The sequence below is a fragment of the Lonchura striata genome, chromosome 2 (genome assembly GCF_046129695.1).
Source record: "Lonchura striata isolate bLonStr1 chromosome 2, bLonStr1.mat, whole genome shotgun sequence".
Taxonomy (NCBI): domain Eukaryota; kingdom Metazoa; phylum Chordata; class Aves; order Passeriformes; family Estrildidae; genus Lonchura; species Lonchura striata.
In genome coordinates, this window is record NC_134604.1 from 99974970 (window position 1) to 100112860 (window position 137891).

The 137891-nt window shown below is 40.9% G+C and overlaps 4 protein-coding genes across 6 annotated transcripts; all 4 read right to left on the reverse strand.

Moving 5' to 3' along the window:
* Window positions 1-22680: 22680 nt before the first annotated feature.
* On the reverse strand, window positions 22681-38261 carry ASB9 (ankyrin repeat and SOCS box containing 9). 2 transcript variants are annotated; one of them, XM_077781616.1, is made up of 8 exons: window positions 37933-38261; window positions 33225-33304; window positions 32141-32248; window positions 31073-31223; window positions 30371-30505; window positions 28828-29019; window positions 25586-25752; window positions 22681-24412 (listed from the first exon to the last, which is right to left on the reverse strand). In XM_077781616.1, the coding sequence occupies exons 1-7, from the start codon at window positions 38024-38026 to the stop codon at window positions 25628-25630; spliced, it is 885 nt and encodes a 294-aa protein (XP_077637742.1). In that variant the 5' UTR covers window positions 38027-38261; the 3' UTR covers window positions 22681-24412; window positions 25586-25627. The 2 variants fall into 2 exon arrangements, 1 of the variants encoding a protein (XP_077637742.1); XR_013339525.1 differs by lacking the exons at window positions 22681-24412; window positions 25586-25752; window positions 31073-31223 and having other exon boundaries at window positions 28911-29019.
* Window positions 38262-51466: 13205 nt separating this feature from the next.
* ASB11 (ankyrin repeat and SOCS box containing 11) lies at window positions 51467-64450 on the reverse strand. Of its 2 annotated transcripts, none has more exons than XM_021532346.3 (7): window positions 64226-64450; window positions 61171-61250; window positions 58083-58190; window positions 56434-56584; window positions 56090-56224; window positions 54992-55183; window positions 51467-52045 (listed from the first exon to the last, which is right to left on the reverse strand). In XM_021532346.3, exons 1-7 carry the CDS (start codon window positions 64401-64403, stop codon window positions 51921-51923), a joined length of 969 nt encoding a protein of 322 aa, XP_021388021.1. In that variant the 5' UTR covers window positions 64404-64450; the 3' UTR covers window positions 51467-51920. The 2 variants fall into 2 exon arrangements, with proteins under 2 accessions (XP_021388021.1, XP_021388022.1); XM_021532347.3 differs by lacking the exon at window positions 64226-64450 and adding an exon at window positions 62870-63023.
* A 3465-nt stretch (window positions 64451-67915) lies between these two features.
* PIGA (phosphatidylinositol glycan anchor biosynthesis class A) lies at window positions 67916-77079 on the reverse strand. Its single transcript, XM_021532345.2, has 6 exons — window positions 77009-77079; window positions 76114-76772; window positions 75444-75576; window positions 74255-74387; window positions 72878-73084; window positions 67916-71323 (listed from the first exon to the last, which is right to left on the reverse strand). Exons 1-6 carry the CDS (start codon window positions 77047-77049, stop codon window positions 71060-71062), a joined length of 1437 nt encoding a protein of 478 aa, XP_021388020.1. The 5' UTR covers window positions 77050-77079; the 3' UTR covers window positions 67916-71059.
* An 11484-nt stretch (window positions 77080-88563) lies between these two features.
* Window positions 88564-119004, reverse strand: VEGFD (vascular endothelial growth factor D). The gene is made up of 7 exons (XM_021532353.3): window positions 118421-119004; window positions 101260-101470; window positions 97127-97317; window positions 94587-94735; window positions 93268-93365; window positions 90713-90908; window positions 88564-89235 (listed from the first exon to the last, which is right to left on the reverse strand). Exons 1-7 carry the CDS (start codon window positions 118508-118510, stop codon window positions 89109-89111), a joined length of 1062 nt encoding a protein of 353 aa, XP_021388028.1. The 5' UTR covers window positions 118511-119004; the 3' UTR covers window positions 88564-89108.
* Between the last annotated feature and the right edge of the window lie 18887 nt (window positions 119005-137891).

Here is a 137891-nt window from a genome sequence, read left to right on the forward strand (position 1 = left end):
TGAAATTGCTTGATCACATCCAATTACCTTATGAAAATGCTGATTGAGGTAATGAAAGAGAAGACCAGAACCCATTTTCATTCCTCTGTACTTGAACCTGTTTTCATTCAGAAGTTTTCATCTGCAGATATCACCACCCATATTAATTGCTGAAGTTAAATAAGAGGCATAAGATTTCTGCCTACATATATTTTTCCTTCTTTTAATTTCTTAAACAGGCATCCCTGATTTATATATCTACTTTTCTCCTTTTAGTATTGTTTTCATTTTCATTCATAATGCACATCATTATTTTCAAACATTTTCTGCATGTTGTTGCAGAACTAGAATTTGCCAAATCATACATGCAAAATTGGTTTTGGACAGAAAAATCCTTGCAGGGTGAAGAAACCTCTGTGGGATGAACCTATTCCTCACAGGTATTTGGCAGTCAGCACTGAACAATATGCTCAAAAAAACCTTGAAGTGTATTGGCTGACATAATAATTTCCATTCTAGCAATTATCATTTAATCTCCAATTTCTTCATCCACATAAAAGTCTTTGAAGCTCAAGAAGATGCAATGTATCTGAAAAACAAATTTGTAGTTCTGCAATGTGCATTCTTCAAGTGGGGCTGACAGAGTTTATCTGTCATTGAATATATTTATTGAACTCTCGCAATATCTTCCAATGATCCTTAACCTGTATTTGTAACAATTACTATGTGTTATTACTCAAATTTTTATTTTATTTTGTATCTTACATGGGAATACAACCAAGTAGTTTAAAAAATTCCTATCTAAGGTTATGCTTTCTACTTTAACACTTAAACACTCTAGAAATGTTCAGAGCTGATTTAAAACAAGTACAACCAGAGACGTGAAGAAAAATTAGAACAGAAGCCTCTAAACTGATTTTTAAAACTCCATTAGGAAAGCAGCCCAGGAAAAGCCAGAGGGGCCTCATGTTAGTTGACAGTGATAAGAGAAATTGAGGATGTTGAGAGCAACACATTATACATAGAAGTCAGAGAGGCAGCTTGAGGGGTAGGAAACTCATTTATTCTCCAACAAGAGTGTGCAGCAATTATAAAATACAAACATGTTTATTTTTTCAATAAGTTCCCTTATTAAGAATATAAGGTTTCACATGAATCCTAGATCAATAAATTATCATACCTCTTCACTGTAAAATAGCTCAAATCTTTCTTATTCTCTTCTGATGTGGTTTTAAATCAACACCCATGACAGAGACAAAATAAGCTTTAGGTAAAATGAGAAGCAAATATGACTGATGCAGACATGCACAGGTACTTATGCGCACAGGTACACACTAATCACTTTGGCAGGTATTAATAGCAGCCATGGCTTTTAATTTATAAGTGGAGAACTCTGGAGATAGAAGGTCCTGTCTTTACAGTCTTATCTGCCCATCACATTAATTTATTTGCCTGATTTTCAGCACACCATACAGTGGACACAAGTACCAAGAAGGTAGAACTTGGTTCCTCCTATTGTCTGTACTGAATTGTTGATGAGATACAATATAACCACAATATAAGAATAATTTTAATCTGTCCAAAGAGTGAAATTACATGACAGAAAATCCATCAAGACCTGGGTCACTGTGGTGGTTTGACCCTGGCTGGATGACAGATGCCCACAAAAGCCATTCTTGTCACTCCACTCCCCAGCAGGACAGGGGAGAGGAAACACACTGAAAGTCTCATGGCTCAAGGGAACAGGGAAAGACCACTCACCACTTCCTGCCATGGGCAAAACAGGTCTGACTTGGGGAAATTAATTGTATTTATTACTAATCCAATCAGAGCAGGGCAATGAGAAATAAACCCAAATCTTAAAAAACCTTCCTCCCACCTCTCCCTTCTCCCCAGGCTCAACCTCACTCTCAAGTTCCCTCGCTCCTTCCCCTCAGCAGTGCAGGGGGACAGGGATGGGGGCTGTGGCCACTTCATCGCGTGTTGTCCCTGCTGCTGCTACTTCTTCAGAGGGAGGACTCTTCATGCTCTTCCCTGCTCCACCATGGGGTTCCTCTCCCAGGAAACATTCCTCCATGACCTTCCTCAAGGTGACTCCTTCTCACAGATGCCCTTCACGGATTGCTCCAGCGTGGGCTCCTTGCACTGCTGTTCCTTCAGGCTCTGTCTGCTCCAGCAGCGCTCCCCCACAGGACCACAAGTCCTGCCTGCAAACCTGCTCTGGTGTAGGCTCCTTTCTCCACAAGCCCAGAGGTTCTGCCAGGAGCCTGCCCCAGTGCGAGCGTCCCGTGGGTTCACAGCCTCCTTTGGGCAGGTTCTGCTCTGGCTTGGTGTCCTCCATGGGCTGCAGGTGAATCTCTGCTCCACCATGGCTCTCCGTGGGCTGAGGGGCACGCTGCCTCAACATGGCCTGCGCCACGGGCTTCAGGGGAATCTGCTCCAGCACCTGGACCACCTCCTGCCCCTCCTTTTTCATTGGCTTTGGGGTCTGCAGAGGTTTTTCTCTGTCACATATTGTCATTTCTGTAACTCTTTCCCCCTTCTTATATACATAATCCCAGAGGAGCTACCACCTTTGCTGAGGAGCCCAGCCTTGGCCAGCAGCAGGTCCATCTTGGAGCCTGCTGGCTTTGGCTCCATCAGAAATGGGGGAAGTTCCTGCCACCTTCTTACAGAAGACACTTCTGTAGTCCCCCTGCTACCAATTCCTTGTCATGCAAACCCCAGTCACAAAGACCCACCATTGGCTCAGTGACCTTTGAAATTTATCAGGATGGACTGCAACCCCTGGTAGTATCATTGTCTGAACACATTCATTCTTCAAAGGTATTAAAGTCAAAGGGGTCTGATGAAACTGATTTTTAGCAAGGGCATATACCTTCCTCAAGACCACTGAATCTGATAAATGAGAGAATCTCAAGTAAATCAAAGTTGCATAAATCCTTCTGTTTTATTTCACAATTGTAATGGAGCAATCAGCATGTGATTGTAAACAAGTGCTTACCTACTTATTTTCTGCAGTAGGCTTAGTAATAAAAGTCCTATTGAGATAAAGAATAGAGTTTAAACATTATTTAGAGGGAGTTTTCCTTATGTCCTTTCCCCCAACAAACTGCAGTGATCAGTTCCAGTACAAGGGACATCAGGTGTCAGATCAGGGAAGACAAATTTCCCTCTGCTCTTCACTGTAAGTGGATTTTGAGGAGACAGTTTATAATTCTGGTTGCACATCTGTACTGACACATGCATTGAAGCACAATCTATGGGGAAGGCTAAGGATTCAAGAAAAACTTGCTTAAATATTCCACTGTGACTTTTGGAAACTAAAGTTTCTTAGGAAAGTATTACTTTCTGCCAAAGTTTCGTTTCATTGCAAAACAATGAAAAGGAGAATTAAAGCTACCAAAATAAGTATCTTAAATGGTTTTAAACATTTTTTTTTTCAGAGTTGCTACAGATAAATTGTAGCAAAACATTTTGACTTTAAACTTCAACTAATTTGACACTAGCAGTAAGTATTTGTTTATCTAATGTTAATACAATTTCGTTGATTGGGCTAATTTTTTTTAAGTTATTATTCCAGTTTTGGATGGAACAGAGCCTTCTCTGGCAGCATCAAGGAATGACAGCCGCAGAGTTCTGCCACATTAAATTTTCCAAAAGGAAAATGGCAGACAGTTTGGTTTATTTTAATGAGAACTGAATTTAAGGCTTCAGTGGATCTCACAGGTAGATCTTGTGAATGAAGAAACACTTCAGGTTCCATTGCATGGTGCTCATCAATGCTGTGAACATCATCAGTGACAGACAGGACAATTGTGCTCTACTCCAGCACTGATGTTGGTCATAGAGGTAAAATTAGACTCATTTAAAGCCTTTCTTCCAGCTGTGAATTCAGCTGTTGCCAAGAGAGCTCTTAGTAATTCTTGACATGTTTCAACTTTATCAAGACTTTGTAAGCAGTCCTTATAACAAAAGTAGCATCTCACAATTAATGGCAGTTTGATGCAGTCATCTAAAACTGATCATGTTAAAACATCTGCAAGTTATTATCACATCTGAATGAATATCACACTAGAAATTAGGATGAGACTAGTATTATATTAAAATCAGTTAAATAATGGGTTAAATAACTAGCAGTTTCTTCCATCTTAATCTAGAAGCCTGTAGAAACTCTATGTTCTTTAGTAGATAATGAATCTTTACTGCATCAAAACACTTTCTAATCAACTCAGGCTGGATGATTTCTCTGCTTTTTGTGCTTTTCAGTGCTTTCATACAGAGAAGTCCTCTAAAATAATCCGAAATATTGCATACTTCCTACTTATGTTTTATTAGGAAAATTTATTTCTAATTTTGCTCTCCTCATTCCTCACAAAAATTTCCACTGTAGAAGAGTTTACTTACTTAAGACCTGAGGAAGTTGAAAAGGCACTTCATTAGATTTACTTGAGTCTCTTCTGAAATAATGGTCATACTTGCACAAGTGTATTTATATTAATGGTCAGTCCAGAATACTTCAATGAAAATAATTTTGAAAGCACAATTTAGCTTACCCATTGGTTAAAACTCACTTGAAGTACCTTGTTTGAGTCATTTCTGCAACATTACAGCATCTTTGGATTAAATTTAAGACCTCAGGATATGCTGGATGAGAAAGGCCAAGAGATATAAGCATAGAAATAAACAATTTAAAATTCTCATAAGGATTCTGGGCTGGTTTTTTTTTTTTTTTTTTTTCAGACTAAATATTATATTATAATATTTCCAATAGAAAATAGCAACAGATTAATTTGAATAAATGTTTGGCTTCACCTCTCCTTGTTTTCCTTTTGCATAAGTGCAAATTGAGCAACACAGCTGAAGCCAATCCAGCTGCACCAAAGACATTCTGTTCTGAGCACAGGCCCTTTTAGAGGGAACTGTACTTTTTCTGTGGCTGCAAGCATTTTTTTCTAGTGCTGGTGTTCCTCTCCGGGTGGTATATGGGTGAAGCTCCACAGGACTATATTAGATGATGTCCCACATGTCTCTTGTGGACAATCAGTGTGCTGGAAGCACATGGCAAGAAGAGAGCCATACTTAATGCAGAAGAATTCCTCTGAGATGTGTTCCCAGCAAAATCTGGGAAGTGCAGTAGAGACCAAGTCAGTCTGCAGATGAAATTAGCATTCAGAGAAATTAAGACAGGATGATGCTTAGCTTTTCTTACATCTACCATCCTTACTGAGAGTAATTAAAGGGAAACTGCTGACCTTCTATACTCATCCTCTTATGCTTTTTTTTTTTCCTGGAAAACAGGCATCTAATTACTCCAAATGACTTGGGAATAGAGCCACAAAAGGCTTTTAGTACTCAAATCTTGTCTAAATCTGAACTTGCCATCTTTTAAAACCTGTGTTGTCCAGTGCTGAAAGCCTGGAAGTGCATATGGATATCTAGTGCAGCATTCATATGAACTCTAGTTACATGTAAATATTCCAAGTATAAATTATGTTTCCAAGCCTTGAAATCCTCTGTGCCCCTCTCTTGGCCCATGCTTGCATCCTCCTGGCACCCACAAGTTAGATGCCTCTCTTTGAGTCGGGGGAGGAGCCCAATCTGTCAGGTGTCTTTACTCCACATCAGCCCAAAAATGTCCCAGCATAGTGACAGTCAAGCTGTGTTCTCTTGAGTCTCCTACAGCCTCCTCTCCAAAGCTAGCACTCCAGCTACTCAGCCCCACATCTGCTAAGGCTTCCCCAACAGGGACGAGTTTCAACAGGCATATGTCCCCTCATGCCCTCGTGTCCAAAGCACTTTTCAGATTTAATTTAGCTTTAGCTTTATTATTAGAATGCTCTGGTTGGAGGGACCAACAGATGAAAAAAAAAAAAAACAAAAAAAAAATAAAAAACAAACAAACAAAAAAAAACAATCCAGCCCCAATACCCTGAATAACTTTGAATACCCTTCAACTAAAAACCTGAATAGCCTCAGTTTTATTGCCTTGGAGCAAGAGATTAAACCTTAATGATTCAGCTGAGTTCTTATGGCAAATCTTAGCTAAGCATTTACCGGGGGAGAAGGGAATAGTGGAGGGGTGGGTTCAGTGCAGAATTGCAAGGTGGGGATTTGTGGCCAAGACATAGGTACCCATATCCAAGGTTATTAAATGTCTCATTGTCCTACATAACTAATTCCTGACTATTTGGCTCTGAGACCCCTCATTTTTAGTCTCTTCTGCTTTATGGAGTAATACACCCCATTCTGGTGGACAGGCATGCAAAAAATCAGGTTAGAAGAGCAGACAGACACTTTCTCATTGTTTGACAGCTGGTGTTTTCACAATATGGAAATTGAGGAGTAGAGATGAACTGCATTCACCCATGACCTTGGATGCAACTTGATTGAAGGTTATCTAATAAAACATAATCTTTGATGAACACAGGCTCACAAAGAATTAGTCTGCTGTGATTGTTTAAATAGATGAGGAAAAGACAGAAGAGGGATTTTCTGAATTGAAAAAAAGTTACCCTTTTAAACAAAAAATCCCACAAGTAGTTTCTCATACTGAACAAAAGGCAGCTCTTACTCTGGAGAAAACCCTTGGCAATATCTTTCTGAGCTTAATTTCCATCAAAGCTGGACACCAGGACCTGCTGAAACAGGACATAAAAAAAAAAAAAAAAAAAAACAAACAAAAAAAAAAAAAAACCAAAAAAACCTCAACCTGGCAGAAGCAGACAATTCAGGTTAAGCAAGCAAAGAGACATGCAAGAGATGGTTACAAGGTTCTTTGTAAGATATTGTCAAGTTTTCCTCTGTTTTTCACTATATAACTAGAATATTCTTGGCTTGTTAGACTCATTGTGATAACAAATAATCTACACTGTCCTTTTTTGCAATATAATGCCCTTAAACAAATCTCTTCCCTGTGCATTCACAGAAGTCTACAAGAAAACTTATCTTTGAGATCTTCACCAGATACTACGCCTGCAGGAAACTATAGACTGAATAAATAACATAACACCCAGGAAAAAAAGGATTAAAGACAGAAGTAGGGAAGAGAAGGACATCACAAAACAGGTCAAAAAACCTCCCAAAGACATATGCAGCTGGATTAGTTCACACATATATTTATCCTCTTAATAAGAAAAGCAGATAAAGGAAAAATGCACTTTCACTGGGGATTATAGCAAGTCAGGTTGTTGATAATGACACCAGTGTAGCAAGGTAAGTGAGATGCTCGGTGAGTCAAAGTGAAAAACTCACTGAGTTTTTCAGATCTATATGTAAAGGTAACTTTTCTAGTTGGACTGCAGGTCAGTCCTTGGTGTAACTCAAAAGACAAAGCTTCCTGCTGGGAGCTGCTTAGACCTGTCCTCCAAAACACACTTTTGTGTTTTAATGCTGGCATGAAAATCTTTCTGCTGAGACCAACCTGAAGCTTTCCCTGTGCACGGTGTTTCCACACCACTATCAGCCACGGGACTGAGCACCCATCCCATTATCAGTGGGCAAGGTGCCCATGGGCAGAGCGTCCCCAGTTACTGCGCAAGCAGGGAGAGGCAGGAGTGCATGTCCCTGCATCCACAGAAATGTGTGTGCTGCCATAGCCCTGCTACTCTGCATGCAAGGATCCTTTTGTGCTTTGAATAGAAATATGAAGACATCTTTGGTTTTCCTCAGAAAATAAATTCTCATTTTTACCTGACGGCCAGTTCCACAGGGTAATGTAATCCTGTTAAAACAGTCCTATGAATGGACACTAACCTTTCAATTAGCAGTGAATTGAAAAATGTGTGATTGAGATAAAAAGCACTGGTGCCATTTTGTCAATATCACATTGCACATATACATTCCATCTTCCTTGGGATAATCTCTTCCTGGAGGCTTCTCTACTTTCCTGCTGTTTAGCCTGAAGGAAGAATGAGCCAGATGTCCTTTTGGACTGTATCCTCCCTTTCCTCTTGCTGTTTCCCTGGTGAGGGGGAGAAGTCTGAGTATCTCTGTAGCCCTAAGGTCATGCAGGCAGTGGTTTTTGCCAGCAGAGACTGTTTTATATGTAACTCAGGAGCTTCATCTGCATTTCTAGCAGTGCTCCAGAGGGGACCCAGCTGCAGGACTCCCACACAGCCTGGAGAGACCAGAAGTGCCTCAGGCTGGCCCTGCAATGCTGGGTCACACTGGTGGGCACAGGAAGCCCCACTAGGGTGCTCTGGGCTGTGTGGCCCCTCTCCATGTCCCTGCAGGGACTAGTTCAATATATCTCCTGAATGTAGCACCAGAAAGAGTAACAGAGGAAAATCATACCTGGCAGGAAAATCAGATGGCAATGACCAGAGGCTTGATAGCAAATGTTCCATGCTTTAGGCAAACATCAGAAGGGGGAGGAAGGAGGTGTCTTCCTTGTTCTCCTGTATCTAAATACCTGTCAAAGAAGGTTCTCTCAATCTGACCGAATTGCAGGATTTGAACACGGTCCTTAATGATCATTGATAAGGGCAAGGCTGTGCAGAGCTGTAAACAGGAAAAAGAAGTCAAAGCTGCAATTTGTAACTTTGTTATTGTATGGTTTTCCTGGGAAGGTTTCACAGCAGAGGCTGCAATTCACTGCACCAGTCCTGTAGATCGTATTCCTCGCAAAGCACACAGTATTGATCGCTTCTCATCCCCTCCAAATCCCATCATTTTGAAGAAGTCTTTTGCATTGCTTCCTAAAATAAGCAATAGATGATGTCTGGAAATTATGGGAGAAAAAAGGCCTTGGAAAAACACATTCTTCTGAAAGCAGAAGCTAGGCAAATTAACTTGAAATAGAAGTGTAGTGTAATTAATCATCAGCAAGGCATTGCAACAGTTCAGACAGAGATGTCTGTAATTTGAATTTTTTCTCTCTGTGTTTCAGATCTCTCTGGAAGAGACAACTTAGTGAATTCAAGTCAGGATTTTTCATGCAGGAGTTGTTGAGTAAACACTCAATATGGTTTGTCCTGTTAAATGATCATAGATTTTGAATATTTGGAAATTATTATTTTTCTAAAAGCAATGTATGAAATCCCACAAAGATTTACTCTGCAAATCACAGGAGCGTCAGGGCTGAGAACAATGCATGTGTATGGTCAGGCAGTTCAGAATCACAGCCACGAATGTGTAAAAAACCCCAGACACTCATGAACTCATGCTTTGATTGTTAACCAGGACTAAACACATGGTTTGGCATCTTTTTTCACCTGAAGAACCCTACATACTTTCCTGTAAGCCTCTCTGCAGTGTGCTGCAGCTTGCTTAGGAATGGTTTGCTCTTCTAATTACCATATCTGTATGCTGTAGAAATAGCCATGTAAAAGGATTTATGGATCTGAATGTCCTCAAAGCCACTGCACTGAATTACTTTTTTCTGATCCCATGACTGTTCATATCCTGTTTCTGTTCTGCTACTCTCTTTAGTCTTTAGCAGGCATCTATATTTGCCCACATACTACAAATTTAATCCAAATCCTGTTGAATTCTCTGAAGTCCTAAATTTTTTTCCATATAACATAGAACATCTTGTGAAGAGAGCAAAGATATCCCAATAAGGCTACAGAAAGCAAAATTAGGTATTTTTATTCAAATTGGAGGAAAAATTAATTCTGTTTAACTCTCCTTGTCACATTATATGTCTCATATCCTAGCTCTATAAAAGCTCCAGTATGTACTGAAGGTACTTTATTGTTACATTGCCTGCCAGACTGATATAAACAAAAATACATTCAGTAATTACTTCTTTTTTTGGCTTAGTGTAATGCCTGCCAAGACAGTGATGCACCCTTGCTGTCCTTTCCCTTTTGCCCAACCAGTTACATCTCTGGAGGAAGGTGGCCAAGATGTGGTAAAAGTACAGAGCAATTAAAACAAATGTATCCTGTCTCTTTCATAGGGTTTTTGCCAGGAAGCCAGTATTTAATGAAGCTTAGCATTATCTGACAGCCCTTCAACTTTCCTCTAATTAACTTGCAGCTCTTCGAATAAAACCTTTCAGCACAGTGGGACTGCCTGTGAATGCAGTATTTTGCTGCCACTTCAGGGGACACTGACCTCTTTGGTGTGGCAGGGAGGCCAGCTCCTTAGCTTCTCCATTAATTGTTCTTTCCCTTGACAGCTGTATTGTTGCACATCTCTAAGTAGGAATTTATTGTCTTTTCATAAAAATGCTTAGCAGGATTTTGCATATGCTCCATATTTCAAAATATTAATGTGTATCTTACAAAGCCAGATCCCTTGTATTTGCCTGCCACAATTAATGTTCTCTGTTCCAAACAGTGAGCAAAATAATGGTGACCATCTTCAAAACCTAGCTGGAGTCTCTGGGATCCTATGCTTTTTTTTCAAATGTGTGTTGCTGTCTTGTCCAGATAGAGCTGAATGACAACCCTTGGATGATATTTTGAGAAATAAAGATCCTTTATCCCTGCTTTGCCATGTCCTATATGTAAAAACCTTCCTCATAGCAAAAGCATAATTTAGAGGAAGTATGCCCAGCAGTTGTCCCCTGCAGAGCAATTACTTTTATACTCCCTCTTAGTGGCACTTCTCTTTGAATTCTGCATGTAGAGGTTTGAAAAACTCTGAACCTCAGCAGATGCAGAGTGCTACCTGTTCAGCAGCAAAGACCACTCACCCTAGCCAATTACTTGTATTTCAAGGTAGGAACAGCTGAGTACATTCCTAAAACAGTGTAGCTGCCTAATACCATCTACTCTCACAGCACATGCCACTTGCTGGAATAGACAGGTGAGGCTGACTGTAAAACTGTTTGCTTAATGGCTTGTCAACTATCTTTAATCAGTAATGTTTCTCTTCAGTATAGCTTAAAACCCATCCCAAAGGCTAGCTTTAATGGGACAGAAAAGAAGCCAAGTTGATAGTTCTTGCATAGCTGCCTGATACCATATTTGCCAGCACATTTGCCACAAAATGCTTTAGTGTTTTGTCAGTCTATAACCGCTAATGTACAGCTCAGCTGTGCAGTGTGTTGTGTTTATACTGAATTAAAAAAAAAAAAAACCAAAAACAAAAACAAAAAAAAAAAAAACCCCAAACCTTCATGAGAGTTGAAAATTCTTTTTGTGGTAGTTCCAATATCTTATAAGGATATTGGTTAATAAGTCATGCTTATACAGCTCTGTTTTTCCTTGTAAAATTCATCCTAACTTTACAGATTTATTGCCACTGAGACACACAAATTCTTGAGCATGAAGTTGTTTTTTAAGAATTACAGCCTTCTGTACCATCAATATTCAGTGTTGATTTTTGACTCCTCTTTTGGCCTCTCAGAGTATTCCCTTCCAGGAGAATATTGCTTTGTCATCCAACAGCTGAATTCACTATTAGACTTCCCATTCAAAATATTGGCATGCTTCAGGTATTTTTTGTTTTCTAGAAATTGATTTTGCCACATAGTAAACCCCTCTTTCTTTTCCCCTCTTTTCCTTTTGGGAATGGACATCGTCTCAGCTCTGCTGTATGTCCCTTTGATGCAGGTGATATTTTCCCCCACTTTCATAGGTGAATATTCATGTGCAGTGTGAGAAGGCAGAAGAATAGATCCTGTGCTAATGAGATGAAATGCAGGAAAAGAAAACAGTCCTGATACAAGGAAGTTTTCTGAATACTGAGGTCTATTGACTCACAGAATAGTCTTCAAACATAAGGATAAAAACCATGACAAATGACACCTTTAAACTATTTAGGAATAGAGTTTACTGAGAGTTTTTCTTAGGAAAGGCAAAATGTGAGCCTTCTGAAGGCAGGATTCCTCACAAAAGTGAGTGGAAGGGACAGAAAAGTAATTTAGTTCTCCTTGTTCTCAGAATTTCAAGGACAATTATCTTCACAGCAGTGGGATACAGGTGCTCCTTTGAAGAATTCAACCTGGGCATGCATGTGAAGAGCCTGGGGATGAAAAGACAAACCAAGGGATAAAAAGAGGAAGGATTGCTTGAATGGGCACCTCTGCAACATATTCCAGGGTAACTCTGTTTTCCCATAATTCTTCAGCCTCAGATACACTGGATTTTGGGTCCTTTGTCTTATTCTCAGATGGCAAACTGGATTGTGGAGGCTCAATATTAAAGCAAATATATTGGCAAGACATAGGATCCTATGAAATAGTTGTCAAAAGCAGAGGATGCTTGACCTAATATAGAGGGGCTCAGTCAGAGTAACTATTAATCTGTCATTAATGCCTGGATGCATTCTGTGTATAAATCTAATAACAGATTAGGTTGTAAGATTATTTGAAGGCATTTATAACCAGCAGCCTGTATGACATTTGGTGTGAGCTCATCAGCATCACATCCCACCTTATTTTCACAGTCCACATAAACAGTGCTCTTTTGGGGATGAACCTAAAGTCTTTGAATGAAGAACCCAAAATCCAAGCCACCAAATATATTTGCATTCATGTTCCAAACCTGAATAATAAAATGGAGACAAAATGCTGAGGCGCTGTCCTGGAGGAAACCCTATAATAAGAACTGAGGGCATCATTCAGAATAGAAGCTCTTGCATTGGTACTAAACCTCTTTTGGCCAGGGAGAATCCTGAGAGTATGAGAGAAAATGAGCACCAAGAGAAATACTGTTAAGAAACAATTCTGATTGTAGGTATTTATTTAACCAATAACCTTTTTTTTTTTCTTAGCTTGCAATGAGAAACTTGACCTTGAAGCTTCAATGTACAGTTCTTGGGTTTTCTTTAGTATTATGCCTCCTTCTCCTATTGTTTCAGGGGGATGGTCCAGCACATAATTGTCTGTTTTCCCAAAAGCAGAGAATTCAAAAACGGTAGTGGGTGCAAGCTCTACAAGGTGTTCTATACCACAAGTACTTCCTGTTTCCTGATAAATTACGAAGGGAACCTTTGAGGGCTGCTATTAACAAGCGTAAATTTTGGAAATTCCCCTTCTGCCTTTGCCTTAGTTGGCATTATCTAATGAATGTCTCATAGGAAGAGAAAGAAAAAAGTATCCCACCTTTTTGAACAACCCCATGCCTCACACTTACCTAAAAAACACATCAGTTTCCAAAGGAATATGGTTATGATCCTGATATCAGCAGAGGAACCAGTGTGACTCACAATTTGCCTTTGGGGATGCCACCTTCAAGAGTCTCTTTCATGACTGGACATCTTTAATGACTGGACATCTTAGACAATCACAGTCCTTTTCCTACAAAGGATGCCTTTCAGATAAGATGTTACTCAGCAAGCTCTTCATCCCACAGGATGACTCAGATCTCAAACTGCTCAGGGAGCCCAGTCTTCCCAACAGTAATTATGTCACTTTGTTCCCAGGTACAAGAAGCAATGGTAGAAGAAAAACATGGACACAGGGCTACTGAGACAATCAATATGTTTTTCAGTTCTACCTCCTCAACCACTAAAGCAACTCCCTATGCAATTTCAGGTAATATCAAGGAAATTGTTTGGAGGGAGGAGGACATGTAAATTCTTTTGTTGACCAGATTGCACTTTTCTGCATTTTGAAGACAGGTGCAGTGTCAGCAACTCTCCAGTTAAATGACTTCTATCTATCCTTGATAGAATTCTTAGAATTTCTGATGGTGAGTATTCCAGTCTGTTAAGGTACAGGTGATCTGTCCCCCAACACGAGGACATTAATGTCTCTGACTATTGAAATCACCTTAGCCCAAGTTATTTTCTCATGTCATCCACAGAGAACAATAAAAGGAAAGCTATGAAAAGGTTTGCAGGCTTTTACACTAAACTTTTTCAAAGCTTACCTGCATGGGAAACTGTAATGTACAACAGACTTACTGAGTTTACAGACCATCTGCTGCTCCTTCTGACAGCTCAGCAAAGAGACAGAATGCAAAAGCCCAATAATGCTTTTAAAGATTTAGAAAATCACTTAGTCTTTGTAACAATCATCACAACATTACTGTGAGTTACTCAATTGTTAAATTAAATAGCATCTGAAATACACCATATGTTTCCATCTATTTCAGAAGTCATGGGCTGCATGGAGTGTGCACATCCTTGAGATATCTCAGGTGCCAAAACAACAGAGAAGATGAGAGATGAGCCAAGGATAAAGAAGGGGAGGGACTGTGGGCCATTAAACAGATGTGTTGAGGTCCTCCGTCTCCTGTCTGTGAGGAGCTATGGCAAGCACTCAGATCAACCCACCCAGGCAGGCAGGCACTGGGACTCAGCCACCCTCAGGGCTGGTCTCCCTCAGGAAAGGACCAAGTTCTAGGAGACATGACTATGATGAGAACTTTGGATGTTAGTGGTGGGAAGTTTACTGGACTTCACCTGAATACTATTGTGAAAGCCAGCACCAATACTTCATGACCCCTATTCTTTCCTTTAAATTTATTTTTTAAAACACATGTGAGGTAAGACAAATAATTTGAAATAATTTATTCTTTTTTCCTCCATTTTAATGCATTTTAATGCAACTAATTACAATCACAACAACTAAAACTTCATGATGAATCCCTATAAATCTGGGCAGTGCTAGGAATAATGCTGTTCCTTTAGGTTTTGCTCAGTCTCCTTAGACCTATGAATCCAGCTGTGGTCTCTAACTGTAGGATAGCTGTTCTTGCCCTAGATCCTGCATTGTCACTGCAGACATGTGCAGCAATGGGGTTCCCTCTCAGTGCTCAGTGTCTTGGCAGTTGCCTCATCCATCGTGGGCTATTCAAGCCATGCCCTGGTGTTAAGGTTATTAATTTCATCCAGGGCTTTTCTTTAGGGCTGATCACTGCTGTGACAAAAACATTAGTCAATGCATTGTTGTAGCTCCTCAGCAAGGAGTCTCTGCTGTACAATCAAGGAGCAGAGCCACAGCAAGACTCCTAATTTTGGATGCCTATTTGAGGTTTATAGTATAATTTTCTTCCATAACTGATTAAAGTTACAGAATACTGTAGATACTTAATATGCACCTGGTTTTCATTTCAGTTGTAACTGTGAGAAAGCTATTGATGATCAAACCGGATGTAAAGAAAACACATCCAGTATGGCTGCTTCTTTATAAATGCCACATTTATGTATCTTGCCTGGCAGAATGTAAAGAGCAGCTGGTAAAGGCAATGCAAGACAGCCTTCTCCAGGACAGCCTACATATTTTCCTTCTTTTCTCTGGGAGAAGCATAATATCCAATACTTGATGAAACAAAACTGCCAAATCATTCTGATCCTTTTCACAGCACTCTGACACCCCTTTCTTGCTTACCCACTTGTTGGATAAATAAGTTTACAAAAACTTTTGAACTCTTTAGATAGATAGGGACTGTGAAAAATATCCTATGATTCTCATGATGTTGTTGGAATAACATCTACAGTCCGACCATCTAACCAACCTGCTGTTCTAGGTGTACACAAATAATCATTCTGCCTCTTCGGTGAGATACTATCTACACTTTGTAATCCCCTTTTTTCTTATGGAAGATACATCCAGTCTCAGTGGTCTGAAGGAAGAAAAAGTGCTCTCTAGTCTGGTTCCTGATGTGGGCAATGTGTGGAGCAGAAACCAGGTTGTGCTGTGGCACCTAGATGTTGCTCAGCTTTAGTGATGTGAAATCAACCATGGGCTTCTTTTTAGCAATTATGAAACACCTGGAGGGAATCCTTATTTCCAGTTTCATTGTGCACTGCCTTTGCATATGGATGAGATGCTGCCAGGCAAGTGCAGGTGTGTGACTCCAGACCCTCAGGTTGCCCACACACTGGAGGAAAGAAGTGCCTTGTGGCCATGGAAGCTGGCTGTGGGGCACCCAGGGACTACCAGGGTACACTTCTACACCTTTCAGCATGGAGTAAGAGGAATGTGGGGATTTCTTGGAAACTAATTAAAGAAGGTGTTTGAAAATGCAGCAGGATTTCATATGGCAGCATACATGCCACTACACTAAGGGATGGCCATCCATGAGACCACAGAGCCTCTCCCTCACACTCTGGCGCAAACAAAATTTCTGTACTATGGCATCTGAATAGCTGTGAGGATCTGGTTGTCAAGGGAAGTTTTGTGACAGTGTCATTTGGAACATGAAGAATAGCTATCAAAAATTACAGGTGTCTGTTTTGGTTATTTTTTCTTGTCCTGGGTGTGGCTGTAAAAGTACCTTTGAGATGATGCATAATTCTCAGCTTTGTGAAGGTTTTTTCCTTTTTTTAGTTTTTTTTTTTTTAATCTGCCTTTTGCTTTCAAAAGTATTTTCAAATTCCCTCAACAATGTTCACATTCATGCCTCATAATTGTGTGCTGCTTTAAAAATACTAATGCTAGCAGTCACCCTTCATGAGATGAAGGTTACATAAATGCCTCTTAACTAACTACAAAATGCTGCTAACAAAGTGCTCCAAGTTTTTCCCCAGTGAACGTTTCTTTGGAGATTCAGAAGCCGATATTTTACTGAACTTTTTCTGCCTGTGGACAATCATAATAGCTCTCAAAAAAGTAATCCACACCAAAGCTTTATAGCTCAAAGCAGAAAGCTGCAGGAAATTAGCTTTATTTTGCTGTTAATGGAAAGAGACAAAATCCTGCAGTAACTTAATGGTTTTGGTGTTTTTGTTTGTTTTTTTTTTTCATTTTTAAATGATTGAAAGAGATTAATAAAATTTAGGGGACAGAATGAACTTGCACTTCCTATGAACATGAAAGGGCACTGTATCCTAACAGCAGATTTCTGTGATAACCATAAAGCAAAATTTAATGAAATTGCTTTAGAGAAATGCAGCAATAAATACAAGTAATGAGCCAGCAAAAGAAGCCAGGAGGCAAGGTGCTTCCATAGATATGAGTCAATATGAGCGTTAGTGAAAGGAACAATGGGCTCTTGGAGAGAAAATTGCTTAAAATTATCAGAAATGAGAAGAGTAGCAATTTGTACAAAACTTCTCCAAGAAAGCTTCTTTTTTGCCTCTGGTTATATTTGAATATCTCCACTTTAACAGAAGTCTGGAAAGGCCAAAATGGTAGTTAAACCACTATATTTTTACTGTCAGCCGAAATATCTTCAGAGTCTGATGTGTGATATGAAGCGAAGCCTCCATACCTCATGCCCTGTTTTACCAACCAGCACACAAAATACAGCCCTGCTGGAAAAGCAGCAGTCTCAGGATGATCATAGCTGGGGTTTTGCATCAAAATATGCACCAGTTTGAGATGGGACCTATATTAAATGAACCAGTAGCTCTCCAGTGCTTGCAACATTCCCCTCTCACAGAGGCATTCCAGAGGCACACGAGTGGTAAAGGGCAAAGCAGAGCACAGGTCTCCTTTCTTCATGGCTTTTGTGGAGCCAGAAAAGGTGAGTGAAGAAGGTATGCACCCTATATATTTACACCTCCTGGCTGCAATTTGCTGAACAGAAGTAGCACAAACACATCAAGTTTGTGATGCCATTCCTACCCCCTAATGTTTTACTCACTAATAGTTGCAATTTTCTAGGCAGTTCTTGTAGAAGATTCAAAGAAATGAGAGCACTGTCAAAGTAGCTGCCTCCATTTGTGCAAAGGCAAGTGCACATCTGCAGGCAGTCACTTGGATGTCTCACTAAATTACCTTATCTTCAAGGACGTGTGAAAGTCTGCCACAATAACTCACAGCATGCATTACTCTTAAGAGGCCTTGCCTATGTGCAGGCAGTATGTGAAGGCATTTATTTCTAGGACATGGAGCTGAATTACATTGTCATGTGCAATGCATACGTCTCCTGGGCTGTAGACAGTGGCAAATGGGATAAACAAAACATTTTAGAGAGGACGTGGAAATAAGACATTTCCCTGAAATCCAAGTCACTGCACAGCATGAAGCACAAACATGGCAAGTCCTGGCTGTGACACCAAATGGCTTTGTAAAGTTCTGTGCTACTACATGATTTTTAGGAGAAGACTCCAAGGATCACTCACCCAAAATAAATTATGGGAAGGACTCTTGCTTAGAGCTGCTGTCTAGAAAGTGAGAACAGCCAGCCTGTAAAATTAGGAAGCCAGTAGCAGTAATTATTTCCCTGGAAGAGAGAAGGAGTTTTGAAATGTATTATATACCACAAAGCACTCATTCTGAAAACTGAGACAGATTTCTGTTTCTAATTGGTTAATTATATGTAATTTCAGTAGGTACGGATGTTCCATTTTCTGGAACCGATCTTTTTTCTGTCAAGTGCTAATGGAGGTTAGAAGAGAAATATATTAAGCAAGCTGCTATGTAAAAAACTAAGAAGACTGTTCAATGACTGGGAGTGCTGCAGCATACCTCTAATTACAGGTCACTGACAACCAGTGACTGAGAGTGCTTACATTCATGTTTTTCAGATTTTCTAGTGCTTTCTTAGGAGGATATATAAATGGTAAAAAACATTAGATTTTGGGGGAGAAAAAAAGGATGACAAGCATTAAGTGCAGTTAACCTATCTGTTAAGACAAACTTTGAGCCTTGTATGCATCCTGTCACTTTCAGAAAATAGATGTAGAAAAATTGGGCAGTAAGTAGGACAGTAAAAAAGACAAGTTGCACAACTGGCAGATGGAAATGGCAATGATGGGAGATTCCGTGGTCCCTGTGAGCCTGATGTTGCATTCACTCCCAGCACCACGTCATTTCTAGCTCGATTTTTTCAGTGATTATTCTCTGGCTCAACTTTTCTGCAGATGTGTGCCAGCGATACCATCTGCTGGCTAAGCCTGGCAAAGGCAGCGGGGCTGGCAGTGCCCAGGGCAGCAGCCACATCCCTGCCCCTCGCCTTCCTCCCCCAGGAGGGCTCCTGAGCCTGGGCTAGCATTTAGGGAAGGAGCTGCTGTGGCAGGGAGAGCAGCAGAGCCCAATCTCAGTCTTCCGAGCCAGAAATGTGTCCAGTTACTCCTATCCCATATGTCTCTCAATGTTCGTCTTTCAGTCCTGGTTTGTTGGGTTTGGGGGCTTTTTCTTTGTCATGCTTAAAAGAAATGGTTTGTCTGTTCATTTCTCAGCTGTCCAGGCACACGCAATAACAGACAAAAAGTTCACATTATGCACAGGGATTGGGCACAGCCCTTTTTTCATATCTCAGAAAAAGAAGAGCTCTCTGTGCTATGTCCTTTGTTGGAGTTTTGCACGTAGCAGTCCCCCTTTAATACAGGATAGGCATTCAAAACAACTACAATAAATTTTATGGAATGAGATAACTAAAAGTAGAGAGCATATGCAAAATGCCCTCAGGAATTGAGCTCAGGGTGTTTTCACTAGGTATTTCTTTTGGACTAAGATATCTGACTACAAGAGTCAAGAACTGACAAGTATCTTAAAAATAGTAAAGAACATTCAGGGAAAGAAGCCAGAAACATTAGGTAGCTCTGGGCTTCTTGTTTTTGGGGTTTTTCTAGGGGTTTTTGGGTTGGTTTATTTTTGGTTTTGTCTGGCTGGTTTTTTTTTTTTTTTTTTTTTTTGTTGTTCTTTTTGTTTGTTTTTTTTTTTTTTAAGGCGATGTGTCTTTTACAGACAAATTCACAGTGTTTTGGTCACCCAGGTCTCTGTCCATGGAATGGTTAAAGAGTCTCGGAGTCTGGTCTGGGAGAAAGAGAAGCAAAGAGGGAGGGATGAGAGAGGCAACTATCAAGGGATTACTATGAGGAGAGATTAGGAAACAATTCTTCATTTTCTTGGTAAAATTAACTGGAGACTCTGGTAGAACAAAAAGGGAGGGAATTAGGCATACAAACGATATGTGGTGGGTGAACAGATCTCTTGCCATGCTCATGGATGTTATGGGTGCTGAGAATTTGCATGGCTACCCAGATGTCCAGGCCCTGAGGGCACCACCAGCACTCACTGCCCCATGGCAGTCCCCTGGGGCTCCCCCTGCCCCTGTCCCATGACCCCATTTCAGTCACCCATGGCTCCAGCCCCTGCTCAGGGATCTCTAATCCTAGCTTGGTTTTAGGCTCTTACATACCGAGGCACAGTGAGAAAATCTTAGTGAACTAAAGTCATACAGTCTTGCTGGATAAATTGGGAGAGGAAGGCTTAAATCGCTTAAAAAAAGGAGGATATATCTGCAAAGCACCAGGAAGAGCAAATATAGAGAAATAATTTATTTCATTCTAGGAGGGAATCTGAACTTGCTTCGATCATCTCTAATGAATATGTCCCAGTACCCTACCGGTAGATAATATTTTTCATGTGTTTTCTTCTGTTCCTGCAAGAAAAATGAGCAATTTCCCTGAATTGGATTGAATTGTTTGGGGTTGGATTTGTTTGTTTTCTAGTCTGAGAAATAATAAATGCAATTATAGTTTGAAAAAGAGAAAAAGCTACCTCTTAACTTTTGCTCTGTGAGGGAAACGTTTTGTTTAGGGTTGTTTGGCTGACTGAAAAAATGACTGGGAGCTGTAGACAAAACCACCCCTTTCTAGTGGTCAGTGAACAAAGAGACTGAGTTGGTACTTCCAGAACCTAAGCAGTGCCCCATCTTTTCTACGGGACAAGTGAATGGAAATAATTGCAGTGAAGCTGGGACATGCTCATACCTTGTGCTCACCATTACGATTATCTGAGGAGCAGAAATGCACTGGTCACCTATTCTGAACTGACAGGTATCAGTGGAGTTATTTCAGAAAGGGATGTCCATAGTCCTCATTGAAGAGACTTTGAGAAGCAGAGGTTCTGCCAACCAACTTGTAGGAAAAATTATATATAAAGAGTTGGAAGGAACAAAGACTTTGTTGGTCTCAGTTACCATGCTCAGCCAGAGGGTGAAAAAGCTGAATAAAGTGCAGGGGTGATGCTCCTTCAGAGAGTCCTGGGGAGAGCAAGGCAGCTGCCAGGAGCTTTGTCCCATTCAGAAATTACCAGAAACACCAACTCTTCCTGTTTTGGTATTATTTAATCAGAGAGGGAAAAAATGCAACTTCCTTTCCTCAAAATAAGGTAATAAAAAGTGCAGTCTCGATGACAATGAGACAACCCTATACTTGTACTATTCATGATATCTTTCCATGGTCTGTATGAACCTCTGTGATTCAGACTCAGTGCTTTCATGAGACAAAGAGCTGCTACTGCTGCATTTTACAAACCACAGAAAGAAAAGCTCCAGGGATTTCAAAAGCCATAGACTCGGCAGACTCCACAGTTTAATTTGTGAAGTGAGACAGCTGACAGATTACAAACTCAATTTTACTTCACAGTCACTAAAGCCATGAATCTAGTGCTGTGTCACTAGAATCAGTGAAGATTAATGAGTTTCAAGACCTTTAAAAGTGCAAAGAGAAGTAGTTCAGAAAGGAAAGGCTTCACCTGGCACAGAAGAGACAAGACCTTGTTGCACGGTGACATGAGCCAGGTATTCTCCAGCACTGAGGTAGGAATAGAGTAAGGGTTACTGTGTTGAATGATATAAGAATTTGAAACATTTCTCTTCCCTGCAATAGTTCACTGCTGTCATTTTAAAGAAAAGTGGACTCCCCAAGGTATCTTAGAGAGCAGTTCTGCATCAAATATTGCCTGGTGCATGAAAGTGAGTATCCCTTGGAGCAGTGAGCTGAGCAATGTGTCAAGGAAGGACAAATAATTGCTCAATATACATGGAAATAACTCCTGAGAATTTTTATCCAAAGCCAGCGGGATTCAGGCTGGAAGTGCAGAGCAAGGCAGAGTCCATTTTAACAAATACAGTGCATTTTTTAAGCAAGAAAAAGTGGATTCAGGAGCATCAAGTCTCAGACCCATGATTCTCAAGAACAGCAGTATGATGGAAATTAGCATATCCCATATTAGGCATAAAAGTACTCTCTTTTTCACCACTAACCTACTATTTTTCAGCCAGTCTGTCCCGTTTGGTTAAGCTAGTAAAGTAAAACTTATTTCTTTCTTAGTCATCTTGAAAAGAATTCATGTCAATGGACAGGCAAGAGGACATTCTCTGAATATGCTGCATGTTACGTTTACTAGATTTGCATGTCTCTTATTTCCAGTTAAGAGAAAACAACAAGAAATCTACAGAACAGCTGTGGACCTTTGCACAAAACTGCAGAAAGAAGAGCTGTGTCCTGGGACATGGCTGATCCCACCTAGCAACTGCAAAAATATATTGCACCAGACATATTTTAATAAAACAAAAGATTGTTGTCTTGCTTAAATTCATTGTTTTCTTTTGTTGAGGTGTTTTGAGTTCCACAGTTTCCAAAGGCAGCTCTCTATTCATCAGAAAAAACATCTTGTAAAGCAATTTGCTGGCACTGCCCGCACTCTTTGAGTGGGTCTTTGTGGGCAGGGATTCCCAGAGATGTATCCAATGGAGAGGGAATGACTTTCCTTCCACACCTCCCCAGCCCAACCACGTACCCAAGGGCACTGACAGACACCTGCTGGACTTCTGACCACACAGGGACCTGCACCCTCTCACTTCCAGTAAAGGGTTCCTGCTGTGTACAAACACACAAGAGCACCACAACATTGCACGTGTCTTTTGCTTAGCTGGCAGGAGAAAAAAACTTATGCAAATCAGTTAAAAAACCAAAACAATTAAAAATAAACATAAAGAAAACAAAAACAAATACAAAAACCCAAACCCAAGCTGAAGACAGTGACCATCTAAAATTACATCTTTTCCTGCTTTGTGGATTCTCTATCTCCTTTTCATTAACCCTCAAGTGAGCAAAGAAGGAATTTCAGGAATAGAGCTCTACATTAAAGCATCAACAAAAGGCAAGATTTGCACAGTATTTGCATTTTAGTCTCATCTTTACTATATTCTGTTCACTACCTGCCTTCAGGTGGGATTGCAAGAAATTAGAATTCAAAACTCCATAGTATCAGTCAATCCACAAAATTAGGGCTCTGATTTAAAAACTGAATGAAAGCAAATTATTAAGCAAAAGAGTATGAACTATTTATTTCTGAGAAAATATCCTACAAAATTGTGTGGCTTAACTACCATTAAACCATTAACACAAAAATAGGAAAGAATGTGATTAAATATATTCATGATAATCATTTAAGTCCTGCACTACATTTTGAATGGCTTCAATATAGAAAAAATCTAAACCTCACCTATAATGATCTTGTTCAGTTTGCATCTTGTACTTTTACAGTTTATAACTGTATATGTGTTGATGCATAAAGCTGTAAATCACCAGTGTTTACCACACATTTTATGAAAATAAATAAGTAAACACACTGAGATTATACAAGCTGAGCATACAGAATTCATCCTAATTCCACTTGGGCAGAGAAATTCAAGTAAACAGAGTCATACCATTAAATTTTCATAAGAAAAGCAAATTAGAAGCAACACCCTCACCTAGTTCTCAGAGCAATTTTCGCCTGGTATTATAATTACTTCTATAAATCCATTGGCTGAAGTTACAAAATAAGATGCCTAAAGATGAAAGTAAAACTAGTACCTACAAAAATGTTTCTTCATCATCTAGAATATAATGAGATGGATCTCCAGTGTTCCACTGTGTCACCAAAGCACACTTTAGTGTCCAAAAATTAAGCACTAGGTTCCTTGTTCATGCCCTGCCTGTTCAATGCAGATTGAGCTTAACTAAGACAGTGATTTTAGAAGAATATACCTTTCCCATCCCAGATACCTGCTTTTATTTAACCTCTGTGAAGACAGACATCTATTTTTCTTCCTGGGCATGAGGAAGATCATATATAGAAGGCCATCTTAAATCAGCCAGTTGATTTTTACATGGCTCAAATATGTGTGATGAATTGGGTCAGATAAGTGACACATTTTCAAGTGTCTCTATCACCAGAGGAGTTAGAGACCTAACTGTGTTTGTCATTTTGTACCCATTTGTGGTACAATCGAGTGTTCCACAAACTCAACAGAACTGTTCTGTGTTTGGTCAGCACAAAGAATCAAACCATCACACTGGATATCTATAGCCAGCAGTCATGTTGTGCAGACAAGGATCTGTATTGTGATTTACAGCAAATATCAGCAACCAGGTAGTATTTGACCTCTCCTCTCTAACCTTCCACCTGCAGAAGGCAGCTGTCACTGCTCACACTGGCACACTGGTGAGCACCAAAATCAGCTTTCATGTATTAGAAGGCTGCCAGTCTCTCCACTCCTGAGGACTCTGCATCTCTCATTGCTGGTCTTAGTGATGTCAGCAGTTTTTGCACTCCCAGCCCACTCTTACAGAGTCTCCACAGTGCAGTGAAAAAGGATCTCCAGAAGCACCAAAGTTTGTGGCTGCCCCTTCAGCTCAGGGGTGCCATGGAAGCCCCTCAGGGTGCTGGGCATGCTGCTGCTCCCAGGTGAGGCAGATGCACTTTGGTTTAGAACTCAAAAGGAAACAGGGCAAGGGAAGAAGAGCTGGAGTCTCAGCATTCTTGCTCCCACATCTATCAGGCAGCTGATATCCCCAGGGGAGCACCCAAGTGAGCAGAGAGTGGTCACAACTGCATTTCGGTTTGTGGCAGCAGGACCCATTTCTGAAAGGGAAAGAAAAATGCCCAGTGTTAATGTTTAGCTGGAAATAATTGTTGTTATGACTTCAGTGGAATAAGAACTACATACGTCATACGTTGAGTCCACTGCTCACAACTGAGCAGGGGGCAGTAATTGCCCACTGTTTTTAAATTTGGAATGGACTTCATTGTGGTTTTTTTATGACCACACATTAGAGGCATTATTATTACCATTCTCATGGAAAATGCTATGAATGAGGTAGCCACTCTCTCAGAAAAAAATATTATCTCACTCTTAATATTTTCTTGGATGGAGAAGGGCTGTAGAAGCTGTTGTTTTTCTGATGCATGCTGAAAAATGCTTAGGAAATATCACCTCATTTTCAGAAAAAGAGAAGCACTCAATGCCTGCTACTGATAGCCTGTTAGCCTGTGTCCTTGAAAATTATCATGCTACAAGGAGAAAATGCACAATTCTGAAGTGTAGCTCTTCTATGTCTCAAAGTATCAGGAGTAATTGCCTATAATGGATGATTAAAAACTTTTGCCCCACTATTATTGCACTGTATGGAGCTGCCACCAACAGTGACCTATGTGCTGTCATGGCAGAAACACTTGTTTCAGATGCTGGCCTAAGTGCAAATGATTGTTGGTTGGTGCTTATCTGTCTGCAGTGTGATACCCTTAGAAAATAAATAACTTCTACCAGAGGGCCTTCCTTACTTGGCAAGTGGGTTCACTTGGGTTCCCTCCCCTTCCTCGTGGTGGCGTGGGCACTGCCCTCCCAGATGACAGCATGTGAGCACTGCTTAGAGAAAGCTCTGCAGCTCTCCTGGTGTGCCTAATGTTTGCATGGGATGCTGTTACTGCTGGGCTGGGATGCGTGTTTTCTTTGTAAGGGGTTGTCAACCACAAGACCTCTGAAATTGTGCCAGAGAATCAGGAGATCTATTTAAAAATGTTACGCTGATTTTCTGTGCTTTCAAGGGAGCTCTCACATCACATTTCCAAGCTTCACAATGCAACCATGCAGGATTGCTTCTTTCCCAAAGGATTTGGTGGGGCTGATGGCATTGAGGACTGAGTGAGTTGGTCAGTCCTGTGCTTCTTTGACCCGGGCTTTATTGGAGACCAAAAATTGCCACAAATTATCATTGCAAACACTGGCAACACTACTGATGAGAAAAGTCAACAAACCTTGCTGTGTTATTAAAGGCACCATTTTGAACATGAAAAGGCTCAAATGTGGAGAAGGAAATGTTTCAGCTCATCTGGGAGGAGCAGTCCAGTTATTTTTTGATGCTGCTTGTATCCAAAGCACCTCCTGATGCACAGGCGGCACAGCTGCATCAAGGACAGTGGCCCTGAGAAAGATCCAGGGAACAGGTTACACACATGGCTTTATAATACCAAGACTATAAACTTGAAACAGCAGCTGTGCCACCCACCTCCTGCAACCCACCTCTCACCAGGTTTTCCCATTCAGCAGTGAGAAGCCAAACCTGCATCCCCCAAAGGACACCTGCCCACCCGCAATCCCAGTCCATGTCTAGTCACTCTGTCACTACTCAACTGGCATCAGCAGCATCAGCCTTTCCCTTTTAAGCTGTACAAATGTTTGTACTGTCTGAGAAAAGATGATTGATGATACTTTAAAAGCCTCTGCCTCCTCTTACTCCCTCAGTGAGATCCAAGTTTTCAGTCCACTGCTTTCTTGAGGCAGATTTTGTAACAGTGATGACCACAAAGCAAAAAAAAGCACTTTATAGTTCTTTATTTAAACCTTCCAGGTGAACCGGTCCCATATTGATAGATGGGAGGCCTGCTGAAGAATCTTTGTCACTTTACAAAAAAATCCAAGTATAATAGCATTATACACTTGTTTAGGTCACTTATCCTTTTCAGGAAGAGGAAGATCCTATGTGAAGTTTTACCTGCAGCACCCACCAGAGTTCAACACTCCAGAGCACTGTTTGCACAAGGATGATGAGTGTGTAGGCTGGCAGGTCAGGTAAGAAGATGGGCACCAATGAGAGGGTTGGATGCAGGGTTGGATGAGAAGGGACACTGCAGAATGCCAGAGGAAGGTGAGAGAGCTGGGAAGGGTCAGTTTAGGTGCCCTCCTCCTGCAGAGCAGAGGGAAGGAAGGGAGCCCACAACAAAAATGCAGTGAGGTGGCAGCTTTGGTCAGCTTTTGAGACTTCCTTTGTGCAGAACACCACATTCCCAGCAGTTCTGCAAGGCTGAAAGCTGCTGTGCTATCACAAGGGCCGTGCAAAGGGCTGCACTCTTCTGCTAGGAGCAAGCTTACAAGTTGTTATCCCGTTCTTGGGTACAAAACAAGGCAAGCTAGTTAAACTACTGCAGTATCACACTGCACTTTGTGCTTGACTCTGATCCCACAGATAAATGCTCTGCTTGCAAACATCTCATTAAAAAAACAAAAGCTTCCATTACAAGAAAAAACAACCAAACCCAAAACATGAAGACTTATCAAAACACAAGCAGTGACACTACACTGGAAAATATTTTGCAAACACAAGCACACAGTACGTTTTTGGAGCACTCACTAATTCTCCCACCCACACACAGGACTGTCCCTGAGATGTAAGCAGGTATGATGGTCGAGCAGCACAGTGAACCGCCAGGAAGGGAACCACCACAGGTGGCAGCTACACCTGCCCTGGGCTAGTCCTGCAGGGTGCCTGGGTCAGCGTGCTCACCAGCTCATCTCTGCTGGCCAAACATGCTCCCTGCAGCCTGCCTGGCCATGGGCTGCAAGGCTCCAGCAGCTGGGTGCGGGGGAGAGGAGCCTTGCAGAGCAGGAGAGCAGCTCTTGCACCACTCCTAGACCACGACTGCTCAGCCACCCAAGGAAGGCAGACATCAGCTGTCCACAGGCATGGGCCCACTCAGAGAACGTTGGAGAACATCAGAAAAAACGCTATTCCACAGGAAAATTCCCTTCAGGCATTTATTGTTTCTGATTTTGATTGCTGGATTTCGCTTAGAAAAGTTCCTCGCTGCCCGTGCTGTCAGCTGAGCCTGAGCAGTGTTTCCAGGCCAGCACCACAGGGTGTGTCTGAAATGTTTTTCTATCTCAAATAAACAGGACACATGCAGTGCCACAGGAGTCAGGAACCGAGTGCAGCAGGGACTAGGACTCAAAAAGATCATTGCTCTGTGTGCAGTAGATTAGGTTGGGAAACTAAATATCCGTTGTTCATGCATAACATGCACAGCACAGTTGTTTCCATGCTACTTTCATGTTACTTTTTCAAGCAGGGCCTGATTCATCACTTTGGTATTCCAAGTTTAATTTTCTACAGCAACAATCTCATCAATGTGTAACTGGCATGGACCACACCATCACCAATTTGTTTAAAACAATGAAAATACAGATTATTTAGTAATATATAAAGCTTGCTGACTGAATTAGAAAATCTAAGGAAGAACACAAGCATAAAAATAAGTTGACACTACAGATCTTATTCTATTTTCTCTCAATAATAAGTAATATTTCTCTCATTAATTCATTAAAGATTTCATAATCAATAAAATAAAATAAAATAAAATTACCTGAAAATATTTAATTTAAACGTGTGAAATAGACTCTTCCTAAAGTTTAAGCTTATGATTTGATACTGCTGTTATTATTTGGCACATAAGGTTTGTCTTTAGAGAAAGTCTAGTGTATAAATTACTATAAATATATAATTCCTTATATCATTCCTGTGCAATTTTCCTTAATATCAAAAAAAAAAAAAAAAAATCATGTAGTCTTTCATTTTAAAGATACTTTTGCATCTATGTAAAAGATTGGCCCAAGAATAAAAGTAAAGGACAAGGAATTAAAATCCAAGTTCTTCAATATACCTTTTTTTAGTATTATATGCACTAATTTTTTTGAGGTTGCAAATCTGCATTTATGCATTTGTGTTGAGACAAACCTGACCATCTACTGTATAACTAGAGATTCCAAACCTCATCCTCACTACCTAGACTCAATTCCCATCAGAGGCGACTTGTTGCCTGCATTTGTCAGCACGCTCCATGGAACACGCCTGAGTCTACTGTCTGACACAAGGGAACTGGCAGATTCTCACTGAATGCAAAGCTTTAGGTAATGAAAAAAGCTAGCATTAATTTCTATGGCATTTTTTGCTTGGTTATTTACCCTAAACTCTATTTTGCTCAAGCTCAAGATGATTGCTTCCTGATGCAGTAGATTAAAAATCTGGGGGTTTAGGATGGGTTATTTTTCTTATCATTATCACTGTTAGTTTACCACTATATTCTGGCACTTGAACAGTGTCCCTGTGTCAGCAAATGGAGGCAAGCTCAGTTATTCCCAATTTTCTAGTGCTAGCAGCCTGGAATAGCATAGCCTTCTGCAATAGCCTGTGTCGGTTTTCCCAAAAACAAGTTCTAAGGGGCACCTTCTCTCTGCAGGAACAGCTGGCCCACAGGGCAGCCAGGTGGGACCAGCTCCACTGGCCTCTTGTTTTCAGCATTCTTCACCCAAACGTCTGCTCCGAAGTCCATCAGCAGCTTCACCAGCTCCACGCTGCAGTTCCTGGCAGCTGTGTGCAGAGGGGACTCCAGGCCCTTGCCGCTGTTCACACTCGCTCCTGAACAACAGGAGGGGCAAAGAACAATGAGAGGAGCCAGGACTACACAGCAGCCCACCGCCATTCACTGCACGAGCTGCTGGCTCTCTGAATGACACACAGGTGCTGTAGCTGCACCCAGAGCTGGACTCCTTGTGCTGGGCTTGGTGCTACAATTTGGACAAGCACAGCTCTCACTGGCTGAGGACTGGGGCTGTGACTAACAAAATGATCCTGGAATGGTGCACAAGGAAATCCTTCACCCACAGCCCAGCCCAAAGGTATCCTGAAGCAAGACAAAGGTGTAGCTCCACTTGTGACCCACCTCTGCTCCCCATTCCTTAAAATAAACTCAGGATTTCAATATGCTCTTTACTGGAGACTTAAGATGGTGGGATTTCCAAATATCTGTTAGGGGAAAAATGCAAGAATAGAAAATTCTAGAGGTCCTTGGTAGATGAGGGCATAAACACCCCTGGTGAGAGTTCCCCCATTCATTACTCTGGATTAATGGCTTCTAAAATATGCTAAGAAAGGTGAGCTGCAGAATTAATTCAAGACTATAATGTTTTTATAGTACACATTCCCATATATAGGAGGCAGCAGAAAAAAAAAATTAGGAGAAAAAAGAAAATAGTTGCCAACATTTAATTCAGATTAATTTGGATTTGACTTCTTCCCAGTAAGTTGACTTCTACTAAACAGTGACGTACTTAACAAGTGATATATATTATTTTTGCTTGTTTTTTTCTAAAGTAGTTTTGTTGGTCCATCATTTTTGTACCAGCTATGTGGCCACTTTAGGCCACATATGGCCCCCCTTTGGCTAGAAGACCTGTACTACTCTAGATAACAAGAAATGGTTTTATGTAATTACCCAAGCATTTAGACTTACAGCTTTGTGTGATGCAAAGGACATAGTACTGAACCTCCTGCATTGGAAATGTCTCCAACTTTTTATGAACTCATTGGAAATCAAAACATGTTTGCAGAAATACTATGTAAAGGTGGCTGAGTCAATTGTTTTGGGTAAAGAGGAAGTAAAAAAAAAATTAAAATTAAATTTCTTCCTGTTGACTTCAAATAACTGCAGCATTACATGCACAGACACTGGAAAGTATAGCTTGTTCCAGACACAATCAGCCATGTGAAATCCAAGATCACCCATCATTTTGTTGAGAGCTATCCAGCTGAATTCCTGGGTCAAGAAAACCATGATCACCCTGCTACCACATTTAACCAGGGCTGCTATTAGGAGTGAAACATCTCCTGGTCCCAAAGCAAGAGTTCCTCTAAATTTTTGATGCAAAGATAATCCAAAGACAGATGTTGCAGGAAACAAAAGTACACCATTCTTTATTTTTGTTTTTACCTGACTCCAGCAGCTTCCTGGCACAGTTCACTTGCTGGTTCTCACATGCTACATAAAGTGGAGTACCCAGGTGCTTGATGTTGTGATCTATATTTACCCCACGGGATGCAAGGAGTTCGACACATTGCACATGACCTTAAAAGGGATAAAGGAAGAGTCAACTCACAGAGATCAGGCCCTTTTTTTTCAGCAAATTCTCTGTTACAGCAGTGTAGTTTGGCAAAGATTCAATGTTTTGTCAAGAGGTGGTAATGTAATGACTTTAATCCACTCCAATGGATCCAGCCAGCAAACCAGGAGCTGAAAAGCCACATTCAGCAAAACAGGCTCACAGGCTAAAACCCTCACATTTCATCTGACTCATTTCAGATGTCTACTGAAGATGAGATTAATCACTCCATGTTTCTCTCCACTCCTTTTGAAGACAGCCAGATGTCTCCCTCAAATGTCCACATTGTATGCAGCTGACTTGGACAATGCATTCCCTTCCAGGTGGCACGACGTGAACTCAGAGGATCTGACAGCTGAGCTGACCTGCCCCTGAGGAGCAACAGGCTGGGAAGAACGGCACCCCTCATGATGAGACCAATTAGCAAGGCATTTTACATGACCCAAACCAAGAAAATTATCTTCTTTATCTCTATCCACCACTTCAACACGCTGCTAGCAGCATGGACAGGAGAGCTGATGCCTGTGGGTTACCTCTCTTAGCAGCTTCGTGGATGGGGGATGCCAGGTCACAGGGTGAGTGTAGGCTGGCTCCATGCTCCAGCAATAAATTCAAGCAAGCCACACTGCCACTGACACAAGTGTTGAACAGTGGTGTGTGCCAGTCCACAGTCACTCCATCCACCTGGGAGAAAATAACACAATCTGGCAAAACCTTTGTCTTCTTGATATGTCAGAATTGATGGCAACTACCAGTTTCTCAGCAGGAAATAGGGGTTTCAATATTTTTTATTTAATTCTATGCCAAAACTCCCCAGTGCTTCCAAAGACTACAAGTTTTCATTAAAATGATAATTTAAAAAGTATTTTTTAAAATTTCCCCCAAGTCTCTCCTACTGCAAAAAAAGAAAAAAACCAAAAAACCATCAGGGCCACTCTAGGGTCTCTCAGGAGTTACCAAGCTAAATGTATGACCATTTCTCAGTTATTTTAGCTGAAACACACCTACCCATAGCCTTCTCCTGAAACAGTCCATTTTTGGTTGAAAGTGTGCAACCCTTCATTATTATTTTTTTTTAATTTTAAACTGAAAGGTAATATCTGTAAGGTAATGGATGTATGAATGAATGTCCTTATTCACTACAATTTTGATATTAGCTTGAAAAGTAGTGGCCATGAGACACGATTTCACCATTTTACTTGCATCTTGTTTCCATTTTCTTCCCATTTTTTGTCAGTTGGTTGTCACAATCCTATGATTCTACTTTAGATTGCATATTGATACCAATAAGATTAATGCATGCATAAAATAAAACACACCCTTAACTGCTGCAGGATTATAAACACTTTGCAAGATTAACTTCCCCTTGTTCTTGTTACAGATGAGAACATTTCATCCTCATCTAAAGAACAATAATAACTGTTGCTTATATCTGTACTTTTTTTTTTTTTATTAGGAAGTGCATTTCATAACTACCTTAAGCAGAGCTATGTACAGAGTGCAAACCACAGAGATACTCTGCCATGACACCAGGTAGCATTACAGTGTGGTAGTACAGCATACTAACACTAGAGACAGAGGTCTGTCCATCACCTACTCACCTGAGCACCATGTTTTAACAGGACACTGGCACAGGCAGCATGACCCCCTAGGCAGGCTTCATGGAGAGGAGACACCTGGTCTGCTGTAACAAGATTGACATCATTCCCCTGATAAGATAATGGAAAATATCATTACAAACAACTACTAAAACCCCCATACCAAAATCCACAATAAAAAAAAAAACCTGCTTTAAAAGCTTTATGTAACTAGACCTTCCTCAACTGCCTGGAGCTATTCATCTCAGAAGTAAGCAGATGAAGGGGATGAAGAGGTGGTAATGATTTGGGTGGAGTGGATACTGGCACAGGATACCCGAGGCCATGCCTTGTACACACTGAAAACCAGCACAGAAAGCTTAGTGGACTGTCCAGTGGGACAATATATTGTGGCTGTTTGACTAGCTGGAACCCTGAAATGCTCTTGAAGTATTTTCTGCTCTTTGCCTCAAGGCAACCACTGAAGGAAAGAAAGGCATCAGAAACATTGGTTGGATTCTCCAGGTTCTTTTGTTTCTATCAATCTTGGTGCTCAAGAAGACTAAGCTGGAAGAGTCTCCAATGCCCCTTCCCTTTCCATTATCTCCTTCACAGGTTAAACCCAGGGATTTTGAAGAAACAAAGTGGTGAAGTTCAGAAGTCATTTCTACCTATCCCTGACCTTCTGGAGGAACTAGGATATGCTCAGGCACTTCAGAAACAAGTGTCTGGGTGACTGCATTGAAGCTCAACCAGACCCATGACTGGGTCCAGAGCTGGCCTTCAGCTGGGGCACCAAAAACTCCTCACTGGCATGCACAGGAGCTGCAGAGGAGCTGCCCTTGGCCATCCATAGATCCCACTGATCCCATTTCCTCTGCCACAGTTAACATATCACCCTGGATAGTTTAGTACATCTTCAGATTAGTGCACAAAGCTTGTACTGGGCAAGGAACTGATTGTAGCGAAGAAAAGCCCGTTGCATGCAGATTTTGCTGTGGCCTGGTTAACAGGATTTTCTCACCCTGAAGTTTCACAGTGAAGCACAGACTGCATTCATCCACTGAACAAACCCTGCAGACACCACATGAACCCAGCTGAGAGGTACCTGTTCAATGAGCTTCTTCAGGGAAAGCAGACGCCCATGGATAGAGGCCTCATGTAGAGGAGACCAGTCTGAAACAAAATCTGTATAAAAACAAAGACAGGAAAAAGGCTAAAACTTCTATTTCACTAGCATATTTTACTTCAACTGTGTGACCTCCCTTCTACTTTATTTGAGCTGCCAAGATTTCTTTGGAGCAGATGGTGTGAGGGAGACAGACAAGAAGATGGTTTCCCTCTGGGTGCATTTTTAACTCATCCCATGTTTGCACTGCACAGCTGTGCTCCCCTTCAGAAGACAGGAGGGATTTGCAGAACATCACCTGGCTCTGGCTGAGCTTATCCCTCTCTCCGAATTATTTCCAGGGCCCTTTATTTTTTTACATGAACTTATTACATTTTACCAATTATCTCAAAAGGAATATGTTTGAAGAGAGTTTGGCTGATCAGTCATTTACCCCGGCTCAGAGCTGGACTAGAGTCAACAACACTTGGCAAGAGAAGGGACCAAAGTACAAGGAGGCAAAATATACTACCTGTTGATTCTGTCTTTCTGTTTTCAGTGTTTGTTATGAGTGGTGCATTTTAAGTAATAGCTGTGCTGTCTGCATTGTTGAAACTACAAAGTGAGGTACAGCACATACATAATGTGCAAATATTAATAGAGAGAGATCTTCAGTATTACAGATTTTATGGCTCAGAGTCAACTGACAGCAATAATCCCTCTGGGAGATATTTATGTCCCAGCACTCAAAACCCAGTGTCTGCTCTATGTCAATGTGCTAGGTTCCCCCTGGGAAGGAAGGGAAGCCTTTACAGAGGGCATTTCACACAGCTTCCTGTTAAAAGACATTTTGATGTTCTCTGGAGATGTCCCACTCTCCTCCACTAACTACAGAGAATACTCCAGTGACCAAGTTGCTGGCTGAGTTGCTGAGGTTCTCAGGAACTATAAGAAAGCACATGCATGGAATGGAATCCTTAACAGCAGGAAGTCTGCCTTCAGCAAAAAACCCTAATAAGCCTATAATTCTTTGAAAGAATGTTTACACATAAGCTGATGATCATAACGGTTTTAAATAAAAAGAAGGTATATTTAGGCCAGACATTAAAATGTGGTGGTGGAATAATGGAACAGGTTGCCTAGAGAGGTAGTAGATGTCCCTTTTGTGGGAAGATTCAGGTCAAGGTGGGTGGGACTCTGAGAAACCTGGTCTAGTGGAAGGTGTTCCTGCTCATTGCAGGGGTGTTGGACTAGACAACCTTTAAAGGTCTCTTCCAATCTACACCTGGCTATGAGTCTATGAATTAGCTTTTAAAGAAATCTGTATTCTTTGTTATTAGCATTATTTGAGCTCTGCCTGCCTCCTATGCTCCATGGGCTGCTTCCCACAATAGTTACACAGTTTCATTAGGTTCCCAAATATCTTCAGCTTTAGCAAACAGACAGGCAATTCTGGAAGCTGTGGTTCTAGTTCATGAGGATGGCAAACCTGGACAACAATTATTAAACCACAGACTGATTAACTGACTAAAACATCTTTGCTCTAAGTGATGTGTGTTAAATTGATGCTTATCTGACTGTGCTGTTGCTCTTGTTGGTCCTGCCTGTGTTACAGTCACTTGTGTTTCCAGGGTTTTTACATTTAGAAACTAATGCCATTGCCTAAATTGCATGAGTTGTAAGGGAAGTATGTTTATAGATATTCTAAAAATCTAGATTTAAGTACCAAGTTTTTTGAGCTGCAACTTGAACTTTTTTTGGCTACACAAATATTGGCAGGCACTTGTGCCTGTACCAACCTGTGCATTATACCAAAGTATTATATCATCATGTCATGATGATATAAGAGGGACATATCCATGTGTGGATTTTATCCATTCAGTCCTTGCTTAAGAAAAGACAGGTTTCCACTGAAACTCTAAAAAGAGCCAGACCAGCCATCTGTAGACTGGACATTGGCTTGCAAGTTTCCAAGTTTTAACAATGAATTAAAAGATTGACCATATAGGCATTAAAAATAAATGTCAGTAAAAAATAAAAGAGATATGTGCTGACACGTAATCTATCTGGGAGTTCCGTAACTGAGAGAAACCTAGAGTTTTATCCTAGGTGGAAGTGGAGCCCTATGGAGCCCTAGGGAGTCTGTCACACCAGCCTTGGACACCTTGGGAGGAGCAGGATTAAAGGCCTGACTGATGACTAATTGGGATGACATAATTCCAGATCTGCTGCCATGAACTGCACAGCCTCAGGCTGATGTTTCTCCTGCCCTACCTCCATCTGCAGCAAGCACTTCTAACCTGAAGCAGTGCCAGGAAGGCATTGGAATGGAGGCCCTTGGAAAAGATGGCAAATTTCTTCAGTTTCTTAACCCCAGGCATCACCTTCTCACAAATAACCATATTTCTTTTTTCTGCCTGCTCCAGGCTGGAACTCAAGGTCCTTGCCTGGAAGAGGAGAAAGGCTGCAGTAATTTCCATGTCTCACTGCCCTCTTTTACACTTCACAGGAGGCACACTATCAGAATATAAAAGATGTGTATTGTATTTGATTAAGGCCTAAGCAAATGTCAATTCTAGTTGATTATGGGCTTTCAAAATCCCGAACTAGTGATTTTCATGAATGTGCCCAGAGCACTCTGCATATGGACTAGCAAGGCCAGTGTGTGTGGGGGATGCAGTGGTTCATTGTATGTACCACCACCAAAACAAGGATTCCTGATTGTCAAAAATAGTACAGCTGCTCTTTCACAAAGAAACAAGATAATTTGTCCAAATTTGAAATTTACCCACACCTTAGTCCACAGGGAGTCTGAGTCAGACCCCAGTAGTTTAGCTAGACATCTAAATCCCACTGGCTTTCAGTGGCTTTGGGTCACCTCCCCTTCCACTGCAGAAAACTCCAGCCAGCCCAGAGGTTACATTAAACCCCTGGTCATATTTGAGCACTGCCATCACTCAGGCATGTGACACTGGCAGGGTGGTGTATACAGAGGGAGTCTTATAGCAATAACCATGTACACATGCAAAATCTGACTGCTCCCTGTGCACAACAGAGCTCTCACAGGACCTTTCTAGAGCACTGGTTTTTGTTGTGATGGCTGAAGCAACTTTTTGCAGCCTCTGACCATGTGAGGGCATTGCACATGGTGCCTGTGCCTGTCCCCAGGCTGGTTTCTTCCCATGCCTCTCACATACAGCACAACTTGAAAGGGGCTCTTAAGTCCTCCTAGTGAAGGTGTGCTCTTGCATTCATATTTTCAGATACAAAATCCTATGGCATTATATAGAACAGTATTACAAATTGTATTTTCCATACTCAAAGGCTGTCCCTTAAAGTTTGTGATCTACATAGCTTGAGCTAAACACATTCCTGCTGGAAATTGCGAGCAGAGCTTATTGACTCTGCTAAGGAACAGGCAGACACAAAAGGAATGGACTAAACTTTGATTTTCAAAGGACCAAATGATCTGTGTGCAGCATTGTGCCATGTGGGATTCCGTCCTTCCACCCTCCATTTTGCTGGAGCTCATCTCCAGTGTGGACTGGTTCTATTTCACACAGTTAATGGTATCACTGTGCCTTCCTGCTCAGCCCAGCCTCAGGCTGTACATACATGGCACACACGGGGGCAGGCAGACTACACTGCAGATAGACTGGTCAGCCCTGCATTTTGGCTTTATGGTCTTAATTTTCAACTTAGTGTTAATGGAAGCATCCTGAACAGCCCAGAAAAAGAGCAAGGATAGCATAGTCACATTTTCTGAATTTACCTCATTCCATCTGCACTCGCCATTAGAGGAAGGAGTAACTTAACAGAAACAGAGCTACAGCGAACACATCCAGCTCAGGATACAAAGTTTAATTACTTGTCTTTTTTTTACCATGTCATATTTTCAATGGCTCTGGGCCAGACACAGAGCAATGACCAGAGTGAGGCCATTTGTCTGAGTAACTGCTCACTATTATGTGCCCACAACAGCACTGGTCACAGCAATGCCACTGAAGAAGAGCCCAGTAGGCTCAGCCTAAACAACACTTAGGTCTGTTCATCTGAAAGACAAGGGGAAAGGATAAAAGATAAAGAAAAAAAGGATAAAGAAGAAGAAAGATAAAAATGAAAAAAAAAAATTAAAATAATTAAAAGGAAGGAGAAAAAGAAGGAAAGTAAGGAGGAAGGGAATGAAAAAAGAAAGAAAAAAAGAAAGAAAAAAGAAAGAAAAATAAAAAGAAAAAATAAAAGAAAGAAAAAGAAAAAAAAAAGAAAAAAGAAAAAGAAAAAGAAAAAGAAAAAGAAAAAGAAAAAGAAAAAGAAAAAGAAAAAGAAAAAGAAAAAGAAAAAGAAAAAGAAAAAGAAAGAAAAAGAAGGAATTGAGCTACTGCTGAGCTTCCTGCTGGCACTAATTTAAGTCAAACACGCCACATTTCAACTTATTTCTCAGTGTGCTGCAGTCCAAGTGCTGCTACATTTATTTCTGCTTGCACAAACTGCAGTACAAAACCAACCACTCTCTTCTATGACACGAAAAAGAAACAACCAAAATTTCAGTATCAAACAGAAATAGCTTTTTTTTCCACGAAGTCGTGGGGGTGTTTTGTGGGACCGGGTGAGGAGCTGTCCTGAAGCAGGACCCGGGGAGCAGCAGCACCGCAGCCCCCGCTGCCCTCCGGCAGGGCTGAGGCTTGTGCCGGGCAGGAGCGTCACTCACCCCTCATCAGCGGGCTCCACGGAGTCGCTGCAGATGCCCGGCCTCCAGCTCCTTGCAGTTTGCTGGCATTTTGATTCGTTCTCTCATCATCCATCTCAGCCCTGCCTGCCCAGCCGCTGTCTTTTCACTCTGTGGCTGGTTTCCAGAGTTCAAATTCCATGTTCCCCGGCGAGCCCGCAGCGGCCGGAGCGCTCTCCGGAGCGGACCCCGCACGCATGAGCCGAGCAGCGCCGGCGGCAGCTCGGAGCGCGCAGAGCCGAGCGCCGGGGCTGCGATTTGACAAAGCTGCTCCCGGGCTGCCCTGCTCGGCAGCCAGAGACCCAGCCAAGCCAGAGATGTGCCTGATGTCACATCCTCTCCAACGAGACGCCCAATCGGGGCGCCCGCCGCTCTTTTTTATCAGGAAGGAAATTCTTAGTTTGCCAAAAAAAAACAAGACAGAAAGAGCCAGTTCGACTAGTTGAACAAACTCTGCCTTCAGGGGATGCGCAGAGAGAGCCGGCAGAGCTAGGGCAGGCAGAGAATAGGGCAGGGAGAGAACAGGGCAGGGAGAGCCGGCAGAGCCAGGGCAGGCAGAGAATAGGGCAGGGAGAGAACAGGGCAGGGAGAGCCGGGACAGGGAGAGCCGGGACAGGCAGAGAACAGGACAGGGAGAGAACAGGACAGGCAGAGCCGGGGCAGGCAGAGCCGGGACAGGCAGAGAACAGGACAGGCAGAGAACAGGACAGGGAGAGAACAGGACAGGCAGAGCCGGGACAGGGAGAGAACAGGACAGGCAGAGCCGGGACAGGCAGAGCCAGGACAGGCAGAGAACAGGACAGGCAGAGCCAGGACAGGCAGAGAACAGGACAGGCAGAGCCGGGACAGGCAGAGCCGGGACAGGCAGAGAACAGGACAGGCAGAGCCAGGACAGGCAGAGAACAGGACAGGCAGAGCCGGGACAGGCAGAGCCGGGACAGGCAGAGAACAGGACAGGCAGAGAACAGGACAGGGAGAGAACAGGACAGGGAGAGCTGGGACAGGCAGAGAACAGGACAGGCAGAGCCGGGACAGGCAGAGAACAGGACAGGCAGAGAACTGGACAGGCAGAGAACAGGGCAGGGAGAGCTGGGACAGGCAGAGAACAGGACAGGCAGAGAACTGGACAGGCAGAGAACAGGGCAGGGAGAGCTGGGACAGGCAGAGAACAGGACAGGCAGAGCCGGGACAGGCAGAGCCAGGACAGGCAGAGAACAGGACAGGCAGAGAACAGGACAGGCAGAGAACAGGGCAGGCAGAGTGTCTGTTTTGCAAAAGTTCTGTTCTCACAGGTCATCTCTATTTAAAATATTTTCCTTCCCAGTACAGTATAATTTACAAGCACAAAATCCTTTTTCTGTCACTGAATATTTGCGCATTTGTGTTCAAGTGGAAGTAGGCTTCTACTTATGTTCAAGTAGAATTTCCATGCAAATTCTAAACCATGTAATGTTTTTCTTTTTTTTCTTTTTTTTTTTTTTTTGTCCTGTATGGCTACTAGAGCAAAATTTGTGTTTGTGTATTTGAGGATTTGAAGTTGCTTATAGTATTTTGATTCTGATCCTAACTTAGCTGAGCCTAAGAAACTTGGTTTTAATTTTATTTCTTTCTGTAATGTATGCAAGAAATCTGGAATAATATTTAGGGTTTCTTTGTCCATATCTTTAAAAATAATAATTTATATTAAAAGATGCAAACAGCAGCTGAACATCATCCACACACTTTGCCAACAGGGAATCTGTGACAGCAGCCTGGGCACAGATGAGGACAGGGCCAGCCCTTTCCATGGCACTTCTTGCTGAATGCAGCATGGCCTCCCATGCTGGATACAAGCTTTGATCTCCCTGAAAATTACATTTGTGTCTTAGCCAAACTGGTGTGGGAAAAATGTGTAAACAGAGAACGTGGTGTATGTAGGTATTGTTTCTGAGGATTAACATGTAAAAAGAATGAAAAAAACCCATTTTTTTCTCTTTAGTGTTACTTGATTTTAGAGGTTAGGTTGCCCCTTTTCATGATTGATCATATTGCTGGCAGATCTAGTATTAACAACCATTTCAACAATTCCACCACCAAAAGGAATCCGTGTATGAAACCAAATGTGCAAGCTCAGAGCTGTGTTATCTTCTCTGATGACCAAGAAGGTAAATGCAGTAATGACCAGTGAGACCTGGTGCCTCAGGAAGTTTGCAGATTTGAATGAATTTGAATGGTGCAGTTGATATTCCTTAAGGACAGGATGCAACCGCTGGGGACCTGGACAAGCTTGAGGAGTGGGCCCATGAGCACCTCCTGAGGTTCAACAAATCCAAGTGCAAGGTGCTGCACCTGAGTCAGGGTGATCCCAGACATGAGCACAGAAGACAAGGGAGGAGAAGTCACTGAGGGCAGCCCTGCAGAGAAGGACCTGGGGGTTCCTGTGGATGAAAAGCTGGACATGAGCCCACAGTGTGCGCTTGCAGCCCAGGAGGCCCAAGGCACCCTGGGCTGCATCCAAAGCAGCCCAGCCAGCAGGTCCAGGGAAGGGGATTCTCCCCCTCTACTTTGCCCTCATGAGACCCTACCAGGAGTCCTGCATCCTACTGTGGGGTCCAGCACCATAAAAACATGGATTTGTTAGAGCAGGTGCAAAGGAGGAGCACAAAGATGCTCAGAGAGCTGAAGCACCTCTCCCATGAAGACAGGCTGAGAGAGCTGGACTTGATCAGCCTGGAGAAGAGGAGGCTTTAGAGAGGCCTTGCTGTAGTCTTCCAGTACCTTAGGGTGCTTATAAAAAGGAGGGAGAGAGACTTCTTACATGAGCAGATCATTCCAGACCAAATGTCAATGGATTTAGATTGAAAATTTAGATTTATATTAGATGCTAGGAAGAAATTCTTTGCTCACAGACTTGTGAGGTGCTGGAAATGTTGCCCTGGGAGGCTGTGAATGCCTCATCCCTGGAAGCATTCAAGGCCAGATTAGATGGTACTCTGAGCAACCTGATCTAGAGTGGCAGCCCTGCTCATGGCAGGGGCCTGGGACTAGATGAACTTTAAGGTCCCTTCCAGCCCAATCCAGTCTGTTGTGACAGCTGTGCTCCTCTGAGCTACATTTCAGATGCCCTTATGCTGACATGCAGCCAGATTACAGCAGAGAGTAACTAGAAAACACACAGATCCTGAGTTTGACAGACATAAATTATCTCCTGAGCTCTTGCTTCAGCTAGCAATTCAGGCATACCTACAGAGGCAGTGTGTGGCTTTGGCCTGGTGATCACCTTAATATTATTTAACCATCTATAGCCACTCTACTTCTTAAGCATCATTTTGATGTGAATGGAATCATCAAACTAAATTAAACTCCCCAAATAACACATCCCAAAACCAGGGGATTCCTATAGGTTGTTCTCAGCCTTGCTGAGAGCTGGAATATGCAAGAAGGCTTTGATTAATTTAATCTCTTTTGTTGCTGATCTTTTATGTAAGCAAGCAAAAAATTCTCCAGTAAAAAGGGAACATTTTAACATCAACCTGGATCTCAAGATAAACAACACAGAACTTCAAATACAGATTAGAAACAGCTTACACAACACAGAGACACACCAGAGCTTTTAAGCATTACAATATTATTTTCCATTTAAGTAGCAAATACATCCCTAAGTTCTACATAAACAGGCCTAGTACAGAAATTACTTTATCCTTATTCAAGTGCAGCCATCCTTGGTGCATAGAAGTGCACAATAAAGTGGAATCAACAACAGTTAATATTACTTTTTTCTATTTACATCATGTCTTATAAAAGGAATATTTTCTTTTTCCTCCTTCAAAAAAAAATCTACATTTTTTGTAATTCAATGGACTGTTCTACTGTCTTGGTTCTTTTTTATTTCCAGTTGTTAATCAATTTTTTAACTTGTCCAGATAACTTTTATACCAATTTTATTACTATTAGCACAAATATTGCTTCAAAAACGAAAATACACTACTGGTAAATCTGTCTTGGTATGAAAATTGACCCTTGGTTTCTGAGGATGCAAATCACAGAATTACAGGAAATGTTTGGAAAATTGGACACAAAACATAATTTAACTTCAATTAACTTAAATTTAGTCCAACTGAAGTTCAATTTAACTTCAGAATCAGGGTGAGAAATCCTAGCTTTTCCTTAGCATTAATGAAGAAACATAGGCACTTTCAAACCATGCTTTGTCTCACCTACTTTAGATGCTTGCTCTGGGGGAGCACATATTGAATATTAGAGTCAGTCTTCACCAACTGTAAAAGGGATCCCTAAACCATGAGCAGAGAATTAGGTGGAATTAGATGTGTATGTGTAAACAGCTGAAACCCGCTTTGAAATATGGGTGAACTGACAGCCAGGGGTCCCAGCTCTGACACCCCTGAGTGCTGCCATGTGCCTTGTCCTGCACAGCCTCTGGGTGCTGCAGCTCAGGGTGAAGCATCTTCAGCCCAGACAAAAGCCAGCATTGCCCAGTGCCTGAACCACAGAGCCTCAACTTTGGAGTGCCTGTATCTCAGAGCAGGGTTTTGACAGACAATTCTGACAGATTTATCTGCATTGATCCAAGCTATTGCTCCCAACTCTCAGCAGAGATTACCCAGTACCAGGGATGGCAGCACTGGCCACAAAGTGATGCCACAGCTGTCTCAGTACTGGGCCATCGTGTCAGCTCAAAAACCTGTAAAAGCTGTTTTCTTCTACAGACTGTAAACTTGAGCTCTGAGACACTAGCACATGCCAGATCCTCCTCTAAGGCAGCAATTTCCAGTCAGCAAGCAAGGCACACATCTGGGACAGCCATGTTTTAAATCACAGCAGTTAAATCTGCCAGAGCTTGCCCACAGGAGTACTAAAGCACTGGTGTCATTTCCAGAGGTACCTGGGTTTTCTTTGGAAAGCTGCTGCGAAATTCTTGAGCTGACACAAAGTGGAGAAGTTCGCCCTTGGAGAAATTAATCATACAGTCTGATTCTTGTATCCCTAATTTCCTTGCCTCAAATCAAGTCTCTCCTCCAGAGGCTTTCCTTCTTTTACAGTTTTTCTAACATGAAATGTTTCATTTTCCTTCCTCTCACCCTCACAGAAACTTCCCTTTGCAAACATCCCGTCAGCCTGGCTGGGGACCAGACAGACTTCTGCAAGTAAATGTTCCCTTCTGCAGGATGGCCAATTGACTTAGCAAGAGAGACTCTAAATTGAAACAAAAAAACCTTGAAGAAAGCTTCAGACACATCTCAGTTGCATTCTGGCTACATCAGTAGCACCTGGATCTGTGCTCTTATTCATTGCAGATGTGGAGAAGCACCAAGATTTCCCAAGGAGCAGGACAAACATTGCATGAGAGCTTGCAAACAAGTATTGTGTCAAGAAAGGGATTAGGGGCATTTCCCCACAGAGAGAAAAGCAACAACAATCAATTTTTCACCACCTGGTGCCAGTTGTCTCTCAGTGAACATCTGTGTAAGCATCTTCATTTGTTACAAAATATATATTGACATTTCTTTCTGAACTGGATTTAAAACATATGTTTGTACTCCTGCTCAGGCAAAAATAATCCAAACCCTGAAAGATGGTGAATTAAAATTTGGTTTGGTTTTTGTTTTGAGGGGTTGTTTTTTGGGTTTTTCTTTTTTGTTGTTGTTTTTGTTTGTTTTGCTTTGTTTTGTTTTCCAAATTATTGTGATTTCTATCATTCCTGGGATATTTTTTGTCCTTGTTTGTGGGCTGCAATCATGGTTTGCCCACACTGCCAGGTGAATAGTGTGGTAAAACATCTCATGTGACAAGTACACACCAGCAAGCAGACAGAAGGTGTAACAACAGCAGAAGTGCCAACCCAGTCCTTGAGAACTGGTAGTATTTCAGCACAGTCTGCCAGCATCTGGCAAACTGTAAGGTAGTCTTGTCCAATGCCAGCTTTTAAGTGAAACCCAAATACAGGCATGGAGCAGATTTGTATTTCTTTCTTCCCCTTTTTTGACTGTTCGTTATTAGTTTTGAAAAACAGTGGGAATTCTTTGGTTTGCTGACAAATCATTTTAGTTCCCAAACTTTCCAGTGTAAAATAGCTATTTCTGAAGACACCAAAATTACTTCCTAAAAGATATTAATTTTGTCAGAAACTTCACATTAAAAAAAAAAAAAAAAATAGTTACATTTTCCCATTAATACCACTGGTTAGACCAGTATGGAGAAAACCCAAATGTAGCACAAACAAGCTCAGAGCCACAGAGGCCAGCTGGGTTGGCCCTGATAAGCAGCACTCACATGGCAGGTCCCACACAGAGCATCTTCCCTGCATGGTGGATGTTCCCAAACAAAGCAACTTTCCATGCTTTTCCCTGGTTTCTGTCCCTTCCCACTGCTTATTGGTGCCAGGAGGCACCAGGACTCACAGCTAAGGAGTATTGGAAAAGCAGATGGAATGGTGAAAAAAGGGTTGTGGGATGGAGGTATTTAATGAAGTGTCTCCTCTGCCCTGGTGCTTCTCTTCCCCAGTTTCACTGGGGTTTGATGTTCACTGCTTATCCAGCACATTACGTTTCAATAAGCTCTTCCACCCACACCCACAGGCTGCTTTCCAGATCTTGGAGCTCACCTCTAGAAATTTCCCTCATGTGACACAGCTTTTCACACCTCTGCATGTGATGGGAACAGCCAGCACATTCCAGCTCTTCTCACAACAGGAGCTCCTCTGGGGGAAAGCTGCCACCACTTACCACTTCTACAAGTGCAATTTGTGGACTTACACAAAAGTTACCCCAGGATCTCCTAAACTCTTGTGCAGAACTGGGACTTCTGTTGGCTTCTGCAAATGGGCTTCAGAAAGCAACACTGCCAGCTTGACTGCTTGAGCAGTAATGGCAGCCAAAGAAAATCCCCAGACTCTGCATCTGGGTCTGTTCCTCCAGCATCCCAGGCATGGCAGGTGCTCCCATTTTCTTTTGGTAAGGATTGTTAGCATATTACTACGGTGGATGAAATTACTCAGGTGCCCTGAAAAACGTACTTGTCATCTTCCCTGCTCCTGGAAGATGGCATTTGGTGCAGTGGAGAGGAGGGTGTGTAGAATAGTCAAGCCCAGATCAATAGGATCTGAACTGTTCCCAACATGATCTTCAGGTCTAAGAAATCCACTCGCCTGGTGTTGGACAGATTAGCTGCTTAGACCAGGAGATATCAAAATTTTCTGTGTTGAACATGCAAAGTTGGAACTGCAGTAAGCAGCCAACTGCAGTATTAGTGTCCCTGGTAGAAGTTTCCTTTGCTGTCCATAAGCACAGCTTGGCTTTTGTTTTGCATGAGGCTGGAAATCCTCAGAAACAGCCAACAGATGCTGATTCACAGTGCTGATGTTGTGAAATTAAGAATTTCCCTTCCTAAAGGATTGTGAGCTGAGCACAGTGACAAGTACACAAATTGTGTCTTAGTACTGTATCCAACTTGGCCACTCATCTAAATATCTGATGTTGCTGCAGAAGGAAAATCTTCTCTGGAAAATGATGCACAGAGTGCAGGGCTTACCTGAGGCATAAAGATGGAAATGTGTGGCAGGGCTGCCAGCTGTGGGACATCCCTGGTACACAGCAGGCTGCAGATAACCTCCCCCAAGGCTGCACCTGAACTGGTGTGGGTCACTCTACACCAGCTCCCAGCATCATCTCCATGTCCCACTCCAGGAGCGACAGAGCCTCCCTGGGAGCCCACAGCCCTTTGGTGGGTGGTGGCAGGGAAGAGTCTGCAGGCAGCTCCTGCCCTCAGAGCTGCAGGGAGGCACTGAGGGCCAGACCCAGATGTTCCTGCACCCTCAGAGCCCACACATCCCCTCAGACTGCTTGGAGGAGCCAGTTCTCACTTACCTGCCCTCTTCAGAGCAGACCTGGGAGCTGTCTGCACATGTAGACCACAAAACAAGAGCTCTCTAATTCATTCTTCAGCTTGGAAAGGTGGTTATTATTTTCTTATCACCCGTTCTTGTGACAGCATTGGGACAGGCATCTGAAAATCTGGAACAAGCCCCACACTCAACTTACCATTTCATCTGATGACAAAGTTTGCTAGAGATTTGTACCAGCAAAGAGAATTATCTGTTAAAATATACCAAGGATAAGCCTTTTTAATCACATTCTTGAGACATACTAATAAAAAAATAGAAAGAAAGGAAAAAAAAACCCTAATGAGTGATTTAATGGTCAGTGACAAAACCATATTTTTTCCCAAGCTGCTGCAAGCATGAAAAGCCCAGGTATTTCTCAGCCATTTACAATGGATAAATAGCAGACAGGGACATTTTCTGCACAGTAAATCATTTCAGTTCAAAGACTTCCATAAATACCAAATGAGGTTCCATCCTGCCAGACACCCAGCAGAGCAGCTGTGGTGCCCTGCAACAGTGGCTGCCCACAGTGAGTGGGAGGGAGCATTCTGGGGGTAAAACTGGAAAGCACTTTGAGTAAAAAACAGTGTCAGCTCAGGGGGAAATGTCTTGCCCTCTCTACACCAACAGCCTGTAGGAACCTGTCTGTGGAAACAAGCTGGAGTTACTTTTACTTGTTGGCATTAATTTAGAGGAAAGTTTTCATTGAAGTCTTGGAAATTCCCAACCCAAAAAAATGTCTTCCTCAGTCACTGTAATTATTCAGGATGCCATGTTTAATATATATATTGCTGTAAATATCTTGTTACCCTGAATGTACAAGTAGCAAAGAAAAATTACCACATTCATTAAGTAGGAGCTACTCTGGGATATTTGAGGATAAGTGGTCTTCAACAGGTACTCAGTAATGAAAGGCACAAAGCTGCTGGAAGAAAGTCAAAGTATTTTTACACACATCAGGCTCCAGGCTGCAGGAACGCACCCTCTGAAACAGCTAAGAGCAAACATCTCCCTGTAGGATAATGAGATACAAATAAGATGCAAAGGATGACCCTCTTGGCCAATACCCTTAAAAATATTTCAGTTTATTTACATTATGATAGAGACAGAATGGAAAGGCATCACTAGTTTCTAGATAGTTTGATGAGTACACTTTTTCAGTTTTAATGCAAAAAACTAAAAAGAATCACCCTCATGGGAATTTCTAGACCAACATTCAAAGAAATTCAGGGTTACTGTCACTGTCCATAACAATTTGTTCATTGTGACCTGAGTAAAATAGGTATTTAGTCAGCATCTAGAGCAAGAAAAGTGCAGAGAGCACTACCCCTTCCACCACCACCCTAAAAAAAAAAAAAAAAATTTGGAATCATGTTTGTGAAGCTGGAGAATTATATGGGCAACATGAAATGAGTAAGTCTAAGACAAAAACTCCCACATTTCACTCACATTCCTAGGACAAAAAAGTTAGAACAAGTTTTCTCTGGAAATCTCTACATCTCCTTCCCTTCCCATTCTGTTTAATTTCTTTTTTGTTAGGGCATGTTAACCTCTATAGCCAGCAGGTAAACCTGGCAAAAAATGAACCATTCACCACAAAAGTATACTGCCAGCAAGTTCCTTGTAACAAACAGCTAAAAATATAGCAGGATGCTTGCTGCAAAATTTGCAGAATCACAGAATGGTTTGGGTCGCAAGAGACCTTAAAGATCATCTAGTTCCAATCTTCCATTAGACCAGGTTGCTCAAAGCTCCAGCCAGCCTGGAACATTTCCAGGCGCCCTAAGGAACTCCACCATTCCATGGTTCCTTCAACCAAGGCTTCCCCTGAACTTCACATTCCCCACTGGCTTTTCCTTGTTGGGCAGAACAAAGTTCAGCACAGCAGTTCTCCTCACTGGCACCTCTGTCACTTGGAGAAGGAAGTCATTATTAATGTTTGCCTATGCCCCACTGTCTCGTCCATCCAGCAAATACTGGAATAGTAGAAATTCCCCATACTACAAATAGTATAAAATTTTAAAATAAAGGAATTTTCAAGAAATAAAAATCAAATTAGGTAGAAGCTCTGTGTGGAATAATCTGTATTTGACAATAATATACATCTCATACAGAACATAAAAAAAAAAAAAAAAGCCACAGTGAGGAGGAAATGGCATGTTGGAAATGGTAATTTCTGAAAAAAATTACACAAAGGCATCAGGAACCATCACTCCAGGATACAGGTCAGGCATTTTTGGGCTAAGAGTCAGCGAATGTATTTAATTTTGATTCTTATCAGACTTGTCCTAATGCCATGCTGGGACACACCACCAGTATTTTCAATCCAGTAAGGACTGGAGGGGTGTTGAATGCCAGCAACAGGGTTGTGCTGCAGGACAGGTCAGGCTGGGGACAGAAGGGTGCTGGGCAGCCCCCCTGTCTCCTGTGCTGCAGAGCTGGCAGCAAGGGCAGGGCAGGGAGTGGCACTGAGGGGACACTGCCCCTGTTTGCAGGGCTTTGCACAGGGGCAGCACAACATTTAATTCTGACGTGTGGAGGGAAGAAATCTAAATACCTTGAGGAGGTGTTGGCCAGGCTCAATTCCCTGGGGGGAGACAAAGTCAGGAGTTGATCCTCCCATCCCACTGCCCAATGTGGCACAGGCAAGTCCCATCAGGGGAGCAGAGCACACAGGTGGACAGACAGACAGACAGCCTCCCTCACAGCCTGCATCTGCCTGGGAAGGTGGGGTGCTGGCACCTCAAGGCAGATGAGGAACTTCAGTTCCTACAGTATAACAACAAGTTTCAACAGTCTAGCATTTCCCTAGACTTTTTAATTTCACTCTCTGAATGACAAATGCAGCTGGACAGACAGAAGTTCAGGGACTGATAGATCTGCTGTGAAAAATTGAGTCCTAGAGGGAATGAAGATGGTTAAATGCCAATAGCAGAGTTCCTCTGTAGGAACAGAGGTCACCTTGAACCCAACAGGTTGGTCAGGAGATCAAAACAGAGATCCTTCCAGAGCCAAATCAATATGAAGCTTCTTTTCCTAGCTACCTTAAGAAATATTGTTCATTAAGCCCTCCCAACATGTGTCAGCCTATGTGTACTCACACAGGCTGTGTATATCCTTGAGGATGTGGCCCACTGGCCAGAATGTTTGCAGAGAAATCTCTGGGAAAAATTAATCTCAAGCTACAGGAAAACCTGTGGAGCCAGGTTTTGGGCAAGAGACTGAGAGAGCACTGTATAGCAGTGGAATTCCAGCACATAAAAATGTCTGTATCCCCAGGAAAACCATACCTTACCCAAGCAACTGATTTCAGACAACACAGAATGAAAGAGAAGACACCACTTTTTTTAAAAAAAAGAGATCTTGTGAGATTAGTTTCCTATCTACTACCTTCAGTAAAGCACCTGACAGATGCTTTCCAAACTCATTTTGAAAAATCACCAAGACCTCAATAGCCTCATAGAAAATTGTCATTCCTTACCCTCACATGAGATGGCATTTTGAAAAAAAATTAAATACTTCCTCCAGCTATTTCCTCGGTATTTTCTTGCATTGTTATGACCCAATGCACAGCCAATGAGCATTTAATGGATAACTTCATAATTTAAGAGCAAGAAAGTCTAGGTAAAGTTACTAATGAAATTTCTTAATCTCAGGACTTCTGAACTTCTCTTCTAATTTATTAAAGCAGTCAGACTCTCTGATATACAGAATTTCAGAGAGAAGTAAACCTCCAGGAAGAGGGAAAGGTAAAATGATTTTTTGATGGGAAGCTCATATCAGGAATAAATATAGGACACCTTCTCCTGCTTCTTGAGCTAAAACTTTCCGAGAGGCTGAGTTGACTTTGCATTTTCTTAATGTAGATACATTTTTTTTTTTCAGTTTAAAGTCCTGTGCAAGTGAAATACTGCTTTCATTGATGATGGCAGAAAGAAATCAATTCAGCATTACACATTTTGAAATAGATCCCATAAATTGCCTAAGTCCCTGATTGCAGTGCAAGTCTGACAACTCATACAGCTGAGGCTCTCTCTCTGTTTAGAGAGCAGATAGTATTCTCACTGCCACTTTATTAGCAGAGCAGGTGAGTTTGCAGTAAAGATAGAACTGAGAGAGATCTGCTGACATCAGATTAATATAGACATTTATTACTTGATAGTATTTGATTTTCAAAGGCTCTTGAGAAATTAGTGTTCAAATCTCTGAGATTCATGATGTATTATACCATAGAAGGTCATTTATGTCACTGAAAACTTCATGGGCAATAGCTCTTGCCATCAGATAACATTCAATATGTGCAAACACAGGCTGAAAACTGCATCCATTTTTGGCTGTAATGCTGAAGGTCCAGTCTCATGACCTGCTGAGAGCTCAATTTATCTTACTCGTGCTGAATTAATCATAAAGAAGTATGGGAAACACTGGACCTTAATCTCAAAGAAACTGTCAGGGTGATATTAAGGGATTGTTAGCATTGAACCAGAGACTGCTGCTGCTGGAGCAGGGACAGGAGCTTGAATGCTGTTGGAAGCCAGTCCCATATCCAGACTCCAGGAGGCCAATTCCCTCTGACTTAAGATGTATGGGCAGTGAAAATTGGTTCCAGTACGCCTAACTCATAAAGAAACCAGTACATTTCACAGCCTGAAAATGTGTCAGCAGCCTCTTGGACCTGTGAAGCTGAGCAAAATGGAGACAGAGTCCTTTTAATTCTGCTTTCCATTTTACTACAACTAGTGAAACACCACTGCCTGTCTCATGGCAGAAGTTTACCAAAACTTGGCTCTGAAGAAATTTTTTTGTTCCCCAGAAGAACAGAAAAATAAACAAATCTTTACAAAGTCAAACAGGCATTGCAAGTGTCACTGTACACCACATTTCTCAACTCAGAGGTATATGCTTTCTGCCCTGCTGTTTCCAAGCTACAAATCCTCACATTACTTAAACTAATATCACAATGGACAATTATAATACTCAAAAAATCCATTCTTCTGGGGAGGTAATTAAAGCCTCTAGAATAGGGGGTGAGGGGGCACAGAAGCCTGCAAACCATTCCTGGTGAGGAAAATTCAACAAGGACAACATTTGGGTGATGCACAAACATCATTAGTGGCTCTGCTTCTCTCCAGCTCCACAGTCCAAGGACTTACCTTGAGAAATGTCAAAGCATGAAAAGCCAAAAAAAAAAAAAAAAAAAAAAAGCAGCACTCTTTGCTTTTCTTTAAACCTTGCAAAGGATGGACATTGAAATATCACCTATTATGCATGTAAAAACATTTGCAGTTCTGTCATGGAATTAAGCTATGAAAAAATGTTCATGTAATGAATACAGCCAGATCGCAGGTAACATAACTTTGGAAGGATTTTTTCTGGAAGAAGTGAAAGAGTTTCTTAAGACTTTCAGACAGTTTTATGGGTTTACTCAAAACCCCTGCACTTGTTTTCATAACATTTCTTGTACCTCCAAGGACAAGATGTGTTAGCATTGGGAATAGCTGTGTTCAGGGATGTACAGTGGCTGGACAGCCAGAGATTGCTGGAAATTGATCGGGCTCCAGTAGACAATAGGAAGGAGATGAAAAGATGCAAAATCAAAGCTAATAAAAGATGTGCAGGTATTGTATACATCTGATGTTAGTCACTCAAAGTTTTCATTTTCACGTACTAATGGAAGAAAAATATTCACTGCCTTTATTTTGACATTGAGATTGGATAGACAAAGGGAAGAAGCTGCAAAGATACTGCACAAATAAATATAGCCCTAAATGCAGGGGAAATCTCTAAGTGGGTGAGTGGACGTGTGCATATGCACACACAAGCACATGTCAAGTGAGCTGTTTACATACTGGAACTTCTCAGGCTGGTCTAAATCCATGTGGCAATAGATTGTGAGGGAGCTGTGTCCATAATACCATTCACTGCCTGTGAAAAGGTGTTTTCAACTTTCACTGGCACATAGCAGCCAAAATTTGGTAGCCAAAGAGGACAGTAAATGATGCCTTTGAATTTTTTTTTCTTAGATATAATAATCTTGGAGTAAACAACCATTTGTTCCTCTTTCTTTTCCAGTCTCAAGGCAGTCACAGACTCATCGATAGAGGAGGAAGTTCTCCAGTAGCTCTGGCAGGTGCAGCCTGGGGACTGTGTGCAGGCACGGCCGACCCAGATGCCTCCTGATGCACAACCTGCACAGCTGGGCGAGGCTGGCAGGACCTGGGGGAGAGATAAAAGGCAAGAATAAGCACAAACACCAGCAAGATTTGCAGCTCAGGCCAAGCACTACATAATGATTTGCTGAGGTCAGGGAGAGTTAGATACGTTATTGTTTGTGTTAAAGTTATGTTGTCAGAGTTGGTTCAGCAATTTGAAAGCTGTGAGCACTGAACACCTTTCTCTATGCATAGCTAGGCTGTTTGCCATCTTTTCTTGAGCAAACATTTAAAACACCATAAAGTGTCTGCACTGGAGAGAGAGCTGTGGAATGCATAGCCTTGCTCAGGGTGTAAGATAACCCCAGCAGCTTGGTGAGGATAAAGGATAAGTACAGTTAATTGTTCATATATACAGAACATGCTTTTCCAATTACTGGTGTCTCAGCAGGTACCTGCACCAGTAGTAACTGCAATAGAGCCTTTTTACATGACCATAGTCTCAGAATATTTATGTTCATCAGTCAGTCCACCAGTGCTCCTCAAAGCATTGCTTACAGCGACATCTAAGTTTAGCTAAGTCTGACTGAAGGGAAAACTTTTGAAGAAAGGTCTCAAAGATAGTCTTCAATTTTTTTTTTTTTTTCCAAAAAGACATTGAGAGGGAAGGGAAGGGAAGGGAAGGGAAGGGAAGGGAAGGGAAGGGAAGGGAAGGGAAGGGAAGGGAAGGGAAGGGAAGGGAAGGGAAGGGAAGGGAAGGGAAGGGAAGGGAAGGGAAGGGAAGGGAAGGGAAGGGAAGGGAAGGGAAGGGAAGGGAAGGGAAGGGAAGGGAAGGGAAGGGAGATTTTTGCCCTTCCCTTGCTGCATGTGAGAACTCTTGTTTAATATCAGAGGGGTTGGAGAGCTGTCAGAGGACTCATTCTGGGCAGTGGCTGGCACAGTACTGCCCACAGTGCTGCTGGCCCAGAGTTTTCCCTGCAGGATGATTGGGAGCTGTCCCCACCACACCGAACCATGGATCAGGTGAGGGGCATGCCAGGCACAAACCCACTGGAAATGAGGTTCCATTCTGCAGCTAAAAGCGTGCATGTGCAAATGCACCCTGCTAGTGAATGTGTCCCTGCCTCCCCTTCACTTTCCTCTTGCCAGAGCTGCTCCAGGTGCAACCTTTACACCTGCCCAGAGGTGCTCAGCTTTTGGACCCTCTCGTGCCCTTCCACTCCAGTTTCTGTACACACAGTAGCAATCACAGCAGAGTTTGACAAGTAATAGGTAGAGATGTGGACTAAAGGCCTGTCCTTTTATCTTCCAGGTAAGATTCATAATCTGTGCTTTTACCATGGGAAAATTTAGGATCTTGAACAGGCTGATACTATCCCCTCTGAGAAGGAATTAATAGAAAAGTATGGGATATATAAAAAAGAACATTTGTACTACTGTCACTGCAAGTGAAGAAAGAAATTACCATCTTCTAAAGCACTTAGGAAAAGGGACACATTTTATATTTCACATCACTTAATAGCTAGTGAGAGGAGAAATTAAAGGGACTCATGTAAGTAACTCAGTGGAGAAGTTAGGGGTAGAGAAACTCTTTAGCCTGGGGTACTTATTTCAAACAGAAGGACCTCAGAAAACACAGAAGTAGGGGAAAGAGTAGTTGCATGTTAAGCACAGCAAAATATCTGAAAGTGAGACCAAAGGTGAGGAAACTGAGGAAACTTCATGCCTGAAAAACAAAGAGTCAGCAGGAACTAAAATGCCCTTAGAACCTTTCTGACTGTAAGGGAGAAGAGGGTGACAAGCTGAGAGTGGAAATCAAAAGGAAAGTTCAGGAAGAGAAAATTATTAATATTACAATATTTCTTTATCTACACTAACTCTGATTCACTCAGGGCAATGGTAGCAGGACACTTGCAGCACTGCCTTTGCTCTCACAGTGTGCCACTGAGCTCTGGGCAACTCAGATATGGGGACAGAAGTCACACAAGGTGAGAAGTATTCAAACAAAATTTCTCCCGGAAGGTTTTAGACATGACAAATTAAAGGTCTGCATGAAAAGTCATGGAGAAAGGGAACAGAACAGAAGGATTTTAAGCCAATGTTTCATTTCCTCTATAAAGCCCACCTGTGTTCAGAGGGTTGGAACAAAGCCTATATGCAACACTGACATTTATTAATTTACCATGCAAGAGTTGTTTGGAAGTGGCTTTTTGTGCACATCATGCTTTGGTCCTCTGTGGGTTGTGAGCAGGCTCAGGAAGGTGGGAAGCACCATTCACCCTCTGAGTCAGAAAAGCCTCAGGGGGAACAGACCAACTAACAGGGCACCAGGGAGCTGGGAAACACAGAGATCAGAGGAGGAGAAACTAATTCAGCAAATCCGTAGCACAGGGATAGTGCTCTTGGATGCAGCAAGTTCTGGACAGAAGTTGTGCAGGTGAAAACAGCACAAGAGGATTCTGATTCATTTCTGCTTAGAGGCTTCTTCCAGTAAACAGGAAAGATAATTAATTGCAGGAAGCCTGGAGGTAAACAGCAAAGTGCTGGTCTGTGCTGGGATTGCAGCCCCATAAACCACATGGAAGAACTGTGAAGCTGAAGAGTCAGCTGGCAAAGAGCTCTGCATTCTCCTGGCAACTGAGGACACACTCACTCCTTGAGCCATGGTGCAAGGCTGAACACTGGATGATGGTACTCAAATATTATCTATTAATAAACTTTCATGGTAGTTTTTAACACTAGGAGTCCCATTAGGTAACTATGCATGATTTTCCTTCAGTAGATAGGAAAAGAAAGCACCGAATAACTGGCTGATTTACCAGCTAAAACCATAGCACCAGGTGGCAGATCTAGCAACAAAACATTTCTGTGTCATCTGTTGGAGGTTTGAAGGCAGCAGAAAAAGAGAATTTATGTAGAGAACTACTTATAAAAGCAGTTAAGAAATACACTTAGGTAAAGGATACAAATACTGCTTTACTTAAAAAAGGAGAAGCAAGGAAACCATTACCTTCCCGAAGCAGAAGCGCCTGCTCCACTTTGCTGTGGGGCGTGGCAAGATCCAGGGCACATTTGAGGTCAGCATTTCTGCATTTTGGGTTAGCACCATAGTCTGTCAGCAAGACAACGATCTCCACACTGGATTTCCTGGCTGCCGCGTGCAGGGGAGTGTCCAGCCCCTTCCCCACGTTCACATTGGCTCCTGGGGCGAGCAAGGGCTCGTGGTTAGAGCGGGTGGGCAGCAGGGACTGTCTGAACCTGCATCACACAGGCTGGTTTCCACCAGCAGCCTCAATAGATGAAGGGGATGGATGGCACACAGGACCTGCCCCGTCTCTCAAGAGCAGCTGTGCAAACCTCATCAGGTCAAACACCTGCTCTGGCAGAGTGCTCTGCTGAGAACTGAGCAGCCTGACCTTCAACCCAAAACATGTTCAAAGCCTACCATATGTTCTTTAAAGTTGTTAATGGCATAAAATCTAACATGGATTATGTTAATTTAATTACCAGGGGAAAAATAAAATAGAAACCTTTAGGTATTTCATTGTAATGACTCTGGAAGCACAGCAAGAAAAATGCTTGCCCCAGGCAGGCTGGGCACAGCAGGGCCACACTTTGAGCAGGTATAAGTCAGCTAATGCACACTGACAGCAAAAATTTATGATAGTTCATAGCCTGTATCTGCACCTACAGTGATTATTCTTCCAAGCAGCTTTACTGCTGTCCTCATCATCCACTGAGGAGGAGATGAAGTTAATGGTTCTGATAAATTGCTATGTTAAGCAAGAGTTGATTTTGGTCAGTAATATTAGCCAGAATTTTCTGTGCTTTCTGTTATCATGCTAGAAAACTAAAATTCTGTTTTCACATTCAGATAGTGTCAGGGAGGTGTCTGTAATTAAGAAGGCTTTTCACTTAGGAAATCATAATTTCTTTATCAACACAAGGGAAATATTTAATGGCCTCAAATAAGTCTGACAGAGTCAGGCTCCTAAACAGCTCCTGTGGAAATAACCCATGATATTTTAAGCATAGAGGCAGCTCAGAGAGACCAGTGGCATTGTCTTACACCACCATGGCTCTCCCCTGGCCCCTTTTCCAGGTGTACCTAGCTCCAAAAGCTTCTTGACACATTCTGCTCTCTGGTACGTGCAGGCCATGTAGAGAGGAGTCCCGTGCTGTGGGTCTTCTTGGTCAATGTCAACCTCATGGGCCAGAAGGGTCTCCATGCACTCCCTGTGACCTGTGGAGGGAAGAGCTGTCACTGAACTGCTGCAGAGCAGAACACACCCAGATACAACTGTGAGGCACAAGAGCTGTGAAAAAGCCAAGCCTGTTTATCTGCACCGATACGGAAATAATTTTTCACGAAATGCTTCGTGAATGACAAGAGACGCATTTGTCACGCACTTATTGCTGGCTTCGCTCACGCCCCTCGCACCCGAACGTCACCTCTCTTGACTGCCTCGTGGATGGGCGAGGGCAGGCGGCTCCCCAGCTGCGCCTTGGCCCCGAACTGCAGCAGCACGGAGACACAGGCGGCACTGCCGCTGCAGCAGGCGTTGAGCAGAGGAGTGACCCCATCCACGGTGGCTGCGTTGACCTGCAGTGGGAGACGCACCAGGACAACCCGGTTTGACGGGAGCGCCCTCGCGACGCACCCCCTGGGCACGCCAGGAGCGCGCCGGAGTCAGACTCTTGCCTTGTTTAGTTTCAGGAATTAATTTATTTACAGCTTTCTGAGTTATATGTTGTGACATAACATACTCCTTCGATGTCTGCTCTCTTTCCCCAGATAGCTCCACAAGGCAGAAACCCTGCCTGCTCTGAATGCTCCTGCTGGAGCTGCTAAGAAATGCAATTTTTTATTCTGTTTTTTTTTTGTTTGTTTTTTTTTTTATGTGAAGCAGCTGAGTATCTTCAACACTGTTTAGTTTGCGCCAGCCTCAAGGTGGAACACCCTCAAATGAAAATGGATTTGCTTTTTAATTGAAAACATTTGCTTTCTGTTTAATACTTTCATCTGAAAATGCATTCCCAGCAAAATAAATTTTCATAGAAACATAATCCCAAACAGAAAAGGAGCCTGAAGAAATTAGTATGCATGTGTGTCTATGCAAGACAGAAATTTGCTTCCCCAACTTCTGATGTAAAGAGCTGGCAAGAGCCACTGTTGCCATTCTCCACTGGGACAGCAGAGCTGTAGATCACAGAATCACAGAGCAGGCTGGGTTGGAAGGGACCATCAGGATCAGGGAGTCCAGCTCCTGGCCTTGGGCAGGACACCCCCAGAATCACACCATATCCCTGTTTATGCTATGTTTAACTATGTAGCAAGCCCTCAAGGCCAATTTATGAAGCAATATGCATGTCTTTAGCTCTGTGGCACACTGGAGAAGAGCAATGGATTATGCAAACACATACCAATTTGTAAAATTTCCACTGCCTCCACCTCCTCCCAGTGTCATCAGGCAGGTGTGGCTGAACTGCTGGAGGCACTGGAGGTCTCTTGACTGTTTTGGTGCTGCTTGATTTCTTGCCATATAAATTTTACGTTAAAACTCAGCTGACATAAAAATATTCTTACATATTTCATCCATTCCTTAATCTTTATTGTGAACATGTATTCTGCCTTAGGCCCAGCTGTGGGAATTATTTTATTATGTGGGCTATTTTATTAGCAGATAAAATGTTTCATTGCTTCAAGCGCACCCATTTTTACTTACATGAGACTCCCAACCTTCCCACAGAAAACCAGATGTAATTCCAGTGATCACTGCTGAGGGGGGAGGGGGAGGGTAAATGTGTGAGTTATTTTCTTCAAGGTTATTTCACTTAGCATCTTTCATTCGCTTTCCATCAATCATGACTATGTTTTCACAGACAAAGGGAAAACAAAAGAGAATAAAGGGGTGACACAAGGGGGAGACAAATCTATCACCCAGGGAAACAGAACATTGTTACGTTTTTCCACATTTCTGTCTGAGATGTCCACCTGCATCTTGGCCCTGACACACAGACAGCACATCCAACATCCCCACGGATGCGGAGAGCATCCGTTCCCAGGCGCCCATGTCCCCAGTGGCATCCCCAGGACTTACCTGGGCACCGTTCTCCAGCAGCACCTTGGCACAGGCCACGTGGCCACCCAGGCAGGCCTCGTGCAGAGCTGACACACGGTCTGTGGTCACCAGGTTCACGTTGAAACCCTGCAGCCAGGAGCAGGGCGTGAGGGGAAAGCCCTGCCCCGAGCTCAGCTCCTGCAGGGCTGCTGGGTGCCCGTGGCAGGGGGAGCCATGGCAGAGCTGCGTGTCCAGGGAAAGGGCTCAGCTCGGATTGGTGCTGTTCAGAGACTCCTTGTCCCCACAAGCCACAACTGGTGATAAAACTAGAGTTAAAGAGGGAGCAATTGCAAGCTATGCCTTGGATTTCTAGCTCTTTACAATGCATTGTTAATTGCAGGAAGGGCATCACACTTCTTTAACTTATAAGGTTTACATTCCCTTCCCTATTAAGTCCTGCACCAGGAGCTACAGCTGGAGGGATTCACCTCACCTCCCTGAATGAGGATGCTTCTGGCATCTGCAGGTATATGCAGCTCAGCTGGAGCTGGCATCTCCTTCAGCGGGGAAAAACAGGATTCCCTAGGATATGCTTCATCCCATGCTAAAGCCACTATTTCCAGTAGGGCAGACAAATTCTATCCTAAAAGTTCTTTCATTCACTGCATGGGGTGCCCAGGTGTGTTTCACTCAGAGGTAATAAGTACCTGGTAAACCTATAAGAGAGATGAATCAAATACCACCCACAAATCCCAGAGTTCCTCTTAACTGACCATCCAGGAAATGTTTTATGCTGGAAGAAAGAACAGTGATTTACAAATGCCTTATTTCAGCTTTTTCCCTAATATACAGTTGCCATATCTATTCCTGTACAAAGACAAACCAGGCCTGTTCACAAAGGGGAAAGCAGTTGTCATATGTGTTTTCCTCTGAATGCAGCTAAATCTCCTGGTAAGTAGAATTTTACAGCCATGTGTGAGAACAGGCCTGGAAGCAGATTCATTTTCTGCTTGATGCCATATTTTGAAGCACAGTTGGTGTCTGCCTGACGTGCTATAGACAGGGCAGCTCACGAGATGGCAGCAATGCACTTTTTGGTATACAGTACCCAATGCAATGGGCAGAAAGGAGTACCTGGGAGCAACCTCACACGGCGAAAAAGGCAGGAGTCCTGACACCATGAGTATTAAATGTACTATAAAAACTTCACGCCAAATATTACATGACAGAAAAACAATCTTTTTCAGTCATGTGAAAGTATTATTAATGTAGAAGTTGTTGGTAAAATTTCTCATGCATTACAATGGTGCTAGGAGAATAGACAAAAGCTTGAAAAAATAGAATTATCCCATTTTCTAATTGTATGGTTGTTTCATACTTTGTGATCAGCATATTCCTTGAAGATTAATTCCTTCTAGATGTTCCTAATAAGTAGACCTATTCTCAATCATTATTCATATATACATGTATAGATATACATTTAACAAATAAAACTCAGTCATGTGAAGTAAAAAAATAAGCACTGTTATCTTGGGAAAAAACAGCAATTCCTTCCATTACAAAATGAAGAATAAGTTGTAGATCTTACAATGGCTGTTTGCCAAACATCACTCATGATAAACCTTGTTTTCAATGTACGTGAAAAATCAAACTCTTTTTTCAGGCATTGAAACAGGCATTGGTGAATTCTTGAGCCATTTGAAAACTCCAGCACTACATCACCTCCCTATGTCCAGGCATTCCCTGTGCAGCCAGAGCCTCAGTGGCTTTCTTGAAAGCTGTGGTGCTGCAGTAGAGACTTCTGAGTGTCCCACAGATACTCAAGTACAGTCCCATAATTCATTTCAGAATAGTAGTATAATTATATTGGAAGCAATGAACAATGATTATGCTGCTCCATGAACAATTTCATCCCTGCATTTATCAATCTGTGGGGACTCAGCTCCAATTCAGGCTCTACAGGCATTGCTGCCCTGATCTCTTTTCATCAGCAAGGACCTTCATCTTTTACTCCCAAGATTAAATGTCTTCAGGAAAAGGAGAAATGGTAGATTAACTAAATGATATAACCACACTGCTGAGTGCTTCCTCAGTGTACAGCCCTGAGCAGTGCATAACCAGGGCATCTGGTGAACCACCACAAGACTGGGTGCTCCACAAAGTGGTGTAAGGTCAGCATAAATGGAGATAGAGGGGTCAGAAAACCATCAAATCCCTAAATGAATAAAGTCTCTTTTTTTTTTTTATCTCTAACCTCCATCTCTTCCTTTTCCATAAAAATCACTTTATGTCAGCAGGTGAAGGAAAGAGGGATCAGAAAATGGAAGGGCAAATACTGTCTGTAAACAATATTCTCTTTTAGCTGCAGCTATGCTTCAAAAGATGTCTGGAGAGGAGACTTTCACACTGGCTGCTCCACTTCTTGAGGATGTTGTCCATTAGAGCTGTGGCCTCTGGTAATATTTATTTACCTTGACTATAAAAAGTCTGATAGCCAAATCAAAAGCTTTACAGTGAAGGAATTAATTTCTTTGCAGTTGCTTTGGGGACAAGAGGGAGAGGGGGACAGTTACCTATTCATGCTAGATGAGGACACTGAGTTTAAGCAAAGGTGGTAAGGAAGATGATTGGCAGAGCACAAAGAACCATAACCTCTTTTCATATCCAGCTTCTTTTCCTTCTCATGTATTCTCTCCTCCTCTCTTCCTTTTGCCTGAACTCTCAGTTCCTTTTGGAGCAGAGGATTTCAGGCTGACTTCATAAAAGGCAAGATGCACTTTTACAGCTTTTTACTGTTTTGTTGGGTTTTTTTTAATAGCCTACATATACATATTTATTGTCTCTATTCTGAAGCCTAGTTGCATGGTTCATCATTGAGAAAGAGCACAAGGATCATTGTTTATTATATAGCAAGCTGCAAGGTGTGATATTCTTTGTCCCAGGCTTGTCCCTAGCTTCTTAACTGAGCAAACTAATACATGCCCAGAGGTGTTTGTGCTGATATATTATTCATACAGCCATATTTCTTATGCCCTGTTGCAGTCTATTACCAGCTCACCAGCCCATAAATGCAATTCATGTGAAATCCCCTTGCTTCCCAACCTTTTCTTTCCCTGTGGGCTTTTACCTGTGCAATCAAGGTTTTCAGAGAGAGAAGGCGTCCCTGGAAGGCAGCATCATGGAGAGGGGATCGATCTGCCCAGCTGCCTGAAACAGCAAATGCATGGAAGCTAATTCAGGGGTGCAGCAAGAGCAGATCTTGGGAGGACAGGAGAAGCACAGCCACGTGTAAATGCAGATCAGGACTGAAATCAATGTGGCTTAGCAGTGAAACTGATTAATTAATTTCAGCAGAGCAGCTGAGGAATAAGAAATCCTGGCTCACTTAGGGACCTAAACAAAAGCTTCTTGGCAGAACTTTTAAAAGAACAGTTAAAAACATGTTTCAGCAAAGATCACTAGTTTAGTGCTGCTGAATCTCACATGGAGACTTCAGAACCCTGCAATTCTCCTACTCAAAACCATATCAACCTCCACCTTTCCTCAGGAGCTTTTGTCACAAATTGCATCCCAGCTTCTCTGACACTTTGTTAAGAGCCTCATAGCAGGGTTGACTTGCCCATCAAATGGATTCTGGCATGTCCTTGGCAGTTTTATTTCCTGCACTGACAATTTCATAAATAACATCCTCCCTCCCAGACTACCATGTAACAGATTTAATCATTCTCTTCACTGAAATATTTTAGAAAATACAAGGAAAAACAAATTCTGCCTGAAGGCTTTACTTTTCTTCTTTAATAATTTTGATATGCTGAACTGTTAAGACTCCTTCACAAAGGCTCACTTGCCCTTTTTCTTATCCTAATCTATTTATACGCCAAGAAAAAAAATTCTTTAGCCTAGCTACTACCTACAGGCATAGACATTCAGCTCAGGTTAAATCCCTGCCATTCAAATAGAGAGCAAATTTACTCATCCTACATTAAAATTTATAACCATCCTGTGACAGTGTGTAGTAAGTATTTCTCCAAAGGCCAGCTGTATTTCCAGTGCCACAGGACAGAAGCAATACCAGTGTTTGCATTCATGCTCTGCTGTACAGCAAACCCATGGGCACTGTATTTGAAACCCTTGTCCTGTTTAATTTTTTCAGCTATGCTGCACACCAGAGAGAATGGAAAGGGTGATTTATCTCCATTTCACATGCTACCCAAGGCAGGGAGAAGTCAATGAGAGGCATGGACACATCCATGGGGCCTTGGGGCCAAGGACACAGTAAAGGTTTTACCCTTGGCCAAAAGAATCTCCTTTTGTTACCCAAGGACCAGCACTTCAGCTGTTGGTGTTACAGTTTTAAACATAGTGTTTACTTTTGTTTCCATTGATTTACAAAGCGTTTCCTGGGCTCCTAAGGCAGGAAACTGGCATGGAAAGACCAGCTGGCACAATATATGGCAAGGCTTTGAATGACACATCAGTCAAAATGATGGAAATGGGAACCGTGTAGGGACCAAGAAACATCTTCCTGAAAACCTCCCAAATACCCCACACCTCTCATCATGCTGGTGACTGAAACAGGCAAGCTTGGCTCAGAAAGTCAGAAGATGCTGCAAGTGACAAAGCCCAGAGCCCTTACACAGCAGGAAGATTCAGGAGTTAGATGACAGAGCTACAGGGCATTATTCAACCTTTTATGCAGAGTACAACTCGTGCAAGTGCGTGTTCTCACATGCATTTCCAGGGCATTTCCACTGCATGTGGATGCACACACAGCCTCAGGACAGCACACACTGCTGCACCCTCCCACGCCAGCCACCACAACCTACCTCCCTGAAACGTGTGGCAAATATAGTTCCCATAGGGAGCACATCTGCCCTGCTCAGCCGGGAGTGACATGCCTGAAAGTGCTCTTTTTAAATGCCTACAAATAAATTATGCAGCCCTGCTGCTGCTGCTGTGCTACTTCACCGCAAAGAGAAAAGGTTGTGAAGCTCTGGCTGTAATATGATATACTGCCCCAGCAACCACATCACATGATCTTACATTTTGTAAGATTATCCTTAATGGCTTTCTGCAAATGGCAACTTGCAGATAAAAATATGTTATGGCCTGCTGAATCTCAAGGCACCTCAATAAGAACCTGCTTGAAGGAAAAACTGCTGTTCACCACATGTCAGACTATGATTGCATAAAGGCGCTTGGAAAAAAACAACAGCAACAAATGACTGGAATTACATTCTAGAGAATAAAAAATAAATTAATAACCAAGACATGCCTGTATATATACAGGCTTCATAAAGGCTTTGTTAAAAATGCTTGGCTGCAGTATTTCTCTTGGCCAGATCTGAATCTCCCTGCTTTGGGTGGCCATCCCACACCATCTGTGTTGTGATGCCATTCCTGTGCCTGTTCATGATGGCACAATCATGAAGCAAGTGCCCAACAAATTAATCTCATTGAAATGTGTGATGTCACAACGCTGATCAGAATCTTCAGCTAGGAAAATAAGCCCTCATTAGCAGTAAATTTAAAATGCTGTGTCATTTTAATTAGTGGAATTAACAGGAATACAAACCCATGCATATTCATTATTATGGCAGTGATGTGAAGGATTAAAATCAAAAGGATAAAAACAAAACCTTGACCTGCTAAGTAACCTATGAAATACAACATATTATTGTGCTGTGTATTTTTCAGAACAATTTTAACTGCTTTCATTTTTATAATCTGATTTAACAAAACAAGGATTCTTGGCTTGGATTCATAAAGTCATCAGTTATATCCTCCTAGCATCTCCTTTCAGAAAATCAATGTGCTAAAACTTTTCCCTAAATATTCTCTGGCAGTAAAACTGGATGTTTAGCAAAACCATCTGTAACCACTGATAAAGAACACCTTGTATCTGAGAACAGTATTTTTATTTACCATGATGCATTGACCAACTGTTGTCCTCATTCTAGCTGGGTAATTGTTGGAGTCTCGTATTTTGCACACCTAAACCATGCCAACACATACTGACACTGCAGAGACCCCAGAAATGGGAGGCACTTCAGGTTAAAGCATTTACCCCTGCATTTAGCAAAAAATCCCTCATTTCATGGTGACTCGCTGTTTTAAATCCTCAAGTTACAAAAATGTGGCAAATCAACACTTAAATGTTAGAGTCCATATTTTTACTTTACCTGGGACTATTCCATAGATCTCTTCTGCTATCCTGGCAGCTTCTTTTCTGTTGCCTTTAACAATATAGAAATGGGTCAGCAAAGCCAAGGAAATCTTAATTAAAAGCTTGAAGCAAAACAAAGCAAAAATGGCAAAATAAATGTTAGTGAAAGAATGGAGTATAGAGGTGCCCTCCATTTTGGTTTGCTCTTTGAATAGTTTCTCAGGTTGGCTAAGTTGCACTGGGCTATTCTTGGTATCATATGTCATTTATTTTAAACCCTTCAGGACCTGCTGTTCCTCAGTTACCAAAAATACATCCTGGTTTTATTTGGTATGAGGTGTTTGATGCTAAATAACAATATCAAGGATAAGATATTTTTAACATCTCTGTATACAGGAAACAAATGAGAAAATCCTTTCCAAACCTACATAAATGAGAATAAATTTTCAGACAGATGCTGTCCATACCACCTGAAAGCCTAGACATCCACATTAAATTTATTTTTAGAGGTAGCAGTTCCATTTACAAAGACTGCATAGATAAAGTTGCAGAAATTGTTCAGAGATGCTGCAAAAAGAATACTTTTCTGTTTTTTCCATCTTGAGAACAGGCCTTGCTGGTACTTAGATACAGAACAAAGGCAAACATGTCAAAGAAAAGCATTATCATGAAAGAATTTTAAATAAATCCATGTGGCCAAAGCCAGGGCTAAGAAATCAAAGTTATTCTAGGAGGAGAAGAATACACTGAAATTGCACAAAAAGAAACATATAACATATCGGATGCTCCTCAATTTGCATTTTCTCATATAGTTTTTTTCCATTACTCAAGGATAAAGAATGGTGTCCATTGATATCTCTTGCAAACAGCATTGTCTGTTTCGGAAATATTTTTACATTATCCTCCAATGTGTAATATTTGAAACTGAACAAGATGCACCCTTTATTTAACTGCCCTTTTTTTCTTTTTGAAGGCACATGGCTTTCCATAGAGAACAAAGGGCTTTTTCTGCATGTATTTATTTGAATCTGTGTAGAACACCCCATCTCATTTTATTTTAAACTTTTATTTATTCCTGTTTTCCTATATATACCATAGGAGGAGGATTTAATTCTTACTTGATTCCCCTCTTTGCCCAGGTTTTCCTAGCCTTTCATTCCAACATCTGTCGAGGAAAAAAGCAGGATAATTCCTCTCTTAGAGATCCCAAAGAGATGGTGGATATGCACATGGAAATTATACAGCAAATTATTTCTCTGGGCGTTGTAGATGTAATTTCTTTTGGTTTATAGGAATACAGCTGGTTTAGTACCTTGCTGTTTTTGGTGCTCAGCCCTGCCAGGTGCACTAAAATGCTATATAAAATATGTGCAGAGACAAAACACCACAAGCAATTTTCTCAAGTGAAACAATTTTTCTAAAATTCTGAACTAAACAAAGTTATTATATTCTTACATAACTTAACTCCTTACAAAAATATTACCTTTCCTTACACAGTTATTTTAAATATCTGCAGAAACTATAATACTTACTAATCCAAAAGAGGAAAACTTCATCTTTTTAATAACTTTAATACAGTTTGCCACAGAAAGGTGAAGATATGGATTACAGGACAAGTTCAGTTAAGGAATCACAGAAAAACATATTGGTTTATTGGCAGTTAATTCTGCTCAGCTGAGAAACAGAGAAGAAATTAGCAAAAAAAGTTGACTAAAAACCAGAATGGTCAGCCAGAAAAATCTGATAAAAAGAAAATATTCCTCCTGGAGCCAGATGAATAGTAGAATCTGTAAAGAACAAAATGTTGGATGCAGAGAAAAAGAACACATAAAAAATATTAAGACCATTACAAAGTAAAGTCCACCTAAATAATGGAGAAATTTTTCTCGTGTAGGATTTACATAAATGGGCTCTCAACTGGAGACAAGCAAGAAGGAAGAGCACCTTTTGAGAAAAAAAAAAAAACAAACCAAAAAAACCCAGAAAACTGGGCTTTTGGTTGCAAAGGAAATTCACTGATTTTTTTTCCCAATCTGCCTAATAGATGGTATGTAGAATTGTACACGTTCATAAAACTCAGAAAAATAGAAGAAACTGAAAATCATGTGATTTCCACTGAAATTATCTTATCCCTAATGGAATAATATCAAAGAGTTTTCCAATTGCTCTAGAAAATCATGAGAAAGTTTGACTGCTTGGGAGCAGTCACTGGAACATGACTCTCCCAGAAGGACTGACTCTATTTGTGTAGCAGCAAAACCACCCTCCTGGCTTCAGAACAAGACAAATAAAGATTTTCAGTTAAATTATTCAGTGAGTCATTTGAGAAGAACTTGTGTAATCTCATAATCTGCTCTGACTTTACAAAAGCACTAGGAAAATTAATGCAGTGGACGTAAAAGAAAATTATCATTGGGAAGACAGCTGAACAGCATGGTGGAAAGTATGAATACTGCTGAGGGTGCTAGGCAGGTAAACAACAGCAAAGTCGGGTGTGATTGCTCAGAAATCTCTGGTATTTTGGAAACTAGAGGGATGAGCAACAAGGTGTAGGCGTGAGAACAGGCAGGACACAAGAGCAGTGACAGTGCAGACACAGGACTGTCACCGTTCCTCCCTTGCTCTTTTGAGCATCATTGCTGTGAGCTGAATGAGGTGCATTATGTAACTCCATTGATAGACTTGAGTGAACAAGTCAGCCCCCTGTAGAAAAAAACAGACCTCACTGACAACTTGTGCAAGATGCCCAAACTCTGTGAATCACTCTTCCTTAACTCTAGGATAATTATTAAATCGTCAAATCAAAATATCCAAAAAATATATTAATCGTTAAAAAAATTGTCATAAGGTACGCAGAAGTAGTTTAGCTGGATCCTCCAAAAAAATCAAAAAGTTATGTTTATATATGCTAGTTTACACACATGCAAGAAATAAGCAGTAAAAAAGGGCAAACCAGTTTAGAAAAACATCTCATTTTCAGTAACATTCACCTTAACTTTATCTAACTTCTAGGCAGAACTCTCAGATGTGACCTGAAGAATTTGGCAAGGAAATAAAAGGAATCCTCATCTCAAAGAACTTCAAAGAGGTATTGGTCTATTCTTTTGCTACACACACTCTGTGAATTACAGCAGTGTATTTCTAATGTATGTAGTTGGGATTAGAGGAGTCAGAAACACTCCGAAGAGATGAGAACAAAGACATCCATACAGAGCCTGGCTACTTCTTTTCTATCAGTTTGATCTAATAAATGACACTACTTCCCACACAAGCCTTGCCTGATTTGCATCCTTAGGTCAGCTCACTTACAACACTCTTTAAAAGGAGATGTGCAGAGTGACTCACTGGCTGCTCTCAAGCCAATGTGGGATTCCTCTCACCTATCTGCCACCCATCACACTGGGCAGGGTCTGGTTATTGAAACTCCTGCTGCTGCCTGGGCAGGAAGGCAGCAAATTCCAGCAGCAGCCAGTGCCTGTGCTCCCAGGGAATGCACCAGCCCCTCCTGCTTAAAGAAGCAGCTTGAAGAACCAGCAGGTACACAACCAGCCATGCACAGTAAAGCTCAATGAATCCTGCACAAGTAGCATCTCTAAAGTTATGATGGTGTTCAGTCATGTCAGGATCTGAAAACAACCTAGTTTACCGGCTAGGTTTACAAAATATATAATTCTGGTAATATAATAAATTCAGACATATAACCACATCTTGTCTTTAGTTTTATTCCCTTAAAAAATATCCACCTTTTATCTCTGTCAATGTTCAAGGCATTACAGAAAACTCTGGAAGTCAACATACTCCTGAATGTCATGATGCACAGCAAATACCATGACAGTAGTTTAATGATAGCAATTAAACACAAAAAATATTGAAACTTTTAATTTTAAAAATCAAAATATTAAACCATTTTGAGATTGATTCTTTTATCTGTTTACATAAAGTCTGTATTTTACTGAAGCAGAACACACCAGAAAGACTTTTACAATTAATTTTTTAAAGTCTAAGCATATATGAAAAAAGGGACTAGTAAAGAGAAATAAGTATCAAAAAGGGAAAAAATATAAACAGATGCAGAAAAACTTGATCACAAAACAAGTAAATAACAGTAGTTACCTTCTTGTAGATACATCCACACACACTAAAACACAGCCTGAAAGACTAATCTTATATCCATACTTTATTTGATGCTTCTATGGTGTAGCATATGATTTTATCTACAATTTTCAATACCTTAATTCACAGTGTCTGCACATAATGCATTGGAAACAACATTTCTCCTTGTGACTGAGGATGGAATTTCATTGATGTTTGGGAGGGGGACATTCTATACAGATCATCCTGCTCCTCCTACACACCAGAGGCTCTGCTCTGTGCAAGACATTGCTTAATTAGTGTCACTCCCTCTTTCCTAACATTTCCCTGGTATGTCACAACAATCAAATGTTACCTGCAAGCACAACTGAAACATTTCAATTTTTTAACAAGTTATTTTATTAGTTTCTAACCACACTCATTAACTCAGTAATTTTTTTTTGTAGTATTCTGCTTATTTTATTTAACCTTTTTCATGTCACCCACTGATATTTTGTAAAATTGTAACTGTTTCTGGGGCATCACCCTTTACTCCACTGCACAAGGCCAGTGAGCAAATAATTCTCACAGAGTTCTGCATAATACAAGTGGTGTTATCTGAGAAACCAGTTATGGGTTAAGTTTCTGTGGCAGCTTGTACAGATAGATGATTATTAAAAAACATTCCCATAAGAATTCCAATAATTAGTAGTGAAAAGCAGCATTATGGTTTGTAGTTTTGTATTTTCTAATTATATGCTCCCACATATTAATGAAATGTATCCATTCTATATGGAAAGGTAAATAAACCTCTAGATAAACTTAACATTTATCTTGTAAACAAGACTCTAAGAAGGTTTTATTATGTTACTCACAAGTACACAATGTTCCACAAAAGAAAACTTATTTTGAATAGATACATGCAATCCTTTTGATTTGTGTTTGCAGATGTTGCAGGAAACCAAACAAAACTTAAAGAGAACAAACAAAATATTACTAAAAATACAGACACACACACATGTATGTACACATATAACATTTCCCTGGAGTGGCAATCAGTATTTTCAAAAGGCTGTTAGAAATTTGAATGCTTGAACAATATAAAAAAAGAGTAACTTAGAAAAGTAGAATATTAGCTTAATTCCTCCCATTTATCCTTAAACCGTGTGGCACCATTTTAGATGACTTCCACTTTTAATGAAGAGTTTGAAAAACTCAAATTGTAATATTACACACTGTGTGTTATATATCAAAGGCTAAAAATTCTAGTAAAAGAAAATAGACTTTATATATGGCAATTATTTACATTATCTTTGTGTTTCATGAAAATACGTTCAATGAAATTATAAAATGCTCGTGTAATTACACCTCTACCCAAACAACATGAATTTGGCAGAAGTAGTGTGTTAAATACTACCCTTCAAGGGTTTGGAAACAGGTTTTCATATTGCACAGTTTTAATATTAATAGTGTTCAACAGCACACAATACTACAGAGTCATAAAATAGTAAGCTTATCATCATTAGTGATGCTTGAAAAAGAAACTAAGCCAGTGCATCAGACAAGTGGCAATTTTAGAGATGGTTGACACAAATGAAATAAACTCCTCACACACATTGGCACAATGCTGAGCTGCCTCCTGCCCCATGTACACATCACTCAAGACTCCTCACAGCTGTTCCTTCTCTCAGTCTCTCCATGAAAAGCACAGCCATTGTTATTTCCATTTAAGGAGTACCTTCCCAAGGTTTCACATGCAGCACCTGCCAGCCAGTGTCTCTGATGTGGATGAGAAATCACTCACCCTGAACACTGTCCCTCCCAGAGATGGACTGAAATGCCACTTTGGTCTTAAGTAAGGGGAAGGAGAAAGAAGTGTGGGGGGGAAAGGGATGGGCAGGTGGGAGAGAGCAAGTAAGCACAAGTGTGCTTGTTAAGCCCTTCAGTTTTTGCTCTCTCACACGTGTGTTACTTCTCACTTTGGCACAGACTGCTGGAAGTTTTCAGGCCTGAGATGTTTCTAAAGGCTGTATTATCTCTAATTAATACTATTTCTTTGCCCACGTACCAAAAAATAAAAACAAAACCCAAAACCACTATAAGCTTTACATCGCTTTCGTACATTTAAGAGAACAGGACAAATTTAGCACCTCCAAAAGTATCAGAAAATCGTTATGGAATGTTGATTTAGCAACAGGATGTGCAACTCTGACTAGGGAACAACTTCAAAATAATACTACTACCCAGGCAAAACACTGTCACTGGGACAACTGCTAGAACTAAATCTCTGAAATTTACATGGTAATGGACTTTATGACTAATTTCAAGTGCCATTTTCATCTTAGGAGAAAAAGAAGATGTATTTTTGTCAAGCTTTTAATTATTTTTGAAAGAGGTCTTAAAATAAAAATCACAGTAAATATCAGGGATTAGAAGGAACTACAGTAAGGTAAAAATTGTGTTTTGCTTTCCCAAACACAATAAGCCCCTTTCTGCAATGTTCAAGTTATCAAGAAAAATAATGTATTTTTGTTTCCAAGGCTTCTGAAGTATATAAAAACACATGTTCTCCTCCCAGCTTTCAGTGCAAAAGAGATGCCCATATGCATGAATCCAAAACTGAACTAAGAACATCATCCTAAACTGAGGTAGCACATTGAACTAAGTTTCTTTCCAAGAACTTCAGAAAGAAACTAAAGAGTTTTAAGAGTAATGTCTCTGTCAGCAAGCATTAAAACCTTTCGTGACTGACACATTCTTCCCTCTCCCCTTGAGCAATTTAGGAATCTGCAAGTTCTTCTTTAACTCTTCTTTTTTTCCCAAAAAAATACTGTTTAGTCCATGCACCCTTAGGTCCTGTAGCATCTATTGCAACATCAATAATGGAATCTGGAGTCATCCACCTCAGGAACGCCAAGAGAAGGAAGTTCAGAACCGCAAAAAAAGCAAAAATACACCCAGTCACTGGACCACAGTGAGTCATTAGTCTGTCAAGTCGCTCCTTCATTGGTAAAACCACTTCATCAGCAACTCTGTCATACACCTAAATGGAGAGGAGACAGAAAGTAACATCTTAAAAACACATTGATTTTACCTCAAAAATCGGGCTGTACTTTGTCATCACTGCCCAAAATAAATGATCTATTCTTATCTACCAGATGGGGCAAATATTATCCCCCAAAGAAGCTCTGCAGATACTAAGTGTTGATTTATGAGTCTTGTTCTAGATAATTCATTCATTTATTTAAACAGAAATATGAAACATTCTCTTCTTGTACACTCTTCAAAAGTAATTCATTAACTAGGAAGTCTACATAATTTGTTTCTCATGTAATATTATACAGAAAGGGTTGGGGGTTTTAATTGATTGAATGGGTTCTAATCTCATATTCACATCAGTCCCAGGAAAAGCTTGAACATGCAATTACTATATTTTAAACACAAAACCGGATGAACTCATAGGTGAGTTTGGCACTATTCCAAATCTCTGTATTTGAACAATGAATCAAATCCTAATAGGCTCCTGATTTTTGTTTAAAGAAAGAGTAGTTCAATTACTGCACAAAGTAAATACATGTTACTAGTGATTATATGTCAACCACAGCCAACTACAAACCACTATAAAAAGGCTTGAAGGACAGTTTTTTCCTTAAGAATGTTGCAGACTCCATTCTATAGGTAACTTTATTTGCTAACCAACAGCTGTCTTCTGTTTGCTAACCAACAGCTGTCTTCTGTACAATTTAAGATCTACACATGTTTCTACCAATTCTATGATCATCTTTCTTGATGAAGGAGGTTGGCTTTTTTAGATGTTGCTTGCAGTTACAAAATCATAAAATGAATGATACCAATACCACTTGAAAATAATAAATTGGTTGTACATGGCACTTCAAGGAGGCTTGTGAGAGATACACAGTTGAGTGCAGTACAACCTAAGTAAGAGGCATGGGGTTCAGCTACTCTCTCCTTCCTAAAACACAGAAGGTGAAGTCAGAAGTGACACAGCTCCATAGGTGTTTGAAACATTACTGCAGCAAACATTCTTCACTAAAGGCAGAGTTTTTCTACTGTAGTGCAGTTCTAATTATGAAATACAATTTCAGAACTATGAAAATAAATTTTCATTACAACCAGTTTATGTAAACTCAGCTGTGTTCAGCCTTCCAGCATTGAACCACCTCTCATAATTTTAAACTGCTCGTTAGCACATGGCAAAGCTTTGTCATGAATTGTTCTTACCTTGTCATACACCTTATGCAGCACATTTTCCAGTTATGCCAGAAAAGTTACTTCATATGAAGACTTGAACAAATAAAGAGTAGAAACCTAGCTAATGATCTAGCCTTTTCTTCAAAATATTTACCAGCAATTATGGCATGTTAGAAAATGCAAATAGAAAAGAAACACCTATCCGGGAATGTATTTAGGGGGAAAAAAAGGCATTTTCTAAACCTTTTAAAATCATGTTTGACAGAAAACATGCTGAAAAAATACACTGGAATATTACACAGTGAATGTGTATAGTAACATTTCAAAACAAGAACTGTTTCAGAAATTTACCATCAGAGAATTTAAAAGAAGTGATTATACATACTTTCTCAGTTCTCTCTGCTACGTTCCTCCATGTATAAAATGTCTTCACTTTTTTATGAACAGTTTCTGGAGATGGCAGAGTTCCTGATCTGAGCTGGGCAATAGCTTTTTCTAGTCCATCACACAAAGATTTCACAGAAGGCTCACACAAAATGATGAGATTTTCTGGAAGTACCTCTGGAATCCCACCAACTCTTGTACTCACCACCTTTGAAACAAACAAAAGAAACAGCACAAATGCAACATAAAAAATGAACCTGTGCAATGGCAATGCTATTACATTGTTTAAAAGAATAGGAAAATACCATGGTTTGGGAACTTGACCTGTATGTGAACTAAAAGTGTAAACCCCAGAGAAGACAAAGCATAGCAGATTACCTTCAACACTGTCAAGAATGATCCTTTGGTGCCATGGTAAAACAGAAGACTTGGTCTAATGAGTGGATATGAGACACCTTTCCTGAAGGTGTTTGCCACAGTACCCAACTAAACTTGTGTAATTTTGGACATTTCCTCCACAGTATCTCAAAAAAACTGTTACCTCTATTTGCAGAGGATAATTTTACCACATACTTAAAATTTCAGTTTCCTAGGTTACTGAAAACATGCAAAAATTTATTCATGTTAATTTGAATTATTAGTTTTAAAGGAAAATCAGAAATTACTAAGACTTAGATTATGCAATCATCTCTAAACATTGGGCAATAAGAAACTGCAGAACTTCCTGACCTCTAGAGAAGAGATGGCAAGAGAATAACTACAACTAGGTAGTAACTGTTGTCAAAGGATACTGAAGTAAAGAAAATACTGAAGTTGCTCACATTTTCTATACTTACTGTAAATAAGGTACTCTTATTAGTCTGTCTTCTTAATAAGGTTTCCTTATTATATTATTGTCAAACTCTTAACTCTTTATGGCTATTGACTAAACTTATTTTTTAGCTGTCAATCTGAGTTATAAATTAGTTACAGCTTTTACTGCTCTCTCTCTCTCCCAACTTATCTTGAATTCCTACACAGGAAAGCAATTTTTCTGCAGCTCCTTTCAAAGTATTGTCAAATACTTTGTGAACATCAACTACCCCAAAACTCTTTAAAAGAGTACATACAAAATAGTATTTTGGAGAAGCAGTCTGGCTAGTTCAGAGAACTGAGAGCAGATCTACATGTTATTCCCAATTCCACACAAAATTCTTCTTGGAGTTAACCCTTCTGTCTCAGCTTCCAGGTGATCTGTAAATGGGCATAACATTTGCTTACCTCTGCCAAGACAGAGCCTCAGATGAAATTAAATGTGATAAGCCCATATTATTTCATTGTGAAATTTGTTTAAAATGGATACATGTTTTCTAAATACTGCCATTTTTTTTTTTTTTACCTGTAAACCACAGCTTGCTGCCTCCACAATAGCCATACAAAAGGCCTCAGTGAGGGAAGTGTTGAGAAAAATGTGCCCCTGGACCAGGACATTTCTGACCTCCTGGTGTTCCAAGCCTCCTAGAAGACGCACCCTGCAAACAAGAGGAAAAAAAAAACAAACCAAAAAAAACCATCAGAGATAAACACTAGATTTGGACCATAACAATGCCACATACTCTGAAAAAGGTATCAATGGTTCATACTTATATAGTGACAGAACAAAGATGGGCACCTCAGTTTAGTGTTATCTAATTTTTTCCAGCAACAGAGAAATAGAAGACCCTGCTTTTTTATTGTCACACTGAAAGAAACTTCTGAAAATAAAGTTGGTGGGAGAAGTTGGTGTTTTAATGACATTTGCCTCCAGAACACTCATACTGAGCCTTCTAGTTCTGCAAGAAAATATGGCTTCCTTCAGTTAATAACTAAGATTTGTCAAATATATTATCTGACTTTTCTATGTGAGGTCTGACCATTCTGAGTCTGATAAGGGAAAAAGTTTTTAAGATACAATCATCAGGACCCATCATCTTTAAGAGACATTGGAAAACAATAAAGGGTAAAATGAGAATGATACTGACAATTTTAATTGGGGAAATCACTGACTAAAGCACAAAACAGGCAATAAAAAACCTAGAAAAGTAAACAAACAATTGAGAATATGAAACTGTTCGTGATCAAGAAAACCCAAGAGAAATACATAAATGGCAACATTCTGGTAACATGGTAGCACCAGGTAATAAGTTTGTAGTACCACAAGAAAACATAAGAGACAAGCACTATACTGAAGAACTTCATACTGAAATAATAAATTACTAGCAGTCATCATCACATGCAATGGCACAAACGAGATGTTAACATCTATGCCAAATGATATCCAAGCATCATGGTTGCACAGAGGGGCATGATCAACTTAAATCTAAGTCACCTTTCTATGACCTGAGTGAAGGCTCATTCAGGGCTTATTCATAGAAAAATCAATTAACTTGCTGGATCATAGTCCAGCTCTCAAAGTCTTCAGTGTCTGGTTTATCTGCCTTGCCTTTAGGCCTCCAGTCTCAAGATTTGGGGTTTATCTGAGGGAAGGAGGCAGGCAGGTCCCCACCCCTGAAGTACCTTGAAGGGTCATGGATAACCACAGAACAAACCTGTCATGTAGCTGGTATCTTTCCCGGACTTCTTCCAGTATGATTCGTTTTGGTCCTTCTCCTCCAACTAAGAAATGTAACTCCGGATATTTCTGACAGAGCTCAGGAATTATACCACTAAGCAGATCAATACCTAAGAGTAGGAAATTTAGGGCAAGCCATTATTGCATTTGATTTCAGAACTTCTCATGATGTAGCCCACATCTACAACTCTATTCAGGAGTAGAAGAAGTGGAAAAAAAGTCTCCTGAAGACAGTTAAACTGCTGTACACAGAAATATGAAAAAAACCCGACAACTTGAGACCTCGTACAAGAAGAAAATGGAAACAAAATCACTTAAGCTGCTGTCACTTGATTAAATAAAAAACAATTAAAACATTTCTAACAGAATATTTAGATTAGGCTCTAAATCTTATGTCCAATATGAGCCAAACCTTCCATTTTACAAACTGCAGTTTTTGGTCTCTTCAGTATTACAAAGGAAACACATTTCTGAAGCCAACACGTACAAAAACAAATGTACATGTCTTCTTCTTAAGTTTGCAACAGCCACCTCGCCACTCCCAGTGAAAATTCCATCCATACCACAGATACTGCCTAAGTGACACCTGACCAAGACCTCTCCAAAGTAAGGAAACCAAACTAAGCTTACATTTGACCCCCTATTACCTTTTCTGTAAACAAGTCTGCTGACAACAACGATTGTTATTGTACTGTCATCCCTCCTCGAGGGGTCTGGAGTGAAGTCGGTGGGATCGACAGCGTTGGGGATGACAGAGACTATCCGAGGGTCCAAGGCTGCTCGCAACACCGTGTTCTCCTTGCTGGTGTAGGAGACGCAGATGATGTGGTTGGTGTCGCACAGGGACACCGTCAGCAGCTTGTTGGTCAGCACCGAGCTGACGTCCGCGAAGCCAAAGAGGGAGTGGTCAGTGAAGACGGTCCGCAGCCCCATGGTCTTGGCGTGGAACAGGGCGTCGTGGGCCATGGCCGAGAAGGAGCTGTGGGCGTGCACGATGGTCACCCGCTCCCGCACGAAGATGTACCTGAGCAAGGGCAGGCTGTGGAAGAGCGTCGTGGCCGTGGACTGGTTGTACATCACCTTCAGGGGCAGGTAGTAGACTTTCAGCCCGCTGGTGAGGTAGCGGACGCCCTTGCGGTGGCCGTAGGCGTGGGTGACCACCAGGACCTTGTGGCCGCGCTCGATGAGGCACTGTGACAGCTGGTACACGTGGCTCTCCACGCCCCCCATGTTGGGGTAGAAGAAGTCCGACACCATGCACACGCTGTGCGCCGCCGGGCCTCCGCCCTGCATCCCGGGCCCGCTCCTGCGGGGGGAAGGAGCCACAAGGCGCCGTCACTCGCCCGCGGCGGCCCGGCCCCCTCAGCGCCCGCGGCTCCAGCGCACGCAGGGCGGGGCGGGCCCCCGAGGAGCGCAGAGCCCGCGCGGCCGCGCCGGGGGAGCCGCGCACGTACCCGTACCCGGACGCGTACCCGTACCCGTACCCGTACCCGGACCCATATCCGTGCCCGCTCCCGGACCCGCTCCCGTGCCCGCACCCACCTGCCGGCGGCCGGCGCTCCCTGCGTGCTGCCCGGCGCCATGGCCCCATCGCCGCTCTCCGCCGCGGCCAATCGCCGCCCGGCGCGGCGTCACGCGGGAAAACCAGCGCCAATCGCTGCGCAGGACGGAGATTGGCTGCGGCGCGCCCGCGATCCCGCCCCGCTCCCGGCATCCCGCCCCGCTTCCTATCCCGCGATCCCGCCCCGCTTCCTATCCCGCGATCCCGCCCCGCTCCCGGCATCCCGCCCGGCTCCCGGCATCCCGCCCAGCTCCTACCCCGGCATCCCGCCCCGCTCCCGGCATCCCGCCCGGCTCCCGGCATCCCGCCCCGCTTCCTATACCGGGATCCCGCCCCGCTCCCGGCATCCCGCCCCGCTTCCTATCCCGCGATCCCGCCCCGCTCCCGGCATCCCGCCCCGCTTCCTATCCCGCGATCCCGCCCCGCTCCCGGCATCCCGCCCCGCTTCCTATCCCGCGATCCCGCCCCGCTCCCGGCATCCCGCCCCGCTTCCTATCCCGGGATCCCGCCCGACTCCCGGCATCCCGTCCCGCTTCCTATCCCGGGATCCCGCCCCGCTCCCGGCATCCCGTCCCGCTTCCTATCCCGGCATCCCGTCCCGCTCCCGGCCCGCCCCAGCTCCCTATCCCGGGATCCCGCCCCAGCCCTCTGTCCCGGTGTCCCGCCCGTTCCCGGGGCCGGACACCGAGGGCACGGCGCTAATGCAGCAGCGAGGTCCTTGCTGTAGTGGGATGCTCGTTCCGGAGGGTTGTTGTCAAAAAGGTGTATTACGGAGCTACGGAAAATGTGACATAAATGTCGTATTAGGGATGGGATTGCCTCAAAATTCCAAAGGCTTTGCTCTGCCCCCAGTGAAGAAGCTCTTCTGGTGTGTTAGGCTCAGTTGCATCTGGAGCTCCCGAAATGTTCTAGACTTTTCTGCCAAAAGTGCTGAAAGCTTGCTGTCTCTAAATGAAAATTAATTTTAAAAATATGTTTTTAATAGATGGTCCGGGAGCTTGAACACTGGGAAAGGAGCTGGTTGGCATCACTTGGCTATGTATTCCTGGTCTTCGTGAGGAGCCTCACCATCAGCCTTTTCTGCAGCTCCAACACTGTCCTGGCTGCTGCTGGCTGCCAAGAAGGGTGTTCATGCCTTTCCTGTATATTCCCAAAATTATGTTTGGCAGTTCTTCTTCTTGCCAAGATTTCTGATATGAATTTTGTCAGATTTGAGTCTGTCGTGACTCCTATGCAAATGTGCTTGTTGTGAGTGACAGTACAAGCTGACCTAGGCTGGAGTGCTGGCTGGATTCCTGTTAGATTGAAGCTTGGACAGATGTGGTTTGGAGGCACTGATCCCAGGAAGGACTACGGAGGAAATCAGGCATGTCATTCTTGGGACTGAATGATGTGAAAACCTCTACTGTGTTGACTAAGAAAGGCATTGCTCATTAATTGAATTTTCCTCATGTGTTCAGAAAGATGGGACCAGCACTGGCAAATCTGATTTCATCATCAGGTGGTTCTCTGGAGTGTAAAGAACCTGAATTTCAGGATGAGAAGCTGAGTGTGAGGCCAGAAGAGGGGAAACTTCTCACCAGCAGCTGCAGGGTGTGAAAGAAGAGTTGGAGAAGCAGGAGTTTGTAGGCATCCTAGTTCTCAGAAGAAGCTATAGCCTCAGTGTAAAGCTGTGGCCTTCAATTACATCTAGGAAAAAGGCACCAAAGTAGTGCCAGGAGAAGGAGGAATTCACCTGGGGGCTCTCCAGTGCAGCACCCCATGGTAGTGGTGATCTCCCTTGCTGTCACACTGCCCTGAAGAATCAAGCTGTCAAGTCACTCCAATTTTAGCTGTCAGGAAAACAATGCTAATGGTTTTAACTATTTTAAAATAATTTTGTTTAGATTAGTTCTTCATGTGTATTCTCTAGAGAAGTTGTAATTCTTGCTATGCAAACTTTAAAAATCTGAAGAGAAATTGTAATTGGTACATGACATAGCAGCTTCTTCCTTTACTTTCCCAGCAGTTGGTCATTGGCTCTGGATGTCTTTCTGAAGGAAATCAGGGATTGGGGCCAACCTTCATGCCTTTGGCCTGGCATGTTGGCTTTGGTGGTCTGACATGTGTGTTCTTCATTAAATGTGTCTGGTTGAGCTTAATGTCATTCCTGTCAGAGGTCCAGTAAATCCCCCTGTATCAGCAACCTTCTCCTGTTGACATATTCAAAAGAACTTGAATAATTTGTCTTCCAAGTAGCCTAGGACAAACCTTAATAGAAAGGAATCTTTGCCACTGCCAAGTTGAAAAAGGTGCTGCTAAATTTTGTCTCCACAGCTGGTTCACAAGGATGGGATAATATTCATTTTACACTGACTGTGGTGTGGTGTTGTGTATTCATAAAAGGGTCACAGATCCTGATCATATCCAGACTCTCTCCTGGCCTGATATGAGGTGAAGCCCATAATGAAGAGACCAACACCTGAAGAAAGAGTCAAATTTTCTTACTTTCTAAATCCTGCACTCAATGTATTCAGTCCCTCAGAGCACATACAAGGTCAGAGTGAGGCTGTAGGATAAAGTGTAGTGAGTAAAGATGTAAAACCTGTCACAGCAGAGTAATTGCCACTTCCAATCCTGGTCCTTGAATGCTCTCTAAAACATCTCATAAATTGAGTTAATGGAGAGAGAAGATGGAGGACACTCCAAAACTCCTGTGTCTTTGTTCAGGTAGCAGATGTCATCATGCCTCAAGGAGACCTCTTCAGTGTACTTGAAAATACAGGAAAACTCTGCCAAGTACTCTGCACTTGCAACTCCCACTCAGTCTCCTCTCAGGCTGAATTTGCCACTCTATCCCCCAGCCTGTTGCATGACATTGCTCTTATTCCCTGTCTTTATGGGGCAAAGACTATCACTATTTGGTGAAGTGGCTAAGCTGGTGTATTAAATTAATGCATTTATTTAAACTCAATAAGCCTAAAGCTTATTTATTATTAATACATTTATTATTAAAAACAGTAATAATTGACAAAAACAAGCTATCAGTTCTTCACAGAGTACTTCACAAAAGAGCTGTGAAGCAGTGCTGCTCTAGAGCCTGATGCCATGACAAGGGAGCCACAGTTCTCCTGGAAAAGAAATCTTATGACATGGAACAGTGGTGTGAGACAGCACAACTAGCTTGAAGTGAAGAACATTTCCTTTTCATGGTCCAGGAAAGCAGAAACTGTTGGAAACCACAAATTAAGTGCATGAGTGAAAAATAGTAGTACTGCTGAATGGAGAACTGTGGGCTGTAGATGTATCATAAACAGAGACTGGTTAGTGAAACCAAGCATGACAGCCAGAGACAGCCCAACACCTTGCTCAAGAAATGACAGTGTTTGCAGTTTTTGGTCCTGCTGGAATTAAATAGAGCCCAGAACAGAGAAGAAAGCAGTATTTGGAATTATTTCTCTGAAGAAAGAGGACTAATTGTCCTTCCATTTAGTTTACTTGTACAGGGTAAGGCTGAAGAGCCTGTCACTTCTAAGATTCCTGCATAGAGGGAGTGAGTGTCTCCCTCAGCAGTTGTTTTTTGCTGCTAGGAAATAGCAACAGGATCTAATAGATTCCATAATACCATAGAAAAGTTGGTTTTGCCTGGTTTCTACCACATACAGCCAATCTTATTACCTGGCTGGAATACCTCCCATAAAGCAGCCAGGAAAAATCATGGTTTTCTCATTCAAGCACCTGGGTTTTCCTATTCATGGAATCCCACAGAAGCTTGCTGAAATTACATGTTAATGTACTTCTAAAATACAGGTTTCAAGTTGAAAGCTTAACAAACCACAGTGCTGTCTGCGAAGGAAATTACCACTAAACTCAAACTGAAGAAAGGGCTTCTTTTCTGAAGCCAGATTTCTCTCTTAGATGCCAGAAAATAAGTTGATTTTCCATTTTACAGACACTTCTCCCTTCCAAGCAGTTTGGAATTGATCTGTGGGACATGAATTTGCTAGCAGAAGGGAGAAGTTGATTGGCAAGGCTGAAGGCTGTGTGTGTTAGCTCTCAGGTGTGTGATCTGTGTGCCTCTCATGCGTGCCCTGAGGTCTCAATCTCTTGGTCATACTCTGCATGTTACAGTGCTCTTCCACCCCAGTGCCCAAAGCATTCCCTTCCCTGTCAAATCAGGTCAGTGAAAGTGAAGAAGAGCATGAGGGCTCAGGAGCAAAGATGTACACCAGGAGCAGCTTCCAGTCCTCTGGGCTAATAAACAACTTACATCTCCTAGCAGGACACAGGACAGGACAGCTGTTGGCAGTGCATTTGCAGTGTTCTCAGTAATCCTGAGAATACTGAGAATGTCTGAGAAGAATTCTCTTTTACACCACCTGCCAGTGAGTCATTCACCACTGCCATGCAGGATCCATTCCAGCTCCTGGACCCTTGGTCTCTGCTCCTTCCTGGTCCCTAGCAGAGCAGTCATGGCAAACAAACCTGGATGGTGCCTGTCTTCTGCCTTCCCAGAAGTTCCAGCTTAAGTACTCATCAAATAGGGCACAAAAAGATTCCTGAGCCCACAATGCAAAGTTGTGTCTGTGCTTATCCTGACATTTTAAGTCTGTCAGAAGTTGGTTTTTTGCTGGCAGACCCAGGGGATTTCTGTCCTTCAGCCAGCATACCACTACTATCAACTCTCTAACAAGCCATCTGATTAATTTGACAGAAATACAGTTCTGCCTGTGTCTGATTTAGATCAAGTGATTTACAGCAGCACGTAGGCCTGGTGTCAGTTATGAAGCCACAGCATATTGACCACACTAGACTTGGTTCTTTTTTTTTTTTCTTTTTTTTGTCAGTTTTACAAGATTTTACTGTCTATTTAGTTGCAGATCTGTTTCTGCTTTTGCAGCCTTGGGGCCACCACATCAGAGTACTTTAATACTGAAGTATCATCTGTGGTAGAAGAGAAAGCCTGTCCTAGAGGTCTTTTGTTTGTATCTTTAAAATTGTACTTGACAGAGTCTTAAAATCTCATGCCAATTTATGTAGAGTTCTATGAGTTGGCAGAAACTGGAGTGGCATAGCTGTTGGGTGGGTTTCAGCTTTAAAATGGGTTTAACTGAAAGTTGAGTGTGTTGGTGGAGGAGAAAAAAAGGTGCAGTGACAACACTAGATGGAGCCATTGGAAACTTAAAATGTGTTCGTCCTTGTGGTGCTGCAGAATATCTCTGTGCAAAGCTAAAGAACCTTAACCTGGTATGTTTTATTTCCTACTACTAGTGCCCCTACCCACAAATGCTCCGGAACATTTTTAGCGTTGTTCTCTGTAGTCATTATACCAAATCGAGTAGTACCTGCCTGCATTCTACAGTTTGAATTTAAAGGAAACTGAGTTTCTTATAAAAAAGAAGCATGAACTATCTGTAGTTTATATATTGATACTATAATTAATTCTATATTGATAGTTTGAATCCAGATTTAAACTGTAAGGCAAGAATAATTAACTTCAATTTTACTTTAAAATCCATTAAATGAGATAAGGGTTTCTTTAAATTGATACTATTACTGTAGCCTTGAATATCTAGAGATAAAAACAAGGTAAGGTCTATGGAGGAAGAAGTAATTTTTATTTGATTGTTAGAATTGAGAAGACTCAGAGAAGAATGCAAACCATTCTCAAGGTGTGAAACAGAAGCCACAGAGTTCAAGCTTTATGGGGCTGGAAGGTGCTGCTCTGAGTTAAATTTAATTGATGTGGAGCAGGGCAAGGTGAAAGTTGACTGTACTCCAGGGGACAGGTAGAGAAGTGTAGGCATCCTTAGCTCTGAAAACTTTTAGGAGTGAGCTGTGGGTAGATTTAAAATGGGATGCATAGAGAAATGGAGGAACAGAGAGATTGGATGGCTTTCAAGGGATTTTCATGATACACCTTCATAACTCAGCTACATGAAAATATTGATGTTTATTGCAAAGACAATATTGATAAGCATTGCACAGCTCTTGTGGATGTGTTAAGCTCTTCCTTGTGTTTCATCACTTGTGTTGGTGATTTCATTCAGAGGACTGAATCAAAATAACCACTGTGTGACTGTATTTGAATGTTTAAGCACAATTCTGAAAAGTTAGTCCATTAATAGGAATTAAGATATACTTTCCCAAGAAAAAGATCAAAGGACACACATGAGTGTGCATAAACAGTGGGATCTGGGGTCAGGGGAAAGTTTTGGATAAATGCCAATGAGTCACCTAACAGACACTGATGGGTTAGTCTGGGTATCTTGCATTCCCTTTTCAGATGGACCTGTGATCCTAAGCCACACATAAGAGATAGTCTTCACCAATTGAAAATACCACATAACATAAGAAAGTGGGGCAAAAAGGCTAAGTGAAATGCTTCCTACTTTGTCACCTTATTTTTTTGGCACTTAATTTGTAATCACACTCCATAGCTAGATATTTTTTGTAATACAACTACTGTTGTATTTTTAAATCTATAACATATACCAATGCAGACTAGAATTAAATAGTTGATTATTCAACCATAAACATTTTAAAAGAACCTTTAAATATTTAAAAGAGTAAACAGTTCACGTTAAATTATGGATTCTCCACTGACTGCTCTCAGCCTGGAATGACCTTTCACATTGAGTAGTGTAAAGTATGATAAAAGTGGAAACAAAGAGGAGTGTTAATGGCCTTGAAGTCAAAATGCAGACCAAGTCCTGACACATCATTTTGTGTACCCATTTTTTTTTATTAGCCTAAGGAGCACTTTCCTTTTATGTTAATTTAAAACAGATTTTTTTTATCCCTGAGTTAAAAGTCTTTTGTGAGGTTTTTAAGTAACTGCTGATGTAGGAGTTTGATAAGTAAAATGAATGGCAGTACATCACTTATAACCCCTGCTTGTTTGTTTCTTTTAATGTAGACATTAATAAATGAGAACATAGATTTACTTGGCCTGGTATCCACCTTGTAATTCCTTGCAGAAAGAACAATTCACTCCACAAGTCCAGAATTAGAAGATGACAACCTCTTTGGTATTTGAAAATTGAAATGCATTTACCAGTTATTTAGAAAATATAAAGGAAACAGGAAGCTGAAGGAGCTTTCTCAGATTCAGTTCTGGGTTCTCAAGATTTTTCTTTCCTTTTTTTTGCACTACTATAAAGCAAAATAACTTTGATCGCATAAATCCTTACTTGCAGTGGTACAAGAAAACAAAAAATAAACCTAAGCAGATTCACATTTGTTTTCACTGGAATACAGGAAGGGACCTTATGAGTCAGCTGGAGTTGATGCCCAAAGGATTCATACAGATTTATATGTTTGCAGTGCATATGAGTATGACAGGATTTATATGTGCTCTCTCAACCCTCCGATGAATAATTCTTGCTATGAGCAATGTCACCGCATGTGACCTGTGGTAGCTTTTGAAGTAAATGAGAGCAGTGCTTTCAGGATGTGCTTGAATTTCTTCCATGTCACCAGCATTTGGTAAGATCACATGTACCTCTGTTCTTCTGGAAGTATGGTTTTTGCAAGTAGGTAAATAATTCCTGACTCTTTCAAGCGGTGTGCATATTTAGCTATTTTTCTGATTCATATTATTCCTGTCCCCTTCCTGAAGAAAGCACATATAACTAATAAAAATTGATGGCTTGAGAAACATCATGTATGTTTATTTTGAATTAAAAATTATTATTTAAGTACTGTCATTCCTATTACATACATAGCACAAATATCACATTAAAGACATCTTTCACTATATAAAAATTAATACACATTGCAACAGGAATTTTTACACTATTATTCTGCCTATGAAACCTGTAAATCATATCCATATGCCTAAATAACAAGTCATGCTGAACACAGTAATAAAAGGCCTTTCAAACTTCAAAGAGAACATTCCACTGCTCAATAACCTTCTCTCTCTGAGGGTCATTTAGTCATAGGTTAAGAGTTAATGACAGCAGTCAAAAAACAGATCTGCCATGAATTTTACATACCTCATTTAATTCTTCTGAATTGTTATATTAACTATCCTAATTATAAGTCAATCTGATGTATCAATATGAAAAATAACATAAAGCATTTCTATTTTAAAGTTTGTTGAATATTCTTCAATGAAAAATCCAGAATTTCACCAACAAAATAGCATTGAACTTTTATAGATACTCACCAAAGTCTAATTATCTGCATTTTCACCCAGAGCCTCCTTTTAGTCCTGGTCTTCCACATAGAGGATTTATGGCTGCACCATAAGAGTTAGTGACATCCAAATATTCTTGGGGCTGTGACAGTGAAGACCATCACACAGGGCTGTCATTTCACAGCACTGTGCTTTAATTCTTGAGCTTTTCCACACAGTGTTTCAATGAATGTTACAGATATGCACTACATGCTCTAGGGTTTGTAATTTGCTAATTAGGAGAACAGGGTAGCAAAGAGCAGTGTTCCACACAGTGTTTCAATGAATGTTACAGATATGCACTACATGCTCTAGGGTTTGTAATTTGCTAATTAGGAGAACAGGGTAGCAAAGAGCAGCACAATACAGTCTGGCACAGGGCCCTAGGAGCAGATGATCCTCAGGGGTAGGAATTTATTGTAAAAGAAATAGGATGCAAGATGCCTGTAGGTTGCACCAGAGATGACAATCCTGCGTGAAGCATGCAGAAGTGCATTCATAAGGCTTCTAGAAACTAGGGCTGAGAACCCCTAAGGAGAATCTAAGTTATAAACTAGATAAAAGCTTCTGTGTTGGCTGCTTAGGTCATGCTTTCTAGTGAACACAAGCAGTTTCCTTTTCTGTCTTCACAGTAAGCCTAAGAGCCACTCTTAACCCACAAGCTTTCAGGCACATTGCTTCTGCAAAACAGAAACCCCTCACAGGTAGAAGAATCTGTACGGGGGTAAATTCAGAGAAAATAACACTGAATTTTACATTGACCAGGTGTGGGTTTTTTTGATGATCACACATTCTCTGTTTTTTGAGCATGTCTGTATCTATCCTGGTTTGGGCTGGGATAGAGTTAACTTTCTTCTGAGTAGCTGGTACAGTGCTGTGTCTTTAGTATGAGAATATTGATAGCACACTGATGTTTTGGCTATTGCTAAGTAGTGCTTTTCAATTTCCCATGCTCTGACAGAGAGCAGATGCACGGGAAGCTGTAAGGAAGCACAGTCAGGATGGCTGACCTCAACAGGACAAAGTGATATCCCATTCCATAGAACATCATGCCCAGTACATAACCTGGGGGAGTTAGGGAAGGGGAGTCCCATCACCACTGGGATGGACTGGGCATTGTTCAGTGGGTTCTGAGCAATTCTGTTGTACATCATTTGTGTTTCTTGGGGTTTATTCCTCTCTCTCCCCTTTCCATTACAACTACTACTAGTAGTAACATTATTATTGTTGTAGCTGCTATATTTAATTTTGTTTCAATTATCAAATTGTTCTTACTTCAACCCATTAGGTTTACCTTTTCTTTCCAAATGTCCCCACTAGGGTGGTGGTAGGGCAAGTGAGTTGTGGGGTACTAAACCACAACACTATAAAAAAATATTTGCCTAAGTGTTTAACAAAGTGATCCACAAGATCTAAAAGCAAAATTTTGAAGTTAAAGGTTAAACTTACCCAGAGGCTTAGACTGAAAGAAGCCTATGGATATAGCAAGATCTCATCTCACTCCATCCCACTGGGATCTTCAGTCCTGCATTGGACATCCAGGCACTGGTCCCTTTTTCAGTGGAATGGGGAAATGTGAAAAGCTCAGAGCAGGGTTCACAGTGGTGGTCAGTGATGGTACCTTTCCAGCCTAGGTATTCTAATGTCCATTGTAATCTCCTGGAGGTTAGGTGTTCATGTTGAAATCCCTCTCTATCTCTGTAAGAAAATCTTTGGAACATGGTTTTTATCCCCTCAGTGACTGCTTTATCTAAGAGCCTTCTGGGGTTGAAGCAGACTTACTTGTCTCTCTGGCAAGAGCGTTCCATTCTGGAAAATGAAGTTGATATATTCACTGGTCTGGACAGGAAACCAAAAAAGCCTCTACAGATCAACACTGACATGACACAGATGTAATTAATATAGCAGTCCAGTTGCTAAACTCCAGGATAAGCTAGGAAATTTAAAAGCTTGTTTTCTTTTCACAGAATTTAGCTTTACAAACACTTTTGTGTGGTTTCACATAAAGGTGTATTTTTACTCCATATACCTCTGGTGCTACCAGTTAAGTGTCAGGTTTGCCACTGCAGCTCCCTGGCTTTCTGAAGAGTGTGCTACAGGTGCAACTTATTGGCAACACAGCCATTTGGTCAGGGTGCCCCCAGATGAGATAGAAGTGATGGGGAAGTTCACTCACTCCTTTCACTCCCCTGTGGAGCTCAGGGACCTCACCATCACACAGATGTTTGAATTTAGAGCCTCTTGGAGGAGCAGGAGAGATGTAAGGCTGTGCTTGTGCTGCCAGGCTGCTTCACCTGGTGTTGCACTGGGATCACCTTCCCCTTCTTGTCCATGCAGAGTTCATGCTGGTGGGATGTGTCCTTCTCTCTGGAGGAGCACCCACAGGCAGGAGCCCAGTGCAGCCCAGGGTAGCCCTGCTGCAGGGGCTCCACCAGGGTGCTCACAGGTCAGACTGTGCTCACAGGTCAGAGGATCTCAGGCCAGCTCACTGAATAGATAGCACAAATAGCCTGCAGGTATGTTTGCCAGACCTAGGTCCCAGCTGGTTTAGGAAACACTCCCAACACTCAGGATCAAATCCTAAATGCCTTACTGAGACTAAAGGCATGGTTAATTGTTTGGTGCTTTTTCCAGCCATTCAATCAATCTTACAGGATTTGGCTCTATTTTTATTATAAAGCAATCTATTTTTCTTATAGTAATAAAAAAATAAATCTTAGTTGCACATCAGAAATCCATTTCCTGTTCCCTGTGTTGTGTCAAATGTTCCATCTCTGTAGCATTTGTTTCATATACTCTATTCCCTTTGTTCACAGTGCAGTGTAGAATTGGAGAATTCAGCAACTGGGAAAAAAATCATACAGATGTCAAGACTATCACTTCCAGTTCAGGATTATTGCTCATAATATTTTCTCTGGACTAACTCACAACAGACTTCAGTGGCTTAGAAAATAAAACTGCCCTACTCTGATCTGGTTAAAGCACTGTTACTCAGGCCTCACACTGGGGAGAGGAATTTCAGTGCAAAGGAGATATTTTCATTGTGTGGTAGACTAAGAGGAAAACCATCTTCTAGTGCTTTTCAAAAAAGTCACTGAATAGTTAGTACTAGTGTGCTGTTATCCCCTTAAAAAGATTAACACACTACACCAGGAGCAAATAAATAAATCACACAAGCTGTCAGGCAGACACGGGGGAAAAAAAGCTTCTTTTTTACTGAAACTATTGGGTCAAGTGACCTTGTTTTGACCTGGGTTTGGACAGGAGCCAGTCCCTGTGGAACAAATGTAAGAAAACTGTACTTGAAATGGCTTTGGGGTTTTTCTTACTTTCTTTTTGTTGGGCAGAGTTTTAAAATAACAGAGAAAAATCAAATCCATTTGAATAACTGATGTATTTATTTTCTTATATACACTTAAATATGGCACATCTGACAGTAGTTGTACAATAAACACAAAATTATAATCAAAGCTGAACAGTAGATCAAATAACTCAGTGCTGAACCTATTAGAAGCCAAATCCTGTACACTGAATTTCTGAAGAAAGTTTTACCCAGGAGCTGCATTAGCTAAGGATTCAGAGGCTAAGATTATCAAGTCTCAATTTCTGAATGACTGGCTGGAGACTGTGACTCTATTTCCATTACACAGTTTCATCTTCCATAATGTAACATTGAACTGGTACTTTCCAATCTTTCTTCCATGCAGCCAGAAATTCATCAGCTGTTGTTACCTCTTAGAGAACAATTACCAATGTCCCAGAGGATTCACTTGCAATTAGTGATTACTCTAATAAATAAATGCAGACTGTATTAATTCTTCTGCTATTAATGTGGAAGATGTTCATGTTTACTATTGTTTGAAAGTCAGTGGCAGCTACTTTGCAAAGCAGTGGATTTTCAAAGAAAAGGGGAAGTTCAGTCAAGGAGTTTCTCTGCTTTGGGACCCATGAGAACCTCTCTTCTCTTTTGGACAACGACAATGCCTGGAACACACTGGTTTGGCAGTTGGGCATGTTCTGGGTTGGGATGGACATCTGTCTTCACAACTGTTTGATAAAGGAGAAAGAACACAAAAGAGAAAAGCATTTTTATATGAAAATTCTTCGCTGTCACATTTCTCAACTTTTTCATCATTGAACACTGCAATGCTCCCTACACACTGTTTGGGAAAGTGTTGACATTCTACAGCACAGGGAGACAAGAATTTACTGCCTCACAGTTTCTGACTACAGCAGCATGTCTGGCAGTGGTCCGTTTGTCCAGATTCACAACTTCAGTGATATTTTCCTTTCCTGAGACCAGTGAAGTCCTGAGGGTTAGCACTGGATACTGCTGCCCTTGGACTCTGCAAAGTAGCTGATCTCACTTCATGATTAAGCTTTGATCCTCCAGAAATACTGCATGGAAATCTGGCACTGAGGTCCTGCATCCAGATTACAGGAATTTCTAGATGCCAAATTCATGTAAACCAATTATTACATTGCTCCCCTCCCACCTGTCTGAAACATATAAATAACCAATTCCTTCATGCTCATTTTTAGCTCTGCTCTTTTAGCTATTTTTATACTTGCCAACTATTATGTGTTTGTTTTTCTTTTCAAAGCTGAACCTCATGATGCAAATGTTAATTCTTCCACAGCATCTTCTCTGTGAATGAATCTATGAAGCCACTGGGAGTGGACCCTGTGGGTGACCACTCAGAGAGCTACAGCTCTGCCAAGTTGCCCAGGGGAACTGGATGCTGACTATCCTTTCATAAACTTCAAGACTAAACTACTGCATGCTCCTGGGTCTCTACACAGAATCAAAGCTTTCTGAAAAATTTAAAAAATTAACTTATCCATGAGGGCATTTTCTATCTGAGATTTGACACTGAAATCTCAAAACTAATAATACAAACAGATTAGGAAAATTCATGGAGTATAGTAGCCCCAGAACAATTTTCCTGCTTCTCAGTGGGGTCAGAGCTGGTTGAGTAGATTTATATGTGTACAAAATTGCATTAGGTTTAGAAAATTACTTGTTCTGAGGACAAACTGGATAAGGAATGCGTTGTGTGGTCTGTGTGCAAATTTAGGGAGCCTTTGTCCCTAACCATCCATGACATTGCCTTCAGCTGGCACAGAGAACAGCTGGCACAGGATGGGTTCTGCCTACCTACAAGACTCAGTATCTCATTGCAAAACTAACACCAGTTGTACAATTTTAATCACCATTCCCTAAAGATCAGCAAAAAAAAAAGGTGGTAAGTATTGACACTTGAATAGTGGCCTTGTCCCGATTTCTTAAAAATACAAACAAACCTTAGGTTCCTTTTATATGGTAAGTGCTGTTGTTGTTGTTGTTGTTGTTGTTGTTGCTATTATTATTATTATTATTATTATTATTATTATTATTATTATTATTATTATATCCCTAGCTTCAGCAAGGTATTTTATCCCAAGTGGACTCCCAGCCAATTAAGCACTTGCACCTCTAATTCAGCTCTTGCAATGGAGACACTGAATGGCAAGGATCACTTACCTGCAGGTTTCAGCATGAAATATCTTGTGCTTTAGAGCACAGCTCTCCTGGCTCTCCCTACACAAATAGCAGCTGCAGTTCTCTTTACTTTGAAAGAAATCTGTGGGACACTTATGTCTACAGATGCATTCACAGTTTTCTTCATCAAATTCCATATGTTGTCCACACATAGCCAGCTCAGCAAGAGGAGGGAGTCCTGCAATAGCACATTTATATTTTTGCAGTAAGCTTTACATGACTAAATTCTGCTTTTGAAGAGACTTTATATGTTCTATATTCATTAGGACTCACACATGTACTTTCTGATACATTCTAGACTTCACAATTTCTGTTGCAACTTCCTGTGCAGAAAAGGACTCGAGGGGATTGTGCTGATCATTTCACTTTATTCTAATACTGCTATTTCTTGTGGGTTGAACTTAGCACAAAAAAAATAGGGGGATGTATATTGCAAGAGCCTACTTTTATGCTTTGGAATGCACAAATATTTACTGGACAGCAAGTTTTAAAAAGATAATCTCAAAAAGGATTTAGTCTGCACCCGTGACAAAAAGGCACATCCATGCAAAGTACCACACCCACCACATGTGTACTTCACTACACAGTCACTGCAGAAATTTTTAAGCAGTAATACTATGTCTATTAGGGGCAAACTGGCCTAGCACTTGAACAAGGAGCACATTCATATTTGTCAAAGATGAAAGAAAATACTTTGTTTCAGAAAAAAAGCCACAACAGCCAAGGGAACTCACTGTCTAGTATCTTCCCTGAAAATGCACATCTGGAGTACAATATGAAGCTAATCCTAGCAAAAAGGGAACACATTTTGTGAAAGCTTTATTAAAATGCAAGCAGCACATCCCTGGTTAAAGGTCATGGCATATAAGGTGTCATTGGGAAGGTAATTTCCTGTGGCTTTACAATTAGCTCTTGTATGTAACCTATGGAATGTGAAATGTAACTTCACCTCTGCCATCTGATCCCTGATCTCAGTGGGCAGAAAAGGCTTGCACCTTACTTGAAAGAAACTTTCATTATTATTTACTCAATGATGAAAAACTAGTATCTCAACGGAATAAAACCTGAGGCCTATTGAAAGTAAGGAAGGAGTCAGCCCAAAATTCTTGGAAGACAAACCCTTTCCTTGGGGTGATACAGCTTGGCATGTGTGAAGTGGTGTTGAGTGTTTCAATCTCACTTTGTTTCAACATCAAAGACAGATTTTAAGTTATTTTGTCCCAGCCACTTGCCAAACACAATGTACTTCAGAGAATGATATTTCTTCTGAGGAAGTATTGAGTCTATGTCAACAAAGGCCATAATTACACAAGCCACAGATTTTAATGCTCCAAGCTGACTTTTCAAAAGCCTCGGAGGTAGAAGGGCTCTGGCTATTCTCAGTCCTTCAGGCTCAGTCTAAAACAGAGTACTAATCTTTTCTGGACGGAAAAGTCTAACTTGTTTGACTGCCTAACCTGATAGAGTGAAACCACTATGCAAATTATTTCTTGCTTATTAACATTAGGAGATTGCAATCAGTAGACCAGCTTATGAGGTTATTTAGCTTTATTTTAGTTTGCTAGTCTAGGAATTGCTTGCCAAATTGATGTACTGTTGCTTTGAATGGTTTATTCTTTCTCTCGCTGAATGCAGCTTAAAGCACAAAGGCATGGTTTCCTTCTCTGTTTCCTCTAGTGCTATGATCATGTTATTTTGACCAATACAATTTCCTGAGAAAAACAATTTTTAAAAACCTTACACAGGACTTGGAGAAAATTGTATTTCTCTTAGTGTTTATTGCTAGTAAGTATATTTAGACTTGCACAATCACTACCCAGAATAATTCCTGCAATTTTCCTTGAGAAATTAAAATTTTACAGGAGAAGCAGGGGAAGAAAGGCAGTTGCTATTCTTCTGCAATTTTTATCCTTTTCCATTTCCTTCTACAATCCTGAAGAAGTATGCATACATGCTCCTGCATATGTAGAGAATATCAGTTTGAAAGATTCCTAAATAACTTAAGATTACCATTAACGGTACTGAAATATTTTGAAAGATCATATAATTTTTTGCACTGACTACAGCTAACATGCAGGCCTGGTTTTGCCTATCTTATTGCTTATTAATTATTTTCTTAAGAACTAAAAATAAAATTAAGAATTAAATTAGTACCTGCCCCATGCAATGTATTCTAGGGCATTTTTTTCTACAGTTAAGTTTCCCTAATGCAAATCATACAATTTAAGGTGCATGTGAAATAAAAATTTGTACAGGGTACCTACTTCACAAAGTCTTATAAATACTTTCCTATGTCCTGCTCAGATTGCTGATACAGAGAGACTAAAACATCCAAGCAAAAAAACATGAGATGGGGCTAAGAACATATGTGTGTTTATTTTCAGGTAAGTTTCCAAACCATAATCCAAGTCTACCTAGGGATATGGAATAAAAACTTTAACTCTCTTAATGTAAAAAAAGTGAGAAGAAGACCAGAATGAGAGACAGAGAGCTTGGAGATAATATGCAAAAGTGTCTCTTTGTCATTCCATCTTTACCTTCTCGTCTGTTGGAGTGCTGTGTGTCTATAACACATTCACATTTGTCACTATCCCAGATCCATCCATTATGACAAAATTTGTTGGTAAAGGGGCATCTAGAAGAAAAAGAGATTGAGATAGGAATTTAAAAAAATATATTTAGGAGTATCAGAGTAGGCATTTGGCAAAATGAGCTGCTGGTGTGCTGGGTCTGCCACCTGTCCCACGTGAAGGCCTGGCACCTGTGTGCATTACTGCTGCAAAAAGAAGAAAGGCTGGTTCTGATGACAGTGGGGAACACTCTGGCTTAGGAAAAAGCTACAGTTTTTCAGCTCCACTTTTCTCTATAAAACAGCTTTACCCCAGGCAGGGTGGTCTTTGTCCTGCAGTATTCATGTTGTGTAAGTTTACTGAATTTTGCCTTGCTGCCAGAAGGGTCAGTTCCAGTTTAATTTGCCCATGTTCGTGGATGCACAGGGGACTATTTCAGTGTTAGAAGAACAGATTGACTTTCAAGCCCTTTGCTCTGGGAAGAAAACTCACAAACTGAAAAAAGACTGAGGTTCTTATGTATTTGTTAAGAAAGAGGATTCAGAGTGACCAGCAGGCTGAGGGAGGGCTGGAGTGAAATTTGCTGAAATGACACCTCTCACCACCCCATGTCCAACTGAAGGGCAGTGATGGGGATAAGCCAAATGTAGGGCTTGACAGAGATTTTTGAGCTGACTTCCAGTGAGTCATGCAAGCTATTTCATTTTCTAGAGCCTTTGTTTAATTTATGTAGCCTTTCCTTACCAGGAGTACTAGTATTTTATGCCACATTTTGGAGTGAGATGTGAAGTGACTTTTCTCCCATCCATGAGCCTGACAGATGTAAACCAAGACTGGATCAAAAAGTGAAAAGCCAAGATTCACATTGATTCTGACCCAAGGTGCCATAAAGTGTGACAGAGGGCTTTAGCCTGAGCACAGAACTCAGTGTGCACTGGCTAAATAATGCACAAGCAGAGTAACTGTGTCAGGCTGAAAACATCTATGCACACATTCTCAAATAGCTGCAGTGGAACATAGTGCCAATAGGAGCATTTTGAGTCCCTGCTAAAGAACCTAAATATCCTAGTGACTCCATATGCTGCTAAACTAGCCTACAGTTTGTTGGATTCTGATGACCATTCACTTAAAATTCACATGGTTTGGGTGAACTTTCTAATGCTGAGTGATAACCAAGTTATTCAGAAAAACTGTTGGGCTAACAGAAAGAGAATAGGCCATTATAACATGCATATCAGGACAAAAAAATTTCAACATGTCTAGAAGTTTGCAAATGAGGGACTTACCCATCTTCTTCTGGGTACTGGACAGATCTTCGTATGATGGTGTACTGGTGGCGCTGGGTGTTTGATGTACACTTACAGGCTGTGTGATTGGCAATTTTGATGGGCACAGGCTCAGGAACACTTGTCAAGGGAACCGAGATTTCAAACAGCTAGATGGCACAAATAGCATTTATTTTTCAGTTTCCATTCTACAGTTAATAGTTATTAATAATTACAATTTTAAAGAAAAATCTTGTATTCTTTTCCACCATTTCCCCCACCCTTGTTCTTATCTAGAGATAGTTACCATAAATATAAATGAGCAGAAGTGCACTGAGGTTTTTGAAGAGTAAGCAATGCCCATCAAGGTAGGGACTTGCCAAAATGGGCATTCTAGTGTTGTATTACAGCTATTAAACACCCAAGACTACTCAGAATTATTTGCAAGCAAACACAAAAACCTATTTTGGATTCTAGGGACAAATGGGAAAGAGGTAGGTGTAGAGAACTTTGTTTTTGGTTGTACCATCAGATGAGTCTCTACTACTTACAGAGACAGCTACTTAACTGTCCTTGGGTATAATCACAGTATGCATCTTTAGGGACCTAACTTAACCCCCACAGCCTCCTCAGAGAAGGAAGATACAGGAGTAAATAGAGGAAAGTTCATTCTGCTTCAGCTGGGTTTCTGCAGGGAATTATCCTGGAAATGTCTCTCTGTTGACTACAGCAGGAGCTTGAGTCAACAGAGAGTCAAAGCAGCCCAATTTCAGTGCATCCGGATTGTTGAGTGAGCTCTGAATAGGCCTGAGGAGGCTCTGGTTCCTTGGGCAGCTCCTGTAGGAACTGTTGAAGGGATCCACACCCCCTCTGCCTCTCAAACCAGCTTCTTTCCCATGGAAATCAAAGCATTGAGCACGTCTTGGTGTCCCAGCATGTCTCGGCTTAAAGCTGCATCCACCTGCAGGGGCTGAGTATTCCTAAGCAGACTGCTTAGGCATTAAAACTTGCATGTTGCAGTCTAACTTCAGGTGGCATCAATATCCTCCACTCAATATTTTATACCAAGGGAAAAGAATCCTCTCACTAATATGGGAATATGAAAATAATTCCATTAGGTGAATAAATCTGAATTAATGGTGGTATATCCAGAAATTGAACTTATCTGGGGATTTTGAGAGAATGATTATTTTGAAGGATGCTAAAGGAATATTACACGCTGCAAAAGTGCAGTTTTTCAACAAACTTATGAACTGCTGCTCAAAAAACACAAAAATAAATAAATACTTCTTAGCCTGACCTAGCTCCCTGAGCTGATCAGATGTGTTCTGTGTGTGGCCATCAGCTCATAACAGCTTTCTCCTTCTGGTGTGGAATGAAAGCAACTAATGAGCATTGACGCAAGAAGGACAGGCCCTGATTTATTTTACTCCAGCTATATTCCAGTACAACCAGACACAGTGGAATTACATTCCAACAAACACAAAATAAATACAGAAGTGAATTGGACCTGTTCCCCATAAGGGCTTCAGTTTTCTTTTTGAAACAATTGCCCTTGATCTTTATTATGATTTAAAGAAAAGGTTTTTTTCACAAGTAGAGTTTCATTTATTATGCCAAGTGAAATAGGAATGCACAAGATGAAGGTTTATCAAAGAGTGTCCCGTGCTTCATCTGTGGGTATGAACCATAGAATCATAGAAAGGCTTGTTGGAAGGGACCTTAAAGATCAGTTCCAACCCCTTACCCCCTCCCATGGGCAGGGGTGCACTAGACCAGACTGCTGATGAACAATGGATGGTTTCATCCACAGAGTGGACTGAAAATACTAAACCTGGAGCTCTGCTCAGTCACCCACTGGAGCAAGATATCTCTGTACATAGCCTCTAGCGGAAGTCTACAGAAAAAAGCTGTCTGACTACTCTATGCTCAGTTTTTGGGACTGGTCATTAAAACCTGGGTATTGCCTGTTGCACCTATTTAGTAATTGACAACTGGTTTATGCCTTTCTTTCCCTAAGAAGTGTGTGATTTGGGACATTCAGATACTGGGGCATGCTAATTAAGAGCATCTGGTCTCTCCTGATGAATATGTCTCTTTTTTTGGCTTGCAAAATTACGCATCCAAAATTATTAGCCAGGCCTCTTGGCACAGATGATAATGTTGAAATACAGCAGCCCAACACAACAAAATTTCCTGGGGTTAAACCTTGGATACAGAGGATTCCTAGGAGACAATGCTCTCAAGGAGTCCCCAGTCCAAGTAACAATAATTTAAAGAAGGATCTAACTTCTGATCATCATGAGCCTGCAGTCACTTTCTCAGGACCTAATTTTCCATCTTTGCACATATATAAACAACTTCTAATAATGCAACATGAACGTAAAATGCTATTGCACACTCCTGCATTCACTCCACATGGATAAAAAATTAATTCTTCTGTTTGTTATGATAGTGGAGACAGATCTTTCATAACAGGATCTCAGAAACCAAACATCCTCCTTCCCCTCCCTTTTTGGTGAGCCAGGGTAAAAAGAAAACAGATGAATAGCCTCATTTACCGTTTTCGACACGTAAGTTGTACTTGTATTCATGCAGCTGAGACTCTCCTCGTTGCAGCAGCCTCCACATCTGAACACATTCACACAGGGAGGCTTGAAAAATTTGTTGGTTGTTGTACCCAGCTCTTTGGCAACTTCCACACAGGTTTCCCTCGGCACACACTGAGTCTTTTGCCATTCTTCATCTATGACTGGAGAAAAGAGCATTTTTATGAACAATCATGGCAAAGTTAAACCTCTTGATTAGTGAAGCAAAAGCATTATATAAATAAAAATGAAGTGCTGGCAGGCCATTTGCACTTACTTGGATCAATTTGCACTTATTTGGATCAATCTAAGGACCAGAGGGAGTCTAAGTGCAAAATTATCCCAGTAACTTACACCAGCTGCACTGCAGAGTTGTTGCATTTATCTGCCTTTAGCTTTTAATGCAAATGACCAAAATCTCTGTTCATTCCAGAAGATCAGGTGGAGCTGCATTGATTTCCCTTAGCTGAGACTCCCTCAGTGTCTATCTGACCTCGCTGCCCCACGCTCTGCTCCCCTTTGCTGCAGGGTAGCCTTCCTTACTGTCACTTTATCCTCTCTCTGAGTGCACCCCAGCACAGACCCAGCAGGGCCTGGGCCTTGGTGCAAAAGCACATTAATGATTACCAGATTCTGGTCAGAGGGTTTGAGTACTCCTGGTGGATGTCAGCCAGAGAGCACAGCTTCCAAAATGCCCAGTGACTCCAAGACAAACAGTCTCACACCTCAGTACCACCAGGGGGTTCAAGGCTGAATAACAGGAATATGAATTCAAGCGTGAGTCGTCTATTCAAAACACCAGGGCATCTCTCAAATTCTGAATTGCTGTAGACTAGTAGACCAGGCTTGACTGATTTGTCAAATTCTGACTGTGAAAAGGAATAATGCATTAACTGCCTGAACCAGACAGAGAAAAAAGTGACATTTACCTAATAACCATAATACAGTATGGAGTTCTGTCAAGAGGTGGCTCTCCTTTTTTTGCCTTTTGCTTACTTGATTCAAGTTATAGAATTTCTCATGAGTCATCAATGCTTATGCTTTATGTTATTCTTAAAATTATGAAAAACATTTTTCTTCTTTACCCCCTACATCAGGTTTGTGAAAGACGAAAAGCAACTTTTATACTATTAAAAAAATTCTCTATCTTCCAGTGCAGCCCAGCTCCCTACTATTGTAAAAGCAGTGCCTACATTTACAGTGAAGATCTGAGAAAAAAGAAATCTTGGAATACTTTTAACCTACATGCTATACCTTGGCTTGAGGTGAAGATCTATTTTTATCATTCCTGATTTTCCCTTTGTTATCTTTAACTTTTTTTCAATTGACAAATAATTTTGTTTACTCCTGCCAAGTCCTTCAATATGGTTAATTTGCTCCATTTTTCAGTCATGCAAAGAGTACAAGAAATAAGTTTGATGTCTGAATTGTGAAGAACAGGCATAAATTAAGAGAAGAATAATCATTACAATTAATATAATTTTCTAGAGTAATGCTAGTTCTATCAAAACACCAATCTTATCCTAACATTAAAATAGAAAATAAAGTGTTTGCCAGACTCACTAATGTATGTGCAAGTAATCACTTCAGATGTCACTTGAATGAGCATAAGCAGCTATGACCTTTCCAGCTGCACACGTCCTCACTTTATTAACCACTTCTTTAGTAGAAGGGCTGTTACAGGAACTGGCTGCCAAGCAACTGAGTGTCACATTTTGTTCAGAAGCCCTGTTGTCACCCTGGTCATTTCTGAGACCAAGCACAGAGCAGTTTCTGAGAAATTTGTTTGCGATGCAGTCTCCAGCTTGACAGTGCGGCAGTCCTTAGTGATTGAGCAGCTCAGGGGAAACTGTGGTTAGATGAAGTGACACAAAATTTCAGTGAATTCATCGTTAATGCTTTAGAAAGGAGGAACAAAGTCCTGAATTTTCCCTGATGGAGTTTGGAGTGCCATGGAAGATACTCTAGTGAAACAATGATAAGTCTTGACCCAGCCTTCTCATCAAAACATTTTATTAAAACAAAACAGATGCACTTGGCAGAAAGGTCACTGTTTAATGACTGGAAGGGGTGTGGGAAAGAAGTACATGTTTATGGGCTTTTGTTTTTTCAAAAGGAGCTTTAGTAGTTTGAACATATTAATATATTAGAACAAAAGTATTTTCTGTCCTGAGATAACTCCACTTTGAATGGAAGAATGGCCAGCCCAATGGGCTTTTTTAAACTTGAATTTCAGCACCTTGACTTTTAATGAGAAAGCTGACATCTCTGTGTCTAAATTTAGATTTCATAGGGAAAATAGGAAGCAAGCTAATAGCTGTTCCAAGCAGAAAACTCTATCAATATGACCACAGTAAAATAGAACCACAAAACAGTTTAGCTGGGAAGGGACCTTATAGATCATCTAATTCCAACCCCTCTGCTGTGGGCAGGAACACCTTCCTCTAGACTAGGATGCTTAGTATTCAATCCAGCCAGGTCCTGAACACCTCCAGGAATGTGTCATCCACAGCTTCTCTGGGCAACCTGTTCCAGTGTCTTCCTAATATCTAATCTAAACTTTTAGCTTCACTACATGCCCTTGGGAAAAGTCCCTCTCCAGCTGTCTTGCAGCTCCCTCTTAGGTACTGGAAGGCTGCAATTAGATCTCTGTGGAGCCTTCTCTTCTCCAAGCTGGACAGCCCCAACTCTCTTAGCCTGACTTCATAGGAGAGGTGCTCCAGCCTTGTGACCATCTCAAATAATTCACAGCACACTAAATGTCATAGTGACCTTATTATCTGAACATTATTTATGTTATAAATATTGAGTTACATTATTCTGCCATTGAAAAATGGCCATTTCAATGTTCTCTGCCTCAGTAACATTTAATAACATCCCCTTTTGTCATGCTGTTTTGACAAAAGAGATGTTTTAGTTTTGCAGAAATGTTGGTGTTCACTAAACAAGCAACAGTGAGTAGAGGATTACACCACTTGCCTCTGGGTACTCCTAATAAATCTATGGATTTTTAATGTTTTTGAATTACAGAGCTATATAAGCAAAATGTTTATCACTATTAAAATCTTTCTCAATTGTTCTTCATGTGTGTATTTGTTTTAACTTTTTTTCTGTATAAAATTTCTGTGGAAAGCATAAAGCTATGCCTGTGATATGAAAATCCTCTTCAGACAGGCACTTGTATACACATTTCTGTGTTGTGGCTCAGGGAAGCAATTTAAGACCTTTGTTCAGACATCATTTAGCTGAGTAATAGTGTGTGAATGAGGCTGGAGTTGTTGTAAAAGTGGTATTGGAACAGGATCAGTAATATCTGATTTCCCAAAAGGAAAGTGATATGATAATATCACAGCAGGATAAAAACAAAGATTATCTCAGCCTGTCCTTCATTAGGCTACAGTTTAGCTTTGCTGTAGGATGCCCATTTGCTGGACCAAAATGTAGTAACTGATCCTTTGTTTTACATCCATGAATATATAATGTCTCTTGAGCATCACAGCTACAAGGAACACTATTCATACTTGCTCCAGATGGAAGGAGTAGGTTGTGATTCTCCACTTTTAGTTGTTGGTTGGTTGCCTCGAGGTCTTCTTTTCTCTGGAGAAACTTCCTCAAACAGATCGAGGTTAGGGCAACACCTTTTTCCTCTCAATTCCCACACAGACACTGCTGCTGGTGCAGTGCCTTGTATCAGAGCACACCTAATAAAAAGGGGATTTCTATGCCTGCAGTAAAGTTTATTCATTTCTGCCTGCAAGCAAGTTCTGAGATGTAGCACAAAGCTGCCCTTCAGCCCATCATCCAGTCATTCTGACCTGGTTTTTGTACATTGACTTCTCTTTCTTTTGTGCACTGACAAATCCCTGAACAGTACATCTTCCCTTTGGAGAGTATGCAGAGAAAATAAGCCTGATTTGGCCACAAAACAGGGAGGTATACTCAGGCTGTTGTCTGACATGATTTCATACAAAGTCATTTTTCAGAAACACCCTGTTGTTTCTAGTATGGGTATATTCTAGGAAACCCCTTACTTCACAGTTTACTGCACAAGAATCAAGGAGGGGCCTTGAAGCTGAGATCAGATTTGGCCACAAACCTGCACCTACCTTTCAGTGTGTCAATATCATAGAAAGCAGCAGCAAATCTGGTAGAGCGATGTGAAGCAGAGCGAGAGTCTAAGTTGGCCAGGCTCTTGAGTTTTAGCCTGCATTTCCACAGCTTCCAGTCCTCAGAGTGGGTGATGTGAAGCAGCTCCTCCAGGCTGGATGCTCTCCTAATCTGCTGCTCTGACCGCTCCAATGCTGACAGAGATGTCCTCTGGAAGGGAAGGGGGAAGTCAGAGAGGCAGTGCTTTGCAGTCAGGGCAGCACATGGAGCACTTGTACCAAAGGGCTGCACGTTGCTGAGGATACCTGGGTGTGCCTGGGGCAACAGCAGCACACAGAGCTGTCCCAGGCTATGAGAGTACCCTGCACCAGACTTATCTGCAGGATTTGTGCCCACATAGATTGGGAAGGGGAGATGCCCACTTCTTCACCCTCTTCTTCACAGACCTCAGAACTCCTTGATAAGTGCAGACTTTACTGTGTCCCTGGTAGAACTGGTCACATCACTGCTGTGCCTGAGCTGGCTAGTTGTGCCAAAGTGAATCCCAGGTCACCCTACAGGTAACTTGAATCAGTTCAGCTGGTGAGCCCAGCCACCAGCCACCTCGGGTGCCAACACTCTGGTTTGAGCCAAGAGACAGCACCTGGGGTCAGGTGATACAGCTGGGAGCTGCACTAAATACAAGGACCCATCCATACAGCCCCCAAGCACATCACTCGACATGCTGCAAAGTGCAGGATGCATCTGCCATCTCCCATTGTGGCTACACTGGGGTCCTGCCCATGTCCAGCCTCAGAGCTGTGGCTGTGCAGCAGCATTAGCACAGTCATTGCATTTTCCACCTGTGTGATGCTCATGACCACTCTGCTTCCATTGGAGAAAGCTTCCTATAAAGACCTCTACCATCACTTTGAAGTTAATATTCACTTTAAAAATAGCTGTTTAACACTTAATATTGCACAGCATCCCGTAACAATACTGCTTTCTTTGGCTGCTGCTTTCTGACATCTGTGTTGGTGCCCTTATCAAAGCACTGAGTATTTACTTCCACTGACTCACCAGATCTGCTGAAAACATTGTCTCCAGCACAAGTAAGAGGTTATCTTTGTAAATGTCTCTGTTGCACTGAGCTGGTGCTCTCTCAGTTGTACTCTGGTTGTACAGTGAACTGGTTTTTTTGACTTGCAAACAAAAGGTTGCAGTGCCAGCTGTCATAAATAAAATTACAGCTCTTTCATGCAAAGCTGTAGTACAAGAGGCTGCCAATGAGCTGTGTAGCAGACAGCAGTCTAAACCAGTAACAAGTGAGTGCTCTGTGTAGGGCTGGGGAAGATGTGAGGGGAAGGACCACCTATAACAGAAAGATTTTTAGGTGGCATCTGAAATCCAAGCACTGAGTGCATCTGTTACTTTTTATATAGACATCTGTGGCATTTACTTTGCAACTTTGCAATACAGATGTTAGCCTGTACACATGGGCCAAGTTAATTTTTGGGTAATTACCTTCCATTGACCTAAAATTCCTTAAGTAGTTAACTCAGAAAAAGTTGTTTGGTCTCCTTTTATGCCTTCAGAATATTATATTGTGCTCTAGAAAGTTGCCATATTTCATTATAGAGATGGCTGCTTCATAGGTGAATGATTTCTCATGTATTTCACATGTGGTAAAAACTAGAAACCCCATCTCAATACTTATGAACAAATAGTTCAAAAGGAATGTGAATACTTAGCACCAGTAACTGAATTTCTAGACAGTTTTACAAACAAGATACCCAGAATTTTGCTGATCCAGGAAAGCTGAAATTCAGCTTGAGGTCAATGTGTCAAGACTTATTTGTTCTGATAACCACAGCTTATGTTCACTCCCATTCACAAACTGTCTCCTTGGTCTTGCAAAATATGTGAGTGTAGGACCAGAACTGGCATGGTAATGGGACCAAAGACATCAAAACTGAACTCTATTAAGCATCAACTTTTTTCCTCTTTCTTTGTGGTACAAAAGAATGTTCTAGCTGAATCAACATCCAAGACTTCTAAACTAGACTTAATTTACAGAGAACCCGTAAAATGAGATTATAGCATTCTGGAACTTGGAAGATATATCCCTGCACTTCTTGTAAGAGTCAGCAGTTTGGGATGAGTAGCTTCTCAATTTCTCTTACTCCTATATCAAGAGCTTTTCTTAATCATAGAATCATAGAATTGTTAAGGTTGGAAAAGACCTCTAAGATCATCAAGTCCAACCATCAATCAAACACCACCGTTGTGTTCATCACTAAACCAAACCCCGATTATTATATGAGCAAAATAATCTTTAAACCTTAGATGAAAGAATACAGAAAAAGTAGCAATGCCTCCTCATGGTAAGCAAAGATCACTGATTTTATCTAAAGCAAGATTTTTTACTGTTTTAAGGACTTTTTAATTTTTAAAGATATACAAATTCCATAATGTGAACACAATACCCTGAAATTAACAAACTATGCCATCACAAGTGTATAAGGGTCATTAGTAGAGGTCATTTCTACACCAAAAATGCATCTCCAATAGGATTTGAATTCTGGCAATTAAAAAAAAATCACCTCTGATATTGATGCATAATAGTGGTACTAACAAAATCTGCCTATGTATTCAGGTTGTTTCTTCTCTTACTGTTCTTCATATTTTGCAAATTGGAGTCTATGGTCAAAGGAAATGGAAGGAGCAGTGCTCATTTTAGAATTGTCATCAGAAATGTATCCTAATTAACCTAACCACGATCATCCAAAACTCACACAAGGTTAGCACTTCTCTGACTTCTCTGTCAGATCCAACTCTGCTCAAGCCATCCAATTGCCCAAGCTATTCAACCCTGAAGTGAAACCCCCTTCTCTCATCATGTGTCCTAACAGCTATCCAAGCTCTGCAGCTTGATGGGATTGCCTGTTGCCTTCCATGATAACACAAGGATAATTGTATTCCTGCTTCTTATATTTGACTTCTTCCCAGAGGGAACACATTTCACAGCTGACTTTTTAACTTCTTCACAGGATTCTCTATCCAGTACAGAATTTCCTGGTGCCCTTTCCAACAGCACTGAGATAAATATGGTCTTTGCCTCTGAACATTGCTGACTCTAGGCAAGATGGTGAGCTGAAGGCACTGCTGGCATCCAAGGGAGAACTAAATCTCAAGTAGTTATAGGATTTTACAGTGGGGACATTTATTTTTTTTGTGAGCTGGTTGCCCTGAGCTCCTTCTGTAGCAAAGACAGAGAAATATAGACGCTTTTAGAGCATGATTCATTTGAAATCACACTGAAAGTCTTTTTTCTGAGTGACCAGGAGGGCCGAGCTCACCAGATCACAAGAGGTATCAGTATGGTAGATCTTTGGTCAAACATATCTCCACACCGCTATCTGGGGTATAAAACATCTGAAGAGAAACACTGAACTTTGTTCCAATCTTGCAAAGTGTCAAAACAGGAACAGTGAAAAGCCCCTTATGTGTTTCTTTTGATTCATTTGAGACTACTACAATGGTCTTATCTAAAACCTTGTTATAAATGCTTGCTAGAGCACACAGCAGACAGTTAAGCCATCAGAAGGACATCCTCATCCTCACTTTGACCACAGAGGTGGCCTCCCACAACTTAAAAGCATTCAAAAGTAAAAGCTTAAAAAATGAAAAGTGTAGAAGGTGCATAAGCTCCATCAACATCACAAAACCCTACAGCCTGAACTGCTTCTGCCATCCTCTTCCTACAGCACAGCTGCACCAAATAGGTAATTGCCATGAAATATTTCAAAAGCATTCCTTTCTGGTCATACTATTTTGAAAAGGACAGCACCACATACAAACACAAGAACCTCTTACAGTCTCAGATAATACCATGGATGAAGTGCCATAGGGCACCACACAGGTCTGGAGACTTCTTTCAAATGCTGCTGTTTAAATTCAAGCTCTGTTGACATATAGACATACTCTGGCTGACTGAAAAGACTTACTTAAAAGAATGCAGCTTTGGACAGAAATGTGAATAAATCTTTCAACATGTGAAAATGGAGGAGGGTGTTAGATTAAATAGTCCCAAACTTTCCTGTTATTTGATTTAGGACTTTATGCCCTCTCACCTTGATAGCAGGTGGAAAGCTCATAAAACTAGCATTTGAACAGGAGAGGAGCTCTTCACTCAGCCACAGAGCAGAGGAAAGATACACAGATGTCACACTGACATTTCACTGACTTTCCTGGGAGATCCAGCTCCTCACAAAAAGCGAAAGAGGAACAGCACCACTGACTGCTTCCCCTGACTGTAGCCATCTGCACATGCTGTTTCTCATTTTGCAGATATCCCTACCTCCTTTTTTTCAGTCTTTCTCTGATGACTACATTTCTTCTTTCCAGGTTCCCTACCCATTCTCCACTCTGCTCTCAACATCTTGAACTGCTTGGATCCCACTGTGCTTTTATGTTGTTTATTTTCACTGCTTTCCCCATATTCTTCTAGGTGGGAGTCTGGTGAAACCTATCTCAGGCTGAGCTGCTCCTACTCCAGAAGAACATCCATTCTTTTCCATTCCATGCCCTCATCCAATTTTCCTTCACACTGACACAGATTTTAGTAATCATCTGAGGTGAGCTGTCACCATTGTGGAAGTTGTTGGATGTGGAGCAGATGTGGAGCAGAACTTCACTGGACTTGGCAGGGTACACTTGGGGAGCAAAAACATTAACTCTGGCCCTAGAAACCTTAGAATATGCATTAAGAGTTAAGAGAAAAAGAAATTAGACAAGGAGTCTTTGGGAAAGGACCATGGCAATGTCATTTCCATGCTCCCAAAATTAAAAAATTACCTGTCAAGCCATATTATTGGAAAGCTCCAAATGTCCTAAATTTTCAGTACCCATCAATGTACATCCCATAGTCAACCAAAGACATAATGCTATTCCCTGTGAGAAATATTTGAGTAGAATTTATCGATAACAAATATCAAAGTAGCAGGTTTAAGTAGTTCATTCTTATCTCCTCAGCTTGCTGCTGCTATTAATGTAATTTTTCTAAGGACCTTGTCTAAAAACAGATCCCATACCCCAAGATAAAAACCAGATTCAGAATTAACTGAACTCACATATTTTTCAAAACACTTACCTCTCATATGTTCCAAAATTTTTCTTCAATTCAAAGAGGAATATCTGTTTTCCTCTATTTTGGCTATGAACAATCATCAGGAAATGATAACACAAGTTAGCATTGTGATTTTTGGATAATTACAACTCTTGTCCTTCCAAAAGAAACCATAATGGGCTATCTATCTTCTTCCTAGTAATCTCAGATGCCAGGAAAACCCTAAAAGTAGTCAGCATTGGAAAGGAACAAGAGAAAAAGCAGTGATACATTCAGTGGCCTTTCCCACCTTGGACACTGACTAAAATCAGCCACTGAGTTCATTTCCCCACTGATTTATGCTAGTCCAATATTTGCTTATGTCATACGGATGCACAATCCCACAGCCAGCCTGCACTGTTCAAACTGTGCTCTTTCTTGAGCACTGACCATATCCTATCAGGGGCTGCAGCTCTGCACTTTGCACCTCTTCTCCACCCTTGACAAGCTCCTCGATTTCCTGCTTAGGAAAATAAAGAAAGCCAGCAGAACCCACCTTTGCAGAACTCCTTTTTTTTCCCTTGGCATGTGCTGCTCTTTTCAGCAGCATTAATGATGTGTTTCAAGACCTCCTGGAGGTATTTTGAATAACAGAGGAAAGATGTGGAGTACAACAGTAAAAAAAAAAGGCCTGCTAAGGTCTTAAATTTATTGAGGATCTATAGCATAAAAACATATGAGGTTGTATTTAAGCAAACAGATGCATGAATGATCTGCACTGATACAGATGATTAATACTTTGTGTGCATGGGAAAGCAAAACTAAAAATTTATAGAAATCTATATTTTGCTCAATCTGCCTGCATTTCACTCTGTACTCAAGCATGCTCATAGACCCAGGAAATATATCCTGAAAGCTGTACACATTATTATTTTCCTTAAGCCTCAGCCTCACAGTCTTTTTCCACAGTAGGGCATAAACCTCTGCTTAAAACTAAACATGTGTAAGAATTCTTCTGATAAGGAAAGTTTTTCTGCGTTAGAGTCACAGACACTGTCATGGCAAGTGCTGCATAAATACCAATGGAAGTTTTCATCATTACCACTGTGTCTAGGGCCAGGACAAATGATAAGGAAACTCTCAATAACCTTGCACTATTTTATGATCCATCCTCTCAGCAGCTAAGCAATCGAAAGAAGGTAACAGATTTATCTTGCCAGAAAAAGCAGATTGTAGCTGCATAGCACAGTGATGATTCTCTTAATGCCATTGTATCACAAACTTGGACAAACAGGCTTTAGATAAGGTCAGACTAAAGCTTTCAAAATTAACCAATCTGTGGGGTGGAAGTTTTGTCTCTAAATGAGGGCACCTTAACACAAAGGGTACTGGCAGCACGTGAGGACAATTTGAACCTTTATGCCAGCATTGTGTGCTTAATGCAGCTGCTGCAACTGCATTCAGTTCAAGAGAAGTTATGTAGAAGACAAAGACTTGATGCAACCAGAAGGTGAATTCCCTGTTCTAGTGCTGCCTGAAGGCTAATCTCAGAACTAGATTCAAACCAGCTTAAATACTAGGTAGGTAATTCACACCACAAGAAAATACCAAGGATTTTGGCTTCTGTGTACGCTACATCTGTATGCTACAACCTCCTTTTCTCTTCCACGATGCATTCCCCAAGGTGATTTTACCACAGTGTATAAACTGATTATAGTTGCAGGCTCATCTTGTGGACATAGAGTGCTTACAGCTCCCTGCACCTCACAATTATAAAAAATAAAAATTAATTTGATTCTGTGATTCTATTCATCTGAATGAATATGAACTATTTACCTGAGACTCCTTTCACAGATGGAGAAAAATAGGGCCACTGGGTGAACATTCATCCCATTCTAAGGCCTGTTTAATTAACTCTGCCTCCAAAATGCCTCTTCCTCTCCACTGATGCTGAAGGATGAATTGGCAGATCATCAGTTTAGCTGTGGTGAGGAGACCTGAGTCCCACTCTGCTGAGAGTATTCAAATGAGATTAAATAACCTCTCCTAATCTAAAGCACAAATAATTTATGAGGTACACAAATACAGCCATCCAGGAAGAGCAACTGCACCAGGGTCAGAAGGACTTGGGACTGCCTGAAGGCCAGCACTGGCAGAAAAAAGCTCTCCATTCCCTGCCCCAAAGCCATGGTGCATGCTGTGCCAAAGCCATGGAGCCATGCTGTGGCTCCCAGAACACAGATTGTGAGTTGATGTGGCCAAGGAACTGCAAGGGAGTTCCTGTGGAAAAGTTCGGCTCTCTCTCAGCAGGAGAATGAAGCAGCTCCTGCCTTTATGACAGCAACAAAAAAAAAAAGCATTTTCCTGGTAAGAATAACAAGCTTGTATGGAGTTTTTGCAGTAAGAAAAACTATTTTGAGGGCATTAATCATGATTTTTAGCATTATTGTGTCTCCTATCATTTTGGAGTCAGGTAAAAACATGAAATGAAGAGATGATACCTAACCTGGTGTCTATAGCCAAAGCAAAATATATGAGAAAAGAGAAGAAGGCATTCATCTGAAGAGAGTACCAAGGAAACACAGAAGATATTTCTCAGAGTGATGGGCCATGATTTTTAGGTAGCAGGGGCTCAACCATTGCCAAATTTTATCATAACAAATATTGTCTGTAATACAACATCTTGTATCCTTGGGATGTTGCATAACAGGTAATAAAATAGTGAGAGAATCTTCTGCAGTTTGAAAACATGAGGCTTGAAGGAGTGACTTACTGCCCTATCAACAAGCAACTGCAGCACCCCATAAATATCTATCATGAGGCATCTAACTCTGCCACGTCTGACACATATTAGCATGTAGTAATTTTATCATCACTTTGTATTTCATTTCCAAGGAGAGAAAGAGCATTACTTTTCAACAGTTCCAGAAAAATCGTACTTTTGATTCTCTGTCAGCTATGAAATTCTAATTTATTAAGTTACATCCCTAACTATATTCACTCTGGAAGCATCATTGCACATTATTAGTGCACAAACAAGCTATTTTTAATTATAGTGAACATGACCATAGAGAGACAAAACAATTAGATATTTTAACTTCCTATAAAATTATTCTCTGAAACATGATGAGCTTGTCATGGGATTTTTAAATGCCTATTACAATCTTTGTAATCTCAGAAGCATGGATGAAATTTCAGAAGCATGCAGTATTTCACCTTCAAAATTATGTAAACAAACATTCAAATCTCTTCTAAAAATGTTTCACCTCTCAGTGCACTGCCTTGTCCAGACTGAACATTCATTTGATCATCACAGTTACAACACTAATAACCTGAGGGGGCATTCTGTTTATAGTGGGAATAAGTTCGGGCCCTGTGGGACAAATTTCCAGCTGTCACTTTTTTTAAAGGGTTTTTTTCTCCAGTGAGAGTTGTATGGAAAGCATACAGCTATATTGTCCCAGTATATAGCAAAAAAATACACAAAGGCATGGAACTTATTCCCTGAAATAGCTCAAGGACCGAAGAACAGGCACAGAAAAATTTTGCTTCCCTCACCCACAATCAGTGCAAATCCTTTCTGCACTCTGCCTTGAGAATGAGAGAGGGTTGGCCTTGGCTGTGCATCCTCTCAGGAAAGGGTGACTGTGATCCCAGCAGTCCATCCTGAAGTCCTGTGTGCCACAGCTGCTGGAAGAGAAACTGCACAGAGCCCTGGCTGGTGAGAGGAGCAGCGCAGAGCTCTACACTGTGCCAGAGCACACAAAGGACTCACAGATACATCACTTGTGGGTTTGGAAGGAACAAAAAATGGTAAAAATTATAGTCTGGCCAGGTGTTGTATGAGGTGGCAGAGGGCTGACAGGGGGGCATTGACCTGAGCTGCCACATTTCTCACTGATACATTTGTGATGTTTGAGGGCCTCTTCTGCTAAAACCATGCCAGTTCATCATCAGACTGAGACACAAAACCAGAGGAGGAAGAGGAAGCTCTGGACTCCTCTGACCTCATGTTCAATGAGGAAAAAACTTCCTCCAGACACTCCTTCTTGAGAGTCTGTCTTCTTGGTCTCCAGTTTAACTTCCACTGAAGAAGGATTCCTAATTACCCGTTTTCTAAACTTGGTGGTCAAGGTGGTGATAAAACAGCTTCTACTTTAGCTGAAGATTATATGTTTTCACAAGTAAATCATATTAACTTCTTTGGGGCTTCAAGAGAACAGCTGGTTTATATTTCGAATGGCCTTTTGAACTAGAATAGATCTTTTGTGGAGCTACAGCAAACAAATCAGACTTCTTGCACTTTAGAACCATGCTTACATTATAAAAATCCTTGGAGATTAGATATTTTGGTTGCTGTATTCTCTCTTGAATAAACAAAAATACTGAAAGCAAATAACTGAAAACATCAGAATTGGACATGGTTTGGTCAGAGTATTTAATATAATTTTTTATGTCCAAACCAGAGACTGATATTTTATCAAAATACCTCTCAGAAATATATACTTTTAGCCAGTTAGGTCTTTACACCAAAATGAAGCAGAAAACATTTTGAGTATCAGCTACAACTCTCTTTAAACAAATGCTTCTTCCCACATACAGGTCTTTTGGCTCTCATAGGAAACATCCTCCAATTGTGATTTTGAAGGTAGCAACATCCACTGTGCATCAGTGTGCTGGTAGTAATAGAAAAGCTGGAGTGGTATATAAAAGAAAAGAGTTGTTTTGCTAAGGTATGGATTTTCTTTCTGTTCAGGTCTAGTCAACTACATTTGAGAGTTTACCTTTAGGTCCCTCCTACAGTGATCACACAAAGAACATTTATTTGGTAAATATAAATATAAATGGAAAAAACACAGGTGATTTGTCATAAATGTCCAGTGTGTTAACTCACTGCTATATCCTAAATTCTAAATTCTACTGACAACTTTTGGAGTCTTACAGTACATTTTCTGAGCTTCTGCTTATAACCTTGTTCCCATGGTCTTGTATTGCTGCAATGTGTTGAGGCAGATGTGCTGCTCAAGACAGAGCTCAGCTAGAACATTATCACTTCACTGTACACCAGGTTAGGTGCTGGCCCAACACTGTGACAGGATGCACACATCAAAAATAGCATATTAAATGCATTTGCAAAGAGCATGTCAAGGCTATAGTCGCTGTCTCTTGATATTTGTCCATTCTGAGGTTTGTAGAGTGAGTTTGGAATGGCTCAGTAATAGAGAAGACCTGCATGAAATCAGATGACTATGTAGTCTTCTAATATTTGAAAATATTTTTTAATGAAGGGTCCTTCAGTTAGCACTTTCATTGGTTTTTGGGTTTTCCCCAAGACTCTTTAATAAATGTTTTGGAGGTATGACTAGCCAATTGGACAGCTGGGTCTCAAAATGTCACTCACAAAGCAAAGCCATTGCCAACAATGAATGAACTTATGTTACCCCAATCACACGCACACATTTTCCTGGAATTGTAGTTTTTATTGAGTAATATTTCCCTAGCAATTCAGAAAAGTATCCTAACATGGTTTCTGAGTCATGCTGCTAATTAAAGTGAAAAGTTTTGCCTGGCTTTGTGGCACATTCTCTGTGCGCAAAGTGACACACGATATGGTAACATGATGCAACTTTTTTGCATTTCATCGTGACTCAAATAGAATTCCCTCCCCAGCTGCACTCTCACCGTGACCACACGGCAGGCAGTGACCATGAATTGTCAAACCCAACTCCGCCTGCTTCCCCTGAAAGCACGGCTCAGGCAAACCCATCCCGGCATCCCGAGGGCGAGGAAGGCGCTCACCCCTTTCTGAACCCATTCATGTGGTCCCACACTGGACTGCCAAATCCCACCAGTCCAACCCCACCTTGTTTGTGCTCCTTGTGGAAGCAGAAGAACCCTAGATGGCGTCCTACCACCAGCTGAGTGGTGGCACGCCTTAAATCACATTTGGGTGAAAAATATAAAAAAATGCTCAGCTGTCCTTCATAAAGAAAGGAAGCTGAATTTTCATTAATGAAAGAAAGCTAAAATAGCCGGTGCAGTTGTTCTGCTGTTCACTGGTACAGAAGCCCATATATCACACTTCTGCCAGGATGTTAAAAAAAATTCTTTTAGGTCTTCCCATGGGCAAAGTGGGTCTGTGCAGCTGTAGTGGGGGCACTCAGCATTTTGTTTGCATTCCTCAAATCCCAGCGAGATGTATGATGATTTGCAAAGCATGCTGGGGAGGTAGGAAGCAGGTGGAGAAGTAGATAAGGGAATGGCACATATTGAGAGGAATAAGGAATTTCTCAGGAATAGGTGTTTCTGTAGGAAAGTTACCCTATCAGATTTACTTCCCTGCAGCACCATAGCTCAGGTCATTTTTCCCCCTCAGCAATATGGTTTCAAAGCCAAGTTCAAGAAAGGGTAAAAGCCAGTTTTGTAACTGGACTTACTTGCCTTGAGAGACAGGCCTAAAAGACTTACAGATCCCACTGTGTGATAACTATAAAAAGTATGGTACAAGGGTTTTTTAGTGGGGATTAGAATAAATGAGTTATCACCTACAACAACTGCACCTTATTTATTTTTCCCAAATGCCAGGATGGTGTCCCCAGGAGATAAGACACAAATAAACCTTGTCTGGAATAGCAGCAGTGTTGATCAGAACAAAAACTGCAGACACCATGGCAGAGGTCTCACAAGTCAGAGTTTGCACCAGGTTGGTTTTTTTTCCTGTTCTCAGGAAGTTCTTTTCTCTGCTTGCCTCCTGTGGGAGCCTACATTGATACCACTACACCATTGGTTATAAACAACACGAATGCCTGTGGGAAAAAAGTACCAGTAGGCTGCAGAAAACAGAAACAAGCAACATTTGCTGAGCCTGAGCTGAAGGCTTGTTTTGGTTGCTTTCAGACCACTGATTATCAAAAAAGATGGCCCACTGCCCTCTGAACCTGCCTTCTTGCCTCCTCTTGGTTTCACAGACTTTCAGATGTGAGCTACTACTGATGGCAAAGTTTAATTAGTGCTTAATTTTAAACCACTGATAAGTGGATTTGTCAAATGCTGCATCTGAATAATCTACACAGCCTGGTGTACTTTTCCAAGCTCTGCTCTATCCTCAGACATTAAAATCCTAGCTGGGATGGACTGGATTGGATCAGTAGCTGGGAGGGATTTTTTTGCTCTTTCTCATGAGCAAGAACTGCTCTTGATAAAGTAGCAGCATGTTAGTAGTTGCCTTTCCAAATTGATAAGAGCCAAGGACAGACGCTCTGTGGCATAACAACAAAACAGGATTGTTCTGTTTGCCTTCAGTGCACCTTGTCAAGACAGTAGCAGATAAGTCAGAACAAATTGGCCTTCCTCATAGCTTCCCTGATAGCTTCTGACTTCTGAAGGAAAAACACAAACAATCATTTCTGCAGGAACACTGTAAGTATATTTTCACACATTTTTGGCTCATTGAGCCTATCAGATATGGTAATCACAGAGAATCAAAAGCAGTAGACGAAACTGGAAGAATGAAATAGTTCTGAAAACCACAATCTCATAATATTTGTTTAGAAGTGTTTCCTAACTTTGAAAGGAAGCTGGATTTGAAGATGAAAAACCTAGTTTAAACAGAGAAATTGTTCCCAGTGACATTTCAAGTTGATTTTTCTAGCAGTTGAGCACTTTGCTGGAACTTTAGGAGTTGCACTTGAGGAAGAGATCCCATGACATGGAAGATTTTTAGAATTTAACTTTTCTAGAAACCAAGAAACATGGCTGGCTCTCCAGTATTTCCATGCCTTCCCAAGGGCAAGGCTCTTTCCACTTAGGTGGTCCAGGGCCTCAGGAGAGTGGGGAAGTGCTGCTTCCCTCTCACCAGTGGACAAGGACCATGTACAGCTGTGTTTGGGAAGTGGCTTCCCACTCTGTGCAGCTCACAGGGACAGCAGGAGATTAAGAAGATCTGTTTGAGCAAGAGCGACTGCTGGAGGCTTTAACAATGTTTAGTGCAGAAGCAGGAAATATTTAGCTGTGGGAAAGGAGTGCATGTAACAGACAGCAGGCATGTTTACCTCCTAGCTTAGCCCACCTGACCCTTGGTCTTTTGATCAGAAAGCAGCTTTAGAGTTCAGGGACTCCTCAGGCCTATCCACTGTAGTTTTCTCTTGGACAAAACCAAAGGAGGTTTCAACATGGGGAGAACACCTCTGCAAAAGGAAAAGGCTGTGAGTCTGTTTAACTTGGAAGTGACCAGTTGTTCCTTTCTCTTGCCTGTCCCCCAACAATCTATCAATAATGTGAAGCAGAAGGATTGAGAAGAAAAGCAATGAGATTTTAATTCTCCAAGATCAAATCTTGCTGCCTCATTAGAGAGGCAGTTTTAGGGTTGGAAGGCAGAAGCAGCTCAGATGGATCATTGGCTTTTCTTGGCAAAATATTTGCCTCAGCTCTGATGAATATAGGACATAGCTCTTCACATCTAATTTTAAAATTCTGGAAAAAGTATTTTATGTCTGTTGCTGCCCTAGGTGAGGAAAAATTTGAGGGGGAGAGACAGAAAGAGAGACAGTGAAATTTGCGGTTCTCTAGCTGAGAGGTTCCAAAACATAAGAGACTGTTGGGACAAGAACTTCAATAAGGAATTTTTAAAGCATTTCCTGATTAAAAAAAAAAAAAACCTTAAAAATAATTCTCAGTATTCAGAAAACTCATGTGGAAATCTAATTATTCCATGAGGACTTTATATATTAGGTTGGCATCCTGAACCAAGCCACCGGAAGGCAAGGGCTGCCCTTGACATCAGTTCAGCTCTGGAGCCAAGTCCTGTTGGACATGTGTGGCTGTGCTGCCCCTGTCTGAGGCTGCCCACTGCTTCCCACCATGAGCCTGTGCTCCTGTTGTGTTCTGACTGGCAGACATTCGCTGTTCAGGCTGAAACTTTCCATACCAGATGTCTGCCTCAAAATTATTATAATAATTTTTTTGCTTTCTCTGTCAAAATGGTTTGATCACAGCAGAGGATGAAGCTCCTCCTTTATCCTCCACTGCAGTCAAACCATTTTGACAGAGAAAGCAAAAAAATATCATTTATCTGCACAAATTTTTTTTTCTGTTTCCCTACCGTGAATCACAGATGAGAATTTTTGACACCTGAGGAGCCTTTTTTTTTTGCCTCAGATGTGTACACTGATATCTTTGATAAAAGCCCACACAGCCCTCCCAGGGCTTTGCAGCAGTCAGGTCCTGTGCTGGTTGCTGTCCATCTGGGAGCAGAGCAGGAGCTGGGTGCAGGCCACCCATGGATGCAGGTCCAGCCTGTGGGGCTGAGAGCACAGGACCTGCCCTTTGTGCCCCTCTGGCCACAGGGGTCTGGCATCCAGGGACAGGAAACCAAGGGATTTGCCTGTGGGAGGGGAAGGAAATGAATACTCATGGAGCAGGGCAAGGCCTGGCCAAGGAGGCTGAGGACATCTTTGGAGATCAGAACAAGAAATGGGTCAGGAAAAGGAAAATTTGGGCAGTTAAAACCACAGGGCCAAAGAAGGGAGCTATGGTTGGAGAAGGGAAGGGGAAACTGTGGTCAGAAATGACTGGAAAAGTGTCCATTAGGGCTGTCTCTGAGGAAAATGGACAAAACTCCTGAGAGTCTGTGACAGAAGAAGGATGTCTGCATCCAGGAGGAAGCAAGTGGGAAGGAGGGTGACAGTTGGCTAGCACAAAAAAGAGACCAATTGGAAAACTGAGTCCCTGTGTCCTGGAGGTGAGGGAACACAGGTCAAGTGCTGGGAGTAGAACAGGGAATGGAGAGAGGAAGGAAGAGCTCTGACAGGTGAGGAATACATGCACATGGTGGGGAAAAGGGATTCATGTGCTCAGAAGAGGATGGAGTTTTTAAAGTTTTTGAAGGGTTAGGAAAAGCCAGCTGCCATGGAGATGCTGGATCACAGCAGTTTGTACATAAGCTTTTTAATATTCATGCATGATTAAATCAGGATATTTGAAGGGGAAAAAGAGAGAATTTAAACACTTAGCCCCCTGAAACTCTTGCATGATACCACACTGAGGCCACCTGATGGTTTGAAGCATAAACAGTTTTAAAATTTCAGGTGTCCTGGGCAGAGCTCACCTAACCTGGATTCATATAACAGGGGGCAGAGCAGGTTGCTGGTGCTTGACCCTTCCTAGGTCTCATCAGTTGTGTATTAGCTGCATCCTGACCTTGTGTGTTTTATCCAGGCAGTCCTGCTGTTGATCTTAAAGAACTCTAAAACAACAAGGTAGGGTAAGTGAATGCAATACATAATTTCTGTGTACTGCAAATTCAATTTGAGGGGAAAATGGTAAGAATAATCATAACCCTGTGTGCCATCCAACGCTGTAAAATGAAGCACGTTTTGTGGTGTATTTCCACATGTGTACACATACAGAAGCCCACAGGTCATACAGGAGAAAACAACCCAGAGAGCTAACACTCTATGTAAGACATTAAAAGAAAAACAACAGATTAGCCAAAAGCCTCCATCTATACCAAAAGAGCCAGAACAAGCAATCTTTTCCTTTTGGCAATCAGCAAGTGAAATACAGCATTTAAGTGTGATACCTTTTTGCGTGTGACCTATAAGATTCCTTTAAGATAGTCTTGGAAACTCTCCGTGAGTTGTTTCAAGAACAGTAGCCTGGGGCTAAGCTGGCCTCTTGACAGTGGTAACCAAATTTCAGTGAAAATAATCACAATTGCATGTGATTATATGGATGGACAATCTTATCACAGTGAATGAATATAAGCTAATATAAGCTAGCAAGGAGAGCTCTTGCATTTACTCTAGGCAAAGTGAGTATGGATTCAAAGTTTACAATTACAGGGCTTTCTAGTGGTTTTACTTCTGCGCTGAATAAACTTGCGTCCCACATGTGGCTAGAATTATCACCCCTGCCAATTATGAAATGGTTACTATTCTGTATTAGAAAGCATGCTCTGGTTTAAATGAAGTGATTCCTGCAAGTACAAAACCAGTGATTTGTCATGCAGTGCACAAAGTTAATGTATTAAACAAGGCTTATTACTCTGGTCCTAATGCCTTCAAAGAATTGATTGCTGAGGTTGTAAATTAAAAGCTTGTGAGCAGTCATCAGGCATCAGTCATCCTGAGGCACACACTGCTCACCACTGCTGACTTACTGGGCTGGCAACAGCAGTCTGCAATTAGGCACACAACTGAGCATTTCTTTCCTAAAGCACAGGTCAGCATGCAGAAGGCTCACAGACTGGTGTGTGGTCATTGCTTACAAGTAGGAGGTTTTCTGAAGTGGAAAAAAATAATATTAGCTTGTTTTGCTCTGCCAGTGAAAAACAAATAATTTGTTCTGGACCACACATTGAATTAATCAATCTTGGACAGACTGCACGTGTAGAAACTTGTTCCGGTTTTTGTTCTGATTTTTCTAAATGATTGCCCTGGATGTTCTCACATTGTCTCAAAGCCAAAAAATCCTACTCTCATGGTGAGGCTTAAATTTTGTTTCATGTACTATATTCAGAAGAAAAGTTAATTTCCAGGCAATGTGCTCTATTATTACTAGTTGCTGTTTATTTCAAAATGCTATATAACTTTTTCTAATGAAGGAAAAGAGAAATGTTCCTCTGATATCTGCCAAACAAGTGAACAACTGATGAACACGTGTTTTTACAGGGAAAATTTCAATGCCAGCATACTAATTCCTGCAATTATAAATACCTGAAATAAAAAAAAGTGAATTTACCAAATATTCAAAATACTCTGACTCATGCTTCTTTTTCAGATTTTTCTTTTATTTTCAATGACTGAAACTAAAATTTTAACTCAAGAACAAAGTATACAACAAGTACTTAATAACTAGTAAAAGAAGTAATAAAATATTAAACAGAGAATATGGATTTAAATTCCTTGTAGATTCATTTTCCTCTATGGCTGCTAAACACCTCTGCAACTAAACCATCACCAAACAAAAAAATAACGATTCATTACAAAAACAAGAAACCTACTACCTTGCACATTAAATGGAGCTAATTCTGGAATTTGTATTATTAAGAATCAAAGTAAATAAAGTTCACTTACCTTCACAGAGCCGTTCTCATAGTCAGATCCTTGCAGCAGATGTAGAAAAGAAATTATGAAGATATTCACAGTTGCCCACGGTTTGTACATTCTGATGTTTAAAATCCACAGGTTACTACGCAGTCGTTGTACAGCTGGATGTGTCTGTTTCAAAAGGCATTTCTCTACCACCAACACAGCAAGGCTTCCAGAATTTCTCTCATAAACTCACAAAGGATTCCAACATCTGAGAGTAAATATCTGTCTCTTTGCTACTCAAAACAATTGTAAGCTCCTCTAGAGAATGTAATTTCTTAGAGCAGATCTTAGATACACTTGAAATAAAATCATGATAAGGTTTTAAATAGATATATATCTGTATGTGTACACATACACACTCACAAGCAATCAGGTATGGATTCCAGTTAATGAAGTTAATATATCTTCCATCAAGACACAAGGAGACATTCAAAATCCATCTGTGGTCCAGAAAATGAAGGAAAGCTGCTCGATTCTGTGCTCGGTGTTACAGCAGGCTTTTAAGATGGGAGTGTAATGGCCAGTGTTTTGAGCCGAGAGCTGTAATCCAACTCTGTATGAAAACTTTTTTCACAACCTTCGTGGAAGCTTGCAGAAGCATGTGTCTTAAATCTGATACAGACTTTGGCAGTAACACAGGCAAGTTTTGGCTCAAATCCCATTTTCTTCCTACCAATAGCATAGCAGTTTTTAAACTAACTGATGCAATCTAGACTCCCATTATTTTAAAGGAGATTACCTGAAACATGAAACTTTAGCACGCGTTCTTACACCACACACATATTTTATGTTACTGCACTGAAAGAAAAAAAAAAAAAGAGGGAGGGAAAGGAAAAAAGAAAGACTTTCATGTGTTCTATCTCATGTGTCACAGGGGCTTCTGAATAAAATTTTAAAAGCAAAGTTAAGAACTATTTCTGACAACAAACAAGATTTTTATTTTTCAGAAGAAAGTTCATGAAGCTGGACTATAAAAGGACAAAATCTCTTTTTATTGCAACAAAACTCAACGAGCATTTCTGCTCCAAGATAAGTATGTATTTTCTTTATATATTCCTGTAGTTTAAAACAGAGATTTAAAAACAAAGATCAATAATTTAAAATTATAGCAGAGACAAAGACTCCAATACTTATATATGTTAAATCCATATTGCTGTACTCATATATATTGTATTCAGGAGAACAGTTCCACTCTCACAGGTTTTAGTGTTTGCAGAATCAGACTCCACAGCTGTTAAAAACAGTCAAGTACATAATACTTCAGAGTCCTGGTTTCCTACCTCTGATGTCCAAGCAAGTGCTGTCTTAAATACAAGTTACACTTCTCTACCTACCATTAGGTTAAATAATTTCTTCTTAAGTATTGACCACAAATGGATCTTAGCAAGAAAATTATTTTAATCCAGTCTTTCAAGTTGTTGTCTGTTAATTGTCATTAGGTTTTAAAAAAATATATGTAACACTATAATTTTTTAGCTTTGTATTTTCCCACTTGATTTGTGAAAGCAATCTATTTATTTTTTTTTTTCTTTTTTCTTCCTCCTCCACCACCCCACACTGGTTAGTACGAGGACAGCAGGAATTTCACCTCTTCAAAACGAGAGTGAAAAAGCTGCTTTGTCAGTGTACCTGCTGCTCCCCCTCATACCTCCCTGCATCCAGTGCCAGAGACATTCACACAGTTTTGCACAGCCCACACTACAAGGGTCATCCCATGTCTGTACTGTAGGTTATAATTAACATTCTTTAAACTATTTCATTCATCATTTTAAATTACTGTGTTATCTAACACTTATGTAGGGTGACCTTGACCTCATTTAATGTCTCTGGTTGGCTTCTGATATTAATATCCATCCCCTTGCAGGAGCTGAAGGCCTGCTAAAAGGAATGGCTATGCCTCTGCTGCGGATGCACAGCTTCCGAGTAAGGGATCAAACCAAAAATAACCTCTGTGGGCTCAGGACTACATGAAAATAACTCTCAATTGACCTGCATTAACTGGAGGGAGTGTCTGGCCATACTCACCTCTCACTTATGGGATCACCTGGAGCACAGACCTGGAACCACGAGAGAGTCAGGAAGCAATATGTGCCTGCACACCTTAAAGCCTGGGAGTGGGATCCTTACACAGCCTGTCTGTTCAGGGATGAGCTGCTCTGTTCCCTGGTAGGGCTGGTGCCAAATGCCCACAGACTGCCCTTCAGGGACTCTAAGCAATCTAGGATTAGAAAATTAAAGCTATTTGGTTTGGAAATGTTGGAGAGAAACACCTCTGTAGTATTTTCTGTATGTTGTATTTCATCGCTGTTACTTACCAAATTCACCTCTGAATTACAAATACATTTGGAAAGACCAGGCCTGTATCTTTCTCAAAGCAAACCATTCATCAGAAAAGGTCACCCACCTCTGGCTTCAGGGGGCTTTTTGGCAGGAAGACTGAACTGACCCTCAGGCACTGAATCAAACCCGTTTGTAAGTTAGATGCTGCAGGCAGAACACAAAATGTACCTAGTCCCTCCCTTAGGACTCAGACACAAAGACTAGCAAATAAAGAAAAACCCTTTTGTTAACTGCAGAGGACTCTAAAGCTGGCTCAAAGCTGTTAGTGAAAGCAAAGGCAAAGCAAGAGAAACCAGCTGGTAGGACAGCAGAGAAACTCGTAATGAATTTCTGGGAAACTCTTTTCACCATCTGTATCACAGTGCTCATCCCATTCCCTATAGTTCTTGTTTCTCTCCTTAATTCCAGATAAGAATTGGTTCTCTCTTCAGCACCACCTCAGCTCTGGTCCTGACACAGCTTTCTTATGATTTTTCCTGCCTAGTGTTTGAGAACACTTTAAATACTTTTGTGTTGGAGCTCGAATCTCAGAAGTATGATGAGATTATATTGCAGACTGCCTGCAACAGCAGTGAACAGACTTGTTGTCCGGCCAGAATCTTCTGTTTTCATTTAATTTATGAACATAAGTTAACAATACACACACTCTAGTTTCATCTTTTATCTCAGTCAGCTGTTGTAGAACCACCTGCTGAGATTTGTGCAGGGTTTGGGGTTTGTACTTTTGAAATCTAGCACTGTCTAAAAAGAAGCTTAAATAAAATTTATATGACTATTTAAATTACTTTTGTACCTGAATAATCAGCTCCACAGACATCATCAATGCTAAATACTGCACAATGAACTGAAATTTCAAGCATTTATGCCACCTTTGGGTAAGCAGCTAATACATTAATATTTTGGCAATGAGTCAGCTCTTTACAAGAAGAGATTAAAATTTTGTTTAGTTAAATCTGTTTCTAATGTTCATCAACACTGATATCTGAAATGGATGAACAATACATATTAAAACTTTAAAACTATTCATCTACAGGCATTATATATGATTTTTTTTCAATAACAGTTGAATTATGAGTCTTTCTTCCAAAGTAATAGTCTCACATTGCACAGAAACCTGGAATCACTGATTCCTACTGTCTGTTTTTGTGATGGAAGAGAACATATAAATGATCCAGAACTTGGTAAATGAATGGATTAATCATCATTTCTTGGTACTTTTATGATAGGATAGGCAGACCACGTGCACTATATTTACTAGCACTCCTCACCATGATGCATTGGGGGCTCTATAGTTGGCCTTCATGGCACATAAAGAGGAATAAGGCCAGTACAGATGACTTAAACTAAAAAACAGCACCATATTTAACTCATACATTTCTTGCATGTGTGCACACCCAAGGAACAGAAGAATTTCCTAACAGTGCTGAACCACTCATGTTCTTCAAGCTGAAATCTTTTCAGATGAGACAGTAAATTCCTTCAGTAATCTGAAAATAACTTAGACCTGCAGAAAGGCTCGTACTAGTGTCATTATTAGCCAGAAAAAATTAAAAGGGAACACCTTAAACAAACAAACAAAAAAAAATATCTTCATTTGGAAAAATGTAACAAAGCACCAAAGGAAGATATTTCAGGCTTTTAACACAAGAGTAATCCATAAATCAATAGGACTATTTAGATCAAGGAAGGTTTGTGAGGATATGCCCTAAATAAACTCCAATTAAATTGATCAGTTTGTAAAGTTGAAATTGGAGCTAAAGAAAGGAAGTTCATAATCTTTACTTCAAAGAAAGTATTGTTTCACCAGCTACTTCAGACTTGAAAACTGTATGGCACAATGTCCAGAATAACACAATTCCCAATGAAGGTTATTAAGTATTTTCAAGATGATTCTATAAGTAGGTCTGCCCATTCCCTCTAACTAATCTATACACAGGGGGACTTGTCTTCTTGAAAACTACATAGAAAAAAAAATAAAACTGAGAGAGTTTATAAAATATTGCAAACAAGGATCTAATTTACATTTAATAAACACTCATGACATAGCAGTTATATGGCAATCCGGTCACTTAGCACACATTATTAAACTAATTATCAAGTAATCATTACATTAAAATCTTCTTTTGAAATAAAGCAACATTTATTAAAATTGATACTGGCATCATAAATTTCAGTGAAATAGCAGAATTCTTGAAACATCACACTAATACTAAGCTGGATTGATAGAATTGAGGGGGAAAAAAGAAAAATCCCATGCACAGAATCTCAAATTCAGAGCACCAGAAGATTCTGCCAAAGCCAGGCTAGCGGAGTGATGGGGACAACACCAGAGAGCCAGATCCAGAGCCATCCCCCTCACCAGCCCCAACAGTGCTTCATCTCCTCAGGTTATTCTTTAGCTGCCCTTAAATTAGATCATTTAATTGTCTGCTTGCTGCAGCAAACCTGGAGCTCACAGCAGGATGCAAAACCGGCCAGGGAAGAGGGGAAATCCCACCGGGTGCCTCTGCTGCGCCCCAGGCTGCAGTGGCTCAACCGCTATCCACAGCTTCATCTAGCTGGCTGAAAGTTCGCCTGGGAATGTCTGCACAGGCTACAGGCACAGCCCTGGCTGAAGGGCTGGCATACTCCCAGCTCTCCACAGCATCCCCTGGCTCAGTCCTCCCCTGCAAAAGGCAGATACAAATCACAAACAAACACTTTTTGTTGAGCCTTTGAGAGATGCAAACACCGTGTAGCTGCTCTGGTTTTGAACAGGCTCTGCCTCAACCTCATGGAGAGCCCAGCTGCCTTGTTACCTTTCACTAGTTCACATTTGTGACATCTAATGCATGGAAAGACAGAAAGACTCTCTGGGGATGCGTGCTGTGCTGAGCAACAGCTTTATATCAAGTACGAAGAAATTTGTGCTTCTTTTGTTTCAGTGCTTCTTTTGTGTCTGTTTGGGTAACTCAACTTCTAAGTCTAACCTACACAGAGATACCTGATCCAGGGAGCAAGACCTCTCTCTGGATTCCTGTTATTCATATTTATCTTCAATAATGGGAGCTCTGTGTCTGCTTGTCTTCATATCCATCTGTGTTTACATACCTGTTAATGAGGGCGCAACTGAAACAATAATCAAACTTTAATTACAAAGGTGTGTAGTAGCCTTCAGGAGCCTTTATTTCACTTGTTATTTTATAAGTTCTCATTTCTTTCTACATAAAAGTGGGAGAAGCTGAACATAAAGATAAAACAGGTCTTGCAGTTAGGTAGAAGAAAGGGAAAGGGAAAGGTGGGGAGGCAGGGGATTGGTGAAACAGAAAAGAGAGGAGGAAGGAGAGGAGGAACTCTGACTGGATGATATCCTTCACATCTTCCCCTGCCCCTCCAGACTGACTGTGAAGCAGTGGCTGGTGTTCAGGTGCATCTGAGGATCACTACTTGTTCAAGTCAGGTTTGAAGCAGTTCAGAAAGCCAAGGCAGGAAGCTGTTACCAAGAAGATGGATTCAACATCCAGTTCAATGGCTATATTCAGTCTGAGTAAGTGCACAACACAGTGAGTATTCAGACTACTGAATCCTGAAGATGTTGCAAGCAAAGCAGTTGAAATCACGGGTTCTTGTAATGTAGAGAATAATAATATGTTCTCATTTTCTCCAGCATATGTGGCACGGTTGCTAAATTACTCTGGGAATTGAGGTATGCACAGCTTGCACCAACTTGTGTAACTGAACAGACATTTGCTGCACTGTGCACATCAAGCCCAGAATTTCTCAAGAGAAAGATGTGACTGCAGGTGATATCAACATCCTTAACCTTGCAGGCTCTAGTGATGTCTTGAGCAAGTGCACATAGCAGAGCAACAATACAGCTTGTACTTCAGACATTTACTTTCTTCTCATCCAGCAGAGTCTCACAGCCATCTAATTCAAGTGATCGTAGAGTGGATGGTGCCAGAAGAGCAGCTACAAGACATCAAGGAAACATCTTTTACATGAGAAAATCTTCATTTATTCTAGTGGTTGTTGCATTCTCAGAGGTCAAGAAGCAACTATGTGTTATGGGACAAGAGAGTTAAAGCAAATTTGTGCAAGAACATTTTTCTGAAGCAGTCTTTACCACACAATCACCTTCAAGTGCTTCTGGAGAGCTCCACCCATCTCATCGCAACACTCCTTGAGGTAAGGCAGACTTTGTGACAGGAGTGGAAAATGTAAGGTTAGTTTAATCTTAGTACTTCACACACCAGGCTAGAATTTGCCACAGGCTCCCATAAGCAGCTGGTGGAACCATAGGTATAAGTATCTTCTGATAGAACAGAACTCTGTTCTGTCTATCAGAGCAGAACATGAATAGTCTCACAGTCACATCTACTCACAATTAGCTTTCTGGCCTTTTTCTGGACTTTATAATCATATCCAATCTACTTTAAAAAAAGTTATTGGTTAAAGGCAACACGGAATACCTCAAGTTCAAGTGCCTGGCCAAGTTCCAGGGGTCAGATTTTTTTTACTTCCTAGTTCTTCCCAGGGAGATGTGGCCATGAAATAAGAAGAAACATGGAAATGGTTTCCATACCAGAGCCCCAGACTCTTGACCCATGGGTACAGCTAGAAGATGCTGAGAAAACATCCTGCCTCTCAAGACCAGCAAGAAACTCCTCACACAAGACAGCTTAAAGATACCTATATTCACTCTCCCTGCCTCTTTCTGTCTTCATTGAACGCAAAGCAGCTTTTTGTAGGAACTTTCAGCATTAAAACGTCATAGAAACAACGGCCTTTGCCCAGTCATATAGCTATTTTTGCAAATAAAAGCTACTAAGTGATCAGGCAGAGAAGTAGAAGTTAAAACATTCAGAGGCAGAAAATTTTTTTACATGTCCAAGGATAACTGAAACAACATTGTGCTAAGTAGGACAGCAAGGAGGTGGTAAGGAAGGGATTTATACCTTTATTTTCTACAGGTGATTTCCCTACTTAATTCTGTAGCATCCTGAAGTGACATCCTTGGAGCAATATGTACACACATAGCAGAAGGTCAGAGAACCAGTAGAGGGTTTATCATAATTCTCCTTGCAGCGAACATCCCAAAACTGTGCACACAGCTATTGCAAAGCACTGAAAGTTAATTTCAGGATTTACACATATGTGAGGACATTTTAGGGTAACAACCAGTAATATGAAAATAAAACACTTCTGGTGCAATTTAGAGTTTGAGTATGAAATGGGTATTATTTACATTTTGTTTTTCTACTTTGACCCTCTCAGATACTAGGCCAATAAAAGGACAAATCAGCTCCCTGACATCAGCAGGGGAGAATAGATGAGATGTCTGTTGAATGTTTAGATAAGAAAATGTATGCTTCAAAGTGTGTATATTGCAAAGTTAATCTCTAGCTTTAATAGGAGAATTTTTTGGCACTTAAAACACAAAAGCAGTTCTGTGTTTTTACAAGAAACCCACCATTTCCTGGTTCTATTACATCCTATTGCTATCAATAATGGCTAAACATAAACACAGTTTGTCAATCTCACCCTCTATACTTCCCATTGAAGACAAAATAAAAGATGGTTTGGCTAACTGACCCTTCTACAGAGTTTTTTCATCCCCACATTGTTTGTGCTGCTCCAGCCCTGCCTGCAAACGAGATCCAATGAACATTTCAGATCCGTCATCATCTGGCCAGTCACCTGTGCGAAATGCCCATCCACTGCAACACCAGGCTTCAGGTGCCCTCAAGGTTTCTCAAAGGACAGGAGGTGCCCTCAAGCAGCTCAGAGGGTGACCTGGCATTCATTCATTCATCTTGGAGCCTGCTGGTCTCACACCCAATGCAAACTTGTTTTTCTGTGGGTGAGACTGCTGCCCCACATCTGCTGACAAGTGTAGGAGTCTGCACTTCTGCTCAGGTAGCACAGAAAGCTGGATGGATCCCCCACCAGGAGTGGTGGTGTAGAGAAGAGTTCACTTGGCCACAAAAAAGCTGTAAGGTTTTTAACTAGAGTGCTTTATAATGTCACAAGAGCTCTGAGAGACCTCCTTATCCATCTGGGAATCACCCTCTTGTTGGTATTTGATGAATATACCATGAACTTAAGCCTCCAGCACTGCCTTTTGGCCAAGGTTTTCATAACAAAATCCTCCAAGTTCAGGAGGGCAGCCAGAGAACAGAAAGCAAACCTACACTGCTTAAAAGAAAAGGGGAAAGACAAGAACGAAGTGAAATAATGAGATATTTATTCTTAAGTCCATATCAATCTCTGTATTATTCTTTAAACACAGTTGAGAAATTTTATATAAAAATTTCCAATTAAAAAAAGAGAATACTATTTAGATACTTTAAACAGAAGTTACTTATTTAAAGAAAAAATTTAAAAATAAATAAATAAGCAAAGAAAATGAGCAGACATGAGTCCAAAGGAAATTAAACCTTAATTACTCAAAAGCTGTCTGGGAATAGATCACTGCTGTAACATGTTGAAAAACAGTAATAGCTAACTTAATATCAAACTTTCAACAAGCTTTAGTACACTGAAAAAAAAAGCCCCATAATGTGCTCCACCTAAATGTACCTCCACCTTCAATTCTAGCTGTTCTGATCCCTTCAGTTTGACAGAAAATCTTCAGTAACCATCTTCAAGCAGGCAAGATTTTAAAGAGCCGAAGATGTTGCAAAATCTTTTCAGGCTCCATGAAAGACACTAAAAAGCAGATTTTAATCCAATAAGCAGGGTTTAATCAATTTATTTTTTCAGTATTGACTGGGAACCAAGAATATCTGTAGACTTAGATATTAAAGAGGCAGTGATAGAGGGTTGAGTATTGGATCTCTGCTCCTCTGCCATAAGTCACAGTTACCTTGCTCCATGGTCCTGCTTTGGACCACTGTAGTTAGCTCAGTCCAAGGCAACACCCAAGGATGGTTCTGGCAATAGATCATTCCAGAGATCTCTTTCCAAGGCTGAAGCAAGGGGATTCCCCTCATACAGAGCTTTACAGTCAGGCTTTGCTTCTTCAAACATGCACAAGTGTCTTCCTGCCATGCCCCAAGGCATGGTACATGTATAATGATGATCTAATAATTAAGTCATTAAGAATAATAATGTTTAAAAAGTCTTTTAAAAGGGATAATTATTTCTTAAAGCCACAGGAACATCAAATGGAGCTTAGAGGAGAAGTCTGGCCAAATGCTCCATAACCAGATTCAGACAAGTTGCTGTCAATCCTGAAAGGGTGGCCTGAAGCACTCTGGACACAAATGTCTTGTCTCGGAGAGATCCTGTCCTTCTTTTACCCAAAATTCTACAAATAGTCCAAGGGACTACCTGAGGCTTATCAAATATGTGCTATTAAGAATGTTCTGGGCAGATCTGAATCTTCACTGGCCTTTGATACAAGCAATCTTAACTGGTGATACTTCCCTGATTTTAATTATCTTCTGCCATTGAGGGACAAAAGCAAATACACTAAACATATTTCAAAAGATAATTATTTAGGAATCTTTCTGCCAAGCTGGACTTCACAGTCAGAATATTTCTCTGACATGCCATCCACCATTTTTCTGCCTACAATAAAGAGCACTCAGCATAAAAGGAAGCAGAGCACAGCAAAAGATCAGATGAGACAGATTGTGAGAGGATCTCATCATGATGTAGATTCATGAAAAATAAAAATGACTGACTGAGGCTGTCTACTTTGCTTCCCCAAAGAGACACTATTTCCCTGTTACAGCCTTACAGAAGATTCTTAAGGCTGGAAAAGTAGGCCAGACACAAAAGAATCTTATCTGCAGAATAGTTAGCATGTTAAGTTCAACTACAGACCTATTATTGTTGTCCTTTTGTCCTATTTTTGGGAAAAGGGACTTTGTTCTGGGATAGCTAAATTTCTATAATGGCAAAAGCCATTGAAAAGAAATTATCTGTCCAGGTGAATCTAATCCTGGTGATGTCGAAGAAAAGGTCCCCTTACAATTACAACTTCAAAATTAATGCAGAGGCTGAAGGATTGATGTGTATCATAAAAATTAAGAAAAATGTGACCAATTAATGAAAGACACAACCATTATGAAATGTTTAGGAGTAGGTTTGTAAATTTATACTTCAAAGGCTGCAAGGAGGTGTCAAGAGGTGTCAGGAAGATGAACCAACAGTTATGGCTTATGGCAACAATGTCAGCAGCCCTCATCTTAAATCTTATTCAGAAATGTCCTTCAGACCACAATCATTAGGGCAGAAATACCTTGTCCTCCAATTGAGCAGTATTGTCAGTCAATACACTGGTGAAGTTCAAGTTTTGTTTAGCATCATCAGGATCTTTGAATAAAAAAGACATTTAAGTAAAAAAGTAAAGGCAGGAATCAGGCTGTATGTTCTTTCTAAACACTTCTGATTTTTTTTTTTTTTCTCAGAAATATTTATGTTATTCTTACAATCCATTTAAAATCCTTACAAGATGGATTTTTCCCTTGAACATATCCAGATTTGCTCTTTCTTAGTGTTGGCTGGAAGAAGGTTTTTTTTTCTCTACTTTTAAGACAGATATGTGCAACCAGTGTTTTCTCAAACACCAGATATAAAGGATGGCCCCAAATCTTTTGTTATTGCATAGACTACTGGTCTTCACTGTCACTCTATCTCAATTTAAGAATTAAATACCATTTTTCAAAGCCACATATAGGATTCTTTATGTAGTAATCTGAAATTTGAATATATCAATAGTGCCTTTTTAATAAAGGGCAATACACTCCTTGGAGAATTTATCTTCTCCTGTCCTTTCTGAGAATTCTAAGTTGCACATCGTTAGTACAACTTTGCCAAAATATTGAACTTCTGACTTTATATGAGATCATTTTTCCTTTCCTCACTTTTCAAAGGGATGGCTGGAAACAGCAATGTTGTGATATGAAAGATCATTTCTGATTACACATAAATGTAGTTTCTATGGCCTATTGCTGGACTGTCAATTGCTGTCTTCACGGTTAAATGACAGAGCTTTGTCTATAGTCCCAGACACTGAAGTCAGTTTATAAAAATGGGGAAAGCTAGCTATACAAAGATAGATTACATATGTAAAATATGTTGCTTTTTATACATAAATTGCTTACAAAAGATTTGCAGAATAGCATCAAAGAATTACATAAATGTTCACAGGCAATTTCTTTTATACATTATGAACACTGTTATTTTTTGTAAATCAAAATGTTTCAAAAGACAAAATACATATTACATGTCTTTCACTTATAAATACAGCCAAATCAGATAAGAAATATTTTCCAGTGCTAACCTGGGCCAAGAATGCTAACTAACAGCACAGTTCACAAGGGTCTCTCTGAAAATAGCTGTTCTAAATATGTGGTTAGATTAGGCTGTCTAAACATTTGTAAGAGCTCAAGGAAAGCTATCTGGAAAGGCTATCTTTCATTTCTAATTGTAATATTTTCATAGAGTATGCCTTTTATTGGCTACCACATTTAATCCCCATTGACTCTGCTTCCCTTCTTCTAGTACTGAGGATTAAACAATAATTCCCACCATCTCAAGATACACAGACCAGACCAATTAAACTGTAACACACATATTGAAATTCTAATTACTGCTTCATGTTTTGGTTGGAAGCATTGAGCAGGCTTACAGATTGCCCTAAATCTCATAGCAAGGGAATAAGAACTGCAGGCATGAACATGGAAAAACTGCCCCTGTGCTCTGATCATCCTCTTCATCCATTTTTGAAGAGAGCACAGGAGAGCTGAGCAGTCAGATGCTGCAATACACCATCTAGGTCACTCTGCTGGGTCGGGTACTGGCAGGGGCACATTTTCCCTCTGGGTTGCTCTCTGTGGGTGGCCCCTGCCTTCCCCAACAATGTGCAGGCACGCAGCCCCACGGAGATAAACGGGTGGAGACACAGGGTCCTACATCAGTTCCAGCAGGTGGGAAAACAGATCTGATAGATAATATTGAGCATGTAAATAATCTCATAATACAAACCCCTTCTGTGGGCATTTTTCTTTAAAGCACAGTGGTGTCAACAGTGCTCAGACACTGAAGAGGAAATGAAAGCAGTAAGCTGTCAAAACACCAGCACGTTGTTCTGCTCAGCCACAGACTTTTGTTGTTTTTATTAAGTGCAGCATCTCACATACTTGCAAATCTTGTCATCTTGCCATTTGCCACAAATCTTGTCATCTTGGTGTGCGCCAGAGTGCTGCTTTTGGAGAGTTGCACAGAGGCTTCCAGGAGAGTTGAATACAGATTACCAACCATACATAGTGCCAGGCATGGTATGAATAAAGGTTATCAACACTGGAGTACAATGAGACACAAAACCTATGTTTAATATACAGGGTTTTAGGAAACAGATAGAAAGGACATCACTGAACTGAACAAAGGGGTTTCACAGACCTGGTCAGTGAGCTGTTTATGCACAGATGGCTCTGTGGTTAAAGTCTGTATGCCTTAGGTACCATTGCCACAAGAATAGATTTAGAAAAGTGTCTTTTCTCCTTGTTTCCAGCCTCACAGACAAGGCAGTGTAACAGACTGGGAGTATTCTTGATGTTGCCTTATAGCTCACTTGCAGTCAGCAAGGTAATTTTGGACAATGGTTGAGTTCCATAGGAGAGTTTAGCACTCCTTTGAAGGCTAAGTGTACATTTGTGCATGTGTGTCAGCCCTACCAGACAGCTGCAGCTCTGTGCTACTTCTTGGCTTTGTGCATACAGAACCTTGCACAAATGTGCTCTGAACAAGGACCAGGGTAAATATCAACACAGACTTTCCAGCTTTGGCTGTGGGAGCCTAACAGTCCTGTGCACTGAAAATCTGAAGCCTAACTTAGTCTCAGTGGCTTGCACTGAGCCAAATCAATATATTTGAGGAACTTATTGGTATCTATAACTGGATTCAATTCCTCTAACTCTGGATTTTTATAAACAAGTGTATGGGTTTATCAGACCAAGTGCATGCACGTGCTTTGAAATGAAGATGGTGCTGTAGTGAGTTTGCTTGCCTCCACTGTAGTGGAGCTCGGGGTGACTGACTTGGGTGCAGGTGGATTCAGTCTTCACAGTCACAAGCAACTCCTTCAGCTGTTCAGCCATGTAATAAAATCACAGTGTTTTCCAGATGCATTTTTCTTCTGCTTCTCATATACTGCCTGGAAAATGTCAATTTCCTAGAAACATTTTAAATTATTATGCCACAAGCTAATAACTTACTGCTTGTGGAATTCACAACTTATCCCATCTGGGGTTGTTGCTTCATGCAAATTGAAATATTTGTGTCCTTCTTTTCTCAAGGTGAAATGAGGTCTTTCCAAATTTTCTGCAGGTCCCTTAAGCTTGCTGACATTCTGTCAATTTCTTAAATAACTTTGGACTAATGGCTCTTTATGCCTTAGTTGCTAACCTGTAACATTTACCTCAAGCAAAAGATTTCCCTTTAGATCACTTTACTCCCTATTTTATTCAATCTCTTTGTTTTGGTATAACATTGTTTTCACCTTTGAAAGCTTCCCTCCATTATTATTACCACTTTTTTTTTCAAGGTATGCAGGACACAACAGAGATTCTTTAAAAGTAAAGAACAGCTTTTGTTCTGTATTGAACAACGCTGCACTACTGCTGTAAGCAATGATTACATTCAGTAGAAGACATGGTTTACTATCTGAGATGTAGAGAAGTCTTACTGGAGATGCTATTCCAAATATTATAAATTGGTTAAATTCCAATACTCCACAACTGGAGTATCTTTTCTAGTATCAGAACACTCTAAAAGTAGCTTATTTTCAAATATTAAACAAATTCTTAAGCTGAGTGTCCTTTGCACATTTTTCCGTGCTTTGATCACCAATTCAGGTGATTTAATATTGCAATCAAATTATAACTTAGCACTAAAAGGATTTTTGATGTGTCAAATTTTTAATTAATACCACAGTTAGAAACATTCCTATGTCAATAATGCACACACATTCATTAACTATTCAACAAGCCAACAAATAATCCAGTTCCATTTTGGAATACATTTGCTATCAGGAATATATCTGCAGTAAATCAGCTGATGGGAATCCCACTATATTACACTGACCACATTTTCTACATTCCTCTCACGTGCTGTATGCAAGGAATCACTTTTCTTGGTGATCACCTCTGACAGCAGGGAGAGGTGTAATCCTGAGGTGCTGAAGTTCTCAAAAATGTAATCTCACACTTTTTACACCCCTATTTTTTCCCATTCCATCAATTTTTTTTATGAGTAGAGTTCATCATTGAAATAATTAAGGCTATACCTCAGTAATTTTGTCCCCAGCTCACATAATTTTAAGGCTAGAAATAGATAATCTCCATGACCATTTAAAAACTACTTCTCTCCATCTGCAGTTAACTCCTAAGTCAAGGCCTGGTTCCCAAATAGCCCTACAGACTGTAAATCCCTCATTTGTGAACATCTGCTGACACCAGGTCTAACATGCTCCTTTCATGCTTGCCTTACACACTGACTGGGTGCCACACCATCTGCACCTGGAGCCAGACTGCAGACTTGGCTCCATGCATTTGGCTGACACCGTTCTCCAGAGTCACTGGAGAATGTTACAGCAACCCACATCTCCAAGGATAACATAACCCTACAGCAGAGTACTGCATCCTCCCAGATTATTTATTCTTAGAAAGGTACTTCAGGATAAAGAAATATCCTCCACCTTCTCTATCAGATGAACTGTTGATTGGGAAAACTGAAAGGACTTGACCTATTTGTTTTGTATTTTATTGCTTAATTTTACTTTTCTCTCACCTAGAGCAATGACAATATATCAGCCTTATCTGGTTTGCCTTCTATTTGTGTTCTTATCTGTAATTCTGAATTATCATAATTTAAACTATTACATTTTGGCTGCAAAGAGGTAGGAAAATCATCCTACCATAATTTCTAAAGTTTATGGGATCATGTTCTGTGCTTTTAAATATTTAAAGAAGTTATTTTTAAAATCACTCAAATCCTGGAATTAAATTTTACATTACATTGTTCACTGAAGAGTGCTTGTGGCAAACAGAATGCAAAATGCTTCTTATCAATGTATCATGTCCACCATCAAATTAACAAATCTGACAGAAGTAGTGATAAAACACCTGGTGAAAAATTATACCAAAAGTAACAAAAAAACAGAAACCTTGCTGTGAAGCTGCAATATCAAGAACATTGGGATGTCACTTCTTTTAAGACATTTTAGCTAAAATAACTATATTTAGCTAGAATATACACAGGAGTCTCATAAAAATTGTCAACCAAATCAAACCTTACCCTATTTTGGGTTTCATTAAGGTAAGACACTATACCAATTCTTACTCAGCATTTTAAAAGCAATTATCTCTTGTGGATATGGTAAATATGCAGAGACAGAATACAAGATGACTCTTTTTAAAAGGATGAGGTGTATATACATGTTATTAAATTCAAAATCCCCATGATATTGAACTTACCTGAAAAACAACAGGTCAAAAGTGACTTTTTTTATGGCAACTAGAATACTACTGAGCTACCTCTACTTACTGCATTCATGCATTCACAGAGGGCTGGGTTAGAAACTCTCTGTTTACAAATATGCATGGAGCTGTTGTCATGCAAGAAGTGATAAGTAAGTGTATTGTGATTAAAGTGATCTGCCAAATCACAGCCACCATCTCCTAACCCATTCCCAGCTTGAGATCATTCATGGATCACCTTGTTAACCTGACCCTTTGCTAATGTAAAGTGTTTGCTCACTAGGTTCCTGTTATTCATGTGCCATGACCGTCTCCAGTCATTCTTCTTGCAATCCAGTGCCAAGATCCAGCATGCTGATTACAGCAACGGAACACAATCCTGACCACTCATCTACAGGCCTATTCATACACACCTGTATGATGCATTTGATGTACAATTTGAGGTGATTCACTATGCCCAGCTTCCCATCTTTATTGCCCTTCTAATATGTAAGCAATTTGTAACCTATGACCATAAAGACAAAAGAATTCTTTGCATGTGCTACATGCTCATAATTAATATTATTCCTCATCTGACCTTTTTATTTGAAAGCAGCTAAAGTCTCTTTTGTGCTGCAAATGAAATTGATTTCTGGTGCAAACCAAATCCACTGCCTGCCATAGATAGTAAGGAATTCCCTTTCATACAGCTAGCAGGAAGAAATGTGTTACAAATGTGAAGGAATTATGCAATGCTGAGATTCTGCTAATCCTGAGGGCAACCACTGACTACCAAGACTGGTGTGGGGAACTGCTCCCAAGAGGAAGGCTTATCAGATGGGTGCAGGCTGCAGGATGTGGCCTTGGGTTCTCTCCAGGCCACCAGAATGTGCTGCTTTCCACCCCCAGCCTGCCTTCTGCTGCTCTCGTGCTGTGCTAAAACATCTGTTTTCTATGAGACCAAAGTCACTGACCAGCTGTTTAACTCTTAGATGTGCTAGTTTAAAGGAATCATCCAGGCAATTAAAACAATTAGTTCCCTAAAAATTAATCTCTAATGGATGTGTGTCAACTTTTATTTACTTTTTCCTTTCACTGCTATGTGGATTCTCAGCAGATGTTGATGAAGTGCAGATTACAAGTGTTGTTTTCCCTGTGGTTCTGGGATACCTGCAACACCCTGTCTCATGGGGTCAGTAAGAATGGAGTCCAACTGCTGCCTTCCTCAGAACAGAGCTCTTAATGGAACCTCCTGCCCTCCTATTTGAGGTAAATTTGCATTATCACTTGAATAATCATTAATGAACAATCTCCTCTTTTGAACTGACAGACACCAAAGGTACATTCACATAGTAAGGTCTTCACTTGCTACCTAAAAAAACATGTAAAGATGTTGTCTGTCATACATTGTTTGTATATATTCTTAGTACTCCAGACTGAAGTAAATAGACATTGCAATCCCACTCTGTTTCCCTTTCAAAGTCTGTGTGTTGTAGATTAATACATGAAAACATCTGATTACCATTAGCGTCTATAGTTAATCCTCCAGTTGAAGTCTGACAATTAGGAAATCTACAGGAGCCAAAAAATGAAGGAACAATGAAACAACACACTTGAAATACCACATGAAAAATGTTATTGTTTGAGCTGTCTGTGTTTAAATCTTTTTCCCAAATGCCTACTCTTCATCTCTTCTCACATTAATACAGCCAGTATGCATGAAGGCGTTTGGAATGCCTCCTCACAAGTTTGTAGAGCTGACAACTGCACCTTTGTTTCTTTTTTTTTTTTTAATTCACACCAAGTGAAACTATTGAACTGATTAATCAGCATGAATTAAGCAGTTTTCATTCACTAAAGGCATCACAAGTCCACACTCTCACTTGAGGGTGTTTCGAACCATCAAATGCAGGCTTTTCTACACAGAAGACAAAGTTTCTTCTCTCATCCAATCCATCATTGGCTGAGACAAAGAAATTCAGTCTTGCTGGTGAGCTTTGACCTTTCATTATCCAGAAAGCAATGAACATCTGACAAAATCAGCTTTGGTGTTAATCCATATTTATCCTTCCAGGGAAACAAGCTCTTTTCAAACAAACCACCTCTGGATTATGAAAAGTCTGTTCCTATGCTCCAGTCCAACACCTCAAGTCACATTTAGTATGCAAGGATTACATCTTTCAGTTCTTGCTGATTTTCTGTCAGTAGAATTTGAGCTGCTCTTGAGTGCAGTTTTAGATCAATAGAGATATTCTACCCCCATACAGAGGAGCCCAGCTCCAATCAAACACTGTGCTGCTCCGTCCCAAAAGCAGAATTTGGGAACAGGTAACTGCCTTTTCCAATGTTACCAAACACTCAGAATGCAGAACACTGCAAAATTAACATGCTTTTTACCCTATAAAGGTGAAATATTTTATCTCATTATGAACCACACCCAGTTCACTATATTCTTCTTCTCCCACTTTCCTCCTCCCACAAAACAAATAACATCCATGCCTGTAAGAAAGTGGTGTGTGCCTGATTTCTTTGTCCAGCTTGAAGCCCAGGTACCTGTATGTGGTTAAGGATAAAGCAAACAGGGAAAGAAAATGTCTATAGACTTAGAAGCTAGTTTGTAATTTCTAAGATATCTAGGGCCACTATTCAAAACCAGTTTATTTTGTTCTTTGGAAGTCAGCTGTAAAATCCTAGGCAAATGGAGTAGGAATTGAGGAAGATTTTTGCATTTTTAGCACTATGGCTATAGTAATAGAAGCTGTAATGGCAGCTGTATAAACATAATGTGGAAACAGAAAAAAAATTGTAAAAGGCAAAGCCAAAGTAGCAAATGAGGGAAAAAAAGAGGAAATCTGGCTGAGGTTAATATTCAATATGCTTCTTCAGGTACACTAAACACAAGTGTATCTTGTCCATTATGAAGGAATGACTTCATACACAGTAGTTTTATCTTCTTTCAGCTTGACAGCTCCTGCATGACATGATTTTTCTCTGTATTCTTGAAGTATTTATATAACTATGAACTCCTCGGAAGAAAACAGGGACTTTGAAATTAGTGAAATTAATACTGTTTATGAAGAAATTACTTATTGCTATCACCAATGAGTCAGTGAAGCAAATTAAGGGAACCTTAGAAAAATGAAAATTCTAACCAATATTACCCTTCACTGAAAATGTCATGCTTGTCTTTAGAGATTACTGGCAAACTAGAAGAATCACCACCCTTGGATTGATATTCACTGGCAAAAATATTCAAAGTGTTACATCACGCAGTTTTATAACAAAAAAATTTCTTTATAGAAATCAATAGCAATTGTGAAATCTCATCCATGCAAGTGTTATGGCCAGAACCTGAATACATAAATCAATTAAAATATCCATTAGGAATAGCAATGAAGTAATTTTTTTTCCAGTGCATGTTTAATTGGCTTACCATTATTTAGAAATATTTCTGGTTAAGAGACAAATCCAGATGTGCAAAAAAAGAGAAAACCCTTCTATTTCCCTCCCTGCGCCAAATAGACAGTGTAAGCACATTGCAGTTAGGCATTGATGTTTTCCAAAATATACACCAGCCCTCCCCAAAAGAAAAGCAGCAGTAATTGTTAGGAATGTCCTGCAGTGTTGTATAACAGCCCCAAGGCTGTCCTCTCCTCTGCAGCTGA

Coding starts and splice junctions, on each gene's coding strand:
- VEGFD (XM_021532353.3), bottom strand. CDS start 118,510: ATGTACAAACCGTGGGCAACTGTGAATATCTTCATAATTTCTTTTCTA. Junction 94,736..97,126: donor CAACTTACGTGTCGAAAACG/GTAAATGAGGCT, acceptor TGTGCCATCTAG/CTGTTTGAAATCTCGGTTCC. Junction 93,366..94,586: donor CAGTACCCAGAAGAAGATGG/GTAAGTCCCTCA, acceptor TTTTTCTTCTAG/ATGCCCCTTTACCAACAAAT.
- ASB9 (XM_077781616.1), bottom strand. CDS start 38,026: ATGGATGATGAGAGAACGAATCAAAATGCCAGCAAACTGCAAGGAGCT. Junction 33,305..37,932: donor GTGGAGCCCGCTGATGAGGG/GTGAGTGACGCT, acceptor GTTTTTATACAG/ATTTTGTTTCAGACTGGTCT. Junction 29,020..30,370: donor CAGGAAGCTGCTGGAGTCAG/GTAAAAACAAAA, acceptor CCTGTTGTTCAG/GAGCGAGTGTGAACAGCGGC.
- PIGA (XM_021532345.2), bottom strand. CDS start 77,049: ATGGCGCCGGGCAGCACGCAGGGAGCGCCGGCCGCCGGCAG. Junction 75,577..76,113: donor CAGACTTGTTTACAGAAAAG/GTAATAGGGGGT, acceptor TCCTACTCTTAG/GTATTGATCTGCTTAGTGGT. Junction 71,324..72,877: donor TAGCAGAGAGAACTGAGAAA/GTATGTATAATC, acceptor CTCTCCATTTAG/GTGTATGACAGAGTTGCTGA.
- ASB11 (XM_021532346.3), bottom strand. CDS start 64,403: ATGGAGGGCACCTCTATACTCCATTCTTTCACTAACATTTATTTTGCC. Junction 56,585..58,082: donor TGCTGGAGAACGGTGCCCAG/GTAAGTCCTGGG, acceptor CTCCCACTGCAG/GTCAACGCAGCCACCGTGGA. Junction 56,225..56,433: donor CCACGAGGCAGTCAAGAGAG/GTGACGTTCGGG, acceptor TTCCCTCCACAG/GTCACAGGGAGTGCATGGAG.